The sequence below is a fragment of the Patagioenas fasciata genome, chromosome 8 (assembly GCF_037038585.1).
Source record: "Patagioenas fasciata isolate bPatFas1 chromosome 8, bPatFas1.hap1, whole genome shotgun sequence".
NCBI classification, from domain to species: domain Eukaryota; kingdom Metazoa; phylum Chordata; class Aves; order Columbiformes; family Columbidae; genus Patagioenas; species Patagioenas fasciata.
This window is the reverse complement of record NC_092527.1, coordinates 22,179,237-22,323,415: the sequence shown is the minus strand read 5'-3', so window position 1 is coordinate 22,323,415 and position 144,179 is coordinate 22,179,237. Positions and strand designations below refer to the sequence as shown.

The window sequence follows — 144,179 nt, the reverse complement described above, 5'->3', positions numbered from 1 at the left end:
TGCTGGACTGCTGCTATTTCTTGTATAGCCAGTATGTGGAAATGAGGTGCTGTTGTTTATGACAGACCACTCTGCAGGAGGGAGGGGGGCGCGAAATCTCCTGGTCTTAAATGTGACCTTTCCATCAGAGGTCACCAAAAAGTCATCAGTGATTTCATCAGATATCAACCAACTCAATTGCCCTTACGTGCACACATAGCAGTAACAACGTACAGGTCACATTCATTTCCTTGTGTGAGTCAGTCGCTCTGAGCCCAAGGCCACCAGTTAGAAGAAAGAAAGATCATCTGAGATCCGGAATTAGATTTCTGCTCTTGGCTCAGATCTCATTCTCAGAAATATGCCTACCGAGTGATTACAGGAATTATACACCCAGTTTAGCATTGCAGGGGGGTGTCGTAGGGACAAGGGGGCTGCAATGCAACAGCATAAATAAGTATGGCTCTACCAACACCCCTGCACTTCCACTCAGATTGTGGATCTGCTCCAGCACATTTACCCCATGGATTTGTTTGGCTGCTGTCCGATGTTAGCATAGGAGAGACAATAAAGAGATGAAAGAATAATACAGACATTAGGGTGACTATTTTTTGAAGAGGAAACACTTGCTCTAGCTGTCAATTATTTACAGGGTCATGTTGTTCATTGTTGACATATTTTATTGTCATTATTTATCACATTCACTGCTGGAGCCCTAAGGAGCCCTGCACAGGAACTTGGCCCATGCAGTGCAAGGTGCTGTACAACTACAGAAAGCTGTCAGGGAGGTAAAGGCACCGGAGTCCTGCCAGCTGCTGCCACTGCAGAAGATACTGCAGATTCACAGCAGGACATAAAAGAGGCAGTAGGGGGAAGATGGCAGGTGTCCAGAGAGCCAGAATATTTCTCAGCTCAGCACAGAACAAAAAGATTCTCTTCACTCCATCAAGTTTATAGAGTTAAGTTCACAAATGCTAAATGCTTGCATCATTTTTAACGCTTTCTTACCGGCCACAAGGCTGTCAAAATGCAGACGAACTGCCTGCACAGCCAGAATCCTGAACAGGAGATTACCCAATAATAATTATTATTATTGGTATTGTTACTACAGATTTATACAGACTGCCTCTATCAAGAGAGACATTGTATTCCCCTTGCAAAATAACATTTGCTTTGCTCCTCACAGAAGAATTAGAGGCTTTACAGGCAAAAATATACTGACAAGCTACTCCAAAAGCACTCTGAGGGGAAGCAGAGGTCTACACCAAACATGTACATTTGCACCTGCTTAGTCTATGACCACTTTTGCGGTGGTGTAAATCAGGAGCAGTGTTCCTAGAGTCAATGCACCAGACACTCCACTAATACAAATCAGTGCAGTTCACTGACTTTGTATAAAAACCCACAGACATGACACAGGCAAGAAAGCACAATCAGGCCCTGTCCGAGATCACCCTGTGTCCATATGCTGTTATTCATTATAAAGTATGATCTCAGTGCCTAGGGGCTCCTAGGAAGGCCAAAGTCTCTACTCCACTACATTCTGCACTGATCAGTAGTGACATACAGCACCTGCTTCAACAATTTGCAATGAAAGGAGACTGAAACCAGGTACATTCTAGATACACTCTCAGATCACGAAAACACTGCCAAGCTTCTTGGTTATATGGTGAGCCCACAAAAGCCCATATTTTTTTTCAAGCCTCAGCTCCCGGTCTAGCAAGTTAAAGATGTTTCTTTTCACAGAATGATTTGGATTGGAAAGGATCTCTGGAGATCATCTAGTCCAACTCACCTGCTAAAGCAGGTTCACCTAGAGTAGATTGCACAGGAATGTGTCCAGGTGGGTCTTGAATGTCTCCAGAGAAGAAGACTCCACAACCTCTCTGGGCAGCCTGTGCCAGTGCTCTGGCACCCTCAGAGTAAAGAAGTTTTTCCTCATGTTTAGATGGAACCTCCTGTGCTTCCGTCTGTGCCTATTGCCCCTCATCCTATTGCTGGGCACCACTGAAAGGAGTCTAGTCCCATCCCCTTAACATCTACCCCTGAGATATTTATAAACATTGATGAAATCTTGCAGAGAAAGGCTTCTCTTTTACCTAAAGAAGCCTCACAACTCAGACCTCCAGGCTGGCCTTTCTGCCTATTTCTGGTTCCCAACTGCATCTTCAGTGCATGGCACATTAGCCACTGGCTGGCTTGGCTCTCAATCCTATTTGTGCTAAATCAGTCTGGAAGGAACTAGAAGCCTGAAGAACAAAACAGCAGGAAGCAAAGACTAGGTAACAAAATACCACTACAACCCTTTTGAGTCAAAATTGACACAAACTTCCCAGACTGAGTTTTCAATGTGCCTGAACTTGAGTCAGAATTACCAACTCGACGTGCACATTTATTTTACTTACTTATTATTCAAATCTAAAGAAATCATTTATCTCTGTCAGGAAAAAAGTGAAATACCAACACACAGTGTGAAAGAAAATAAACACACCACTGCTCCCAACCAGTGGTGTGGGAGGGATGCAGAGCTGGCAGCCCCAACCCTGGTGAGAAACAGTGTGGCTCCTCCCTGCTCTGGTGTGTTCTTGGCTGTTGTTTAACAGTGCTGTGTTAGTTAAAGAGAGTAACCCGAGACTCCCCAAGAGCAGCTGCTGCTATGACCCATACATACAGTTACTAACCACAAAAGAAACACAGTGTAAGAGGCTGTGCTGGCTCTCCAGACAGCACAGCGCCTGCAGCCCAGGTGGGAGGAGAGCCATGACTGTACTCCCTGAAGCACAGCATCCTTCCTGGGCCATGCTACAGATCCTACAAATGTCTGTAACTCTTCAGCACAGTGCTGCCAAGCTTCTCACATCAAAGACTTCCAGGAGATCATTGGGAGACAGTTCCAGGGCCATGCATCACCGTGTCTGTGTCAGAAGGACCATCCAGGATTTCTTTACACCTCTGTAAGTCTCTTACCCCATTAAAGGAAGGAAAAAAATAATAAAAATCACAGAATGGATGAGGTGGGAAGAGACCTCTGGAGATTGTCTAGTCCAGCCTCCCTGTTCAAACCACAGTCAATAAGAGGAGGTTGCTCAGGGCAGCGTCACCCATGTTCTGAGTATCTCCAAGCATAAAGACTACATAACCTCTTTGGGAAATCTGTTCCAGTGTTTGACCACCCCATAAAAATAATTGGTACATGGCTCACATGTGGAGACACTCAGCCCTCGCCTAACTGGATTTGTCAGATCTGTGTCAGAAATGAAATGGAATAACTCCACTGTCCCTGGTTAGGATGCTACCACAGTATTGTAACAAACCTACTAAAATATTATTTGGAGCCCAGCTGGAGCTCAGAGGCCCATATGCTACATCTGTCACACCATGAACAGACAAGATGGAGAAAAAGTGGGGAAACAGGATGCAGAGAGGTGCCGTGGTTCAGTTTAGCTCACACAACAGGCAGGACTAAGACCAGGGTCTCCAAAGCCTCTGTTCACAGCATCCGGAGAACCATGCCAAAACACCCACAACAAAGCAGCTTTCTGTGCTCTTCTTTGGCACCAGTGTTGGTAACATTAATAATAGTGAGCACAAGCTGTTACCACGCAGCCTTTGCCTTTACCTGTTCACAGATCTGAAAAAGGACTTTCTACAAGACAGTCACTTGTTTGAATATTCCTTGCACAAGGAACATGCTCAGGTTTCTGTTGCATTGATTCACCCTCAGAACTTTGATTCCTATGCAAGAAATTCAAGGTCAGTGAAGTTATCTGCTCCTACTACTGCAACAGGGAGTAACCATGGAAATGGCAAATAGCCACAAACCAGGAATTTTCAGATGAATGAAGAGCCTCATGTGCCTACAGTACTCTTAGAGGGCCACAGGTCTCCTTCTCATTAAAACTGCCAGGTGCAAACACAGAACCCTGTGCTATGCTCTGTGGTCTCATTCACACGGCTGTGCAACTCCTCCATCCAACCCCTTTCCCCATTTGTTACCTTCTGCCAGCACTTCTCAGGTTAAAGGAAAAGCAGAAAGAACGTTAAAGAGCAGCAACAGCTGCTCCGGTGTCTTCCCCAGATGTTCAGCTATGTTCAGCCCGTTAACGGTTTGAGAAATCATTCGTCAGCAAAGGTTTTGCTGCCTTGCAGGCTTATCTCTGAAACAACATTGTACTTAAAGAAGAACTTGCTCTCACCCTGCCACACTTAGCACCTACAAACCCCTTGTCATTTCTTAACTCACCACACTATATTCTCTCCTTGGGTTGCAGAAGTTATTCAGTGGCATGACAGAGATGCAAAGAGGCACCCACCTGGTCAAGACTGCCTGCACACACTCACAAAAGTCAATCTGAATGTTTCATAAACAAAAAAAGTCAACCCAGCCTTTCTGGGTCTCATGCACCAGCATATCTCCCTGATAGAGTTCTCTCTTCTGCCGATTATCATTCAATTACTGTTATGACTCTCTGTTACATGGATTTATTGCAGAGGTCAGTAAAAGGGAGAATTATGACAATTATTGACGTTGAGATCATGGTATGGTTGAGATCAGGGTGGAGCAGAGTGTCTCATGTCCAAAGTTATAGCAGGTCAAATGACAAACAGCAAAGGGCAGTTTAGGCAAGCCAACATTCAGACCTCTTAACACCGGGTATTCAGAACTTGGAACTGAACCACAGCGACAAGGGCTAATTGCCAGAGGGATACAGTCAGGACCAATTACAAGTGTTAAATGCCAATTAAAATGACAGGGCAAATATCAGGGCCACTAAAAAGATCAATTATGGGATTACAGCAAAGGCCCACAAGTAGATAAGAACAAAGCCCACCTGCAGCCACACAGAGAAATTGAGATGAGAAGCTTCCAAAAGCAGGAGAAGAATTTTTTCCCTTGAGGCAGCTGGAAGACAGAGGCTCAGTCTCCCACAGCTGACACAACTGAGGTTCCGTAAAGTCCAGAAAACAAGGCTGCTTTACTCCAGCTGGGGTTTCAGCCTAGAGGTCTTCAATGTTGGTAGGACTGGGTAAGATTTGTCATCTTCATGGTGTTAACAGTCCCATGGTTGCAAAGAACTATCAAGAGGACCAAGAGACAGCTGCATTTACAAAGGGCTTGCTGAAAAGGACCAGAGAGCACAGCTCTATCAGCCTGAGGAACCAGGCTGGTGTGAAATCCAGACCTCCTGTACTGCTTGACAGTGTTAACACCAGTGAAACCAGGATCAGAGGTTTTAAGCTCAGCCTTGCTCTCTCCATGCTTAATTACCTGCCCATCCATAAGGACATTATGCAGCATGAGAAATGGCTTCTCAGACCTCTGGTAAGCACTCCAGCTGTTTCAGAGCAACAGACAGGCAGACCCTTATGAAAAAACATAGAGGTTTTCCCCTCTGTCTGCAGAGCTCACATTGCTCTTAGGACCTGACCTACCTTTTCAGGTCACACAGACCTTCTCATCCTCTTTGAAGACATCTAGCCACAGCTATAGCACAATTGGGACAGTGGTACAAAAATACCACCTCTCCTTTGCTCTCCAAAGCCATCTAGGTGAGAAGTGAGAGCAAAAGGCAAGCAGGTAGAGAAGCCATGCTGGGCTGGAAGAACACACATGTAGATTTTCTTGCAGCCTGAACTTCAGTTCATTCAAAGGAAGATACCTGGGATCAGGCTTATTTCCTCCAGGTGCAAAACTCTCTTCCAGGTTTGCCCTCCCCAGCACTAACTCATGAATGCCTAAATGACCCCAGCTTGGAACAAAACTGCTAAATGCCCATAGAGACTGACCACATTTACCTTTGGGGCAGGACACATGCCACTCCAGAATCTTTCACACGTGGAGGAGACAGTGATCCTCTGCATGCCAACCCTAGAAAGCTCATATTCCACAGTCCTGAATACCGCAGAGGCTGCTCAGATTTCTTTGGAGCTGCAGGATCCACAACAACGAAATTAGCTGCAACCTCACAGCACACTTGCCCGTGAAGCCTAACAAAGACAACACCAAAACTCCATTCCAAACCTGGCCTTCTTACCCAGGCACTCGGCCTTACACTGCCCAGCTCCCAAGCTATACTGGAGCACCCTCTGCCCAGCCTGGCAAACAATGTTCCTTTTACCAGCTGCACAAGATCCCCTGAATCCTGTGCTGTGCAGAGGCAGCCAGTCAGGACTGCGCTACCTTCCCAGCTCACCTCCGAGATGCTGCTGTAAATCCACAGAGACATTATCTTACCTGCCACAGTGTTACCTCCCTGACTACCAGCAACAGCAAAGGGACTGGTGAAAAATGCTGTAAATTAATTAACATCAGACCTCTTGTAGCTGTTTGTTACTGTAAACAAACATTTTAATATGCAGTAATTAATTAAATCTGCCATGCTGTCCCACTCCTCCCATTGATCTTTCTTCAGCTTTTCTTCTGCTTTGCCTCATCTTTTTCGCTTGGTGAAACAGATCACTTGCAAACAGAGACACCACTTTCCCAGTGGTCCAACAGCAGCGACCCAATTCAAAGAGATCACTTTCCTCTTCTTAATCAAATGCTTGTTCTTTTTTGCCCACACATACTCTTTTTGTTTTCTCCTCCTGTGTACATCATTTTCTCCCTCTGACACCTTTCTTCCCATTTATTAAATGTAAATATGAAATTAATTTTTTTTAAGATTTAAACAACACCCCAACATTTACCAGCTGTTGTGCAGACAAAAAAAAAAAAAACACCAAACTATCAGATGGCGTCTAGCGGCGCTATCCACTTCTCTTCAGCTGAATCTTTCCAGCACTATGCTACCACAGCTTGGTTTTTTTATTTTCTCCACTCTAAGCTGAGGCCTACGTTTTCTCTTTAGCTGAGGACAAGCTCTACCAGACACTGCTCAGACAAAAAACATCTCTCAGCTAAGTTTTCCTGGTAGCTCCAGCTTCTACTTGATACCCAGTTAACAGTTCCACAGCAAAACTGCCCTATGCTTTACCCTTCTCCCATCCCTAAACACTAACAGAATCCAACTGTAACTGTAAGGTTCCTGTAAAGCTGTAGACAGAGCCCCACAGCCACTGCCCAGTCAGACCTGGCCACTTTAAACCTGAAAGATTAGGGTTGGGGTTTGGGTTCAGACTAAGGGTAAGAGACGGAGAAAGCACAGGATGGCAGCTGTAGCAAGGCTGAAAACACAGAGCCAAAGGAAAGTGGGTACTGTCAGGAGACCTGGGATAGGATAAATGTTCCTACTGACCAGGACTAGGGGGATATCTTCTTTGATCAACCAAGAAGATGACAGTTTAAATAAAATAACCATCGTAACAACTGGTAGAAAGAGCAAGCCCAGCACTCCGGTCAGTGTAGGTTGAAATGCATCAAGGAGCAGGAAGACCAGGGCTGCTCCATGATAAAGCATAAGCCAAGAACCAAAGGCAACCAGAGTAGAGGCAACACTCACCAGCCAGAGTGCAGTTTCACAGTACCTAAGCAGGACCTCCAGAACAGGGTCCATCAGCATTGCTGGATGAAACAAGATGTTGAAATAGGCTCAGGGTCTTTCCAGAGAACCCAGTCAGGAACAGCATAAGATGCTGTTATCAATAAGACTGAAGACAAAAGTAGATCTTGGTCTGAAATCTTTCCACAAGACAGAGCTGAAAACAGGTGTGACTAAAGCACAAGTTAAACAAGGAGTGAAAGGCCAGGCCTCAGATGAAATAAAAACTTCCAGACCAATGGGCAGAGACTGTGTGGGTGTGGGTCCCAGGTGAGGCTTGTCAGGCTAGTTAAGTGCATGAGTAGTCCTCAGGGCCCTGCCTGCAGCTTTCACCCCCCATCATGGTGCATCTTCACACCTTACAAAGATGTGGATACTGATAGCAAAACAATCTGGTTCCTGTAGAGCTACTTCAGGGGGTACATGGACCCAAGGCAGCAACATGGCATGGGGGACTTGGAGCTAGGTCACAGCTGGAACAGGGGTGTGACATGGGGAACCTCAAGGACATGTTCCATTTCCCAGTTTCAGAGAAAATATCTACGTGAACTGGGCCCAGCCCAGTCTAGGTTTGTTGGATGAGGACTGAGATTTTGAGGTGTCTCTCTATGTGCATAAAGATGGAGGTGGACATATGAGAATGAATTTACGTACAGGTATGTTTGTATAATAAATGCTACAGCAATGTACCCAGCTTGTAAAATGATTGCTCTTATTGATAGGTTGTACCATCTTCATCTTTGTGCAACATCTCCAAAGACACCCAACAAAATTTTACTCCCACTCTTTGTGTGGGTGAAGCTAAACCAGCACTGTGTGAAGCAGGAGGCACCTGGAGCAGAAATGAGATTCAGTTTCTCCCTCGTAGTGGTTTATGCTGCAGCAAGGAGAAGTTGCCTTTCCTGGCAAACAAAACTATTCAAAGAACTGTGCCAGGAGCAGGGCCCAGGAGCTGTGAGCCCCTTTCTGCTATCCTGATCACTTGATGTACTCCTTATTCCTTCCAGAAAACAGAATTTCTGCAGATCAGGCAGGTCTGCCAGTAGCACTTCACAGGCAGGGGACCACCAGGTTGTTCCATGGCAAGGAGAGCTCCCTGACCTCCACAAGGCTGCCGGGCTGTGCAGGTCCTAAGGTTGCCTTGCACCTTTCCAATTGTGGGCTTCACCATGAAAGCTGACTCCAGCGAAGCCAAATAGAGTCATGAATACCCAGCATCTCAGGAGCAGGCCTTGCATTTGCAGTTTTATTATCCATTTTTCTTTTAATGTCCTGCACACTTGAGAAACCCTGTGTGAGAGTCAGAATGAGACAGGGAGAAAGAGAGAGAGAGAGGGAGAGAGAGAGCTCATCATGCCCATAAAAGGGACAGATTCTGATTAGCTGAAGTTATAAAAATGATTTATACTTGCAAACATTATTTCTACTTGTATTGTTTGCCTGCAAGCGTTAACATCACGTCATGGACACTGTAGCCAGACTCAGTCATCCCTTGAGACAGGACAGATGGCTAACGTCCCCTTCCCATCAAAGAAACCCCCCAATGCAGAATTGGGGTGACCAGAAGAAAGACTTTGCTCTGGCTCTTGGCACTTCCCACCCTCACGGGAACATTCATCCTTGTGCAGCCAAAAGAGAGTCCCAGGCAGTGAGAAGAGCGATCCTGATGTCAGCTTCTTCCCCTCCCTGCTCAGCATTTCCTGAGCAGGAGAAGCACGCTGAGTCCTGCCTATATTGTGCGCTTTCCCCGCCTCCTGCCAGCCCAGATCTGGGTTTATTTCCTCATCCGTGATTATTGTAAAGAGGAGCAGAATGAAATGCAGATGCAAAACATGCTCGTAAGAATTTCCTCTCTCTCTCCCCCATCTGCCAGAGAAGAGATTTTAATCTTTAATCCATGAGCAATCAGCGAACACTAGCGAATTGCAAATTACAGATGTTTTACTGTCTTTGGCATTTTTAGCTTCCTCGCTTCCCCACTGCCACTCAGTGTCTTTCTCACATCCTCCCCTCTTCTGCATTCATCGAATGCCACGCGCCATCACCAAAACCATATGACACTGTCATCATTTGGTAATTAAACCTTTACTCACTTTAAATACGCAAAGCTGGCTGGGGTAAGCAGCACTTAACCCTTTCCTGACAGGCTCTGTGCATATCTGGAATGAAGGGAAGTGGGGACAGTAGACAGAACAGTAGGTGAGGAGAAGCCCAAAGTTTGAAACCATGTCCAAGTGCTGATGACTTTCCTTGAAAAGCATCCCTGTTCTCATAGAGATCAAAGGCAATGGCAAAGGTCTTCGCTTGTTTCCATTTACCTTGTTGTCTGGGCTGTGTGGTATCACTGACACAGAAGAGCATAGGCGCCTCTGTTAAACAAACCCCAGGGGCTGCTGGAAGATAGCAGGCCTCTGACAAAGATAATTTCCAGGAAAACTCACTGCAACTTTAATTCTGGACCACACTTTTGTACTAATCAGTTACAGACTCAGCCCTGGACTAGCCCTGGCTGCTTCAGGTTGTTTATTAGCACAAGCTCCCCCAGTCTGAGGTCCTTGGTTTGACTCTTCACTGCCCCAGGTGAGACCTCCAGAGAAAATCAAGTGCAAGGCAACATACATGAGATGTAGGAGCATGGGCAACACCTCAAGAAAGTAGGAAAGTAGGTTCCCTTATCCTTAACCCCCCAGTGAGGTCAGTACAGCTGAACCCCGATGCGTATGGCATCTAACTTAGCTGCTAGGAGTATATTTCAGCTGCAAAGGATGGGGGAAAATGTTTACAGTGTCTCGATTGCAAGCTTATAGAGAAAAGACAAAGCATTGCACAAAATGCCTTCAGCAAGAACTGCTGCAGTGGCATAGGACTCTTTTCTGAGGGTGGCTTTCAGCAGGGTCACAGCAGAGTCCAAAACAGAAGAGAGCGCTGATCCCTACCACTCTGTGAGTGATTCAAATTGCCAGTGGAGGTTACCTGGCAATTCTTTGTCAAAGAAATCCAAGGTAAATTGAAGATGGAGAGAGTGAGCCATGGCCAGAAAGGGAGAGGAAGAGAAGGAAGGAGAGAGGGAGAGAGGGAAGGAGGAAGGGAGGGGAAAAGGTGGTTGCAATTATTTTGCCATAGATTGGCAGGGCCTGCTTTCCCTGTAAGAAGACTGCAACATTTGGGCAAACATAAATAACAGTTGACAAGAGACGGCACCGCAGAGACAGGCAGTAATTGTTTCCCCTCCCTCTGTGCCCTGTCCACTGTAGGCTCCCAAGGAACCACCTTTGTATCTTAGCTCGAGGCAGCAGCTCAGGGCCCCTCTGGACCAGGAACAGCAAGAACCTTAATCATTTTCTACAAGTTTGTCAATTTAACAAGTGTTTGCCCAAGGGGCACCTGTCTTCCTGTCTTCCTTTATTCCTCTCTCTGCTTGCTTGTTTGTGAGCTGGTGCATTCTGGCTGCCATCACCAGCTTCACACAAGCCTGGCGCTAAGCAGGATGCGGCCATCACTGGAAGCAATGCGGTTAACCCCAGTTTCAGAGGTTACTAACTGGTATCCTCTCTACTTTCTGCCTCTGTCTCTTTTTTTCCTCCATCTCTCCTTCAGGTATGTGCAGGCTGCTGCAGTCACAGAGAGAAACAGTGATCCTTCCCTGGCTGTTCCCCTGCACCACAGACTGAGCTCCCCCCACGGTAGCTGGAGCTAAATTCATCAAAAGACTGAGCACTGGCTGTCCTTGAAAACGCTGCCTTTCCGCTGAGTCCCCACAGGACCTGGGGCAGCATTGGAGAGCTCTGGTTGATCAAGGCATTTTGGAGCGGTATCCCGCTGCTGGGTGTCTCAGCTGAAAGCACATGTGTGCCGGTCAAGGAGGAGGAGGAGGAAGGCAGGAGTGAAGCTCGACTGCTGATGGGAAAGAGTCATGCTCCTCTCCCTCTGTCAGTGCCCTGGCCCCTCTCAGAGTGTGACACATTGAAACACAGAACTTGGGAATTTCTACAGTACTTCAAGACCACCAAAAAAAGGTCCTGAATCTGCTTTTCTTTCTCTTTTTCCTTTGGTTGCAGTGATAATAAAAGGTTTTCATAAGAAAGGATTAAAGAGCCTGATTTGAAATGTATTCTTTTATCTCAGATTTCTCAGGACAGGGTTACTTTCACAGATGCTGTTGTGATTAGCCCTAACCCCCAATATCATTGTAACATGGCATTAGAACACCTCAGCATTATCTCAAGAAAACAATTTACTCCCTCTCATCTTACTCTGAGTTTCTGTTCTTAGAAAGCATTGGACTTTAGTGCATGTGATTCCCAAGCCTTGGCCTTGACCCTAGCCCAAACCCCAGACTTGAGAGCCAAGTCATGTATCTCTACATTGAAGTAGAATGTAGGACACAGAAGTCCAGAGACACCAGATCTCTTCCTTACTGTGAAGATCCAGCAGATTCTGGTAAAAAACAGGACTGTTCAATCTGTATATTCTGACCCAAAGCCACAGGATAGCCAGAACTGTCATCCCCATAGCAAGAGAGAACAGCCTTGGTGAGAACCAGGCATTTCTCTGAGGATCATGACCCCACAGAACACATGGATTTTGGCTTCTTCAACCTAAAACTTCATTTGAATTACAAAGGACAGTCCATCCTTACAGTAAAGAGAAATTTAAGACTTGGCAGCTGTGAGATCCCTTTAGTGTCCAGCTAAACTTGGTTCTAGTCGATTGGCTTGAGATGGTTTAGGGCTGCTATAAGACTTTCATTCTAGTTTTGTTGTGGTACTACAAATATTGAAGCTTCTAGTTCAATTCCCCATAGTCCTGACCCCTCTCTCTTCAGGAGAGGTATGGGTTTGATTGGCAGCATTACCATAATTTTTCCTGAGTTAGTTTTATAGATTTCATTGTTCTGGTATTTCAGCACCAAGAACTTTTTGAAGGTCCCTTCACAAGATCTTCAGGTCAGTTATTGCTGTCTTAAAGACAGGGTACTAACACAGAGGAAATTCAGCTGATATTTCCTACAACACTGAGCTGAGCCACAAATGGGATCCAAACCTCCTGAATGTTCCTATCCTAGATCTGGTTTAGGCCTAAATATTAAATATGTGACCAAACAACTAAAGTGTTTGAAGAAGTCATTAAAGATGGGAGCGAGAGGACAGTGTTGGCATTTGCTCCACTGTAAGATGGGGCAGGGAAGAAAGGATTGACTGTAAAACACACTTGTGTTTCAGCCATGGCTTTTATTATGGAGCTGGGTGGAAAGAGCTCAGGCAACAGGACATTACTGCAGGCAGGCAGTAGCAACAACCCCAAGACACTTCTTTGCCACTGTCAGTGATTTTTCACAGTGAGGATGGCCTTGAGTCTGTACTTATATCAAACTCTCACTGATGACAAAGGAAGACTTGCCTGGACCATGATCCATTTAAGAAAGGCAAGGAAAAGAACATCCACTTAGGCACTTGGATTCACAGCAGGCAGGTTACATCTCACAGAAAACATATGAGAGGCAAAAAGATGGAAAATTTTCCAGTGTGCTCACTTTTCTTGATATTTGAGACACTAAAGAAATGTTTTGCAAGTGCTAGAAGTACCACAGTAGCTACTGTTGGGATTGTCACCTCTGAGGATGTATTGGTGTGAATAACAATGATGCATAGATAGATACCAGTGTTTCACTCCAGCTGCAGGAAACCTACAGCTGACAGCAGAATTTGTCTCTGTACACTACCCTGTGCTCTCTCCATGCTTGGAACAGCATCACAGCCTCTCTGAGACTTGCTGCCCTCTGGCACTTCACATGCCAGCAGTGGTTTATAATCTCAGTCTCCTCACCACTGGCTGACAAGTCTTCAGTAAAAATAGGTGGAAAACCCAGGGAATGTATGTCTTTTAAAATCACTCTTAGGGCTGACAGGGGGGAAGTGAGTTCTGGACCACATGTGGATGCAGCAAGGAGGTAGAGAGAACTGGAAAGACCACTTCTCAGACAGTAAACAAGGCCCCAGAGCAGAGCCCAGAGTGACGCAGGTGCAATCAGAGAAGCTGGAGTGTGTTTACATGTTCCCTTCAATCTGACACAAAGATGGACAGAACAAAACCAGACATACCAGGGCATTCTCCACCTGCCATTCTGCTAAAGAAAAATCTCTTCTGCCTTCCCCACCCACTTCTGGATGAAGAACATCTTCCTGGGTTGTTTATAATCAAGGTGATGAGTTTAAGAGATGAGCAAACCACAATACATGAAGCATTTGTCAGGCCTTGGTAAGAAGATAGAGAAGCAGAAATGCAGCTCCCCTTCACGTCAATCTCAACTCCTGCTCCAGCAGCTACAGCCACAATCTGCTGGGTGCCAGTCAGAGCAATGATCTCTGCAGCACTCCTCTCTGCACATCACTGCTTGTTGGAGACCCCAGGCAGGGCAGAACAGGGATGGGATATGCCCTTGCTCAGCACTGACCATAAAACATTCACCAATGTGGAACTAACAGGGAGATCAGTGAGGAGGTTTTAGGAAGCAGATCTGATTACCCCTGCTCAGTCCTTCTCATCTCCTTTCTATAGCTTTGCTGTACATTTTGCGGGGGTGGGGGCAAGAGTTGAGGTTGGGCAGGCAGAACAAAAGGAATGGGAGTGAGTGCTGCAGCACAAAAAGGTGCTATACTTAGGGAGATAGACAATGATGCACGAGGCGAATTGAAGGCAAAATAATAACAACAAGCTTTAGAAAGCCAGTATTTGACACCAGACACAATGCTGAGGTTTCATCGCTGGTTTTCCTCAAGCTTAACCAGAAAGCACATGGCATGTCCCATTTGAACCTGGGAGGTAACTGGAGTATTTCAGTGCAGGCCACTGTGTACCTACACCTTCTTCTCTGTCACACTAAAATAGAACGTAGACTAATGCAGGCACCACAGAGTTGTCTGCACTGTGAACTGCAAGGGAAGATGGAGACATTACAATATACGGATATGCAGCCCAGATGACTGCCATGGAAACAACTTGGCTGGCCTGGCTCTGTCAGGGAGGAATACCTGCCCCAGGCCAGCGACCCAGCAGGGAGACCATGCTGTTGGCGAGAATAGCAGCCCATTTCCAGATCGCTCTTTCCATTCCTCCTGCCAGCTTCAGCTGTTTCCCTGTTGTCAGGCTTGGGCAGGTTCTTCCCATCAAAAGGATTCTTAGGATCTTCTTCCCATTTTTCCCAAGCCAAAACAGCTGAGGTCACATGGAAAGATGCCAGAGTGAGCAATATATTGGTTAAGAGCTTCAAGTAGCAATGGAGTCTTTGCTCCTGGAGCTCTTGGTTGAGAAAAGCAAGGTAGGAAGTATTTAACCTGGCCTTCTAGCAAATACAGATGAGAAACTTTTAATCAGAGTGTGCCAGGGGAAGCAATACAAACCACTTCTCAGTGCCTTTTGCACTCCTCTCAACATTTCCCTTCCACCCACCTCACACCCCCAAACCCCCACCCCAATGTCTTTAGGCTGTGTGTGTTCTATGTTTGTACAGCACTTTGCACACAGCTATGTTGGTCTCTGCTGGGATACCCAGGCTCACAGCAGTAACAATGATAAACTCCATTGGTAGAAAGTCCACTGGGGGAATTGGGAAAGGTCTGGAACACAAATGAACTTGTATCCATAGGGGAGGGAGTAGTGGAAAGTCCAGTAGTACTGTAGTAACCTTAAGAAAAGGGCCTGGCAAAACCCTAGCAGGAAAGCAACACCAGATGCGCTTGCACAGAGCACAATCACATGTACTGAAACCTGGCTGGTGGCCCATAAAACAAAGGTAAGGTAACACAATAATGATCAGCACAGGGGACCGAATAGCCGAATCTGGTGTCAGGCCAATTCACAGGTTTATTAATGATATAGAGCAAAGCATACCAAACACTACAGTGGATTATACAAAATTATCTCATTTGTCAGCTCAGCAACTAAGTCAGGGACAAGTGAAGACTCTCCACTCCTTTTATGCCTCTGGCCTAACACATGTAAGGTCTCCTGCCACAGCTATGGCCAAGGCACCCATGATTTGTTGATCACTTCCCTTTCAAGAATAAAATAAAACTCAGCCTTCTCGACATCCAAAAGGATAAGAGATCAATCTGCCCAGCAAAGCTGAAGGCAAGCTCACATGCTGGGAGTTACACGAGTGTTTGATGGTTGAATCACATTGTACTTAATCACGATAAAATCCCAATATGAAAGCAGACAGAGCACGAACACCATCTATACCATAACAACTGCCCATGGGTGCTTTCTAATATCTAGGAAATTCATGGTAGCTTAGCCATAAACTTTTTTTGGGGGGAGGGAGGAGGGAAAGGGAAAGGGAGGGGTAGTGGAAGGCATGGAGTAATGGGAGGTGTTTGCCCTTGGTATGGAGTTCTGGAGGACAAAGGCATGCACAGAAGCTGCCTGAAACAACCAACATTCAAGGTATACCCAAGCTCCTTTCACCTCATGGTAACGTGTTTGGTTGAACCGCAAGTAGTCACAGATGAGAATTTGCTGTTCCCTGTTACTCTCTGTGGACATTTATACAATAGGACACCATGCCAGTTGCTCCCAGAAAGTGGCTATTGGGCTGGCTGCCAGAATCTGTGCAATCAGCACTTTAATTAGTTTGGCTGTAGGTCTGTGATAAACACATGCCAGTCACAGAGCAAGCAGGTGCCCTCCCACACTGCTCTGGTGACATCAGAGAAACCAGACCGAAGAAAAAAAAGGAAGAAGGCAGCTTTTCGGCAAGCAGATGGGAAAGTTGGGTTAGAAAAGACAGTGAGCTGGCTCTCAGCTGCAATACACAAGTCCCATGAGCAAAGTGGTGTTTAGTTCATGAAGGAGGGAAGGAAGAAGCAGTATCTCTACAGAACACCAGAGGCAAAGGAAGGTATCACTAGATGTGATAGGAGTGAAGCAAGCAAGAGTCAACTTGCAGGTCATGTGCAAGTGCCCAGAAAGAGAGATTAGAAGCCTTGGAATTATTTAAGTGACTTGAAATTTGCATGGATAAGTCACTCGATCGGACACAGTGAAGAATGAGCCTCTGCTGACCACCTGGGAAGGGATACCCAAAGGACCAACCCATATTCCCTGTGCAGGAGTGGTTCCTACCAGGATACAGCTGATGAAGCACTCAGCTCTCCCAGAGCATTGCTCAGTGAGTAGCAATGCAGCCAAAGGCAGGCAGAGCAATACTGAGGGCTCCTTGCAGGCTCCCAAATCAGTATTGGGAAGTCTGGCTCATCATCAGCCCCTGATGTGAGTGAGTTCCTTTGCCCAAGCAGACTGCTGATTAACTAGGAATTAAGCTGGCATGAGACAAGAGCTTGTTGATGTCTCTATAATGCTTCAGCTGGTAGACAAAAATAACTTTCATGTTGTCTATTCTGCTTCATCTTCTGCAAATATGCCTGGTACTGCCAGGCTGTCAAACAAGGTCCATCTCACACTGCAGCTTTGTGCTTGTACTCAGCAGGAGGAGATGTCCAGGTCACTCACACTCCCTTACCCACACAGACATGTTCAACATGTGCAGGCTCATGCACTCACATGTGCCCCCACACATTCACGCTCATGACTGAGACACTCACACATGTGTTCACGGACAAGAGTCCCCAGGCTGCCTGCATGTGAGCATCCACCAAATGCTCAGGGATACACGGGTGTGCCTATATTGTCATCTACAGAAACTCACTTTCTCGACTCCCTCTCAGGCACAATCACGTCAATATAAAGGTGCGTGCATGTTTGAAGATGCCTTCACTTAAAGAGATATATTCCTTGTCCTACAGATGACAATTCTGTAAGGGGAAGAGTTGGTCTTCACTAAAGACTGAATTATCTGTCTCTTCACAGTTCATTATTGTGGCAGAAACATGGAGCAGTTTTAAACTGCAGATATTTGTTACCATAATTAAAGATTCCTCACAAATCATTTTAAGAGAACAAAAAAAAATCTGCTCCCTGTGCCCAGCATACAGCCAGTTCCAACTCCACCAACTGCTACTTGTACAGCAGCAGCACCAGGTCCCAGGCGAGAGATGAGGAGCCCACAGTGCTAGGAGCTGTACAGAGTGATCCTGACTTCAAAGTGTTTATAGCCAACATCCGAATTTCTCCATGCCCCATGCAGCACGATAGCAAATTACAGCGGTAGGGCCTGTGTTGCCTGGATGAGCAGCACTTGCTTGCACTCCCCTTTCACATCCCACACTCGCTTTCCCAGCCACACACCTCTGTGCCACCGGTTTCTGGGTGAACGCACTGCCTTTCCTCTCTGCACTCACCAGTGGGCACCCAGTTCTCACCAGCGGGCACAGAGAGCAATGGTGTGGTCAGACAAACCTGTGCAAGCACCGAAACCAGCAGCAGCACAGCCGTGGCAGTGTGAAGTGCAGTGTGAAATGCAGTGTGAAGCTCAGCATGAGCTGTGAAACCCTCCCAAGAAGTGCAGCAGGTATTAAGCACAGAATCTAGCTTGAACTAATTACAGACTATGAACAATACCCAAATTAGCAAGTTTAAAGCCAGACCAGACATGTCCACGTGACATAATGGTCTCTGACACACTGTTACATCACCAACACAATCACTGATGTGAATTTGAATTTTCACCTGCTCAGAAGTATATTTTCTCTCTCCAAAGCTGCTAGTTCATCAGTTCTGGTCCTTCCAATGAGAATTTTTCATACCTTTTTGAAAATAATTTTCTTCAGAAATCAGTGATCTAGTAGCGGAAAAAAAAAATGGGTGTATGAACATATTTGTTTCAGAATTATATCTTTTCTTCTCCTCTTCCTAACTCTATCCCTGAGAAGTGTGGGACACCAAGTCCAAAACTGCTGGCACTTGTATAGAACACACTTTAGCAGACCTGCCCCAAAATCTCCTCAAACTGAGTGTGAATGTTTTGATAACATAAGCAGTGCGTTTCGGAAAAAAGAAAGTAATTAAGTAGGAAAGCTCCCCACTGTAGCTCAGTTGTTAAAATAAAGGAATTCAAGTTAACTTTGCATTGCACATCAATAGCACATTAATGGGGGCTGCTGTCCCAGGCTAAGAGAACACTAAAGTTAAAGACAAGGCACACAAATTTTCATAGGGGTTTGCGGGCATAAGGGCTTATAAGAGAGCATGTGTGGTTGTGCAAGAGGAGCATCTAGAAATGGATCATCAGAGTATTTTCTCAGGCCGCAGCAATAAACAGGGACTGCAAAGGTTTTGACTTTAAAAGAAAGGCATACTAGCTGAAGAGGGAAGGAGCAGGTGAAAGGAAATGTTCTTCATGTCTCTATCAGGTTTTGTCTGACCTAGAAGCTTCCACTGACCCTACAAAATGTGTTTGAAATATTGATTTCACAGACAGCAGACGTTAAGTGGGACAAATGCCCCCACCCACCAGCTCACAAAACATTAAACTCTTACCTTGCAAGCATTTATTGAGCTCTGATAGTGAACAAACACTGGGCAGCATGGGATTTTGGCTAATCCTTTTACTTCTTGACTGCAGCCAAGTCATAAATAAACAGCAGCAGGAACCCCAAGTAATACCTCGATAGCACCTTCAGACCTTTGTTTGCATCATCATTTCTCAAGAGCTCATCATCAGGCAGAGCCCAGAGGCCGCATCAGGCTCCATCGACAGACCCAGGGTACACCCCGGAGCAAAAGGAGACAAGGCCAGACAGAACTGAAGAAAACACAATAATATGGGTCCAGAGACCATGCAACAGTCAGACTAAAAAATGTGGCTGGAGACAAACCACAACATATGAACAAAGAGGGCATCCAGGAAATAAGCTGCCTACAATGCAAGCCCAAAGCCTGTCCAGTGGGAAAGGTGCACCTACAGCATAGCCAAAGCAAGGCCCAGCTCTCAGCTTAAATGGAGCTCCTGAGCCCCAGCCCATGGGCTAGAGGGTGTGGGGCATGTGGATGCTCCACGTGAGGCTGGTTGAGGCCATTAAGGCCTATGGGGGCATTTGGGGCCCTTTCCTCAGGAGAAGGTAGACTTGTCCAAAAAGGATGTGACTGGCCCTGCTCAGAACACAGTGCTGCATAGCCTGCGCCACTCCAGAGACATCCCAAGAAAAAAGCACTCAGAGATCACTGAGTGCTTCTGCAAAGAGGGGCTGAAGAGTTTGGGCAGGATTCAGGAAATCTGGTGCAACCCACTGGTCTCTGGACAAGAAGATCAAACATGCTCTTGACTTTGCCCAGGCCTGAGGAGACAGCTTAGACATTTTGTTTAACAGTCCTTTGCTAAATTAGCAATGGCCTGGTTCCCAGCTCTGCTGCTGTTTTCCTTTGTGTCTTTCATCTACTTTTGCCTTTGCTCCTCACCAGTAACATTGAAATACTATTACTCATTTTTCCTACTTATCTGCTCTGTACTTACTCTGAAAAGCTTCCCATGAGGTTCTCAGATAGGTACTTTGAAGAATAATAATTCTTTCCTAAATCAAGATTTTACAGCACAGACTAGTTTGTATTACATCTTTGCCTTACAAGGTGACACCAGGGTATTAACTAGTAAAATAATAACTTTTCTGTTAAAATAATCTAATCCCATCACCCTGTTTCACTTTTTTTTTTTTTAGAGAAACTTGCACCTATTGGACCTGTTCACCTTAAAAAAAATCATTAAAAAGCAATACCAATGAAGTCATACTGCTTGTTTAAATAGTATAACTGAAAAATTAAAGAAAAAAAAAGTAGTTGCTTTGTAGATGTGTGTTCTGGTTTCAGGTTATTCCTCAACCTTGGACCATATGAATTAATGTGATTGTCCAGTTGTAGACTTCTAAGAGAAGAAAATTATCTTTATACTCTGAAATTACCAGAAAGCTTGTTGTGTCTGTTTAAAGAAGGAAGCTGTTTTGATTCATAAAATATGCAAGAGTTCCATTGTCATCCCCAAACATTATATCAATCCTGAATCAGTTACACCTCGAGATATGAGCAAATTAACAATAAACTTTACATCCTTCTCATTTGATGGATGAGGTTTGAGCCAAGCTTTTCCTTACAACTATATTAGACTAAAAAGAGACTTTTCTAAATACATTAAAACTGTGAGTTGCACATAATCACTTGACTCCAGGATCTGGGGCTGAGAGAAATTGTTGTTAGGATAATCTCAGGAACAATACCCCAAAAGCTGTCTGAGCAGCTTCTGAGAGGTAGCTAGTAGATGGGGTTGAGAGGCAGCCCCCACCCATGCCATGCAATGAATACGCAAACCCCTCCAATATTTCATTCATGCAAGACTCAGGCTGAGCCTGAGAACAAAGTTCTTAAATGCTAACAACGACCAAGGGAAATAACAACATCCAATCCGTGTTCAAAATACACTCCCTGGGCTAAAGGGCACTCAGTTCATTACTGCTGTATGATTCCTTTTGCTGCTGGGTGTTGATCATTTGTGCTTGCAAGTCGAATTCATTTGTAAGGGCATCTAGAGGTTGGGGAGTCAGAGGGGGAGGTGACTTCCAGCCTCATTTACACCAACAGGGATATATTTTATTAAAAGTTCATCTGAGTACATCTCTTGCATATGTACCTCTTTGAGATCCATTTCAGACCACCTAGCAAAACAAACAGCTAGGACTCGGGCACCTCCAGCCCAGCCAAAGTCAACAGAAACCAGAGGGCGAGCCCAGCTCAGCTGAATGATGTTGGCAGGACTTGCTCTAAGGATGCTGCTCTGTAGAGCATCTCAATCCATCCACAGACAGAATAACTGAAGAGGAAGGAAAATAAGTGCCTAACTTTCCCTTCTGGTGGGCAGCTCTGAGAAGCGTGCCAGCTCACACCTGCAGCACAGCCAGTGTCCAGGCTGCCAGCAGAAAGCAGCAGCAAAAGCTGGGGGGCAGAGGGATCAGGGCTGTGCAAGCCATGCCCCTCATCCCCAGTGAGGTGACCCGGGCTGGGCAAGCACCATCCCTGGCCCACGTCCGGCTCTTCCAGAGGCACAGCATGGGGCGAGGGGCTGCAGACTCCTGAGGCATCACGCCCGCCCCGAAAAGGGAAGCTGAAATAAAAGGCAGAGGGAGCCTTGTGTGTGTTTTTATTATTATTATTTCTGATTAAAGAGGAATTCATTTCATCTTTGCCTCCTGCCAGGGGCTGAGGTGCCGCCATTGAGGTTAACGGTGCGGAAGAATACAAAAAAATTTCATTGAGGAGGATTATAAAAGTTACTAGCTGGAACATTAACAGAAGAGTAACTTGTAAAAAATGCAATATTACAATATTCACAAGGACGGTAGAGCGTGGTAAAGCTATAAAATTCAACATTAAAATCTTCTACAGCCTAGATAACCTAGTTAACAAACATTGTATTGGAACTACTTTTTTTTTCCGCGGTGCTGGGGTGCGCGGGGCCGGGGCGGCGGGGGGGGGGCAGGGCCCCCTGCGGCTGGTGCTGCCTCCCCGGAAGAACCGCGGTCTCCAAAGGGGATAAATAAAGGCGTGGAGCCGGCGCGGCTCCAGCCCCTGATTCAGCGCTGATGAACTTTTTGTCATTAGCAAAGCGTGGGAAGCGATTTGTCTCATCCAAACCCGCAAACAGGAAGCACCGATTCGTGTCATTTGTCACCAGCACCAAGTGCCCGTATAAATAACAGCCAATATATTTCGCTGCGCCGGTTGAATTCTGCAAGGCACAACACCGGCCGCGTTTTTTGTTGGTTTTTTGGTTTTTGTTTTTTTGGGTTTTTTAAAGGACGGGAGCAGATATTACCATTATTATTATTACGGTTATCGCTGCTCCTAATAATGATGTTCTCATACAAAGACATCAACCTTAAAGATAAACGGATGCCATCCTTCCAAAATGGGCACGGAGAGCCGGTTGGCTTTAAAGTCTCGCTACTACCCGGCGAAACTTATTTCCCTTGCAAGAGGTGGGGACGGCCTTTCTCCTTCTTGCGCGTTATTTTAACGTTGTTTGTCACCGCATCTTTCCCCCCTTCCCTTTGCGCCTTCGCTCCCTCTGTTCTGGGGGCTGCGGAGCCGCGGGAAGCAGAGAGTGTGAAAGGGCCGGGAGAGAGGGAGAGGGAGCGAGAATCGCTCTGAGCGACTGCGGAGTGGAATTCAGTTCCCTGGGGAGTTAGCAGACAGTTTGTGGAGATGTTACTCCAGAGTTTCAGACTATGATAAATATGATAATTTGTATAAAATTTGAATGGGTTCTTGTTTTCAGGGAGAATGCCTCCGATGATGAATGTTCATGATTTTCAGATAGATGGCTGATAAAAAGTGTATTGAATTGTTGAAAGCGATTTTAATTTTAATTCTCTACCTGCAGATGTCTGATAATAATAATGTCTCCTAATAAAATAGGAAGGTGTCAGTTTAAGCACCAGTATTTCGCTTCACTTCATCCTTCCCATCCCCAGACTGTGGCAACATTAACCTCTTCTTATAAAAAGGCACATAAAATTATTATAATTACAGAGTTATTAATTTTAAAAAGAGGGTTAGCAGGATTTTTTATTATTATTAATAGAGCTCGCACAGTACCCCTGCAAGTAAATCCCCGTGTGAAATGATGGATCCGATTGCTAATTCTATTATTAGATATTGCCTAGGAATTGCCTTTCGGGTTTTTAATTAGAGTAATTGAAACTAGAAGAGGCGGGGCTAATTATTTTTTATTTTCCCCCTTTGTTATTATTTAAAAGTCGTTGATAATGCTTCCTGCATTCAGATCTCGGCTTCAGAAGGAGATTTACAACAAAGCAACAAAGGGAAAACAGACAGATCCCCCGGTCCAGAGGTTGAAACTCCCCAGCCAGTAGTGTGCGTGTATTAGGTTAATTAGGGTTTGTGGGTCTGGGAGATCTCATAGGACACCATCCTCAGCCCAGCTTCTACTGCCTCTGATCTGGAATGATATTTCATGAAAAACAAAACAAAACACACACCAACAACTCTGGTAACATGAAATCAATGACCTGGCAGTTACACTCTAATTAGCGCCTCCTGCGAAGCAGCCCAAAGCCAGCCCAGGGAAATCCCACGCAGGCACACGCACACGCGGGGGAGCGGGGGCAGGCGCACCTCGGTCGGGGGCAGCACGTTCCCCCAGCCGGGGGCAGCCGCTCCAGCCGGAGCCTGCCCCCCCGCCTCTCCCACCCGCGGCCGCGCCCACATCTCACCCACTCGCGGCAGGGAGAGGCGTGGGGGGCGGCTCGGCCGCTGCCTCCGCGGCCGGCGAGTGGGGGACCGACCCCGCGCCGCTCCCTGCGGGGCAGCCGCCGAGCAGCCGCCGGCTTCGGTCTCGTTTGCCCGAGCTATTTTTCTCTCGCCCTGAAAAGAGCAGACAATATTGTCCATTCATCAGAAAGGCAGGAATTTGGTGCTTCTGGTTGACTCCGAGCTGGGTAATTCAGGGAGAAAAGAAAGCTGGATAAATGACTCGATAGTGTAAATGAGTGTGGAGGGTGCAAACCGCCTCGCAGAGAAGTGTGATTTTATAAACAACAGCATCATCTGGCAAAAGGGTAAAGAACTGTGCAGAGCTCACAGCTTTTCTAAAGCACCGCGCTGATATTTTAGACATGCACAAGAAGGGAGAGAGGGAGCTACAAATGATATATGTGCATAAACACAAGCTGTGCAAGCACACAGGAGCATTCCCTTTCAAATCTCTGCACAGGTGCATCTTTCCACATACTAAATGTTCCCTAGCTGTCTGCAAAAGAAATGGTTATATGCAATAAAATATATATAAATTAACGTCTCTTCATTTTGATATAGAGATTCGGTTTTATATTATACATTTCGTATATATTGCCACGTATTCCTCTCCACAGACGAATGTATTTCGGGTATATGCGCTTAGTCGTGAATATGACATACATACTTATAGTTACGCAGGGAATCTGAGAATTGGCAATACGTCTTAGCAATAAGAGAACTCATTAGATATATAGTTGCATAAAGGATCGTGTACAGTTACATTAAGTCCATTAAGAGACTGAATGTCGGTCTGCGCCGTTTCGCACACGAAATTACAATTATAAGTACCTGGCTACAGAGCAGGAGGAAATTGCCAGAAGCGGGGGTGGTCCGGTACCCCGCCTGGTGCCTGAGACCTCCGGGTGCTGAGGGATTTAGGGAGCCAGAGATGGGGAAAACGCATTTATTCAGGGCAATTAGAAAGCAGGTACCGCTTCAAAAAATGGATTTATTAAGGGGGAAAGGAGTCGGAATTATTGTTTAAAAAATTGCGCATAAACGAGTCTAACAAAGTAGGGAAGCAGAAGCAGCTTGGCGTGTAAGGTATCACACTGGAACTGCTTCTACTTCAGACCTCGGGATTAATCAAAGAAATCGGTGCAGCTGATGAGGAGTTATTCAGCAGCTGAGCTCTGGAAAACTGCATCCCTGCTTTCTTTATACATTTTATTATTTTCAATTGGGTTGAAAAATTAGGAGTGTTTAGAGAAAAGAAATACACATTTCTTCTTCCAGCGGGCTGGAAAGCCTCGATTTTATCTCCCCTCTCTCTTCTTATCTTTCCTTCCCTTTCTATTTTTCCTTACTCCGAAGTTTGCGGTGGGGGGCACAGGGAAGGATGCGTTTCAGAAAGTCAGAAATTGATGTGTTTTTTGGGGGGAGACAGCTCTGAGCTTTCATGGCTCCTGTTTCCACAGACGATCCCAGCTCCGGAAGCCAGCAGCCCTGATGTTTTGCATCCTCTAACGCCTGGCAGGGAAAAGGGACAGACCTGGACTCTTCCTAACAGTTTTCCTCCACTGTGCCTGTATACCTCTCCCTGGCAGAGCTCGCAAATGTTCCTTTGTCCGCTTACGAGTGGCCGTGGCAGGGGGCGGCGGGTGCCCCCCTTTATATGGACATTCCTCGATGATAAAACTTTCTTAGAAAACTTGCGGGAAAACTCAACTGCTGCCATTCAGGGGAAGGGTGGCAACTGCCAGACATGTCCGTTGCCACCAGCCCTCTTCGACTTTATCCCTTTCCAAAATAAAGTTGGATATACCTGTTTCCAGGCTGGCCATCTCCTCCCACAATTATTTCAAGCGCAGATCTTTAATGCTGCTGAACCAAAATCTCCATCCCTCGATCGGCTCGGAGGCGAAGTTGACAACCTAAGGGGATGGTGGGGAGGGAAAGTTACTGACCCGAGTGGGACAAGGCAGGAGTGGCCACAGACCCCGCACCCACTCGCTGGATTTTCACGGCCGGCCACATCCACACACACAAGGATCGCACGTGAAATAATCCCCCGAGAGCGTTTCCTGTTGACCGCCGGGAGACAAACAGCGGATTGCACCTCTCTCCTGACGGCCGGCAGTGTGCGATGGTGGAGGGGACAGAGAGAGGGGAAAGAGCTCTTGGGCCACCTTATCAGTTATTAAAGGACCCTTCCTGGACCTACAGAGCTCAGGGGACTTTCTCATCTCAAGTCCAAATAGAAAAAAAAAAAATGTAGTCACTTATCTTTAATCATTGACTCGAGGGCACATTTCACATCATCTCTCAAATCTGCATTTTTTATGAAGTGGCCAAAACGTGTGCTGTGTGCCTAATTTTCTCTCCCTTATAGGCGTTAAGAAGAGTAATGAGAAATCGGCTGGAAATTAACTTGCTTCTGCCCCTGCAGCCTTCTCCCCTCATGAGAGACTGGAACTTCTATCCCCTTCGCACACACTTTTATGTCAAGTGGTTCAGAGCCCGGGGGCTGCCGGGGGTGGCGGAGCAGGTTGGGGGGAGGCGGGGAGGGTGCTGGTCGCAGCGGAGTTAGGGGACAGAGCTGCAAGTGTCCCTTTTCTCTGCAGCTCCCAGACCATAACAGAGATCCTTGTCACAAGGACAATGGTTGTGTTCTCGGGATAAGGTGAAAGGCACACGAGTTACATCTCCCCCGGCTTTTACTCTTCCCGTCGATATTCTTTTCCCAAACCTACCCCAACCCCCGGAACACTGAAAACAGCGCATCCCAGAGATCCGGGAACGGTGGAGGCAGCGGGTGTGGGAGGACACTTATTTCCTAGGTTTTAATATACGGAAACGCATTATCATTGTTGTCAGTATTGTTCCTCTTATCATTACTAATGCCTGGGATATTGGAGTTTTCCACCGAGGTTCGGAGTTTTCCGCCAACGTGGAGGCGGTGTGTAAGGACAGGCTGCTTGGGAAGGGAGAGACACTTCGTTTCCTCACTTCTCCACACCTTAAGGTCTCTCTTTTGTTGTTCCCGCAGCCCTTCCCCAACGCTCGATCACTGCTCAGAGCTGCGGAGCTAGGGAGCCTGCACGCGCTGCGGCGCCGGTTTTCCCCCTCCCCTCCCCAGGGAAAGCCGTGCCTGGGGGGAGAGCAGGTCCTTCCCCTCCCTTGACGTGGCGGGGAACTGTTGCTTCTGCTCGCCGCCCCACACCGGCACGTTCCGCTGCTGCCCCGCGGGACCCCTGGATGCTGAGGGGCGTCGGGGCGGGAGGGCCGGGAGCTCCGTGTTCCCCCGGGCACGGAGGGGTGAGCGCCCATTGCACACCGGCCCGGCGAGAGGCACTTGCTCTCGGGGCGGCGTGCGGAGCGCCACGGTGCGCCTGCTGCCCCCCTCCGAAGAACTCGCGATGGAAACTGGGAATGAACCTAAAAAGAAAAGTGCAGGGGAAAACAATTCTTACAGTTCAAAACAGCGTTAAGTTGAGATTTAGGAGCTCCATAAAATGCCAATGGGGAAATCGCTTCGGCGCGGGCTGCCATAAATGTTTTTACTTTTCTGTTCTAATTCTGATGTCCACCAACTGTTTGACGGCTCTTAAAATAATCTTTCCTTTCCTTTCCTTTCCTTTCCTTTCCTTTCCTTTCCTTTCCTTTCCTTTCCTTTCCTTTCCTTTCCTTTCCTTTCCTTTTCTCTTTTCTCTTTTCTCTTTTCTTCTCTTTTCTTTTCTTCCCTTTTCTCTTTTCTTTTCTTTTCTTTTCTTTTCTTTTCTTTTCTTTTCTTTTCTTTTCTTTTCTTTTCTTTTCTTTCCTTTTCTTTTCTTTTCTTTTCTTTTCTTTTCTTTTCTTTTTCTCTTTTCTCTTTTCTTTCTCTTATTTTCTCTTCTTTTCTCTTCTCTTCCTTTCCTTCCCATTTCTCTCTTATCCTTTCTCTTCCTCTGCCCCCTCACTCCCTTCTTTCTGTCTACAAGCGCTGTTGTGGACATGTGAAATGCTTCCCCATTTTCTGTTTCCCTCTTCTCATACTTTCTATTTCTGCATTAAAATTTTATATCTATTATGTCTATTTATCAATCTATCCTCCTTTCATCTTCAAATTAAATGTCCCCTTCTTTATTCAGCCAGTTTTTTTCTCTAATATTAGTGAAAATCAATGTCTACCTCTCCGTCTATCCATCTATCCTGATTTCTATTTTCTCAGTTCCATTCTTCTTTTATTTCCCCTTCTTTTACACATTAATACAGGGCGCGCTCTGTCTCCAGCCTCTAGCGTTTTTTAAGTGATCTTCCTGTTTTCCCTTTCTTTTCTTCAGCTCTGGTAACGAAGACCGGGTGTCTGCCGCCTGCGTGTCACTCTCCCTCATTCCTCCCCTAATCCACGAAGGGACTCCCCACACTCCGCAGCCCTGTAAGCAGCCCCTGCTAGGCCAGGCTGGCCCTAAGCACAGGGCACCCGCAGGCCACCCGGCTGCCGAGAACCTCTCCGCGGGCTAGAAACTTGTGTTGAACTATATGGGGAAGGAAGAAACAATCGCACCGAGGTCTCCCAAAACCCCAGGAGAGCGCTCCCATCTGCCCGCATCCGGCCCCGAGCCAGACTCGGGAGATTTTGCCCGGTTTTGCCCGCCGCCGCCTCTGGTCGGGAGGAGGGGACGGGCGCGTGGAAACGCTTAGGGAAGCACTCTGGAATCTCAGTCTGGGGTTAGAGCTCCCCGTCCCCCGCTGGGGAAGGGACGGAAGCCCCCTTCCCTGCCTGGGCCGAGGTCGGAGCCCGTGCCCGCGGGGACCGGAGCGGGGCCGGTACCGCCGACCGGCACTGCCTCCTCTGGCAGGACGCGCGGCCCGGCCGCCCCTCCGGAGAACGGGGCCGGGGCCGCCCCGCTGCGGGAATGCCGGGAGTCCCGGGCCAGTGTGGATGTGGACCCAACGGCTCCTTCCGGGATAGTGCCGGAGCTCCCGGCCTGGACCGGCTTCTCACAGACGACTGGGCTTGGTGCCCCGGGGCGGCAACGGGACGCCCGTCCGCCCCACCCGCTTCTCCCCGTGCCACGTCCCGGCCGGCAACTGCACGCCAAGGCTGCGGCACCAGTGCCGCCTGTCGCAACTCCACCGGTTCCCACCCGTCCATGTCCCCAGTCAGCACACCGATACCCTGTCGACGACACCCGAAGGCAACGGGAGCCTCTGCGGGTGTGTCTCGCGGACAGCCGGGCAGGTCACGTCCCAGGGCAGCCCTAACTCACCGCCTCCCCCGGCACTGACCCCTACCCCGCACCTCTAGCAAATCCCTTCTCACTCCATCCCTCTGCCACCAGTCCAGCCCCCAGAGGGGCAGCCTCTCCCCGTGCCTGCAGCATCTCTCCAACTTTGGTAGATCAAAGCGTTCCCGCTCATCCTACAGCCTTCACAGACAGCCCTGAAACGGAGCGGAGGCCCACGCCCTCCTCTGCTTCTCTCCCCTTTCCCTGTGTCCTTCCCAACTCCACCGTCACTGACAAAAGGCACCAGGTAGCCAGCCCAGCACTAAGACGACCGGGCGGGGGCACAGCGGGGCAGACATCCGTGCACCTCTGAAGTCACCTCGAAAGTTCTGCCCCGGACTCAGCTGTCGGCTGGATGACCCCAGGGAGCGGCCTCCGAGCGCCGCAAGCCCCCGGCCGGGGTCGAGCCTCTGCCCCTGCATCTGCCTAGTAGGTTTTCAGCAGGTCTCCTCCTCAACATCCTCTCTACCCTTCAGAGGACACCCTGCCTCAGATAAAGGGAGAGGAGACACCGAACAAAGGGAACGGCACCCATTTTCTTACGATGCTTGCCAAACGGGCAAGCAGTGAGCATTTTCCCTCGCTACTGAAAAGCCCCCCCGCCGCTCCCCCTGTCGCTGGTGTCTGCCCTATTACCTGTTGCAGCTACTTTCTGTCTCGGTCTACGGGGAAAGAGCCTGCCTCCCTCCTGCATCCTACACCCCCATCAGGAGTTTATTCCTCGAACCACTCAGTCCCGATTTCTTTCCTAAAACGTGCAGGCAGCCGGAGCGCATAAACCCGGATATTTTCCCGGGGGGGTTACGACCAGCCGCGCTCCCGCGGCCAGAGGGGAGAGGGGACCGGTGCTCGCTGGGCGCCGGGAGAGCCGCGCTCTCTCTGCCTCCGCATTCCCTGGGAACTTTCTATTCCGAAGTTAACTATTAACTCCAGGAAAGCAGGCAATTTTCTTCGGAATGTGAACTATTTCCTTTATGCAGCAGATAGATTGGGTGATTGATTAATATGGAAATTGATATTAAAATACTGGTCGTAGGCAGGCACGCTTTCCCTGTAGTCACAGCCACACAGCGGAAGAGGCGTCCAGGGCAAGCAATGCACCGAATTATTGCCGAAGGTTTTCCTGGTTCGCCAAGAAATGCCTTAATTGTGAAATACACGCGGATATAATTAGAATAGCTCACATTAATGCATATTGTACGGCCATGAGTGAAAGGACATACGGAGGGGGCAGAGGAGTGCTCACACGGGGCGGGGGAGAAGCGCCGGGGGTCCCGCCACAGAAAAAGAAGGTGTTGAGATAATGTTCGGTGGTCATCTCGGGAGAAAAGGCAGGAGCGGGGGTCTCACATGCTGGCAGGCTAGGTGGATAAAGAGCAGATATTCACATATATAAAGAGGTACTCGTCGTGTAGCCTAACAGGTACCCTATATCCATTTGTAGAGCGCCAGTTTGCTGTACAGGGATAAGCGAGAGATTACAGATGCGAAGTCTGTAATTCTAGGCTCAAATTAGGTGATACCTCAGCACGGCCTTAAAGCAGGAAGAGACGTGTCCGTAAATGCACCCACCACTCTTTCGCCCTTAACAGTTCGCTCCTTTTATTCGCAGCAACACTTGTGCTCTTTGGTTAAGGGTCGCAGTCTGACACCAAGGGGAACTGTTACACCCTGGAAAGCCGGGAGAAGCCCAGTCTCCGTCCAGCGCGGCCCCATCGTGTGTTGCTGTTCTCCCTCGGCCAGCCCCGTTCTAAATAACCGGGGTTCGCTGGGAGGTGGCCCCAGCTCTGTCCGGCGGCTCTGCCCCCGCCGCTTCCTGGCCGGGCGGGGACGTGGGAGGCCCCAGGCAGTCCCTGTTGCCCAGCCCTCCCCGCGTCCCCCGGCCGCCCGCCTGGCCGCTCCCCCGCCCCGCAGGGGTGCCTGGCACGGGCACCTTCTCCTCCCGGCCCGCTCGGCTCAGCCTCCTGGCCATATTTTTCATGCTCCTTTCCCCTCTCTCACTCTCCCTACCGAGTCACATTCTTTTTTTAAATTTCCCCTCTCCTTCCCCTCTCTTTATCCCGGGGAGGGAGGAATTTTCCAGCCTCCTTCACTGCTTTTCCCTCTTTCCCGGGTTTGCCACTCTCCCCCTCGCCCCCTTCCCCTCCGTTTCCCTGCCCTCACGTCCGTTCGTGGTCCCCCCCCCGCGCCGTTTGTTTGTCCCGGTGCCCGGACGATCATCGCGGTGTATGAAGTTCTAACTGGTTTGTGTCAGGCAGCTCTCTCTAAGCAGCCTGGCGTGACGGATTAAACATCAACTAGTTAAATAAAAATTAATATCAACTGCCTCCTAACTTCTAATGTCATGTTGTTTATAACTAATGAACTGATTAGGGGATAAACACATCAGGAAGACATTTCTGCTTCCCTGCTCTTTCGAGAGAGATTTGCAGAATTCAAAGTAAATCTCCCAGAGCCCCTCCTGTTTTTTTCCCACACCAGTTTGGTGAGGGAGGAGGGGGATTCCGTGGAGTTTGTTTGGGCTGGGTCGGAGGAATCTGGTGCGTGTGTGAGAGTTAGCTGGACTTATTTAAACATCTCCCGTGGAAGCACGTTTCAGAGCTGCAGGACCGTGCGGCTGCGAGCAGGGCTCAAACTGCAGGGAGGTGAGGAACCGCTCCAGACAGATCTGGCGGCTGCTGCAGACCGAGCTGGAGACAACGACTTAGAAAAATACTCATTGCTGCCATTATTGACTGTTGGCGTCCCATTTTAATATTTAAAATGAAACTTTTATTTTTTTTCCCTCGCTTGAAGCGACAATCGATGAATTTTAAGTGTTATGGAGAAAAGCGCTCCCTTCACCTTCTTTACTTTTACAATGACTCACTTGTTTGGGGCATGCCTTTCGCCAGTCCGCGTTGTTAACATTTTCCTAAACACTTAAAAAAAATAAACACATGCACACACCAAACCCCCAACTGCCTCATCTTGGAGAGGTCCCAAGCTTTTAAACACTGTTTGCCCAGCACCGCCGGCTCTGACAAGACAATAATAACAGGGGAAGCTTTTTAAAACCAATTTAGCAAATGCAGAAATGTAATTTTAATGAAGAATCGATAGCAGAATGGTTCATTTTTCCTGGGACTCCTTGTTGGAGCTGAGAGAGACTTTCAATCAATGGGGAGATGGAAGAGGGTGGGGTAGAAAGAGAGAAAGAAAAATATCCGCTCAGTGATGTCTTTAGCACTGGGAATTTTTCTTCTTTTCTTTGAAGCTTTCTTTTATTTATTATTTCTTTTCAGTCACGAAGTCTTTACTAAAACGCGGCGGTAGCAGCAAGGAAAAGACGAGTGGACAGATAAATTAATGGACGGATGGATGGGCAGATAGATAATCTCGCAGAAGCACAAAGCCAGGCGCTCAGAGGGCCAGACTTCACAGGACTGCCTTCCGCCCCTCCCAAGCAAACGGGAGAATCTCTGTCCCCGCCACCCCACCTGGGAGCTGCCCGGGCCCCTGAACTGAGCGCTGCCAGCTCTCGGGTGGGCTGCGCCACCACACGGGTTCCCCCGCCGGCCCGGCGTGCTCCCCCCGCAGCCAGAGCCCACCGCCTCCCTTTTCAACTTGGAGGAAGTTCCTCCTCTGTCCCGGGTCCCCCACTCCCTGCCAGCCCCTCTCCGAGCACATTTTTATGGTAATAAGACAACAAATTAATCTGCTGTTGCAACAAGACTTCCCTACAGGTAGCCGCTTTACGGGAGGGGGGCAAGTGGAAGCAGATTCAAAGTACAGGCGCTGCCCGCAACCCCCCCCCCCCGCAAGACTCCCCCAGGCCCCTTCCTCCCCGGCTGCACAGCCCTGCTACACTGGAGCAGGTGAGTCCCTATCCACTTTTATAAGCAGCGCTGCATTTGCTTTGATTGTTATTTATTTTCCCCTGCTTTTAGCTTGTCCCGGCTCAATAGAGCGGCGTTTCTTTCTCTGGCTTTTTTTTTTTTTTTTTGGTGGTGGTGGTGCTCTGGTGTGTGTGTGTTGTTATCTAAACCGTTTAGTTTTGGGTGGTTGCGCCTAGATCTCGAAAGTCAGCGGGGGAAAGCAAGACACCCAAGCGGGGAGGAGAGAAGCGAAGAAAAGGCCGCGGCGGATCTACTGGTTTGCAGCCGTCCCGGGGAGACGGGCCATTAGGCAGAGGAGCCATGGCTCAGAGCTCAGGAAGAGCAGGTAAGGGCGGGGGGGGGCGCTGAATATTCAGCAGGGAGGGATGAGACCGTCACCCCCAACTCCCTCCTTTGCCAGGAGGCAGCCTGCCTCTGCTGTCCTCCGCACACACCCTCCTTGCATCGCCAGATTCTCGTCTAACACTTACCATCTCACCTGCTAAATGCCCCCCTTTCCTACTGGGTGCCCCTTTCAGCCCCTCTCGAAGGGCTGGACTCCCACCGTGTTTACCGTGAGAGCTTCGCAGGGACCCGCAGCAGAACCGCCAGACGCGAGCGAGAGCTGGATAGAGCCCCGTCTCCGCCCGGCCCGGCCGCCAGCGGCCTCGGTTGCTCTGCCTCGCCGACCCCCGGCGCTCGGGCCTGCCGTGCAAGCCCCCGCCACCTGCTCTCAGTCCTCGGTCTATTTTACACGTCGATTTGGGCTACTTGTCCCAGTCCCGGAGTTCTCTCCTGTCCGTAGAAAGTTCAGGGCACAGCATAAACTCTTATCTCACCGCCTCCCCACGCCGTGAAACTTTGCTCGCTGTGGCGACTCTTTTGCTTCTGGACAAGTGCTGACCGCCCCTGGGGGCTCCCTAGGAGTCCCGCGCTTCGTCGCTCTCTGTAGGACCGGGGTGCGGAGCAGCTGCGCCCCGGGAGCGGGGCTAAGGCGGGTGGGGGCCGGGACTGGGGCAGCATCGCCCCCGCGCGGGGCTGTGGCGGGGTCGCCACTCTGGCTCTGCGCCCCCCGAAACCTGCCCCGCCGACAGACGGATCTCCAAATCGCGCCCCCCGCCCCCCCCATTTCCCCGTCGTCAATTTTATGATTTGCAAACAAAGCTTCAAACAAACCCCGCCGGAGAGGAGAGGTTTTCCTCGGCGCTGACGCTCGCGATAAAAGCACAATTACGCTGTTTGGTTCCCTCAAATTACATATATAAACGGAGCTTTTAACTTAGGGATTTTAGGAAAAAAAAAAAAAAAAAAGACAGAAACCTGAATGGAGGTTTGAAATAAAAACGTCGCAGCCTGTCAGCACAAAGCCACGCTGCTGCCCCGGCTGCCAGCCGATTGCTGAAGGGGAGAAAAGCTCCGGCGGGCGCTGGGAACCGGGGCTTGCAGCTCCGGCTTTCTTTTGTCGTCTCTGATGAAGTCGCAATGTGAAATATCTCCTGTTTAGAGAGTGATTCAGGTGCACAAACAGGGAGACATGTACGGGAGGCAAATAAAAACACCCGCCCTTCGAAAAACCACATTTCTTTTCTGTCCATAGATTCCTCAAATATAAATGTGCACCACCTCAGTAAATCTTAATATTAAATACGTTGTATGCGTGTATATATGTGTATATACATATATACGTATGCGAACTTATATTTTCATAATCGAACCAATTAAATCTATTATATATGTTGTATATTATATATAAAACCGACAAATAGTCACCAAAACGTAAAGGAAAAATTTAAAGGCTACGAAAAGGCCTCCTAAAAGAAAAAGGCCACAGCGGCGTTTTTTCGCTGTTCTGCACCGAAAATCCTCTAAGTCGAAACCGAAAAAAAAACCTTCAGAAAGTTTGCAACCCCCTCTGTTCCTTTTCCCTTCTGTGTTTTTAAAGGATCTGCCGAAGTCCCTTTGCATCTGAGGTTTAAATAGGGAGATCAATAGAAAACAGTTGTAATGATCTAATTAATTATGGCAAAATTAAAAGCGAGTAGAAAATCAATCTCTGATGGTGTTGAAGATGGAATTAAATTGATAGTCCATCTGTTCACCTCCTAGACCGTATAAATATGCAACCCAAGGACGGAGCTAATGGGATCAAGCTGCCTGGGAGACTCTCAATCTCTCTCTTCTTTTTACTTCTTTCTCTCCCGAAGTTCAGCCGTGCAAACTCAGACTACCCGTGCTCCCACTCGCAGCCCTGTCTTTACCCAGCGTTACTCCGCTCGCTGGAGACACGCAAAAGGCGCTTGTGTCGAGCAATTCAAACCGACAACCGCAGCCCGCAAATCTGAGGGTAAAAAGCCGTATGGTTGGGGGTGTAAAAAAAGGGAAGCTGGGGAGACAGCGTTCAGTGACAGCGTGTTCCCTATCGTGCTGTTTGTATATCAAACGGGTGGGTTTGATGATGATGATGATGGTGGTGGCTACAGAGTAGTCTGAGGATGGTCTCCCTCCCTTAAGTGTCTCTTTTCCACCGGTCGGAGTTTCAGAAAACTCATGTGTTTCTTTAGCTGGATTTCTACAAAATATCGTGTGTGCGCTGGCACGGAAAGGCGACACATTGAATTAGTTTTGTTTGTCGGGTTTTTCTAACCCTGCGAAGCTCTAAGGGCAGAGACACAACGGGAGGACCTCGGTGCCGCCCCGTCCCGACGCCTGCCCCTCCACAGACCTGCCCGTCCCTGCCGGGCTGGCCTTCCCCGGGCGGCACCGGGTCTCCGCGTCGGGCGTCCCGCGAGCTGCCCAAAGCCACGCGCGTACCCACCGCCGTGGGGCTCTTCTGAACCACCAGCGCCGCTTAAAAGGAAAAAGGAAATGGTATCATTGCTAAATTAGAGAGAGACCACGGAATTCCTATATTTGCCCGTTAGAAAAAAAATATAGTAATAAAGAAATACCCTTTTCCCCACATTTCCCCGCTGATTTGTTGGTGCAGAGCGCACGTTAACGGCATAGAGAGCTCGGGCGAGCTGTCGGGTTGGAGGAGTTCCCCACTACTCGGGCCCCCTTTTAATTGTGAAAAATGAAAGCTGGGTGTTGCTGTTCAGTTGGAAAACAACCGTACAAAACGATGATGTTTATTGCCCGGGTTAGAGCTGCGTGGGGTGGGACGGAGTGCGGCGAGGGGGGTGTCGTCTAAAGAACTGAAGCCTAAATATAAATCAGCTCAGACGGCGGGTCCCAGGCCCGGCTCTAACCGCGTGTGCACACCCCCACCGCCGCGCCGTGTCTCTGGCGAGCGTGTGCGGGCGAAAAAAACGATCGTGCCTCACCAGCTTGTGCTTATGTAGCTCTGCCAGAACCCGAGAGCCGATGGGGAGAGTCCCGCCGGCTTCGCCCGCCTTCCTCAGGGCCCCGTCGGGCCGGAGCCGGGCTGAAGCCGACCCCGCAGCCCAGCGCAGGGCCGGAGCGGGGGGTGGGCGGGGGACCGGGCCGGACACTGCCTGCGAGGACTTCCCTGCCAAAGTTTGCCTTCTCCTCACACTTCCCCAGCCGGCCAGAAAGAGTGCCCGGGGGGAGCAGCCCGCAGCACCAATCGGATTTATTAATTGATGTATTGAAAAGAAGGATTGATTGACATCTCCTAATGGAAATTACAGCCCCGCTTTCCTGCTGAACGCTGCCCTCTCGGCTATCCCTTCATAAAGAAACCCTTGAGGCGAAAGGTAGATTTTCATTTAAAGTGCCCCGTCCTCAATTTCACAGATTAGATACATTTTAAACACAGACACACATATTGCAAATTAGAAGCTAATTTAATTATAAATCAAAACTGGGCATAAATCTGCACTCACCACAAAGGATCCATTTAGCAGAATGCAACCACCTCCCCTAACCCTGGAAAACTGCCTTGCAGAAATAACGCTGTATATACATTGCCAAAGTTATGGATTGTGCACAGTTCAAAGAGATCCACGGGAGACATTTTTTTCCCACTCTGGGGGAGGGCTAAAGCCCCGTGTGTCAGAAATTAGCCGATCACATGGTGACAATTTCTCTTTCTCCTAGAGAAAGGAATTCTCCGATAAATAAAAGTTTGCATAGATGTAGAAGGTTGTAATTCTGAACTTACAGGCTGAGAGGGAGTCGGAAGCGGCAGATTTTTGAAGTCCAGCAGGTCAGGATCAACAAACGCGCTCACACACGCACACGCACAGACACGCACACACGCACTCACAGAGCCAGGGTTCGTATTGATTAGTGACGCTGGGTTTGCAAACCTCAGAGAGGAGAGGAAGGAGGGAAGGGATCGGGGTGCAAGAGAGGAGAAGGCAAGACAGGCAGCTAGCAAAAGCGCTCCGCGGTTCGGAAGAGCTCCATCCCTCCATCCCGGATCCGTTCGTCCTCTCTCCTGGGCTGCGTGCCGCTCTCCCTCGCCCGCACAGTTGCTCCCTGACTGTCCCTCTCCCCAGTCTGCCCAGCTGAGGCAGCCAGGGGAGCTGGAGGGGAGATTTGGTGTCTGCTCCCAGTTCAGTCCTTCCCCGCCCCCTTCTAGCTCCTCTTTTTAAGTTGAAATTCTCCGTTTCTCTCTTCCTTTTATTCTCTCCTCCTCTTCCTCCACCACGCTTAGAGACTCCCCTTCTTTCAGCCCCTCCGTTTCCCCGCATACTCCATTCTCCTGCCTCTCGTTCTCTGCCTTCTTCCTCCAATGCACTAAACTCCGAGGCCATTAACAGCTGATGTTAAAGAGAAATGACTCTTCCTGCCAGTCTTTTTAATTAGGCGCCGAACTTGGGCTTTCGTGGCTCCCAGTCAGGGGAAGGGAAGGAGCGAGCCCCTCTGTGCGAAGGGGACAGGCAGAGACAGAACTGAAATCGTCCGGCTTTCCCAGAAACAGGGAAGGGGGGGAGAAAGTTTCCCCACCAACTTACGACCAGGTTCTCCTGAAGCCCTGAAAGCTCCCGCCTTCCCCCTCGCCAATTCAAGCACTGCTTGGCAAGCAGTCCACCCGCACCCGGCCGGGCAAGCCCCAGCCCTCACCTGCGGCTCTCGCACTGGGCAGAGGGCCGAGCCAGGTCCTTTGTGCGTTTCCAGCCTTTGTTTAGCCGTGGAAATGAGCCTGCCTTCCTCAACCCAGCTCCCGGCGCATCCCCTCAGAGCACAGAGCCCTCCGTGGCGGAGGGGCTTGGGAACTGCTGCCAGAAACGCGACCGGGACAACTTTCTCTGGGGAGGTGGATTCGTGTGTGTATAGAAGTTGTTCGGGCTCAGCTTGGCTGGGAAGGAAAGGCAAACGGGAAGGGGAGAGGAAGGGAAAGAAAAGGAAGAAAAGAGAGGAAAGAAAGGAAAGAAGGAAAGAGAGAGAGAGAAAGAGAGAGAGAGAAAGAGAGAGAGAGAAAGAGAGAGAAAGAGAGAGAAAGAGAGAGAGAGAGAGAAAGAGAGAGAGAAAGAGAGAGAAAGAGAGAGAGAAAGAGAAGGAAGGAAGGAAGGAAGGAAGGAAGGAAGGAAGGAAGGAAGGAAGGAAGGAAGGAAGGAAGGAAGGAAGGAAGGAAGGAAGGAAAAGAAAGAGAAAAGTCTCGAGGGATATCTGTCACTTTCTAACGAATGTGCGAGAAGTCTGCTCCAAACTTCCCCCGCCGGCCCTGCGGAGGGAGCGGAGGGGATCGCAGTGGCCATCCCTCTGCCCCATCAGGTGTCTTTGTGAGATCATTTTTGGAGCTGTGAATCCCAGGCAGTCATTACCACACTTTGGCCCCTCTGATTGCTGGAATTACCCTTTCCAGGGACTTTAATGGGCAAGCCATAGGGTTTTTCGCTGATCAACAGCAGTTTTCGCTCCCTCCCCGTTTTTATGGGTGTATTATAGTTAGGGGTTATATAAATGTTTTTGCGTGTGATAACTGTAAATCCTAACATTTGCAAATGGCCCGGAGGCAAACTAACCTTGGACGGGCAGAGAGAGGGAGGGAGGGAGGGTCTCCCATTACTGCTGATTAAAAGGAGACTTTAATAAGCGTCTAATTCACTCATCGGGAGTTTTATGGAGAAATTAGAGCAGGACAAAAAAAAGACATCTCCAGCGCGGGGGGAGGAGGCAGCAGAGGGGGCTCCCACGCCTCTACCCCAGTAGCAGCCCAGGGCAAAGGGAAGAGGCAGCTGGGCTTCGCCAGTACCACGGCCTCCCGTCATGAGAGGGACAGGAGGGTCTGGGCCAGCTCCTTTGGGTCAGAGGAGCAGCACGGCCCCGCTGCCCACACACCCCACCCCCGCTCCGCCGCTCGGGGGCAAAGAACTGAACAGGCGAGGCCGAGAGGTTCGCGTACCGGGGAACAGACAAAAGGGGAGAAGCGTGGCAAGGGTTTTGGGAAAAGGGGACTATGCCGGCCGGCGGAGAACGCCTCGCTGAGAGTCAGGTCCAGGGACACCGCTTTCCGCGAGGGCTCCCCCAGCTCCTGGACCGCGTACGAGGCGAGGGCAGGGGACAGAGGCTCAAGCCCGGCGCCGGGAGCCGTGTGCCCACTCCCTGCCTACCTGCCTGGGGAGGGAGGGGGCAGGCTCGGGCGATCTGCGCCGAGGCTGTCCCCGTCCCCATATGTCTGTGGCCCGGGAGGCTTGGAGACTCGCCCCAGCTTAGGCCAGCCCGGTGCGCTAAGAGGCGGCTTTGTTGCAGAAGTGTCTCTTCACATTGTTGGCTTTTTTCCTCCCTCGTTCTTTCTTTCATTTTTTTTTCCCCCTCAATGAGGCTGTAAAAGGTCTCCGGCTTGTCTCGTTTTTGTGGCAAACGCTCTCTTGTAAAGAGGAGAGGTTAAAGTGTCGGTGGCTGAATAAAGAGCAGCACACGTGGGCTATTACCATTCAGGGCAAACAAATGCAGAGAAGGGAAAAGCCAGCAGCAGGCAGGGCGAGGGGGGAGCGCGGCCCCCCCGGCGCACACACGCACCCGCCCCGCTGGCAGGGCCCGTCCGCCGGCCTCCCCGCGGCCCCGGCCTCCCCCAGACATGCAACCCACACATGGCTCACAAAAGAGCGAGAGAAAGAAAGAGGGGGAGACATGAGGGGGTCTTAGACGGGGAAAAAAAAGAAAGTAGCTTTAGGGGGAATGTGCTGTGGAGTGTGAAATTGCAGCCCGTGGTGCTCCATATTGTACCAGAAGCTCTCCAAAAACTCATCCTCCAACGTGACCAGAGGTGCTTAGAGGGAAAGAGAGGGAGAGGGGCAGAGGGGCTCGGAGACACAGGGGGAGGGGAAGGATGGAGGTCTGTTATTATTTTCGCGCTCTATTTCTATTAATTGTTCGTTTAAAACCTAACTTTCTGTTTATTTGTTAAACTGGGCCACCAAGAGCAATCTCGGGTCTCCTGAGCAGAGAGGCTAGAGGGGCGGCAGGGCCCTGTCTGCCTCCCTTTGCACTGCCCAGCACTGCCCGGCCCGGGAAAAACCTCCCAGGCAGCTTTGATCCACATCTCCACACTGCTGCCAGGCACTCCGGCCCTGCTCCATCGCCCTCTCCCCGACGGAGAAGATAACATCCCAGCACCCCTACAGCGAAGGAGTGATCCCTAGTCTGGACACCCCTTTCTTCTGGATGATGGCTGGGCAGAAGCCGTGGGATGTCTACTAAGGCCAGAAATCACTCTGTCCTCAGACAAAGCACCCCAAAATTCGCCCAGGAAGGTTTTATGAAAGCGCCCCCTTCCTTGAAGATCATTCGCACACTCACACCGCACGCCGACATCTTTCCTTAAATGCTTTGGGCTTTTTTTTTTTCTTTATCATTTCACAGCCTGGGATTTGGCCCTCAACATTCCCACTCGGAAATTAGTTGTCGCAGGTCACAAAAATACATATAGATGGTCGGCGCAGATTTGTCCTGTAATTCCTTAATACGGCGCTGGGAACTGTTAAGGGCAGAGCTAAACCGCCTCAAAACTATCAACATATAGGCTGAAAGCGCTCGTACGCTCAGCAAGGGGAAGACAGGCGGTGTGTTAAGCCGAGGAGTCAGCAGCATCTCAAGATGGTATAAATACAAAACTTCTGCCACCGCAGCTCACCGTCCCGCTAGCCACAGGTCGCGTTTAACTGGTTTCCAGTGTAATCAGCGACAGACAACCCATAGAAAACTGGGAGCCAACGTGGGCGCAAGTCGTAGCTCTGAAGGCAGCGGTGATTGCAGACACAACAATTTTGCTTCAGGCCTGACTTCTCCAAGGGGCTTCCCTCGCCGCCGACCCCTTTTGTTCCCGGGCAGAGCTCCCGTCCCCGCGGGCCGCGAAGGAGAGGAGGCCATGGCCGAGAGGAACGTTTGTTTAACCCGATCCCAGGGACCAGGGGAGCTCGGCAAATCGTCGGCGAAGCCAAAGCAGCACGGGAGACTAGCAAGACTTCGGAGGGGAGCTGACAGGGCCCTCGCGGTTACGTGTATTGGGGCCAGGGGTGGGAAATTAGATAAATGGCGAAGATTTCGGCTTGATCAGCTGGAGAAAGCCGGATAATGAAGCACATCGAAAGACAGCTATCGCCGCAACTCCCCCCAAAAGTTTATTTTTCTTGAAATTTCCGCAGAGAGGCGGTCGCCTCTTTTGAAGTGTAAATGTTTCTAGCTTGCTGGTGGGGGGGGGTTGGGCTAGCGAAGAAAGGGGAGATCCTCAGATCCTCTTTGAGAAAGAGTAAAAGAAATAAAAGAAGGGGGGAAGAAAGAAAAGGGGAAAATAGAGGCGGAAAGGTTCATTTCAAGTAGCACGGGATAAAAAGTACCAAGGGCTGGTGAAGTGGGAATGGGTTGGGGAGATGCGTGTGGAGCCGTGGGAGCGGGAAGAGGCCCGTGGTCTCGGTCTCACCTGGTCCCACAGGGCACACGGGGCCGCGGGACAGGCCGGTATTTTTAATCTGGGTAGACATAAATTGTTCGGTGTGTTTAAATGTTTACAAAGCAATTCTTTCAGGAAGTATCGTGTGGGAAGGGGCATCAGGTGATACTGTGGTATGTGTGGTGGGGGGAAGGGGACAGTGAGCAGTGTTCTCTTTCTTTTCCCCTTTCCTTTCCTTTCCTTTCCTTTCCTTTCCTTTCCTTTCCTTTCCTTTCCTTTCCTTTCCTTTCCTTTCCTTTCCTTTCCTTTCCTTTCCTTTCCTTTCCTTTCCTTTCCTTTCCTTTCCTTTCCTTTCCTTTCGCGGTCTTGTTTTACCAGGTTCGGGGCTCTCCCTATTACATGGGCTATCTCCGTGCCGTGGGACGCAAGCTTCGTTTCGCAGAGCGCTCACGTTGTGTATTTGTCGAGTCTTTTATTTCTGCCTTTCTCTTCAGTGAGATGGGGTAACATCAACAGGGAGTGAGGAAACTACGGCAAAATACATTATTGGGAGGAACAAAATACATTATCCAAAAGGATCTGCCGGCTACCCCCGCCACAGCCCACCACCAAGCTGTTATCTCCTCATGGTACAATCAACAGTTAGAAAGGCACAGAGCATCTCTGAGAAAGACAAATCTTGAACTCCGCAAGTGCTGATGACTGCACAGTGAGGGAGGCAATGAGGAAGTTCCCTGAAAGCAGAGGCCCTGGGGATGGGGTGAGGCAGATACAACGCCAGAGGACGAACCCTTCCCCATCACCTCCCAGCCTCCGTTTCTATGCCTGAGCCCTGCCCGAGGGACGCGGGGCGATCGGGGCTGCTTGGAGTGGAAGGGATGAGGGAGGGAGACAAGAAGGCAGGAGGAGAGCTGTAAAGGGCCGTTTCCAGCCAAAGGCAGCGCGGGAGGCAGCTGGCTAAACGGCAACGGCGATCAGCGCGCTGCCAGCCCCGCCGCGAACCGGACTTGCTGTTGTTCGAGGGACCCAACGACCACCGGGCCCGCACTGCCCTGCCGTCCCGGCGGGCGCAGGTGCGTGCGCGGGGCCGGGGCTGGCGGCCGCCCCGCCACCGGCCGCGCCCGCTGCCGCTGCCTGCGCCGCCAAGCGACCGGAGGGCGCCATCTAGGGGCTGCGGTGTGGAGCGCCACCACCGCCCCGCACCTGCGCCCGCCGGCCGCCCCCTCCGCCCCTGCGCGGGGGGCGGCCCCGCCGCGGCCCCGGCTGCCAGGGCAGAGCGGCTGATAAAGGGAGCCGGCGTGTGGGCTGGGGGCGCCGCGGGTCGGGTGAGTTTTGGCCGCCGGTGCAGGGCCGCGGCCGAGAGGAGAGGACGTCCGGTCTGAAGACGAGGCTGCCCGCGTAGCGCAGCGGCCGCTCGCAAACTTCGAGTTCGCGGAGAGGCGCCTCCGCCGCCCGGGCGGCAGCGAGCGCCGCTCCTGACACGGCGGTGGAGACCCCCACTCCTGTGGCAAATGCCCCTTGCGCGGGGGGCTGTCGGGGGTTGACACCGGCGTCTCAGCCGTGCCCACCGTGCCTGTCCGCAGCGCAAACCCGAGCGCTGAGCGTTGTCTTACGCTACATGTAACCGTCGGTGGTATCAATTTTTTTTTTCTTTTCAAATCATCCTTTTTTGCACACAAGGGAAAGAGAAAGGGCTGTGGGGGGAGAGAAAGATAAAACATCAGCTGAAGTGCCAAAATGATTTATGAGACAGTGGAAAGTATTTCATAGAGATCTCTCAGAGATTCTTTACTTAAAACACTTAGAAAACAAAGGGGCTCTTCCGTGACAGACAAGCAAAGGGATAGTAGAAGGTGAAGGAGGAAAAGAGCAGCAGAAGAAAGTACATTCATTTCAGGCGATCATAAACTCACAGTCTGAAAATCAAAATTGAGCTCACAGTAATTTCTATTTTGCCTTTTTACCCCTGATTATTAATCTAAGAAGGCGTTTCTCCCTTGCTCTCTGTTACTGTGCTAGGTGAAAGCCACGTCTATTTTAGTCGTAGACTTACTTGTCAAATGACTTTTAACTCCCACTCTAGCATCTAAAACAAACAAACAAACAAACCCCAACCAACCAAACAAAAAAAGGTCAGCAGAGATGTGGAAATTGAGAGGTTCGATTTGCTGCTAATTCACCAAAAGCGCGCGAAGGGAAACTTTGCCATGACTGACATGGGCCCAACCTATTGGTTCAAAGAGGTGCAAGAAGCTCTTTCTGTCTTTCTTGGCTGTCTCTCCAGCTTCTATTTATTTTTCTTTCTTTTTCTTCTTCATGTCTTTTCTCTCTTGATCTCTCTCCTCCCTCTCTCTCTCTCCTTTTCCACTCCTTTTCTCACCTCTTGTCTCCGTTTCCCTCCCTGTCCGTCTCCCACTCCACCAGATGTGTATCGAATCCATCCCTCCCGTTTCACTCCGAGTGAAGTCTCCGGTAAAAAAAGAGCGGGGCGTGAGAAGGGACACGATACTACCAAGCCGTGCGTGCGTGTGTTAAATACGGGAGTTAAATTTCTAGAGCCGCAAGTGACAACAAAGCGGGCCCTCGTCCCTTCCCACGGGCCGGGCAGGGGCGCCGCTGCCCCGCACACGCGTGGCCCGGGGCGCTCCGGAGCGCGCGGCCGGGGCTCCCCCGCCGCCGGGTCCCGAAGGCGGCGCCCCCCCCCGCGCCGAGCGCCGCCGGCCCGGCCCTCCTCTCTCCTCTCCCCTCTCCTCTCCTCTCCTGGCCGCGCTCGGCTCGGCGCGCTGGCGAATCAGAGAGTGTCGGAATCTATTGCCTTTGTCTGACAAGTCATCCATCTCCGGGGAGGCGGGCGGGGGGCTGAGGGCGCTGCGGCTTTTAGAGAGACACACACCGGGAGCGGAGGCTCCAGTCTCCGGCCCCGGCTCCTCGCAAGCACTTCCCACTTCGGGCGAAAGTCCGCCGGGCGCCGGATGCTCCACTCGGCCGAGAGGAGGGGGCGCGCCCGTCCGCCGCTCGCAGCTTTCCCGGGGATTGCTACTCCGCTTTGAACTTAAATGAACTAGCCCCGGACCGCGGGAGGAGGAGGGAAAGCCGCGTCCTCCTGCGCCTTCTGCCGCCTGGCCGCCGGCCGCACCTTGCTCGGGCACCCCCTCCCCGATGCTGGGGATGCTCTGAGCCCTCCCAGCCATGACACCCACCTGCCCCCCGGCGCCGCCAGCCCCTCGCTCCCACGGACTCTGTTGACTTCGCCGGCCTCGCCGCCCCGGCCCCCAGAGCCGGCTCAGCTCTCCCGCCCCCCGGAAAGTACTTCGTTCCCCGCTCCGCCGGGCAGGGGGCCCAGCGCACCCTGCCGCTCCCTTCCTCTCTTCTCCTTGTGTTTTTGTTTTGGTTTGTTTTTTGTTTTCTTTTTTTTTTTTCTCCCCTAAGTCTTGAAGTTGAGTTTTAGAGGCGACACGGCGGCTTCAGCCGATTTCTTCCCCTTCCTTTGCCTCCCCATGGATATGCACTGCAAGGCAGACCCCTTCTCAGCAATGCACCGTGAGTACTGGAGCCCGGCTCCTTCTGCTGCTCTCCCTCTTTCTCTTCGCTCCATTCCTCCTTTCCCAACCATTCTTCCTCACCTGATCCTCCTCCAGGTTCTTCCTTTCAGTGCCAGCTTCTCCTCCCCTGGCCGAAACCTCTCTAAAGGTGTTCAGCAGGCAGGACGGGCACCGCCGGTCTCGGACAGCCCCGGACCTGGGGGGAGCAGAGCTCCGCGCCGGTGGTGCGGCGGGGGCCAGGACTCCCAGCCCGGGGGGCAGGGGGCTGTGTGCGGCTGTGCCTGTGCTGCCTGCCGTGTGAGTGCCAAAGAAAACACCCTCCCGAAACAGATCTCTCCTCCGCAAAGGCACTTTCCCCATCGCCCCTCAGACAACACGAGTTTATTGCCACTCGCGTCAGCACCGGGATGGACCCTGTCGCTGCCCCGCCGGGCCAGAGTTTCCCGCAACACTGCGTGGCTCTGAACCCACGGTTTCCCCCGCGATCTGATGCTATTTGTTTTGATTTCGGATTTCAGTGGCAGAGAGAGGAGAGGATAATTTAAAATTAATGGCGGGTTGATCGGTGGCTGTTCCGTGCTTCGGTTTGGTTTGGTGAAAGGTTGGACTGCAGGAAAAATAGGGCAATTGTATGGCTGAAAGATCTGTCAGCTTCGGAGGCTCCCGAGAAGTCGCGATCCCTCCTGGTTTATTTACCAGATCCCCGATGTGCATTTTAAATGTATTCCTGGCACAGAGGAGAGTGCGTTCGTGATATATTTTCATTTTAAAGGACCCTTCTATTAGAGGGGGATGAAAGAAAAGACCCCATTTACGACGGATTGTAATCAGGAATTTGATGGATTTTAATTTCATCGCACGGAGGGAAAATAATTCTGAGATTTAAATTAAAGAAAAAAAATACAAATAGAAAGCCGAGATTGAGAGCATCTCGAGTCAGGAAATGAATAATTAAGAGCAATTTGTAACTTTTGACACCGAAACTTTTGAGGACACGCCCTGCCTGCTGCATAAAAACAAACCGAAAAGATAAAAAAACTGAAATGCTTGAAGATTAAAAAATCGCGATTTTGCCCTGAGAAGGCACAGAAACACAAACCCACATCCCCAAATATGGGTGTGGGTAACTGTTCTTCTGTTTCCAAATTATTTCCCGGATGCATTGCTTAAAACGTAGGGTTTAATTTTCGAAAACCTTTAACAGAAAATAGTCCGTGCACTGGACATCATTTTTAGTTTTCAGCGCTGCGATCTGCTTTCAGACGCGGTTGCAGTAATTCTGCCTCCGGTACGATCCGGAATATGTAGGCAGCCGAACGAGGCGCTTCGCTGTCTGATTTTTAAAAAACTCTAGTGAATTTCGTCAATAATTTTGCCTTCCGATTAAAAAAAATAAAAATCAACATCTGATTTGATCCTTAAAATGTATTTATAGAGCTACAGACCGGGGTATTAGTTAGCAATTAAAATACATACGGGCACGGGCTCCTGACACACAGACACGAACCGTACAAAAGCGATATGACTGGCTGGGTATATATATATATATAAAGACGTCGGCACTTACACGCAGATAAATACACATAAATATCTTACTGCTCTGACAGAAACAACCTTAGAAAAACACGGAGCAGAGCAAAGCAAACTCGTGTGAAAAATATCCGGGCTGCAATAATTTGAATTATTAATTTTTAATCTTTTTTGCATCTGTTGCATTCTAATACTTTGTAATGCGAGTTATAAAAGGTGTTTTGAATTATTTATCATGGAGTTGCCGAAGAAATTGCTGTCTTGTAACTTTAGAGGCAACATGTGCAGAAGGGTTTCTGAACAAATGAAGGAAACACACAGCAACATATACCTTCGGGTTTTAGTGGAGGAAGATAAATACCCGCCCGCCCCCCGCCCCCATCCTAAATATATTTTCAGAAAGACTAACAAAAGAATGCAACAAATAACCCGGGTTCATCGGGGAAGGGACAGGGAAGCCAGCCGGCGCCCTGGCCGAGGCGGCTGGGAGGGGATATGTGGAGGTGTTACTGGAGGGGTGGGAGCGATGGAAAAATCTCTATTTGTGCGAAAGGACTTGGATCGATCGCAGGGCAATGAGAGTTTCCACTAAGTTCAGAGCCAATAAGTCAGTGTCAGAAGCAGGGGAGAGGGGAAAAAAAAAAAAAAAAAAAAAAACCAAACCCTAAGCGAAAATACAAACAGATCATTTTTCAGCAAACTGCAAAACGAACTAAGATCTCTTGGCGAGGAAGATACAGAAGGTTAGGGTTGTGTGAAAGGAAAGCTTTAATACAGTGTGCACTCCACAGCTATATCAGCTGGATATTCCAGAGACAGAGACAACCAGGTAGCAGCGCCAGCGCCTGCGAGTCCGCATCTCCCCACACGCTCGGGCAAGGGCGAACTGCTCCTGGCTTTAACGCGGACCTCCTCAGGTGTAAGCGGTTCACAACCGCCTGTGTTGCTGAGTCCCAAAAGAAGATGTTTCCATTTATTTCCGTCACCCTGTTCCTCCTGCCCATGCTTAGCAGGTGCATACTTATTTTTTTTCCCCAAGTTATTTCTCGAAATAGTGAAAATTCGAGGGGGGTGGGGGGAGCGTTTCTAGCAGTCCTGCCTGAGAAAGAGCATGTTTTTGCCTGGAGAGAGAGTAACAGAGGAAAAGGGAGCATTTTAAATTCTCCCTGGATTAGATTTGTGTGGGGAGAAAAAAAAAAAAAAGATGGAACCGTGAGAGGCTCTCAGATTTTTTTTTTTTTTTTTTTTTGGTTGTTGTTGTTGTTGTTTTAACTGGAGGATTTTTCATTTAAAGATCGGAAGCTGAGGAAAGAGAGGGTCTGTCTGTAAACGAACACCGACTGCGGGACACAAAGTATTTTCTTTCTCTTTCCCTACATTTCTTTCCCTTTCTCCTTTTCTTTCCGAATCCCTTCGACTCGCCTCCGAAAATAACGGTAGATAACGCGTTGCATGGGGGACATGCCGCGGGGTAAGGGAGGGCGGGGTCCGCCAGTAACTGTAATTGACAATGTGATAGAAAATCGTGGTAAAAAAATGAAAGGAGAGAGGAAAAACCCAAGAGCAGAGAGAAGGGGGACTGCGGCAGGGTCCGCCTGGAGCCGCTAAACAGCTGAGCTCCGGAGTTTGGGAGCGCATCTCTCCCCAACTCTTGTGAGGGGAGTCGGAGTGGACACTGTCTGCATTCTCGCCCCACCGCGATGGCCGTGAGGAGTCGCCGCTCCGGCGTCCCGGGCGGGGACGGCGGGAGGGAGAGATGTTCTCCGGTCCAGGGAGGGGAAACGGCATACGGGAGGAACAGTCCCCGGCTCGGGAAAATTCACCCTGCCTTCTCTTTCCTTCCTATCTTTCCTCCTCTCTCTTTCTTTATTCCTTTATCTTTTATTTGTTTCTCTTTCTTTCGCGCGCTCTTTATCCTCTGTCTTCCTTTTTTTTCTTTTATTTCTCTTTTTATCTTTCATTTTCTGTCTTTCATTCTTTCTTTCTCTCGTTATCTTTCTCTCATTCTCTTCCCAGTATTTTCCTCTTTCTCACTTTTTCCCTTCTTCTCCCCCCCTGCCCCGTGTTGTTCCCCCCTCTCGACCCCCGCCATAATCACCTCCATCCATCTGTAGTGACTGGAGATTTTGCAGTACGAGTGGTGAAGAATCCACAACTAATGGCTTGTTTCTGGTGTGCATGGGTTGTTGTTTTTTTTTTTTTTTTTTTATTTCTCTTTCCCCAGCAGGGCACGGGGGTGTCAACCAGCTTGGGGGGGTGTTTGTGAACGGCAGGCCCCTACCTGACGTGGTGAGACAAAGGATAGTGGAGCTGGCTCACCAGGGGGTGCGACCCTGTGACATTTCCAGGCAGCTGCGGGTCAGCCACGGTTGTGTCAGCAAGATCCTGGGCAGGTAAGGAGAGAGGCAGCTCCTTCTCCTCCCCTAGGACGGCACCGGTGCATCCCTTCCCCGCTCCGTTGTGACCTCTGGCCCTTCCCGCGGCGCCGGGCTCTCCCCGCCACCTCCCCGAGCGGCCCCGGCACCTCCGCTCAGTGGGAGCCCGCAGCTGAGCAGGGCCCCCTCCTCCAGCCGGGAAGGACGTGCTTCTCCCGTCCCTCACGGCAGTATTTGGAAACTCCTGGGAAGACAAACAATTTGCGATGGGTGGGCGGGAGGGTGGGAAAAAGAATGGACGAGGGGGAAAGAGGAAAAAAAAAAAAAAAGAACGACAAAAAACGCCTACAACAACAACAAAATCCGCCAACTCACAACAATCTGTGAGCGGCCTTAGAAAATACACGGGTAAACAAACAAACAACGGGGTAGATAAATAAATAAACACCCGCGGCAACTGATCGCTGCCAAATGCGGTGTGAAATACCGCCAGAGGCAAGTGCCCGGCCGCTCGAACGCTGAGCGGTGTCCGCAGGCAGCAAAGCCCCAGCCGCCTGTGGTGTGTGTGCTCTGCCGTGCCCTCTGCAAAGGACGCGAGTAGAGCTAGTGGCCAGCTGGGAGACGGGCTGGAGCTGCCCCATACGAGGGACCGGGAGGGGAAAGAACCGCGCTTTCGCACTCACAGCCCGGCCACCCCCCCGAGCACGGCGAGTGAGCCCGGCACGGCCCGCGACCCCTCCGCGGCCGCCTGGTCCGACCCCGCAGTCGCCGGGCTTCGCTTCCGGCCGGCCGTATCAGAGAGAGGGTTTCTGTTTTGTTTCTCCATCCCCGGGCCTGAAACGAGTGTGTTCGTATAAGGCGGGGGAAGGGGGAGGCAGTGAACGGCCCAGCGCCCCTCGCTTCTGACATACACACACACCAAAAAAAAAAAAAAAAAAAAAAGGGAGGGGATGAAGGAGAGTGAAAATAACAGAGAGCGGGAGCGAGCCCTGGAGAGGAGAAAGGACTCCGCCATCCCCATCCCCAGGCGGCCCGGTGCCCCGCAGAGCCGCGCCATGCGGCATCCGAGCCGCCGCGGCCCGACGCCGCGCACCGGCGGGCCCAAGCTGAGGTGGGGCGAGAGGCCGGGAGCGGGGCCGGGGGCTGCGGGGCACTCCGAGGGGCTGACGGGCGCCGGGTACTTAGGGACGGTGGGACTGTGCCGGGCACGGCAGGTCATTAACCATCCTTTGTGCAGGTATTACGAGACGGGGAGCATCAAGCCTGGCGTGATCGGCGGCTCCAAACCCAAAGTGGCGACCCCCAAAGTAGTGGATAAAATCGCCGAGTACAAGAGACAAAACCCGACAATGTTCGCCTGGGAGATCCGGGACAGGCTACTGGCCGAGGGCATCTGCGACAACGACACGGTCCCCAGCGTCTCCTCCATAAACAGGTAAGGGCGACCCCGCAGCCCTGCTCGGGGCCCAGTCGGCTCTTTACGGCCCCATAAAACTCTTCACAGCGCGGACGGCCCAGTCCTTCCTCGGTCAGGTTAGATCCCGCCTGCTCCAGCCCCCTGCCCGCAGCGGGATCCCTAGGCATGGCCCAGCGGGTGCTCTCCAGCCCCGCTGTGACCACCGAGCCCAGTCCCGAGCAGCGGGGCCGGAGCCGGCTGTCCCCGCCGCAGTCCCGGGCAGCGCGGAAGCGGGGCTGCTCCGGGGCTCGCTGCAGCTTGCGGCTGCCGCCTGCCCGGGGCGGCCCGGGGCAGGCAGCGCTCCTGCGAGAGCAGATGAGCTCCCCGCCGAGTAGCCCGGCGGTGCCGTAAGGTTTGGGAGCTGTTCGTGTTGGAGGGGTGACGGAGCTGTGTTTTTCCCTGATTCTTCAACATCCCTCCCGGGATGTAAATGACCGCCAGCCTTGCCAGGGTATTAGGGCTCTGAGCCGAAAAGCTGCCGTTACCCGCTGCCAAGCCGGGCTCACAGCCCCGAGCCGCGGAGTGCTGGAGGAAAGCTTCTCTCGCACCCACTATTACTATGTTACCTCGCTAATTCGAGGGAACGGCTGAAGCTGCAGGGTGGTCCCCTCCCTCGGCTGAGGAGCGCTGCTGCCCGCGACTCCTGGCTCGGGCCGATCTCTGCCCTGGCAGCACTAGCGAAAATTTCCCCCCTATCTCCTCCCTCAGCTGCTAGGGTGCGACTCTTGGTGGTGGTCAGGTTTGAGGTGACAAAAATAACCATATGACAGACAAAAAAAAATGGATCGATGCAGGAGAAAAAGGCCGGTGATAGTTGTAATCAAGGACTATCACACTGGAAGCACTCAGGCTGTCCAAATGCCTGCAAATTCAAACCTGACATACACCAGATCTTCACACTTTGGCAATACGCAATACTCTTATGCACACACAAAGTAATTATGCTGGTTTAGTGTAATGTATGTACCGATATTTTGACTATACCCACAGAAATACAACCTCTAGAAACAGTGTAACACAGGGATATTTGCAAAGGGTACATACATAGGCTCGAAATACCCCACTGATGCAGTAAGAATACATGAAACTTTGCATGCAACCCCAAATATACAGTGCTTCCCACTCAAATAAATGTATATAGGGTATATGTAAACATATGCACAGGCTTTTGTAGGTCTGCATAGACAAAAACACACAAGTCAGTATATTGGCCCTTTTGATATATAACAAGCTTAGCCTTTTTTTTTTTTTTTTTAACTTGATGTATTTATAGCAAGGGAAGCAAAAATAAACAGCAGGGAAAACACAATGATATTTTTCATCTTGCGCTTTTCATGGCAGATTTATCAAAATATGTCTAATAACTCAGACTGTGTATTTCTAAATCTGGCATCCTATATAAATGAGTTTTAATATTTTGCAAATGATATGGAATTATCCCAAATCATCTTGAAAACAGCAGGTAGAATTAGCTAGTGGAATGTACCTTGGCTAAGAAAGATTCCCTCAGACACACTGTCTCTGTAATATACTGCTAGGCTACCCTAGGAAATTATCCCTGTGTGTGCCATCTGTATTAAAATGGTTATTAAGTTATGAACAGGGTAACATAATACTGATCGGCTAATTATACACCCTCCTAAAAATCCTCCAGGTCTCTGTTACTCTCTCAGTCAGGTATTGAAATAATATCAATTTGACATTCAGGCACCTTACAAAGGCAGCTGCAGAAGGACAGTCAGCTATCCATGGGAGGAATTAAACTGGTGGTACGGGACTCCAGAAGAAGGCCTGTGGGGGTCTTTGGAGAAATAGCATATATGGACCCAACACACATGCATACTTTGGCTAGCTCAAGGCATGTCAGCATCTGTATCTCACTGAAGTGTCACCCCTCTGCCCGCCGGACACAATACCTTGTATCTGGGTTGTGATGTCCCGGGCAGAAGGTTGAGTGCCAGGCTTTGCTACCAGTTTGGAGTATGGCTTTGGGGATTTTGAACCTCAGTTTCCCCACCCTGGAAACAACTGATCGGAACAGATGTCAGTTAGACTGTGCTTATAAAATGCTTTGAGGAGGACAAGTGCTTTGTAGCTGTTCAGTATTATTACATTAAAGAGGCTCAGCTGTGACCCACCATGTTTGATTCGTACTGTGATGGCATTTGCGTGTGTAGTCACAAAGGCATATGAGGATTTTGGCTTCATGTAATTAAGTCTTTCCCCGTTCCTTTTAAAAATTCAGGCTCAACTTCCAACTGTTCACCTTTGCATGAGGCTCCCCAAAACTCATATCTATGAGTAAGTGAGCCCATCATATCACATGGCATAAAATTTGCAAGTCTTTACTAGGCAAGAACAGGACAGTGAGCTGGGAAAAAAATGCAGTGGAATAGGAAATAGCGAGTATGCAAGGGCCCAATCCTGGTGTTGCGAAGTCTAGCATGCACTTCCTCACTCCAGTGACTTCTGTGACTCCAGCTCACAAAACTCACAAAACACCGAGAGAGGACTAAGTTGGCAATTTAAATATACTTTTTTCTCTCTCCCACTGTCAAAATACACCCATAGAACTGGGTCAGTCCTTTGTAACAGCACATCTCTTACCTGTGGTACGATCACAAACTGGAGTTAACCTAACACTCTCTGAGCAGCTTCAGATAGATGACAATTTCTAAAACCAGCCTTCTAGAAATATCTGTCTTTGTATTTTTGCAAAATGTGGAGTCTCTAAAGCATTGGCCCCGTGTTCAGAACTGTTAGAGCTACATTCATGAGCAGTTTAACATCTTGAGACTATAGTGAGGAATTTACAGAAATAGAAGTTACCTATGCCCCCAGATAGCTTGTGAATACCATACTTCAAAATGGAGATCTCCTTCTACATGGAAAAAATTACTTTTGATTATAAGATTTTCCAAAAATCCATTAATTACATTTTCTTTCTTTCTGGGGAACTAACATTAATGAAGGCTTTCAGGTGAGCAACTACAAAACAAGGCAGTTTCAATTCCATGTTCAAAGTCTCTCTAAAAGATTTTAAAATCTATTTTCCACAAATTATTTTTTGTGATCTATGAATTTTGTATGCCTACACTGCACTTATCTGTCAGTATTGCATCAAGAATATCAGGACCCATTTGGGATGAACTGGAATTCACTGTTGAGATTTATCAGAAACTTATTCATACCAAACTTATGCAGATCAAGGCTAGATACAAACTCTGATAAAAAACATGACTTAACCATCCTGTCCAGATTCGTAGAAAAAAAATAGAGTCTTCTGCTATGCGGTAGTTTTCCTTTAACTATGGAAGAAAAGTCTAGAGAGTTTACTAGTTAATAAGCAAAGTGCAACAGAACTGACAGGATCAAGACAGAGTGGTTATCCCTGCAGTGGGAGCTTTCCTGTTCCTGCTTTATATATTAGGTATTATAGAGTACAAACCTATTGCGTGTGGATAGGTACATACACACATATATATATACACACACGTATTATACATGCATATATGTAAACACACACACATACATGCAGTGCACGTAACTGAGCAGGCAAGTGACAGAAGCTTTTAATTCTTTGGTAAGCAATTAATGTTTACTTTAAACCACTTGAGCGCCTTGCTTTTAGAGCATCCTGCCAGCCCGAACATTTCCATCTATCATATGTCTATAAACTAGTTATCTTTGGTCACTTTGGGTTGGCATTTTTCAGGCGGATTTAGGCATTGCTGTAAGCCTTGCGGCAGTCTCCTAAGTATGAACTTAGAGGCAGATGTTAATGAGAATTTTTCCTTTGTTTTGCAGCATGTACAATTAGCCTAAGAACGGGGGTTTCATGAGATAATAATAACTCCAGAAAAATCTTCTGAATTAGACAATGTATTTTAGTAGGAACAGGATGGAGCACATCACGGGCACACATTCATGGTTACGCAGCAAGGGATGCAATAGACGTTGTAGTTTAAGCAGTATTTCCTGTTTCTTTTAATTAATTCCTCATAGGTCCAGAAAGGCAAAGTAAAATAACACATTCCCCCTGCCACCCAGTCTGTCCCTCTATCCCAGCTCTCCTATGGCTGGGTTCAGTACTAGGGACTCCCAGTTAGTCCTCATCCAAGGAATGCTGAAGCCAAAGCATTACAGAGTTCGGTCAGCCTTCTGGATACACTTTGGACCTTGGGTTCCTGAAAGCAGACCTAACTAATACCTCATGGTAGAGAATAGAGTTTAGTGGATATATTATCTCAGTCCACTGGTTAGATATTTTTTCTAGAGTTAAGCGCTTGGTTTGGGGAGATGTTTCCTGTTTCATTAGATAACAATTGGCTAATGATTCCTAGTTAAAGTCTCCAATAATTATGTGCTTTTCAAAAATACATACAGGAAGCCACACACATTGATTCAGGTTATAATGACCAGTGAAATATACTTGTACATTGAAATATTGTTGAGCATGTGGTCAATTTCAGTGGCTGGAGGCAAGACTGTAGTTTAAAGCAAAGAATGGCATATTAGGAGATCAGATTTTTCTTACCAGTTTTGGTGTTAACTTTCTGGTTGATCTTGGGCAGGTCACATGAATTCCTTATGAGGCTGCTTTGCCATCTATAAAATGAAAATAACAGTATTTAGTTACCTTTGTAAAACTCAGTGTGACCTTTCACTAAAAATGCCCATGGAATTCAACACATAATGAGAAGAGGTTCAAAACTGGAGCTAGGTTGTTTTACATCAACTGAGGCTTTAGCCCATGCAAGGGAGATAGAATTGAACAGAATCTCAATTGAAGTAAACATAACATCTCAAGACAAACAACTGAGTCTGGCAAAAGGCAGGCATACTAGGGCAGGGGCTGTGTCATATGAGGAAGAAATCAATGTTATGCAAACAGAGCTTTCTGAGTCACTCTCGTTAGCCGCACTTGAGAATTTCCCCAAAGGACATCCTGGCCAAAGTCACTGGTGAATCTCTCAGTGTCTTTCCCATCAAACAAATCTGGAATTCTTGGAGGACAGGTAATGTGTCTAGGGCAGGGGTGGCAAACTCATTTTCACCGGGGACCACATCAGCCTCGTGGTTGTCTTCAAAGGGCCGAGCGTAATTTTAGGACTGTATAAATGTAACTATTCCTACAGTCCTAACATTACACTCGGCCCTTTGAAGGCAACCGTGAGGCTGATGTGGGCCCCAGTGAAAATGGGATTGACACACCTGTTGGAAGAAGTTGGAAGAGGACCAAGTATCTCTAATGGCAGATTGTTCACAGCGACCAAAAGTAGTGACAACTGCATGCTCCACAGTGAACACAGGGTGAATTGCACAGTTTTAACTGGCAAGTGTGTGTGTCAGAAACCTGTCACCAGCATCAGTATTTAGTAGCCACATGCAAGTTTTCTCAGTAGAGAGGCCAAGGATTAGACTGGTCATGTAGACTGGATTAGCCTCTGAATGACATAGGTTGGTGCAAAGCATGGGTGAAGACAACCCATCTGACAGCACCGGACAGAGTTTACCCGGTCTTGTAATCTAGCACTTTTTAGCTTGTGCAGAAGAAAGCCGGGATCCTAGCAGGGATCCTCTCAGTTAGTTGATGCTGAGTCTAAGGTTCCCATGCAATTTCCTGCATCAGGGGATGCTCTCAAGGTAGAAGACTTCTACTGCCAGTTGCTTTTGGCTGAGCAAAGAATGCCGTCTGGTCACACAGGGCTTCATTACAAGGAATATACTCCTTTAAATTCAGATTCTTTTCCATCAGACACAAACCTGGTATTATCTTCTTTTTATCATTCCAAATAAAGGACAGGCTCATAAAGCAGAGGTTACAGACAATGTTACTGTAGCTGAAAGAGTAAATGAATGCTTACAGCATTTCTCTTTGTCTTATTCCTCATATCTGGCCACTGGAAGGCTGTATGGTAGAAACTACAATGAGCTAGCTGCATTTTTTCTAATTTTCATATTGCAGAGATATTAGCTCAACAAAGACAGTTAGCAAGTAAAATTGGTTGTGCCTGGGACGTTTTGAGCTCCTTGTTCTGTGAACCTCAAAGTTCAGAATAACATTGGTCTCTTTATCACCCCCAAATCCCAGCTCTTTATTTTTATATAGATGTACAGAAAGCTTGATTTTTTTTGGGAGTTAAACATTTTCAAGCTTTTGCATCTAGTGAATGATCGTTGCATTCTGCCATAGAGGTAGCTGCATTTCAGTGCTGGGTGAATGAGTCTTATGGAGCTAAACCTCATTTACCAGAATCACTATTATGTGAAAAACTCATTTGACTTTGGGAGAAAAGAAGAGAAAATATAAGTGGCTTGGCCAAGTGATGATGAAGTGGTGAGAACAATATAGTAATCTGAAGGGCACAGTCCCTCCAACAGGAAAGGAATTATTCATGTTTAAACAAAGCAGCATTGCCAGGAATGAAGGGAAGGAAATAAGAAAGGAAACATTTAAATGGTAGCAGAAGGAATCTCCTGATAGAGAGGTCCATTAAGTTGTGGAATTGCATCCCACAGGAATTCCTGATTTCTTGGAATATGTATAACTAGATGGTATTCATAACAAGCAAACACACAATAAGAAATAATCTTGGCATTGGTTAAAGAGATAGATAATGCTCTGGCAGGCCAGCTGGACCCTTTATGATATGATGACATGATGCATACAAAACAAAGTCATTTTTTCAGCAGTATATAAAATATCCCCAAACCCCCATCTCTGACTCTAAAGTCCATTGAAACAAAAGATTTCCATATTACTTGAATAAAAAGACATGACTTCAAAACAGTTGAACAAGGCTGAGCTTCATTTAGATTAACTTGCCATCATCTTTAATTAAAGTATGTTGAAATTCAAATGGAGTCTAGGCTTGCTACTTACAATCAGCAAAATATTTAGGGATTCCACTTTTGGGGAAGATCTCTATACATGGAAAGGCAGAGGTTTTCAAAATCATTTGTCATTGGCTTGTCATCCATGTGGCTAACTAGGGCTTTAGGAAATCCCATCTGTGGGTAGATGTCTCTGATGATTACTACTCCTGAAGACATCAGAAAGGTTTGAGTTTTTCTACCAAACAATCATTCTTTAAACTGAGAGCTAACAGGAATTAGGATTTTCCCACTGTAATCCTAGTTAGTCTACTGAAGCCCATACACACATGGCCATATTTACCGTTTAAAAATGTCAGGGCAGAGGCTAAATCATGCAATCGGCATAAAAATCATAAGTACTTGTAATACAATGTGGGTTTGTTTTTACTTGTTTTCTCTTTTCTACCTTAAATTTTTAAACGGATTTGGATATCTGACTCCTATTAAATGACTTTTAAAACACCTTAACAATGAAGTCCTTTGAGATTTCAGAGAGTTGACAGGCCCCTTTTCAATCCTCCACAAGCATTGGAAATATACTTTATTAAATGAGGACTGAAATTCTTGTGCTATCACTTGTCTAGAGCATCTGGAAAACCCACAACAAACACTGCTAGGTTTGTGATGAAATACTAAACAGTATGATATTCAGCGCTAGCCGCCAATTTTCTCTAGTGCCAGTGACTGAGAGCTGATTTTGTAGCACTTATATGGCTATCTAGCCAGCTGAAAATCACAAATCTAATCACTTGGTTTCCAAACTCCTCAGAGTGCACTTACAAATATTCATTTCCAATCAATTTGCACCTGCTAATATTTCTCAGCACTCACATGTGATGACAGAGTCAGAAGCAATGTTGGTGCTTACTATTTCTATTGCGATAGCATAAAGAGGCTCTGTGCACAGATCACAGCCCATTGTCCAAGACAGGCACAGCATAAATAGGAATTCCTTTCGAGGGGTTCTGTTAGAAAATCAGCACATACATGCATCTTCCTTTACGCCATCCTCTTAGCTTCTACTAGGTTCATAATTCAATCAGTCCTCAAGGTTTCAGGAATCCTGAAACAAACATCTTTGTTTGTTATAGGAAATGAGATACCTGGCCAGGGCTCACCCACCAAGCCCAAGTCTAGGTGAAACGCACAGAAAAACTGGAGAGCCCCATTCTTCAGGCTCACATCTGACAAGACGGAGGCTGAACACTAGCTAGGCTGAGACAGCCTCCCCCCCATCCCTGATAAGTAGGCATATAAATAAATAAATAAACGGCATCCTAACTGCACTGAGAACTCAATAAAACAATCACATCAAATATGAGGAGGTATAAATCTCATGTCTGCACAGGTAACCCACTCAATTGCTTTTATTATGGCTCAGCCTGACTCCATTTATTACCATCCGTGGCCTGGGTGAAGGATGTTTGCATGGAGGGTGGTCTCCTGGTGAAATCCTATCCCTGAAGCAGTGACAATCAGCCCATACAGAGGTGGATTTTGGAGGGGAGACCAAAGGCAGATCCATCTGTCTGCATGAAAACCAATCAATAACCCTGTAACTAGACCCCTTGTCACTGGGAAATGGACAACACAATAGTTCAATCCTGGAGCCATAGGAGAGGAATAGCTCTGGCTGGGGTGTGAAGAATGACAGGATGTATGTATGAAGTCTTTGAGACATACGGATAGAATATGTCTGTCCATATAGATATTGAGGAATAGTAGTGGGATAGGAGGAGCATAGAACATACATTTATATACATAACAGGCAAATTTGAAAGTTTTGTATGTTCAGAGATGGGTATAGGCAAGGAAAAAGCAGAGTTGTACTGCATTTTTTTATAGGACATTTATATGGGACCGCGAGTGCAATGCAGATAGGTGCCTTTGGACAAGTGCACCTGCAGGTTGGGTACTACATGTGAGCGCATTGGTATATGGCAGGGAACATGCATCTCTGGGCAGGGACATAGACAGTGACACAAAATGCTGGTAGGCTAAAGGAAGCATATGCGGGAGTTCAATGTGGTTGGGGAAGGATATTGCTTTGTCCTCTGTCTGGCTTGGGATTCATGTGTGTACCAGTTTTGACAGCAAGGAGAACAAGTGATGTGCCAAAAGGCTGAGCTAACGGACTGTGAGTTCACAGATACGCCTCCCAGAAAATGTTGTGTCTGAAACCCAAACCTTACTGTTAAATCAGAAAGGGAGATTCTGGTGGCTTGTCTCTCCCTGTATGAAAAATAGAAGTAGTACATTTCTTGTTGCTGTCATCTCCTAGCTCTGCAGTACACGTAGCACTTCTAAAATCTGCACAGCATACTGCTCCCCAGGCTTCCAGCAGCTCCCCCAACCCACACACACATGCATACACACAGCGATATGCTGGAGTTTGCCCCTGTTAATTGTTCTCTCCTGGGGCCCAATTTAATTTTTATTCCTTTGGCTCCATTTTGAACAGTTCCTCTTCCTTCCAGAGTAAGCACCATCCCCTCTTTGCAGGGTCCAAGGCACAGGGTTAAACGTCCATCTCTGGTTGGGAGGCAAATTGCATCAAGAACAATGATCAGCTCTGCTCAAAATGCCAATCACTGTATTTCAGTCGAGAAGGGTGGCATCCATGTTTTGCAAGGCAGATTGATGTCTGTTCATTAATCTGCAAAAGGAAAAGCAGAGACTGTGACCAGGTAACAAAAGAAGGGCCTCACGTATCTGTCAGACCGGTTGCCCTGCACCATCTCTAGTTTTAGGGTAGTTTGGATGGTTCCAGCAGTACCCATTTCTTCAGTCAGGGAGCCCTTTGATTCCCAGAACTAGTCCTCGTTTTCTTCAAACTGGGCTGAAATAAGAGGGCAACATCCTTACCTCACTGCCCATTTTCAAGCTCTCACTTTAAAATTGCGATAGAGTCTTTGGGTACTTCTTAAAGGGACTATTGCCTTTCAACACACTCATGTTTCTCTAAAAATTATGTTAAGAAAAATTTTGGTTATCTTTCTTTAAAAAGAAAGACTGCAGTGCAATGTAGCTATGTAATAGTGCCTGTTGTTAATATTTGCCTAAATTTAGGCCCTTTCTTGGTTGTTTAAATTTAGACTTTCGAGCTTGAAAAACTATACATTTATATATAAATTATACATACACCAAAAATACATATACACTTTTAATATACATTTATAAAATCAATAGAGAATGTAGGGGATGTAGAAAAGGAAAGGAAGGAATAATGTTTCTGAAGAAAAGGAGATCTTGTGAGTGCATGGGGAAGTGAATTCCTGGGACGTGCTATGTACAAATGGGCCAAGGCTGCGCAAGCAGAGGCAGAGTGGAAAATGGATAGTGTCACAAATTCCTTCTCCCCATGGAACAAACAGCAAATTTAGAGTTTTAAAGAGACAATGTTTGTGGTGCTGTCTCTGGCAGACAGCCACAACACAAAGCTTCCAGAGCGGGTGGTGAGCACAGTTGGGTGGGGTTGGAGGGGGAAAGGACAAGAGATAAGGATGGAGTGAAAGGCCAAGGCAGATTTGACTTGGATAGTGTCAAACCCAGACCTGCCGTGGTTTTACAGAAGGCAGTCTTGGCCACTGTGCCAAACGAGATGCAGAGGGTCATCCAGTATTGACATCCGACTCCCTTATGTGGCTCTAACAATTTCAGGCCACTTGTGTGCCTGAGGTGAGGGTCTGCATATGGAGGCAGCAAGGATGGGGACACAGTATCTGGTTGTGTGCGGATTCTTGTGAGGCACACAAGCTGGAGAGCGGGGAGGAACTGCGTGGGTGAGTTTGCGTGCTTGCACATGAGAGAGCACGTGTAAATTTGTAAAAAGGTAACTGCCATGATTTTAACTCCCTTTTGCAGATTACATTAATTTTTTGTGACCTGCAAATATGAGTGACATCCCCCACAGGTCTTGGTGCCCAAGTGAGTAAAACTGGCAGAGCTGGTGGCCCAGGGAGACATGAAATGGAAGTGAGCGTTGCCCGTTTCAGGCAGACATGTAGACAAGGAAATGCCCCTGATACAGCGAAAGGCAGGGGATAAAGTGATCCTGGGGAACAGTCTTTAGAAGAGTGCAAGAGTAGCGTGCCAGCCCTGTAAACGAAGCCTTTGTACTGCTTAGAGCACCAGCTTTCCCAAATGAAAGCACCTTCTGCACCATTTGAATGTGGTCCTGCATCATTCTGTGCACAGTGAAGTAATTTGAGCATGGAAACCTGGGTGCATTTGTGTCGATAGACTGTTGAGTCTTTACTGTACAATCTTCTCTGTAATGGATATTTGGGCAAGACATATCCTATACCCCATGACATGTGTACAAGGCAGAGTGTGGACATGTTAATATCACTATGGCAATATGTCCAGCTGGGAGTATAGACTTACAGCAAGTAGGTATTACTGGTCTGTGTAAGAACTGAGAATAGTCTTATCTATGGAAACAACGTCGGAGCTCTGCAGTTACATGCAGGGAGTTATAGGGGTGATCAAAGGCACAGCAACATGCATCTTGGGAAGCCTGTCTAGTTTTGTGGGGCTCTGCAGAGGATTCTGCTTCCCCATGGCAAGGCAGCCATGTAAATGCACTCAGGAACTCTGTCTGTGAACAGATGCATGGTGGGGGTCCTAGAAGTGTTCATATCTTTGTCAGCAGTTCTTTCCAGTAGACCTGGCGATAAGGTACTACAGCAGCCATACCACAAATGTGCCGAGGAGCATGAGGTTGGTGAGATGGGCAGTGACAGTACCACAAATGTGTGCAAGTGTGTGTATGACAGAGCGGCACATACTGAGATATGTGAACACAGAAGGCGTACAGCAGGTTAGGCACACGTATACATGGAGATGCCACATACCAATGTGGGGACATGTGCTTGTTGGGGACGCCTAGTGCATCTGAGGGAAGGAAGGGTGTATAAGGCATGATATATTTGTCAGGGAGTGAATGTGTGCTCGTTAATCTGATACATGATGCAAGAAGGGGATACCTGGGAGCAGCAGGGGCAGAGTGGGGTATGCTAAAGGAGATATTTCTAGTGATAGCTATAGTTTAACGCACTGGACTTTGCTCTCCTCTCCTCTCTCCCGCCTCCCCTCACACTCTTGTCCTCATTACCCGGGTTATCTTGTTTGGGTTAAGAGGCCAATTTCAACAGACTATAATTGAAGAGTGAAGAGAATCTGATAAGATAAGGAAGGGACATCATTCCTCAAGGGATCAATAGAGGTTTCATGTTCCTCCTTCCCCTGCTGTGTCCCTAACACGCTAACACTCCATGTCCATGAGCCTGGTTTATTTGCTTTGCTTGTCTGCAAGCCTGGAAAGGAAGCGTGGGATCGGGAGGCCTGTAGTCCCTGTCTGTCACACAGACAGAGCAGGGGAAGGGGCATAAGGAAGGGACAACGGGGACGCCAGAGGCAATACGGTCCCCACTGAGAGCCAAGAGGAGGCAGGGAGGTGACAAGCCTGATGCCCTCCTAGTTCTGGCAGGGGCACGGGCTCACAGGGGAGGTGTTCACCTTTGGCCTTTTATCTCGTGCTCTGCAAGGGAAGGATATTGATACTTCGTCTAGATTTACACTTGTTTTTCCTAGGGTTCCCATGCAGACAAACTCAAAGCTTTTTACAAGTATTCAAGGGGCAACCTCTCAGGGCTCCTCAGGGTGAGGGAGTTATAATTACCCCTACCACAAAGAGAGCTAGTAGCTGCTCCTTACTAGGTTTATGTTCAGATCTGAGGTTCAGGCTTGACGGCCCCTGTATCTAACAAGCCCGTCTTAGTGGTTTTTTTGGATCAAACCAGCACTAGAGGATCCTCTTAAGAAGCACGGAGTGCCTCAGCAGTGAATACAGGTCCCTTCGCAGCAGGGCTGCCAAGGCTCCCACACTGCATGGGCAGCATTTGTTCCCCTCCTGCCTCATGCCCCTTGGCAGAAGGATGCACATCTCACACAAGCAATGTGAGATCCATACAAACCCATGTGGCAGGGATCATCGCTGCCTGGTGTGCACAGAGAGGTGGGATACTGCAAAGAAGTCCCTGTGCAAGGCCCAGCCTCTGGCATCAGGTAAGTGCTGCAGGTGCTCTCCTGTCCCCGCAGCCAGTGTAGGGATGCTCAGGCACAGGGAGATGAGCTGAGCAGTCAGCATGGTGTAGGATCCAATCCAGATCCCATACAACAGGGTTGGGAAAGTTTCTGGAGAGCTTGAGACACAGAGGGGTCTAGGGCTGAGATATCTTCTTCCAGCTGATTTCTCTTTTATTTTTAACACCCAGAGAAACAGACGCTGAGAGCAAGTCAGTCATGCAGTGAGCATGTGGCAGAGTTGGGAATACAACCCAGATCCCCTGACTCTCAACCTCAGGCTTTAACCACTAGACCATGCTTCCCTCTAAGCCACCTTGAACTTTCCTCAGTGAGGATGGGGGCTACTAAGCCTCTGTGGGCTGCAGTTTACCAAGCTGTCAGGAGTGTGCTCACTGGACCGCCTCACCAGAGACAGCCTTCCTCACGCACGCTAAAAAAGTTGAAAAGAAATTCATTTCATGGCCAGTGGTTGCTTAAAAAAGGCGATTCCAGCATATGTATGTGATAAATGTTAACTGTGCATTAATCGCATTAAAGAGGACCCTATAAACTTTTCATTTCTAATTAAATTCTGGCCGGTGATTCTGGCGAAGCCAGCACACTCCAGGCCTTTGTTTATGTGGAAAATTAAAATGCAAATACAATGGAATTTATTTCCATTACTAGAGTGATATGCTGGGCTCCTCTGTTTAACAGCCTCCAATTACTTTCAAACAGGTTTCTTTCTCTCTCCCTCTCCCCTCCTCACTCCCTCATTTTTTCCCTCCCCCTGTTACCCTGATGCTGCTGTCCCAGTGTGAGGGGTGGGAGCTGGTAAAGCAGTGGGTGGGCTAAGGACGGTGTCATCTGTTCAAGGTCAAATGCAGGCAGGAATACAGAGGAGGAATGGAGAAAAAGAGTGGGAGAGCACAAACAAGGATGCATGGGAAGTAACAAGGCTTGAGATAATACAAGGAGGAGTAAGGAGTTACCTGTTAACAACCTCGCTGGAAAATATAAGCCAAACTCATTGGCTTGCTAAATCCCAGCCATACAGATGAGCCGAATGAGAGAGGTCACAGGTCTTTATCTGATGGGGTGTTTTGGTGAGAGGGTACACCTGAGAGCTTTCTCGGGAAGTTTTCTGGATCTTTCATGGCCTTTTCCATAGACTTTGTCTGGCTGTGGCTGCTGCTGGGCCAAATCCTGATGGCTGAGGAAGCGCAGACAGGACCAACGCCAGACACATTGCCTGCGCAGAGCAAATAAATCCACGAGGCAATGACACATAATCATAAGCTGAAAAATAACTGAACTCTCTTGTTCATTTCCAAGGGACCAAATGTGGCTACATTGTCTTAGGGCATTAGCGCACAATATCCACACAAGTCAGAAGCCATTGCACAAACCCAGAGATTCATGGTACATTTAAAATTTCTTAGCACATATATTTACTGCTAAATGCTGCTGACATAGAATCCCATTCTTTCTTACATATATAAGAGACCCAGGTCAGTTCAGACATGGGGACATCATCAGGCAGTCACACACAGATCAAAGGCATCTGCTAACTGACACAGATGCCCTTCTATGTGTTAATATAGACTGTCACACAAGAAGACCCTTGCAAAGGCAGGTGTGCCCTTCACTGTAGACAGATGTAGCAATTTCTAGATCCCTTCACAGACTCAGTCAAATCTATTCAAAACTGCACAGTATAGTCCTGCAGATATTTGTGGAGAAACCCAGGATATAGAGACTTAGCCAAAACCATGACTGAAAAGTCTTAGCAAAACCAGAAGGTGCACCCACATGTAAACACACCTACATAGCCTAGAAATACACCGACACACACAAGTGCGTGGCCACAGACCTCGAAGCATGTGGCTGAGAAACAGCCAGACGTGCCACCCCATGTGTCACGCACACACAGGCGAGCGCTGAACCCTTGGCACATCGTGCTGGCAGGGAGAGCTCAGGAGCCAAAGGGATATTCTGTTAGTGCATGTGAGCATCTTAAGGAATCACCTAGTGTAAATGATCCTGCCCCAGCCGAGACAGGGAAACAGGAGAAGGACACATTCACTTACAGCACTGAAAAGAGGCCATTACCCAGTCAAACAACCCAATCCCTGACATCATTATTCAATACACAGGAGCCCTGAAATGCACACTAACTCAATCACAGAGACACACGATTACAAAATAATACTGATGGAATCAATGAGATGGACATGCGGTCATACAAAGCACACCCACCCCGGTGTTAATACACAATAACAGCCGCCCAACAAGCGAATACAAAACAGCCATTCACGACCACAATGGCAAAACACAGGGCTGCATTCTCAAAGGAGACTTGAAAACTCTGGCAGCAAAACCCACCCTGGCCAAAGGCGCTTGGAGCAAAACTTAGGATGTGAGCAAAATCTGGCTGTTGTCAGCCTAGTGAGAAACAAATAGTAAAAGCCTCAGCAAGGTGTGTGCCAAGTACCTGCCTGTCCTCATGGGGTTGGTAGAACCCCCAGGGAACTCAGGACCATGTAGGATTGTACCCACAGCCATCAAAGTAGGCTGATCCAGTGAAGTGACACCTTTGCTCAATGACCAAAAGCAGTCACTCTTAACACAAACAGGGATGGAGGACATTCAAGACTCACCATAATACAAGCTAACATAAGAAAGCAAAACCTACTGAATACCAGAAATGCAACATATCAATGCTATGAACAGGTGCAAATGCTGTTCAGCACCCAAAGCAACAGAACCATTTCACAAATGCACCTCTGCAAAACAGCCCAATCCTCTTCCCAAACCATGGCAGCACACACAAATCTATTACAGCACTAGCGTCTTTTCCCTTCAGAGTGGAAAAAAACAAAGTGCCCACATAAAACCTGCTCATAATGCCACAAATAATTGACCTTCCTGGCACCTTGTAGACTGTTCCAGAGCATGCTAACCCCAGTGCTTAACATAAGGCCCAAAGAACCCACTTTTGCAGATCCTGCATGATCTTCTCGGGAAGGAGACAGGGGAACTGGACTCTAAGTCCTGTCCCTGCCACAGCAGGCATCAGCTCGTACCAGCTTGCATGTGTGACAATATGCTGTTACTGAAAATGCCAGCAAGGCTGTGGGAAGGCTGCTCCTGCTTGTGTGTGCCTGCGTGCCCGGTGTGTACAGGAATTCCCCTTCCTCTACCAAGTGCCGCTGCTTGTAGCCATTAAAAAGCCCAGGTCCTCATGCTGGGTGTTCAGTGAGTATTGATTCAGTCTGCAAGCAATTTTAATATTTCTTCAGGGACTTTCCAGCAACAGCACAAGTCATTAATTCACCCTCCCAAATTGCTTATTCAATAGCAGGAACATGGCTCCTGAATAAAGTCCCAGAATTTATGTGACTCACATGAGTCAGGAGGTCAAACAACTGTTATGGAGCGAAGTTAAAAATCCAAATAAAATATTGACACTTTTTTGGGGAGTGGGAGGAGGGGGGAGGGGGAAAGGGAAATAAAAGGTATTTAAAATAGGGTTTTGTTGCAATGCCCCCAGGATAAAGAATGGAAAGAGATTTAAGACAAGTTGGGAGTTTGTAAAATCAATGGGATTTATTGCATATCCGCTTGGCATTTAATAACTCCTTCCTTTCCACCTCCCCCTGCTGTGTATGTGCATGAGGGAGATAAACTCTTCAAAAACTACAAATAGGCAGCCACGAAGTACAGATGGACACCCAAACACCAGCACATGAAAGCAGGCATGTGCAGTGATGAATATTACTTTAAGCACTGGCATAGAAAGATTCTCTCAGGACTCAGGGTTTTGACTGAGCTAGACAGATCCCATCACATATGGCATTATGCATTTCCATGTGGTAGAAGACAGTGTATGTCCACAGTCTTCGTAAAAAAAAAACAAAAAAAGATGGGAGGGAAAACTGAGGCACAGAGTGAATTACAAGATGGGCTCAGTCGCAGAGCCTATCAACAGGATGGCTGGATCAGGATCCAGGTCTCCTGATGCCCAGTTAGTGTTTTTGCTGCAGAAGGATGCTGCCTTTTATAGGGACGAAATCACACAGAGTGACCAAGATCATCCCTCTTGCAGATGGGACACACGAACCCTCTCACCAGAGGGACATGCAAAGCACACAAGGAGAAATGCATCTGTAGACACCATGCAAGCCCACCCATATGCAGATAGATGCATGCACAGATATAAATACGTACATGCTTTTCCTGAGCTCATTGCTATTCAGAAAGCACCACAGCCAGATTACACACACAAATAGAAACATACCTGCAGACAGACAGACATGCAAATGAATGTGTGTGCAAATGCACAAGCAAACACACATACACACACACACACAGAGGTACATCAGCAAAGCCTCAGGTACCTATATCTTCACACTGAAAAAGCCATGCAAACTGATGTATTGCTACAAACCTAGATTTTACTTACAGTGGTATCTTTTTAGCTAGCTGCACATAAATGGATGCCCATACATACTCAAATGCATTCTGCACAAGCATATTAATATATAGGACTGTCTCCTTACTATATTACCCTGGTAACTGTTCGAGTGAAACTATGCTAATTTTCTACCAGACAAAGATGTGAGATTGTAGTAGCCATCAAACAACATTTATTCATTAGCACTAACTCCATAAAAAACAAGCACATTAAAATATAGCCTAACCATCTAATCAAATAGTAGTTGATGGCTTGGGATATTTAAGTGGGCTTTCTTTGCTTTGTTTGATTTTCTGTTTGTCTGGTCGACTTTTTAGCAAAGATTTAGGGCAGGTGCTTTTCTGAGTTGAGGTTTTCCAAAAGGAAATTTTTAAAGGGCTTGTTTGCGTTGTGATAAAAATAATGTTTGACAACATTTTCCTCTTAAGACGTCTTTTGACCAAATATACAGTGTGGTTTTAAAACTAAGCAAGGTAATGAAAAGTTTGAAATTTCCACAGTGATGCTTAAATAAGATGAATATTTTTGCATTAAAATAGGCTTTGGTGTTATTTCTAAGAGTGTTTTGTTCACAATTGATTTTACAACTGCCCTTTAAAAACTGCAACAGAGAATCTTCGGGCCATCTTATGCTACCTCCTGTCTTCTTAGACAATAATATACTCAACAAAAAATGTAAAGTTAGTATATGTTTTTCAAATACCATCACCTATATTCCTCTTTACTCTTCTGCCATTGAATCCTGGTTGCATCTAATCTTGTCTAATCTAAGTTAGATCCAAAAATGAAATACATGCTCATTTACAGATGGAGGTATTCCGATTCATTAGGTGAACAAGTACTTAATTAAGATTAAGGGGATCAGGTTTTGTAATAATGGAACTGGATAAAGTCACTAAAATTCTCAAGAATATAACAATTTTCAGAAAGAATATCTTGTAATTTGCAATACAGTATTCTACTGCAAAAGCCTAAACTGTAAAGTGTTAACAATTAAATCTTTATAAATCAGGTCTTCAGATAGTGTTAAACAATTGCTGCATCTCTTCTATGTTTACCTGTCTGGCTCTGCCTGGCTCAGTGTGTCAGCCACTAAAGCTCACAGGGAGAAAAGCTGCCTGCATGGGATGCAGGGATGAAGATCACTTGGGCATGTGGGAGGATCATTTAAACTGCTGCTCTTGGAAGGCTGTTTGTCACCTTGCAGTTGTCCAAGGAATCTCAGCTGAGGTGGTTTCATTGACAAGGAACAGGCAACAGGCTTGTTTACACAAGGGCAAACAAGAAAATTAATCTGAATTAATTTTGCAAGTGCATTGGTTAAATGTATTAAAACACTGTTCAGATGCTTGTTCAAAATTTGAGTGTTCTAAATTGAATTTAGTTTACTTCATTTCCAAAGTGAATTAAGCTAAACCAAATTAAAGCTGCTTTAATTCTAAACAAGGGAGTCAGAGATGTAATGTATTTTAACCAGACCATTTTAATTCCAAACATTCAGTTAATTCAAATTAGTTATTTTGCACAGCTGTACGTAGGTAAACTCTTAGACTGCTAACTCCTGTGGACAGAGAATGTATTTAGACAGGGGTCAAGAAGAGGGCACCCAAAAGTCCAGTGTTCTCTATCAGCCATCGCGACGGTAACAGAAAAGGATAGAAATAAGAGGTTGCTGAAGGGCCACAGAATCCCAGAGCTCTGCAGTTAGTCAGATGGATGCTGGATACACAATTTAGAAATAGAGCAGATCTGCAGCCACAAACTTGCACAACTACGCAATTGTACACACAGGTATGAGCCTTACAATACAGCAAGGTTCCACATTAATTATGTATCAGTATTCAGATATGTTAGATATTACATAATGGATATTATAGCCTTGTTACGGATGAGTTCTAGGTGGTTATGACTTCTTAGCTGTAATAACTTCCATATAGCTAGCTGGTGGTGGTTACAAGCCACAGATCTGAACAGCCTATGTGCCCATTAAACTCTTTTGAAAACTGTAATGGTTGAATAAATATTTATTAAATTCTTCATGGGGTCTGAATATGTAATATGTGACCCAAATGTCTAACTCCATATAGGCATAGTTATAAATGCAGACCTACAGGCAAAGATTAGCAAGTATGCACGTTGTGTGGTCAATTAAAACATACTAAGAGACAAATGCTAGTGCATTTGCAAACACAATAAAGGTACATAAATAAATATATAGCTACAGAGATGGGCATCAATTTTATGCTGGGAGCCTGTGTAGCACCCACACCCTGAAGTGCTCATCTGTGCCTGACTGCTTTGGGTGGCATGGTAGAGCAAGGAAAAAATAATACCTGGAGCAGTGAGGGTTAGAACAGAAAGGGAAAGATTCAGGTTTCCTGTGGAAATTTTCAACTTTTCAATGTGGTTTTGAACCATGACTTCAATAAAATTATACAGCTATTTTTCATTGTAGTTGGAACTTGCTGTTTCAATAAAATCTGAATACATGATTTCATATATATATACATATATATATATATATGTTTATAACAGTTTCTCATTCACCCTAAAAAGGTCATTTTCAAGGGAAAAAAAAAAGTTCATTCTGATAAGGCTTAATTTTTTCTCACAATTTTGTTCATTCCATTAAAACTCAAGGTAAAAATAACATTAGATCTAAACTGACACATCCCCAGCACTGTTTTTGTTTCAATTTTGGGGGAACATCTTTTACTGGCAAGGAGTCTACTATGAAATTTTCACCAGTTCTGATTAATGCAAGCGAGGCACACACAATGACAGCCCTGTACAGGGAATCATTTACTTACCCCCGCCCCGCCTCCACCTCAAGCTCATACTGCAATGGAGCATTCTACGGGATACAGAGATAATATGCTGCTAATACACAATGCTGCCAAGCCCAAAAGTTAAAAACTCTTGAGTCAATACCCTCCAAAACAAAGAGACTGGCATAAAATTCACAAGGCTGTAAATAAGAATGTATTTGGGTTTTTTTCCTTTGCCTCCTGTCCTGGCCCCTTGGGAGGCAGCCAGGTCCCACTTCCACCTGGTCTTTGCAGCCATGAAAGCCTGAAATACTGTGGTATTAAAAGAAAGCTGAAATAATTGCTCATCTTCAAGATCTGACATTTTACACAAAATACCAGGTATGGCATAACTTGCAAGAGAGTTGAGTACGTTATCTACATTTATCTGATTCCTCCCAGTTCAAGACTCCTTCCCTAGTACACACATGTCTTCTGTTAATCAAAATGAATGTCCACAAGGAATTCAGCACAGACTCCTGAATTTTAATAACTGGAAATGGGCTCAAAGCAAAGCTTTCAATTAAAAGTTCCCATGCTCCAGATTAAGATATTTAACCTTGGCAAGCCCGTGTGTTTCTGTAGGTTTCCTTAACTCCCCTGCTGGCACAGCCGCTGCTCCGGCAGCCCTGGCCCGTGCTGTGTGGCACTTGCCGGTGTGCCGGCTGCGCCCAGTGCCGGCCCCGTGCTGCTGGCCCCACGCCAGACACTCCACAGGTGACAGAAGATGTCGCTTTGAACGACAATCATCACAGTGTAGGTGTACTCTTAGAAAATTAGGAATTCCCGAGAGCTCAAAAATATCTGGGCATTTTCCTGACAGAAATCTCTTGCTAGTGAAGGGGACCTAGCCACCAGCAACGCTTCTCTCCTGTTTTTTTCCTGTGGCTTGGAAGCTTTTGGTCTTTTGTTGCAGAGATGATGAGTCTGTTGAGGGGGAATGGTGGGTCTGTAGCTGCAGGGATGGGTACTTTCATGGATGCTGTGAGTTGAATGTCTGGTCTGTGGTTGCCTACAATATCAAAATTTGGACTTCATGACCTAAGTGGCCTGTGTTTCTATGTCCAAGACCAGCAGAACTCTTTTTGTCCTTTAAGGTTTCCTTAATTCACCCTAACCCAGTATGTTAAATATCTACAACGAGGATCAAGTTTGCTTCCAATATTTTGTAAACTGTAGTACATCTTCTAGATGTTCAGATTTTAATGAATTTCTGGCTTTCCTGGCTGCAAAGAAAGACTTCCAAACGTGAACTGAGTGCAATAAAAGTAGAAGCATCTGCCTGAGGACATTTCTATGCTGCAGTCACTGCTTGACTGCAGCTTATATAGATATACAGTAGCTAGCTTTAAACCAGCCAGCCCAAGTCCTGATGGTTCTATAGCCGCAGCTTTACACTACACAGTAACTATTCAAGTGCACATCTCCTTCCCAGGTGGGTTTTGCACCCTAACACAAATCCACCTGGATGAATGGGAAAACGTTGCTGAATGCCTAACGCAGCAATTTATTCTGGGAGGTCAGGCTAGACAACCTGTACACACAGGGCTGACCACTGCCAACCCCATCGGTACCAGTGGTGTGAAGTCGTGTGTTACTGCTCAGCAGAATGAGTTGGCAGGCCAGCCCACTGCCTGGCAGTCCTCCCCGCTCCCAGAAGGCAGGCATCCTCACCTCTCTTCCCTGCCACCCCTTTTCCTTACGTCTGGACTTGTACCGTGTAGCGCAGCAGAACTGGAATGGGCAGAGATCTGCTAGAAGCTGAACGTTAATGCTCTGCTCAAATTAAATGAAATAAAACCATATGGTGTCATCATGGGTCACTGATTTAGAACAACAAAAAAACCCTAGCTCCTCTCCAAGCTCTTCACATAGTAAAACTGCTGCTGTGAATTCTGCCTCTCCTCAGAGCACAGCCAAGAAATGCAGTGAGAGAAAAAGGCAGGATCAGGCTTTCTCTTGTGTTTCGAGTGAGCAGGCAAACCGGGAACAAAGTGGCACTTTTTTCACTGTGTCTTCAGGCATAATGTCAGTGTAGTTCCTGTGAAGTTGCTGGACCTACACAGACTAACAGCAGATAAGGACTCAAATCTTCTCAGGAAGTGCTGGGATTGTGTTTTGAGATATGTAAGGCATCTCTATTTCGACATCTCATATATATGGAAGTTCCAGAAAAATAGATAATTCCTCTTCAGGCACCTTTTAGGGCTATTTGTCTATCTATCTAAACAATCTAATTAATCTGTCATACTTGGGTTTATATACTAATGTCATACACGATCACCCTTCTCTCTCCCTTTCCAAAAGGTAAGGAGAAGGAAATACGATCTTCATGAAAGGAGAGAGCCTGAATGTGTGAATATTGCTCATGGCCCCCAAATATGGCAGAGTTTGTAGGCATTCTGCTGTCTTGGCAGGGAGTACCAGAGCCTCAGGCCAGCTAGCAAGGAAGCTGAGTCTGCTGCTCCTGCCAATGTCAGCTGTTGTTCTGAGGGCTGCAAGTGTTGCAGTAGATTTTGAGAGCAGTAGGAGAAGTTACTACCCCCCATGCATCCTAATGGAAATTATGCTGTGGCTTTTGGGAGGCAACTGCAGCTCTGATCTTCCCAACTACATCTGCTGCTGCAAAGCCAAACGCAACCATCAAAGCTCGTGCAGCTGAAGTACAGCTCCTGTTGCCTTTGCCCACCTCTCTTTCTGTCACATATAGCCACTGTCAGCAGGGTACATGGCACTCCTGCTTCAAGCAGGGGAACGAAGCCAATACTGTGCTACAGCTCGCTGAAGCACTTACTTGGCCTCTGTTATTAGGGAGTCTGAGCCCTTCGCTCCTCCTTCCAGCTGTCCTCACGGTGCCCCAGGTGGCATGGCAATGCTCCTATCTTCACACTTCAGGCAGGAAACAGAGCACAGAGAGAAATGCCATTTGTCCAAAGTCCTGATGAGAGGTCCATGACAGAGCAAGGAACTGAAGCCCTTTCCTTAAGTCGGATTAGGCTCTGACTATCAGACTTTCTATTTCCCTTCCTTCACCCCCAAATCCCTTGGTTGTTTTTCCTCACCACGCTATGAAGCTTGCTTTCCATTTTGAACTTCGTGCAAACAAGACATTTTTCCCCACTTTTCTTTTGCTCAGCTGTGAATTCAGCTGTGTCTCGACCCATGCATAGAAACATAAGACTCTGTCCTATTTGAACCAAAGCCATTTTTGCGCTCTTTATGCCTGCACAGCACCAGTCTGCAGGTGGGACACTGTTGACTCCATGTGGGCTGTCACCAAGGAGCCCAAAGCCACCACTTCCCACCACATGCTCTCCCTTTTTTCCTCAGGCATGCTTTGATGCCAGCATCACTGGGATGGTCAGGAGCCCTTTTGTGGGAAGCGATCTGATGCAGGCAAGGCTTCACTGTCTCACTTAGCCCCGCACCAGGTCCCCAGCAGGCTGCTGTCCCCTGCTATCCCCATCGCCAGCACAGCCCGTGGCTCAGCCGTGCGGCCCGGCGCTAATTAAGCGGTGCAGCACAGCAGGGTGTGTGTTCCTTGGCCATCGCAGCCTCCCTTGGACACGCTGCAGAGAAAAGGCTGAAGCTTTGCAATGTTAGCCTTCCAAGAACTGCTTTAATTGCCCAGTAATGCACACCCTGGGGTCTTGTAATGTGCTTCTAATATGGAGCATTTAAAATATGAATACTCCAAAACAATTAGAAGGAGTTTGGTGCTCTGCTGAGTGTATCCTTCCACTCTGAAAAATAATGCATGACAAAGTGATGTGATCAAAGTAAGGATACCAGTACTTTCCAAAATCTGTTAGGGTCAACTTGGGGCAGCAGGACACACCACTCTTTCCCTTACCGCAACTTCACTCTGTTCTTCCTGGATTAAAAGAATTGCTAGATTGGGACTCCAAGTTATTCAGACCTACCTCATCTCCCTCTCATCAGCCCTAGTACGTTTTTTCATTTCAGATACTGTCTAAAGGCTCTGCCAGCAAATGTAAGAGAGGAGAAACCACAGAGTATGTCAGGCTATAAGAGACTTCGGATAGAAATGTCAGAGAAGGAAGGGACATTTTCTGTGATCTGTCATTCTTTTAGCAAATAATTTCTGGACAGGTTTAGAAGTGATTTTTTGCTTGCTTATTTACAAGGAGTGAAAGAAAGTTCTGCTTCTCAGAAAGGACTATGGCTCTGCTAATTTTAACTTCTGGTATTTTCTTCTATATTCTTGACCAAATTTGATCAGAGCTCATTACAATTGTCATACTAGGAGAGAGGATTTTCTGTCTGCCCATCTCTATTCAGAATCAGCAAAAGGAATTGTGTTAAAACTGCTGAAAATAATGAAATAGAAATCAAACCTTGGAAATTCATGTTCTAATGCTGAACATTTAAGAAAGTCAAAGGCATTTGTAAACAGACAGTTGGTTTCAGCTGGAGCTGTATGCAGTATTAACTCTAGAATGAGTTACTACAGACCAACTATGGCAACTCATGAATTCCAGGAATGTATGTACAATTCACAGTGTGATACTATATACTGTAATGATATTATATGCCATTACTTCAGATAATATCGGATATTAAATTCAGATTGTGGAATGAAGTTCAGTTGCTTTACTGCAATCAAAGATCTATAAACGTCCTGTTGCTGAAACTTCAAAAGGTTATGTATTATATCTGTGTATATTCTCTGAAACGAAAAGTAGACAACTTGGGCAAAAACCTCCTATTGGAAAATGAAAAAAAATGGGAATTTACAGTAAGTACCAGTTTATGTCCCTAATTAAACACAAATGCTGTTATTGGAGTCACTGACTATGATGGAATTAGAGCAGGGATAAATTTAGTCCAAAACGACAATTTCTTTTGGAGAAAAGACATTTGAAAATATTGGCATTTCCTTCAAGAAATCAGCACTACTGACTGGTGTGCCAGGATTTCTTCCCTTCTGCTTCTGGGAAGGGCTGAGGAACGGTTCTGCAAAAAGATCTGTCTTTCTCCAGTGTCTAGAGGCAAAAACAAGCCATCAAAGGCGGCAAGAGGTGATCAAGGTTTTGCTCCCTCTTATGCAGCAGTAATCCCAAAATCCTAGGTTTGAGGCAGCAGACCTGGCTTAGTGTGTATTTTAGTCTCTGGTAAGGGTGAGAAGCTTTGGGCAATCCCCAAGTTTAATGACAGCATTATTATGCTGCATCTGTTGCTACAGGCCCAGGTCAGCTCTGTTCATCTTTCATCAGCTGTTTCATTAGGTGGTCTCATGTAGGACAGGCTCACTGGAAGCCTGTTAAAGCAGTGGCAGTGATGCTTGGCTATCCTGCTGTTCATCACTGTCCCTAAATGAATCGACCCTGGGGGATGCACTGCTGTATTCTGTACTGAGCATTAGGATGCTGAGATTTCTCCTCTTTCTTTACAACACTACAGTTTGTACATGACTGTAGGGCAAAGGAACACTTCTGGGGAGAGCCACTCCATGACCGGCCTCTTCTTTTAGCCATAGAAAATACCTTCTACCTGACACCTCATTAGATTTGCTGTGCATTTGATGCCAAGAATTATTTGACCCAAGCCACTGGGGTTTGCACAACCAGAACTGCTCCCCCTTGCTCACTGTTTCCAGACACTTTCTCTTGACATAAAACCAGTTTCATTCTTAGGAGGGGAACATTTTTGAACAGAGCCTTTCACCTCTGGGTCACTAGCTGAAATCTGGCCCTGGTTGGTAGTGACCGAAAATCATTATGAGCTGACAGCTACTTGGTGAAATGAGCTGGCGAGTCTCATTGCAGTTCCTAATGGACACATCTCAGAAAACACAGTCACAACTGGCACTAACTGGCATTCTCAGATGAGAGGCCACAAACTAAATGGGGAAGGAAACTGAACCTTCCTCTTCATGTCCTGTCTGGGTTTTTGAAGCATTATGAACAGGCATTTTATACCACCATCATTTCATAGTCTGGTTTTACTCCAAATGGCTCTTCGAAACTTTGCTGTTTTCACACAGCATGATTCAGCACAGCCTGATCAGCCATCTCAGTATAATTAGGCTCATCTTGTGGTTCCCCTTAGCAGAAGCTGCGCGGTCTGCTGCCACCTCCCTGTACGAATAGCGAATCTGATGTCATATCTCAGTATGAATGGAACTGTCTGATGTCACCTCAGTGCTAACAGGACTTCTTCTAATATGTCACAAGGCTGCAGGGGAAATCTTCTGATCCATTCACTATGCTACACTACAATAGAACATAACACAGTATAATGTGTAGGTTAACTTAGAAACCCTCAGGCAGATTTTGGATAGATGGATGGATGGATGGATGCATAGATACATTTATACAAAGTATACATACATTATATCACTCTATTGATTTTTAAAAAGTTCCAGGTCTGCCTGGCTATAATGAGATTTTTGAACTTTGTGTTGCGATCAATGAGGGGAATATTATTGGCCTGGAGAATTGATATACCCGCTCTCTGTGGCTTGTTCTGCTCCTGGCCTGCCCCTGCCCCCAAGGTGTACGATTCCATCAGACACTTAACCTCTTTTACAGTGTCATCAGGCTAAAAGGAATCTAATAGTGACACGGGACTTGTGCTCAGCACTCTGGCACTATTGCTTTCCTGTCACAAATAATTTATAGCTTTCTATTTCCATCCCTTTGCCTGCACCCCATCCCCTCTTTCTGTTTCTCTGGGCTGGGGGAAATCAATAAACTCACACAACCAGAGTGGCACTTCAGGGCGTTTTAGGGGGAATGTGAGAGAAGAGAAACGAAAAGAAAAAAAACAGAAAAGAAAAAAGTTGTATTATTTGCCCTAGCACAGACTTCTCAGATCAGCTCCTTAGCTAGTGTAAATCAGCAAGACCTCAGAATCTGGCCCTGAGGCCCTCGGACACCTTCTGCATAGTCCTCAGTAGCTATAGAGTCCTCAGCAGCTCCTGGTACTACTGACCTATATGGGGTGAGGATGTGGATCTCCATCCCCAGCTAAAACCTTGACATTCCCTGTCTCCAGCTGTATCCCAAGCAGCTTCTCTATCACTCCAGCTACTGCCCAGGTGTCATCATGTGTGTATCCGAATTTCCTAAAAAGCTGAGGTGATACGGTCTGAAATACCTTTCTTTTCCTAAGAAGGTTTCACTCTCAGGAGCTGTGCAAAAATGCCCTCTCAATGTGACTGCCTATCTCTACCCATGCCATAATACCTGCTAGCCACACATTCACTCTTTGAAGTTTTGCCAACATATTATTTAGCACAGATCTTTAAGGGAAGCTCTTGGTTGGGCAGGGAGAACATGTTACTTGCTTTCACCTTCTGGAGAGATTTCCGAGGAGAAGTTAAAGCTAATATCATGCAGGGCTGAGAGTTCCAGAAACTTAGATTGAAGAGCATCTACAGCCTTCAGTCTAACTGGAGAGGCTCATTTTAATCTCAGAAAATAATTTGGTCTCCATGGCCTCCACAGATCATGGCTTATTTGCCAAGTTCCTTGGCGAGACAGTCGTTCCTGAGTCACAGATACCCAGCATCTGCCAGTGGGCAGGAACCTGCCAGTCAAGTACTAGGCGCTAGTGGTTTTCTTTCACCACTGACCTCAGCTGATTTAAATCAGTGACCCAGAGGTGAAAGATTTCATGTAACAAGAAATGGAGCACTGACAATTACAGTTCAGTTTATTTTCATTCTGGGCTGCATTATGAGCTTTGTGGCATTCACTGAGACACCTTTTTGAGCTCCCATGCTGCATTCATTCGCCACCTGATAAACACCAATTTTTGCCCTCTTTGCTGGGCCTTCTTTTTCCTGATGATCTATTATCCATCACCACTTCATACAGATGCCTTCTGCTCCCACCTTCTCATTTATGAAGGGCAAGGGCTTTGGGCAAGCTTCCATCAGTTCAAAGCACTCAGTTCTATGTCAGAAAGGTACTTTTTAGGTACATGACAAAATTAAATCTACACCATTTGTAAATTCAGCAGTGGCTTTATTAGCTGCAAAGACTGCCTTGCAATCATATTGGTAATTCAGATCATAAGTGATAACGCAGTTGCTGACACACAGGAGATCTGAGTTTGTTCACTGAGCACCATAGTTATGCATTGAATATCCAGGTTTGGGGTAAAGATAACAGAGCAGAGCGAGGACAATTCTCTGGGAACTGGACCATTAAATCCGTAGAGTCAGGACCACAAGAAGGCAAGAAGTCACTCTGCTGTACCCAGTGCTCAGATCAGACCTTCAGGTTCTGATAGTTGTGACTGTGGGAATGTGAAGGCACAGAGAAGTTGCAGCTGAGTTCTGAACATGTTTTGCTCTTTTCCAGGATCATCAGAACCAAAGTTCAGCAACCTTTTCACCCAACACCAGACGGGAGCGGGACAGGTGTGACTGCACCAGGACATACTATCGGTAAGAAGACTGGCATGAGGGGTGGTGACAGGACAAGTGGAAATGAGGACAAAGCTTAGTTGAAGGAACAAAGTGTGACAAGCAGATGCTAACCAGAGCAAGAGGGAGGAGGGGGTGGGGGGAAAGAAACCTCAGTGGAAATCAGAGGTTTCTGTTCTTCGTTTCCCTCATTGCATTGCAGAAAAGGGAACCATGGCAGAGAAACCAGCCCAAGGCAGAGGTCTGCCCATAGTGATTCTGTCTTAACATCCATTTCACGTTCATGTTCTCTCCTTCACCTCCCTAGGGAGAAGTATTTACTGCTATCCTGTCTAAGCACCTGTCTTCACCTTTTGTCTCCTTACTCTGACTCTCTTTTCCCCTCTCTCTCCTGATTCCTCTTCTCTCCCTTTGCTGGAACTGGTCCATTTTTTAGAGCTAGCAATACACAGACATAGGTAAGATATTCCTGATGCCTTACAACTGAGTTCTTCATTGTTCTAGCTCCGCAGACAGGTATCCCATGGGTGTATTTCATTGAGAAAATGCATTTTCTGCTGGGGGTGATGGGTTTATTGAGGTGAGCAGAAGATGGAGACTGTAATAAAATGACCAAATGTCTTCTAGTCTGTTGTGTTTAAAAATACTGCGCGAGATGTGTGAGGAGGTACTTCTCACTCCATGGGCTGTATGGTGCATATGTCTGCTGTTGCTAGCATAGCTTTATTCAGTAATGATTCAGAGCAGTGTTCTGGGATACTGAGAAATGCAGTGGCTTATTTGTGGCCTAAGACACTGTCTTAGATACTGTTGGTTACTGAGAATCAGCTGTTATACAAGGATTTACTGGAAAGTGCTGGTCTACATGGGACAGAGCTGGCAGATACAGTCCCGTACACAAATTGTGTTCAGGAGTACAATGGAATTAATGGGCCAGTGTGGAAGAGCATTTCTGGGTGCCCTTTTAATCTGGACTTTCTCACTGGACTGGGAATCACTGACCACAACAGACAGAGTTAGCAGATATTATTCCTTCTTGGAAAAGTAGTGCAGTGTCTAGGGAATGTGTTGGTTGAGTTGGGACAGTGATCATGAGCCTTGCTACTGGAGTCCCTCATTGCCCTGGGATATACTGGGAAGTGTGAGTCTACATCAGACGGTGCTGATAGGTTCTGCTCCATCCTGGAAGGCTTGGATTGGTGGTATTGATTGCTTCAGGTCAGCACTTTATGAGCTGAATGATGGGTAGTGGCCTATAAGAAAATTGGGATATTCTCTCCATCACTGGGACATGCTGGTACATAATGGGCATGCCTACTGGATGCATAGCTCTACTTGTTCTATACTCTAAAGGCCTGATTATCATTAAGTGATAATTTATAATCTGGATGGCTTGTCATTTCTGATATATTGGAAAATCATGAGCAATCTTGGACAGTTCTGAGGGGCAGGAGGAGTCTGCGGGTTGACATTGGTCAGTACAAAAGGAAAACATTATATTTTTGTTAATCTGTGTTGGAGTATGTATCACCAACTCACCATTTGTTCTAGCAGGGAACTGAAGTACTTCTAACCTGTGCTAAGAAGATAATTTTTCAATAAGTCTTTTGGGTGGACATGTAGGAAGCTGGTCTGGCTAAGACAGAACACTGCACTCCTGGTTGCTGAGAGGAAACGATCTGGCAAAATGCAGATGGACTAGGAAGTCACTAGAGACTGTGGCCTGTGCAGCATTGCACTCAGTTACCACAGCATGCCCTGGGAAGTCTGCTCTGAACCGGGATAGAGCAACAAGGTTTAGCTTCTTGATGGAATACACTGGCTTGTTATTAATGCCCCTGTACTGGAAGGCTGTGGAGCTACAGTATAGGAATGGACTGGCAAAGCTGGGATGCAGCAACACTAGCAGTTGAGCAAGTATGAGTCCTTCAGTTTGAGGGACTGGGAGCCTACTTAGTGCCCAGGGTTTCCTATGAGACTGGTGACATGGGTAGCTTTCAGCTGGGGGATCCCTGAGTGCTGTGCTGCTCTCCTCATGGCCCTTTTTCCCTTTTCCTTTTGTCCAGTGCCCAGCACAGCATCCCCTCCCGTCTCCAGTGCCTCCAATGATCCAGTGGGCTCTTACTCCATTAACGGGATCCTGGGGATTCCTCGGTCGAATGGCGAGAAGAGGAAACGTGATGAAGGTAGGGGGAGGGGAGAAGCTCATCCTCCCTTTTATATTCTTTGTCCCCACTTACAGGCTCCAATTTCAGACCAAGGTTTGCAGCTGCTCCAGGGGCTAGATCAGTTTTAGCAACAGAGACCAGTTCCCCGCCACTGCCCTGCTGGCTTGGAATGCTCTTCTTCCGAGGCCTTTTCATGACAGGCTGCGTCTCCAGACATCTGCTCGGCAGGCAGAGAGCCGTCTCCATTGCTGGAGCTGATCCCAAGTTCATTCACTGCTGGAAACGGCTGGAACTGAACTCCCCAGGTGCCAGCAGGTGCCTGGACTTTGAACTGTGGGTAAACATGGTTTCCCCAAGTCACTCGTTTTCAAACAAAACGCCATCTTGGAGAAGCACCAGCAATGTAGGAGTTGCCTTTCATTCCCCTTGCAAACAAGTTCCTGCCCTGTGACATGTCATGAGCTGGTGATTGTAAGGGCCCAGCTTTCAATGGGTAGCACCTACCACAGCAGAACTGCCATGCTTGCAAGAGTCTGAAAGCAGAACAGGAGGTCTTCTGAGTCTTGTGGCCCTAAGGTTGTTATCTAAGCCTTTTGCTAGAGCTCTAAGGAATTAGGATTAAGCTATCTCCTTTTCCTCCCTACCTGCCGGGAAGGATTCAGGGCAAAGCGAATCCTTAAATGAGCCAAAAGCTGGAGCCTCAGGTCTAGATAGACGGAGTCAGGAGGGGTGGGTAAGGTCTTGGTGCTCTTACAGTGGTTTTGTAAACTTTTTCTCTTAACTCTTGCTTTTTAATTTGATGCATTCAAAAATTGTGGGCCAGGAAGTGAACTTTTCTGAGAGTAGTGCCTGACCAGTTTGTTTGGTTCAGTCTTGCCTTCAGTACGTTGTTTTCCACTGCTGCCTGTCGCGTGGGGGACCCCTGAGAAGCACAGGTGTCTCAGTGTGCTGCATGTACTGCAACCTCAAGGCTGCGCGGTGTAAGAGAACACTAGGGTTCTCTGTGATACAAGGTGAGAAAAGAAAGCTCTCCTGAGAGAGATGCTGCATTTTGGAGTTCTGTTAGTAATTTTCTCAGCATTGTTCCTGGTGAGGTTCACATCTGTAAGCTTTTGATCCAAATAAACAATAATCCCAAGAGAAAAAGGCAATCATTGTGACCTCTCTTCCTCTAATATGAAGTAAAATTAGAGGCAAGGACCCAGTCCAGCTCCCGTTAAAGCAAATGGGAAGAGTTTTGCTGATGTCATTGGAAATTGGATCAGGCCCCAGAGGAAGATCCATTTCCCAGCTAGATGGCAGTAGGGCCTAGCTAAGAGAAAAGTGTAGCAATGGAAGGGCTGAGTCAATGCCTCAAAGTCAAAAAATGTCAGGTATAAGACACTGCAAACATTGCAAACCCCTCCAGCATTTCCCATCATTACATATACAGGAAACAGTGACATATCAAACTGAGTGACAACGTTCTGTAACGGTTGTGCAAATCTCTTCGAAGTTATTTGGGTTTTTTGTCAACCCTGTTCTCATACAGTCCACTGTGGTAATCACCAGCTCTCAACATGGTGCCTCCATATCTCGTTTTGAAATGAAGCGGTTCAATCTGGCTTTAGTGGTTATTCTTTCCAAATACCTGGAAAGATCATCCCACTTTAGATGCAGCCACACAGTCACTTCTAGCCTCAGAACCTGAGCTTTCTTGGAGCAGTTCAAGTACAACCAAGCAACCATCTAAGACTGTGACACTTCACAATGATATACTGACAGTAAGAACAACTCTTTTTGTTTGTCCTTAATTCAGCCCAGGTTTGATTTTTGAAGGGCAAGTGACACTGCTGTTGGCCAAGAGCCCACATGTGACACTAGGAATCAAAAAGGTACCAGACAATCCTGGAGACATCGCTTGTCTTTAGCTCTCAGAGTTTTAGGTGGCAATTACATGACACAGATGCAACTGCTTTAGAGAATAGCCTTCACCCTGCTGTCCCAGATACCTGCTGCAGGGAGATGTCGTACTCCTGTCCCATATAAACCTCACATGGGACCCCCTGTCAGCTGTTGAACACCCCTAGCCAAGGCTCACAGGGTCCTTAAAAAATGCTGAAAGACATCATCCCTTTGCAAGGTTGGGTCCAAGGGGAGGTTTTGCACAGCCAGTGACCTGCACTCACTCCTGGCCAATCTCCCCTGGGGCTCTGACTGCTCCTATCTGAGACGGGGATTAGAAAAGCCTGGTAAGAAATCCAGTGCAAATATTTCTTTCATGCTCATGCTGGATGCATACATGTTCTCAGTATTCTCCAGAGCTTCTGAGCACTGTTTTGTTGCAGTTTCTTAACTGCAGGGTTTATTCTCACATTGAAAAGCCCTTATGAGCTCCCATTGCACATCTACTTTCCCAGCATTTTGGGGGTGGCTCTTCCCTAGAGGAGACAGAAGAAGCAGCACTGCTCTCGCTTTCTTTACACTCTGTTGGACCAGCTGTGCTGCAAGGATTCCTCTGTGAGGAATGCAGTTTGGCAGAAAGGGGGAAGTACCAAGCTGCTCTTGAATCCCTGGTTCTGAAAACCTTGTTAGCAACCTCTGTGCTGTCTGGGGGAATAGGGTGGGAGAGATACAGAGGACCCTCTCTCTGAGCACACCCCCTCCCCCAGGTCCTCCTTGCTGCAGCTGGTGCCTGCATTAGACAGTAGCACAGATGATTAAGAAGAGGAGAGATAATTATGTGTCAAGATGATGTAGCAGAATTCCTGAGTTGGACAGAAAAAGTCAGACAGATGCATGAGGTGGGCTCAGCGACGGACGCTGACAGCCAGGAGTGTCACTCACCGAGAGCTGGAGGGAAGCGGGGAAATCTCAACCTAGCAAATATGTTGGTTGCAACTGCAAGGGTGGCCTGGGAAGACTATAACATTGAGAGAGAGCTAGCAGGGTCATAGCTCTGAGTGTTCACTAGTCACAACAAGGAACTGTCAGATCACAAGTCTTTCCCCAAAACTCACTGTGTCTTCCTCAGGTGAGTGCCTAGGCAGGATGGTCAGGGATTTGCCCTGTTAAGTCCATGTATTCCTTTTGTTTCAGCTTTTGACCAGTGATTGTAAACCCTCTGACTTTCCTGACAGATTAGACCAAGCAGAGAGCTGGTCTCCTACGATTTTTTAAATAATTTGGCTAAAAAAGTTCACCACCACTTGTCTAGCACAGTGTGTGCCATTTCTCACAGTCTATGGGCACTCCCAGTGTTGCTGTAATTTCCCTCTGACCTTCCTCACCACTTACACTCATAATCTTCCATAGGCAGAAGTGGCCCTGCAGCATGTGACGACTCACTCAAGACCACTGAGGGCCTTGCAGTAATTTCTGGCTCTTCATGGTCCTAATGTTGTATTATGCTGTGATGGCAGGCCAAGCTCAGCAAGGTCATTGTCAGACTAAGGAACAACAATGAGAACTCCAGAACAATAAAGGGGAAAAATAATATGCAAATATTTCTGGTTTTCCATAACCTCCCGACTGATAGCTAAAAGGATGAGAATTGGTAGGACCCTCTGGTCACTTCGCAATGACAAAAAATTAGTATCACTCATACTGTATCTTGAGCACTGTATAAGGAAAGAAAGGGAGAGATGGGGAGAAAGGGAAGGATGGATAGATAGATAGATAGATAGATAGATAGATAGATAGACAGACATCTTGCATACCACAGCATCTCCAGCCAGGTGAAACTTTTGGGGTCTTTAAAAAAACCCACTCTTATTAGAGACAGCTCTTTCTCTTCATAGGAGGCCACAAACAGACTTCCTCTGTAGACCCAAATTCTCATTTAGGATTTGTTTTCCAGTAAGGCTGGTGCTGTAACACTCAGCATTATTAATCTTGGTCCCTGACGATATCTGTAGTATTTGACAGCATTACTGGCAATAATATCTGCAGTGCCGACAATGGCAGAGATAATATCCCCCAGTATTATTGGCATTAGCAGGGATCATATCGGCAGCCTGTTATTGGCAGAACCAAACGTAATGTGTCCAGTATTATTAGTATCAGTAGTAATAAAACCCACAGGCTTGTTAGTGTGATCAGTGCTAATATCAGCAGTAGGTTTGTGGGAGAGGAGGGGACAGAACGAATTCTACTGTAAACGGCAATAATACTCGGGCTGTTTGCAGTAAAGGAATCCTCAGAAGAGATGGAGGAGCAAACCTGAGGAGACAGAAGTTCCTCCTTTCCCCACTTCACCTGTAATTTTGATGATTAGAGTGATTTACATTGAAGTAAGTAATGCAGGGCTGTGTCAGTGCAGGGAGACAGTAAAAAGGGTCACCAATATTTTGGCAAGTCTGGTGGTGTTTTCCAAAGAGTGTTAGCTGTATCAGCGCAGGCAGTTCACCGACTTCACAAGGAGGTTGAGCTATGCAGAACAGGGTGCTGCCTATCAGAAGCAGAGCATTTGTACTGTGGTCCTATGGCTGCAGGATGGGCAGCGTCACTGTCTCTTTGGTGCTGCACGCATAATGACTTTACCATGACACACTCTACTGAGAAGCACTGCTTCTGTTACAGGTGGTTTTCACTTCCTTTACTCCAAATGGGAGGACTCTGCAGGGCAGGGTTTTGACTGTGTTCAGCTTAGGGATTTTTCTGTCTGGCCATTATTTCATCTTCCTACTGGGAAAGTAGAAATGCCTTCTTCAGGTGAGGCAGGGACATCTGCAAGAGTTCCAGTCCTGAAAGCTGTTTTTTTTAGATAGTGCCCCAGGACATAGACTCTCTTGAAGAAAATTTGGAAATTAATTGTTTAAGTGGAAAGTAGCACAGAGAAGAGAGATATGTAATGTGTATAAGAAGGTCTGAGCTTTTGAGCAGATATACAGCAGCTGAGTGTGCCACTGCAAATACGATCCCATTTGTGTTGTTCAGCGTGGCAAGGATGATATAATTTAGGAGACGTAGCTGTGACATTTCAGGTGACTTTGTGTCATTGTCAGTGGTATCAATATGTGTTTGTAGGCAGTGTGGCTGTGGTTATCATGTTGTAACTGTGACACTGTAGGTTGGGGGCTTGTGACACTACTGATAAGATGAACTGTTTCACTGCTTGCTGTGCTGCCCCATCCCACTCAAGGCCATTACACTCTTCGCAGAGGTGGCTGTGATTTGTTTCTGGTGGTTTGTCTGCATCATCACATGCTGTAAGGTTGTTTCAATGCAGTAACTGTTGGCACATCGGTGCAGGCTGTACTGTGCTGTCATTTCAACTCATATAGTTGTTACTGCAGCTGATGTAATATGTTGACTGACAGCAGACTGTCACCTGGCCATGAAAGTGAAGTCAATATGGCTATGTCACTGCAGCACTGTGTTGAGAATTGTGTGTTTTCACAAGATATGACCATGTTGTTTCACAGCATACTGGGGTGGTTTCAGGACATGCAGCATGCTTATGCTGTCCTCTGCAGTATGATGATGCTTTCTCAATGCTGTACTAGTGCAGAGAGGTCTAGCCCTTAACTGTTCTGTAGGGAAATACATTTGTTTTCCTATGCTGCCTGCATACATTTGCAAAGAGCATGAATGAATCATTTCACTAGACTGTATCACGGCACCTGAAGTATGTTCATCTCTGGGAATATGAGGTGTATTTCTGTTCTCCAAAAATTGTTGTGTTGATGAAGACAACAGAGTGTGTTTGGATCCCCCCAGGTGACACAACAAGCACTTCTATCTGTGGTGTGGCTGCTTTGTTTCCTGCTGTGATTTCTTGTCACCACAGCTGATGTGTTTGCATTATTCTATGCAATTGCTTTATTCCAGGTCGGCAATAGTCTTAACACTGGAGGCACTGACACTGGAGGCACATGCAGTTACATGGCCTCAGGTGCTAACCCTATGTTCCAACCATCACACACAGCTGTGGGGTGTGCACCCAGCAGTTTATGGCTCTGCACATGGAATGAGCACTTTCTGGAGTGCTTCATGCTCTCACAGTGTCTTCTACTTTCCCTGGGACTATGTTGTTTCATGCAGTGTGGCTGTCAGCTTGCAGTGATGCTGTATCACCGCAAACAGCAATGGCTATGGGGGACCTCCAGGCTCATTGTGTCTATATGCATAAGTGTAGGCAACACCCCCATTCTAGATGAAAATGTAAATTGAAGAGGGAGTTTATTCTCAGCAGCCACCCGCATCTCCCTCCTGAGGGTCTTTGGCTGGTGAGACTCCTAGAAGGACATAAGAAAGGCACCTGCTACTCATCCTGCACCTCTCTAAATTAACTGCAGGAGGATGGTCAGAAAAGAGAGAGTATGTGTGGAAAAGGAGAGGAGGGGAAAACTGGATAAAGTAGAGGACAATGCATAAGCAGCACAGCACTGTTAGAAATGTGGGCTGTTGCACCACAAATCTGGAGGTCAGTCTGTAAGCAAGACGAACTCTGTGTGTGTGTGTGTGTGTGTGTGTGTGTGTGTGTGTGTGTGTGTGTGTGTGTGTGTGTGTCTGCACACACCCTGGGAGTTTGGGGGTACGTCTTGCTCAAGAGGACTTCAGGTAAGGGAGGGTTAACAGCTTACATCACAGAGAGCAGTTTGGACAGAATGCTCTGCTTCTAAACCTTATAGTGCTGCTGAGTTTGGCAGGGTTTGGTACTATCTGAAGACAAGCTGGTCTGGCTTCAGCTGTATTTGTGTGCATCTCTGCTTGTGTATTTGTGTCTCTAGGAATGCTCGCCTGTTTGGTTTTTTGTATTTCTGTGTTAGGATCACTGGTTTCTACTTATCTGTGCTTATGTACTGGGGTGAGTGGCAGGTTGGACCCGTATTTTTGTGCATGCCTATGGACACCTGGAAAATGTGTATGTTAAGCCATGTATAATGTTGCCTAATAGGAGAATGCATACTGTGGATCATACCGATATCTGGGCACATACAGCTCAGTATTAGTGCTATGTACTTCTGTGAATGACAGGTATTTGTACTCACATTTTGAGCATATATGTGAATGTTGTATATTTGTATGTATATTCTGTGTGTATGCGTTGTTACATACTTGGAGTTTCACTGTATCTTTGTGGTTGCTGGATATGAATATGTAGCCTGTTGGTGCTGTGCACTTCTGTATATAGTTTGTACAGATGTGTATTTGCATTGGGGTTATATATTTGTGTGTATGCTGTACATATATATTGGTTGTTCTTGCCTGTGTGAATGCTGTTTATTTATGTAAATAGTTTGTATTTGTTTACATAATTTAATTTTGTACATGTGAACTTAAGGAAATTGCGTTGAGTTCCAGGTTTTCATTTAGCTAGTGTATGTAAATTTTTGTAAGTTGTTTATTCAGAAATTACATCTGATTGACATGCACCTGCATTAGTACCTTCTTGTGTCCCAGTTTGCGTTCTTGTGTCTTTAAATGTTATTGGCTGTTTTGTGAGTCTTATGCATAGAGCTTTTCTTGAAGTTTGTGTGAGTGCCGTGAATGTGTGCTAGTCTGACTGTTTACTTATGGGTACTTAGTCTGTGGTTAGATCTTCTCCTTCCACTTTTTGATTCATTCCTGGGAGGGGCTGTTGCAGGTAATGTGTCAGCAGCTACAAGTCCTCCCAGTGTCTCTGCCTGCTCGCGTCCACCACTGCAGAGGCTGCTCCCTCAGTCTGCTGGTGCCTGTCTCTCCCTGGAGATTCTTGCCCACCCCAGATGAGTTGTACACTGGGTCTGTCCACATTCAGGGGGGTGACTTACATTGTTCGTGGACGTAAAGTTTATGGGAACCAGAGGGAGCATGGAGCATAGACCCATGAGAATCCCAAGTTAATGCACAGTGGATGACAGAATAAACTCCAAGAGATATCAGGAAGAACTGGCAATGTGCAATCAAATGGTATTTTAGAGGGTTGTTGGCAACTGGTGTAACAGTGGATGGGGGTGCCATAACAGGGGGAGACAGGGACGGCACTGTTTGGGGTCACGTGACACAGCAATGAGACATAATGGCAATACTGCTATGGACTGAAGGTGACATGTCACTGAGGCACAACAAAGTGACATGCTGATGACCCAGGCTGATCTATCAGAACAGGGAGGGCTGGTAAACCTCCATCAAGAATCAGCTGAATAAGGCAAAGGAGAATGGGAGGAGCAGGGTGAAGAAGATCAGGCAAATCAAGGGACCTGTACTGTGGCTGTAGGAGCCAGGTCACTGTCGGTGTGGGACAAGCAGTGTCTCCACGAGGAGATCACTTGCATCGTGGTGTGAAGGGCAGGGGCAGTCTGTTAGCAGTGCCTGTTTGCATCACAGTGATGGAGAGCAGGGATAATACAGTGATGACATCAGGTGATGGACATATCCTGTGATGGTAGCCATGGACCATAGGGACTTCGTGGGCAGGGGCACAATTCCCAGTTGCTGGAAAAACAAAGAACCTAACGGGCAGTAAAACAAAAACAAAGGAGACTTGGAAGCACCTGACAGCCCTAATTCATCACAGCCCAAGATTTTTTTTCCCCCCTCATGTTCCCATTATATTTGTTTGTAAAAGTGGAAATCAATTTTGAAGGTAATTTTCTGGAAAGAATGGAAGGGAGGTGGGAGGGCCGGATAAGGCAGAGATGGCAAGAGAAAAAAAAAATTTAGGCCAGGCACAGCCCAGGGGCAGCTCTTGGCAAGGTGAAAGAAAATTGCATATTCAATCTCCATCCATGAATCTCCCTTGCTGCTGCCCGCCTCCTGCTCGAAAACAATGAAGGCTTTCTCCCCTACACTGCACAACGCCTGAGTATCAGCGCTCACTTTAACTTCAGGGTCATTAATTCACCTGATTATTGCAGGAGAGGAGAGGGTTGCAGAGGCATCCATTCTAAAGAGCCCTCCCTTAGCTCATCCTTTTATTAGTTTGGGTTGCGGGGAGTTGAGATAATGTGTTGTCTCGGACTCAGTTTAAAATGGGAGGGGTTGAAGAGGGGGTGGAAAGAGGTAGAGGTGGAATGGGAAAGATGTGGCCCAGCTTGTTGTGGAAGGGAGGGTCAGAAAGCAGTCATTCTTGCATCCCTCTGCTGTGGTGTTATTGCAAATTAAAAGTAGCATGTTCCACTCCATAGCTATCTTTCAGGGAGGGGAGGGGCATGGGTATATGTCAGCATGGGGATGGGGGGGATCTTATCATTCCTTCTTCAGCAGCGTAGTGTCACCCTGTGAGGTGACATTTGAATTTACAATTCCGCTGAGAAAAGCCATTAATTCACAAATTAACATTTCTCCCTCTCTCTCTCTAGCTCTCTCTCTCTTCCCCTCTCTCTCTCTCTATCTCACATGGATGTGCAAGCAATTGAAAAGACAAAGGAAATAGCCTTAAGGAAGAGACTTTACTGCTACTCTGTCTGTGCAGAGATTGCTACTACTGCTTCTAGATAGATAAACCAATTACCTGAGCTGCTCTGTTCATGGCAGCCTGCTATTACCTCCTTTTGTAGAGCTGACTCCATTGCTGGATTACACTATGTGTATCTCATTAATGTAAACCAGCACGATACTGGGCACTGTCCCTGACCCTTCTTGCCACAGCCCATTGCTCTGCAGTGGAAGAGGGAACTGGGAGAGGAGCCAAGAGCAGAGGTGATGGTAGGCACAACATACTTCCTAATGCATAGGGACCAGGACACACAGAGAACCTGCTTAGAATATCTGTGCCGAGCTTAGAGGAGATGAGGGCTTTCCTTTTACAGAAGAGACTGCATGACATTAACCTTGATCTCTTTCATGTCTTGGTGAGCACTGAAAGTGCTGTGCAAGAGGCCTCAGGTATGGCACCAGGTCTGGGCAGCCCCTTGCAGCTCAATTCTCAGCATTATCCTAAGTTTCCTCCAGGTGTAGAAATGCATGCGGCAGGCAGATGCAGAGGTATGAGTACGAAAGCTGCATATACATTGCTAGAGGCAGACGTAGCTGACTGCTAACTGACTCACAGAGGTACAAGACAAACCTCAGGATAAGAAGCAAAAATAAGCACTCTAGCTTATGAACTGAGAGGACCAGATTCCTCTGTAGTGCAGCTCCACTGAAAGCCAGTCAGTGATGCCTGTGGAGACGTTCTTGCCAAAGACAAACACTGGACACTACTCCCACACAGCCCCCAGTCCTCTTCTGATTCCCTTTATTGCTCTCTCCTGACATGCTCTTTCTCACATGCTTATTTCAGCTACCACTGCTGTTATGGATGCTTGGACAGCACGTGTGTACAGTATACACACACACACGTAGGGACTCAGCCGCTCACTGCTGTCACCCCAGGCACACGTCTGTGACATCAGCAGCCTGCCTGTGCACACTCACAGCCCTGCAGACACGGCTGCTCCCCACCTGTCCTGCTGAGGTCCCCTTCAGTGGCTCCAAGCCTGGCTGCTGGGGTGCACACTGGCAGGCAGCTTTCTGAGCACCTTCTGGTGCTCTCTGCAGACAGCCTTGCAGGAACACACCTGGCTACCCTGCTCTCTAACCTGATCACACACCTACAGGTGTTTGGGGAGAAAATGACCTAGTGGTGTGCTTTACATAAAGACTTACATGTTAGTCTTTTCTCACTAAGAGTTCTACCTACATAAAATTAGACAGAAATCTTCACCAAGAAGTTTTTCACCCCATAAGGGTTTGATGGGCCCTGTTCAAGCCATTCTCCCAACTTTCATGAAAGGCAGAAGCTTGCAGGGAGCAGTTCTCCAGGTAAAACAGAGCAGAACTGCTGTTTTTGGAAGCCTGGTCTCCATGTGCTTAGCGTGTGGAGTGTGTGCCCTCCTTTGGCATTGCCTTGGCTCCTTAAATCTTCCTAAAAACCTGTCCTCTAAACAAGAGCATCTGCCTCTCTGACATTCCCAGTGCCCCACACCATGCACAGCACATGGCCGGGGAGCAGCATCCCGCAGCAGGCGCTGGAAGACAGATCACGATCAGCAGAGGCATCGGCAGGCAGTGCCAGTAATTCAAACCATCCTGACCGTTCAGTGAACCTGAACCTGCTGACCTTGACAGCACCAGACAGCAGCGGCCTCAGGAATCCCAACCTTTGCAGAGTCGTCAGCAGAGGACGGCTCCCGCTCTCTCCCTTTCTTTCTCTCCCTCTCCCTTTCTGATCACATCCCAGCAGCCAGGGGGGCCCGACAGTCAATCCCCAGTGCACCAATTAGCTCGTAATTTGGCTACCTCTGCACTCCCTAGTCTACATCAATGTAATGTTAAGCATCGCTTGCTGTTCGTAGATGTAAATCATTCCTATAGAGGAGTGTCTTCTTGCGCTAAAGGAAAACACTAAGCACCTTGTACTCAGTTAGGGCCAGATAGAAGCCCCTCCTCCTCCTAAAATGGGGGCTGCTATTGTTTGGAAGGAAAGCAGGAGCTCTTTGCTTCCCCAGGTGATAGCATCAGATCCTCCAGACTTGTTTCACTGGATCCCAGAGGGAAGCAACAAGATCTCACCAGGTGACTAGCCCATGACAATCATGGCTGGATAGATGAGGGGCAGGGAGGTGACGAGAGACAGAGAGAGAGAGAAATAAAACAGTGCTTAATTTTGCCACAAGAAATTGAACTAAAGAAAAATGAAGTTTGTGAACATTTTAAAACTTTTTCAGGGAGTACTGGTTTTCCTTCAGCTACCTCTATGGCTGCCAAGCAAGCCTTGAAACAAACAGCATTTTGTGTGGGCCTGCAGAGGCTAGGCGAAACTCTAAGACCATGCCTATGGAAGGCAACTTTGTTAATAGCAGATGACCTCAGAGAAGTAGTTACAGATACGTATCTATCGAGACAAGAGCAGACATCTGTAACTCTTTGAAGGTGATTTTTTCATGCATCATTCAGATAAAATAAAGGACACTTTGAATAGGTGTCAGATACAACTCATGTCCATTTTAGGGCCCTTTAAAATGTCAGAGTTTTGTCAAGAGGTCTAAAAATAATGCCTAGGTCTACATTTCTCCTTTGGTTTTTCCTTCAACCAGCCAAGCATCCTGCTGCTGTTTACATCCCGTCAGGTTCAAAGAACAAGTCCTCCTCCCACACCAGTCAACAGCTCCAGGAAAACACATAGGAGCACAGTGCTGGAACAGGAGCTAGGTCATGGGTATTGCTGTTTCTATTTGGATGTGGAGTAGGTCAGGATTTCTTTCTCTCACTGGCTCTGCCTTTTATGAGGGCTCAGAGGTGTTATTCTGCTTTTAAGCTAGGGGATATGCATCATAACAGGTTTGTAGGCATCTGATTAAACCTTAATGAGGTGGTTATTGTGTATGAAATGTCCATCAAATCTTGACTGCCTTCTAGTCCTCTCTTAGATGCTTTAGAAAAGGCTGTTATGAAGGTCAGGTACGCTTCCACGCTTGGTTTCCCAAAGGAGTTGTTGGGGTTTTTTTGCTTTGGCTTTTGGTAGCTAGTGTGGGAAGAGAGAGGCCTCAAACAGAAGAGTTGACCTTGCAAGCAGATCAAAACTATCCTAGAGCTTGGAACAACTTTACTAAATCCCAGCAAATAAAAAAAAAATAACCTCACTAGCTGATTCTCAAAGATACTTACAGCTCTTCTCTGCACAGCCCTCTCTTGTTTGTCAAACTGATTGCTACCCATGACTGGGCCCCTTCTTGTTTGGGGACTACCTCTTACAATTTGAAACATTACAGTCATGTATGTCATATCACTATAGATTCCTTCATATACCAATAAAGGCCTTTACATCAGCTCATGCAGAGAGATTCCAAATTACTTTAGTAATGATTTATAGTTATTATAGGAATCAGCATTTAAAAAAAAAAAAGAGTTTGCATGGTGACAGACCACACAGATTGCTGCATATTGCAAGCCTGTAGCTCTTTCATTGCATGGCATTTTGCAGTTACCCATCCTGTATTATACATTGTTTATTAACCTTCCCATTCTTAAGATCTCATTTACTACTGAAATGTAGCTGACTCTTGGGTGGATCATGGCAGATGTTGAACAATACAACAACAGTGAAATTTTGCTGTGCCATATCCAAATGAAACCACAGGAGAATTAAGATATGCTGTGGGTACTCACTCAGGCTGGATTTTGTTCAGGACAGCCAGGTTAATGTCTGCACTCTTGCAAAAAATGCCATGGGAATTTTAATGACTCTGAGTGATTGGAGCCTTTGTTTTATGGCACATCAAAAATGGCAGCTCTGAAAACACTCTGCTTGAGCACTGGTTTAGTGCTGACTCAGAAGAGCTTCCAATAACATGATTCACTAGCATCTGCCTCAGGGGCAGGCACAGCCTTCTTTGACTTGCTAGGTTAAGGTAGAGTGTGCATGAGGGGGAAATACGGTGGAATGAAAGGAAGGGAGAGTCTAGAGCAAGGGAAATGGAAGGAAAGGAGGTATTAATTGGCATGTTAGTGGGGGACCAAGCCAATGGAACCCAGCAGGCTAAAGAGGAATTCAGATTTTCTAGACTGTGCATTAGAGGTGTCCATGGCCTGATGAAGATCTGCCGAGTCCTAGTGCCAGTGGCCTCTCGGGTGCCAGTGTGCTCCACTGGAACCTCGGGGATCTCCCAGAAACTGGGAGATGGGGCTGGATGGGGACAGCGCAGCTGTGTGCTCCCTCATCTCTAGTGGTCCTGATAGCAGCGTTGATTTGCATGTCAGGCAAAGCACTGCTTGAGAAAAAAAAACCCTCTGAGTGTGGCAGTGTCAGCGCTCGCTGTTGTTCGACAGTGTAAAATTAAATTAATAAAGCCCCCAACACAGGAAAACATAACAGGAAATTAATGGCCTTTACTGTCGCTCTGATGCAGTCATTTGCAACCCTGCTTTCCGCACCAAAGACTTCATAAATGCAAGCAGTTTCTCTAAACAAGCATAGTTAGGGCTGCATGCGATGTAATTTTTTGCATTGCTGCTGTCCTTTGGAGCTAACAAAAGCCGCCCTTTTTATGTGCTCACCAAAGGGATCCTGCCAAGAAGTAGCTCCCCAACAAATGCGCGTACGAAGATGAGGGGAGGGAGCTAAGTCATGCCAATGACGCTGAGAACATCTTCTGCCCTGGCAGAGGGAACAGCATAGTGGCAGTAGCTCTCCCAGAGGGTTCTGCACTGAAGTCAATGTTGTGGACACCACAAGAGCATAAATCAGGATAACCCTTCCAGTAAATTTCAGGATGTGTAAATCAGTATAACCACTGAATGCAAGAGACTTGCAGATTTACACTGATTAGGGCAGGGGTGTCAAACTCATTTTCACGGGGGGCCACATCAGCCTTGCAGTTGCCTTCAAAGGGTCGAATGTAAGACAGTCCTAAAATTACATTTGGCCCTTTGAAGGCAACCGCAAGGCTGATATGGCCCCCCGTGAAAATGAGTTTGACACCCCTGCCCTAGAGAATCTGCCCTGCTGTGTGGCAGTTCTACTTGCTACTCCGCGAATATAAACAAAGGGAGTGTGCTGGGTCCTGGGGACAGCTGCTAACATGCCTCATCTCCACACCTGCACAAGCTGTAGTGCATGTTGGACACACATGTGAGGCAGCCGTTTCCGGCTTAACACCTAGAAAGGCCTTTACTGGTGTATTCAGTATGGCCGGATGTGCTGATTATTACTACCTAATGCACAAACCTAAGTCTGTACAGACTTAGTTTCCCAGATGCTCTGGGCTGAATTTGCAATCATAAACTTAGATGCTGTAGTAAATACATATGATTTTCGTACGCATACACACACTTGCTTCTTTAAATGCACATTTGCATGCTCCCATGATAATCCAAGACAGATCTGAGTACACACTTCATTACACATTTGCACACACAATTCATTTCATTTACATTCTCATTGAGCATTGCCATTTTGCTCATGTAAGCCCTGCATTTAAGCTGCACTGCCCAGCCCTGCTCCATCTGAGGTGCTCTGTCATTCATAACCCCTGTGTGGAAGGCTCTGCAGCCCCCCAGCTGCCAGGCACCAGCTCACATCTCGCTCATCCTCGGTCAGGCACACTCGCTTCCCTGCATGAGCAGCCTTCCTTGCTCAACAATTCCTCATCTGAGCTATATCCACATCTCAAAACATAAAATCCCTTTGTTTCTGAGCCTTTCTGCTCTGCGCCTGGGCATGTAAGTAACAAATACACACAATTTATGTGCCATTGACACACTTCAATTACAGAGACACATGGACAAGCACAGTACCATCAATTTGCATACTCAGATTCAGGCTTGTGGATCCCCTTGAGGCAAATGGACACAGGAATCTGAAGAACTGCAGAGTTCACAAAGGCTGATACACTTCTGTGAGGTGATATTCCTCCAGCACTCATCTCCCAATATCCCTTTTTCTGCAGCATACTGTACATAACCCGAACTTGCACCATATCTTCTTTCACTATCACAGTGTAGATCCCTGGTAACATTTCTTCTCTATGCACTGTTGAATATTTCTGGCCCCTTCCTTGCTCTGTCATCTCTATCCTGCACTCACCTGGGATCCTTTCCACTGAATCTGAGGTTCACCTTTCCTCCCACCAGTTCAGTTATCGCAATCAAAGCTCTGACAATTCATGCAGCACTTCTACATGCTGCCATACAGAACTGACCCATCTAGAGATGACTCCTCTCACACTGCTCAAAAGGCTGCAAAAATTCTTCTGGAAGGAGATGTAAACTCCTGTAAATTTTACAGCCTTCCTTTTCCAAACCCTACTGAATAGGGCAAGAAAGTTTCACAGGGAAAATGATCCCCAGATTAGGGCTGCCAGTCCTTGCCCTCGTCCCTGCTGTGGGGAGCACAGCATCAGTTTAGTAATCATTGAGGATGCAAACAGAGTCTCTAGAAACATCATGATATCCAGAATGGGTCAGCTTGTGCAGACCAGGACACCAATACCAGACACTTCTGACCCTGTGAAAACGTGTGATCTGCTCTCTCAGCTGAAGTCTTTGTCCTTGATCTCTCCCTTGGCTGGGGATAGGCTCAGGCGCAGATGCAGGAGGTCCGCTCTTCGCAGCAGGAGCTCCATGCCAGGGTCTGAAGCCCAGGTCTGGCAGTGGTGGGCTCCATCCTGGACCTACGCCAAACGCAGTGTCAGGGTCTGTGCAGCGCTGGCTGCCATGAATGACAAGCACCGGCTATTGATCGTGTTCTGAACTCGGCCCAGCCGATAGAAGGTAATTAATGACTCCATTTGCCTCAGTACCGAGGAGAACAATTGAGTTTGAAACTGCAACAACTGGCAGTGCGGGGAGAGGCCCCCCGGGACCTCCGGGAGAGCTGCCTGACAGCCCAGGCTGCACGGGGACACCGGAACACATCAGAGGGGGAAAAAAGAGAAGGGAAATCGGATAAAGGGAAAGAGCAGTCTTAACACAAGGGCTGACTTGGGCAAGGGCAGCACACGGAGTCGTGAGTGCCCAGAGGGTGGGACAGGGCTGCTCTGAGTGAAGCACCCCAGCAGGGACGGTGACAAAGCAGGCTGCAGGAGAGGACAAGGTGGCCTTGGTGGTGCATTTCAGCAGCTGGCTCAGCACCACTGCGTTAGACAGATGCATTTCCCTTGGAGGCTTTGACAATTAGATGGGTTCTGCTGTGTCACCTGGCTGGCAGTTCTCATGCCAGTCACATTCACTTTTATGATGACTGCGATTTTTATTGGTAATGCTTCGAGGCTCCAGCTGAGATTGGGGGGGCCCTCAGGCAGACTTGTCATGGGGTAATAGCCCCTGCCCCAAAAGGAAACAGTATCTTCATGTTTGTGTGCCAGCTGCACAGCTCCTCATGACCTTCCTACGTGTTTCTGTGCATAAAGGTGTTCCTATGTCAGCAATACTTCTGAATTATTTGTTGAGATGGCCCCTTCCCGCCCTGCCCAAGGGTGCTCTGTGTCACCAGTAGCCAGCTAAGTAACTGCATTACTCTGCTTTATGCTGCTTGTACGTGATGGTGTCTTTGTGACTTCCAGACCTGGGAATGTCTCTTTGTTTTGGAGCTATTTAATGGGCATATTCCCTGTGTCAGATGTAGTTAAGGTTGTTCCTGTGTCCTTTGCACAGCATTTCCTTGTTATCTGTCAGGATGCTTCTGTGACACTCATGGAGCATTTCTGTGTCTCGTGTCGAAGGTTTATGCTGAACAGTGGCTGTGTGCACTGCCTCGGCAGCCCCTCGAGAGGAGAGATGTTTCCTGTCACATGTGCAAGGCCAGTCCTGATCAGGCTGACAGCAACTTGTGAGGGACACAGTGACCAAGGCCATGGTTCACCTCTCAAGCTGTTTGTTAAGATCCTTCTTGTTTAAGAGAGAGGTGTCCCTGTGTCACAGTACCACAGAGTTTCTCCCGCCAGCAAAAAGGGAATTGGGAAAGGCGATGATGCTTCCTACAGGCACAGCTGGTGCAGTTACCGAGGTGGCATCCCCAGACTCACCCTGCAGCTGAAGCCTTGCTTCACCACAGTGCCCCTTCCAAGAGTTGCTTTCTTGGCAAACCCCCATCCCTTTTACTCCTAGAACTGTTCTCCATCTGTTGAAGTGACTGTTGCCCACCACATTGCCATTCTTCATGAGATCTGCTTGTCTTTCCCAACCCAAATTTTCCCAATGAGCCCTCCCTTCACTTTCACCCACAGCCTTCTGATGGTTCCCATCTCTTCCCCAAAGTCCTCTCTGTTCCTTACTGCCACCTTTGCTCATATCCATGCAGTTTTCAGCTCCCATACTTCGTGTATTACAATATTTGAGGCTTAGTTGAGCTCACAGAGTCATACACTTAGATGAGAATTGCAACTTTGATCTAAGACCAGATATAAGTGTCTGTCCCTCGCAGTTTCAGAGAAAAAATGAAAACCCATCCTCTATGGGTTCTGACATCAGAAAACAAACACAGGGGATTTACAGTCTTTTGGTTTTGAAGAAAATATAATGATCCATGACGGTGAATGTCTCAGCATTATCAACACAAAACATATAAATCTGTCTTTCAGGATCATCTCTGTGAAACTTTCTCTGCTTCAAAAGTAAAATCCATATGCACAGCTCATATTATTGCTCTGTGACGTTTGGGATTTGGGTGCCTTACCATTATTAAGTCCAATCGTCTACACAAAGTCCACCTGCAGGTAGCCTACAGGCGTCTGTCTAAAGTTTGTTTTCTTTTGTAGATTTAAAGCCTAGGCCATGGCAGAGTGCCTCTCTGTGCCCCATGTCCACAACTCCCACCTCAGCTAAAGCATTGCCTTTCTCCTTACAACTTTTCCGCCTCTCCCTATCTATTTGCTTGCTTTGATCATTCTGATTTCTTATCTAACCCTTCCCTTTTTCCTCCCATCATCCTTTTCTTTCATTTTCCACTGGTCATACAGGTCCTTTCTTTACAGCTGGTCCTGAGTTTCCTAAATGCATATACGCAGTTACGTGAGCACGCACACACACACATGCTGACACAAATAAATAAATAAATAAATAAAAAGGTCAGTGAGCAGAGCAGCAATAACCCCTAAAACAGTACTATCAGAGGGACATGATTGATCAATTGAATTCCATAGCGGCTGAAAAATGTGGGATTAAGTAGTGTATTATACGCACAATGAGTTGAGGCATGATGTTCATTTCAAGTTCATTTCGCCAGCCCTCTGCCACCAGATCAGGCAATCAATAGGGGCAGCAGATATCATATATCACCTCTCTCCATGCTAGGGAGAGAGCACCATAATCTCTCGCAAATTTAGAGTGACAGATTTGTCAAGATCTGAAGGGCCTCTGAATAAATGAAGGAAAAGAGACTCCTACAGCGACTTGGGAAAGCTGTGGTTTCAGCCGCTTCACACAAAGGCATGGCCTGTGCACACACGGGAGACATGCGTGTCTGCAGGCAGCCAGGAATTGCAAATACATGTGCATGTGTGCACTAATCTGTGCAACCATGCAGGGCAACTCACTAAGGGTAAAATCCAGTTTAATGACAATCAATGGAAGTTTTACCATATACGTGAACACCTGTCCACTCACACCAAACACCACACATAGTGTAGGGCTGCCATCCTTGAAAATCAAATATAGCCTAAACCAGCCGCCACAGACAAATGGCTGCTCAGACATGTACAGTGATGCAGAATCTAAAGAATACCAGAACAATGATCTCCAGCAAAAGCACTCATGTGTATTAGCATCACGGTGTGCACAGTCACACACACTGACTGACACATGTGGAAAAATCCTGAAAGGCAAACAGATTCACAGGCTGCAGACAGGTTGAGACAAATGCTGATACAGGAACACACGTTGTTCTTTCTTTCCCCAAGCTTGGACCCAGGAGTTCTGTGCCAGTTTTCTACAGGGAGGACCAGACAGAAGTACCTACTGGAATTGGAAGCATGAGCCTTGAGCTACCCTAGTCCTCCTGAAAGCCACCCCCTGCCGTAACAGCCTAATCCATCTAGAACACAAAAACTGCAGTGACACTCACAGTGTGCAGTCCACCAAGCCTGATCTTTGCTTTGTTTTCTCGTAGTCAAATGTGTCATGAACTCCAGCTTTCAGGAACTTGAGAATTTTCCCTTGTGCAAATAAGCCTGAGGAGAGGAGAAAATGCCAGGGATCAGTGCCAGTAAACAGCCTTGCTCTGGCTAGGAGTGGAAAAAAAAAGAGAGAAGAGGCTACTCAAGGGAAGGCTGCTGGCTGGGACAAATCAATATGTAATACTTTCTATGGTCTTGCAAGTGGTACTGTACTACGTTACTGTATATAATGTACTATTGATTATATCATATCGTATAATCACCTATAAACGGATATATCTCATAGCCAGAAGGCAGCAGGCTCAGTTATAACTCTAGGCCACCAGTTGGGCATTAACTGTGCCAGGAAAATACTCATCTTGGCACTATTCATGAACTAAAAGATGAAGCTGCGGATTGTCATGGTTGTGGCTGTTTCACAGTGAATGCCACTCCAGGCTCCCGGGAGCATCGGCTGCCCACAAGCACCTCGCAATCGCACGGGGGAGAGAAAAGGTCTATACAGACCACTCAACCACTTTCTTGACAGGCAGTAAGTTTCTGAGTTTCACAGATTGGAAGCCACCAAGAAAGGCTGGAGTACGAGGAACAGAAGTGAATAAGCAGGGAGGTAATTGCAGCACAAGAGAGAGAACCTGATCTTAGATTAGACGGGGTGATAATCACACCATCAAATTTGTGCCTGCTGAAGCACAGTAGGTAGAGATTCAGGTATGGAGGTATATGAGCATGGATGAGACAGGATTATAGCCAGTCTCACCAAAGTTAGGCTAAAAGGTGACAGCAGAAAGATACTCAGCACAGTTGGAGAAGATTATAATGAGCAGACTTGCCTGAGATGAGATGAGATGAGAGATTATGACAAAGGAAGATTCACTTCAGCTGGGACAGGAGGTTATAGCAGACAGACTCACCTTGGATGTGACAGATGCTAATAGCAGGAAACTCACTTCAGATAAAAAGGGGTTATAACCGAGATAAATGCACCTCATTTGACTTGGGGGATAACAGGGAAAAAAACCAAAAAACCAAAAACAAAAAACAAACCACCACACCCAACAAAAAACCAAAACAGGTGGGTGATAAGATGGTTTTTCACAGACAAAGATTCAGTTTGGGTGAGGCAGGGCATTTATAATGGACTCATCTCTAAGGGAATGAGTGGGCTGTAAGAAATGTGGGAAAGCACAACAGAAAAAGACACACATGGAACACGGCAGGAGGCAGTGCAGTGAGACCGGATTGTCAGAGGTATATTACAGGGACAGCAATGCACTTCTGGGGATGCTTCTACCAGAAAAAAAAAAAACGCTTTTTTTCCTAGTAAGAACAAAGGAATACCAGGAAGGTCGATTCCCACTGAGTAGGACTAGGTTTTGTAATACAATAATTCATTTTGGATAGGAAGGGGCACTGACAAAGATTCTTCTCATTTTGGAGGGAGTTTTATAACAGAGTTATGGGTTGTGATAAATCACGAGTTACATGTAGGAGAATGGGACAGAGCTCTTAACAGAAACCAACGTATTTAGGATGGAACAGATGCTCCACAGGGAGAGACTTGTCCCTGGTGAAACATGGAATAAGAAACAGGATCATTCCTGTTATCTGAGGGGAATGAAAGACACATCTGGGGTATAACAGGACAAGATCAGATGAGAAGGAAATTACAAGAAAGCTATAACTACTATTGTGACTGGGGAGCTCCAAGAGAGGCTGACTCCCTTTCAAGCTGTAAGAGAGCCCTTTCTCCATTCCAGGCTTCCTCAGCCCTCTCCAGTACAGGTCCATCCTCAACACTCTGGTTTCTCTGTGAGCTACCTCTCCAGTAGCCTCCTAGCGATGCTAATTGCTGTGTTTTGCTCCCATTTTATGCTCAGCAATGGATATTTGGCAATTTTTAACACTGAAAATCAGCGGAACTGAAACTCATCTCCGAGCCGAGCACCATTCTTCACAGCCTCACTCATCCCGGGCAGGAGAGTCCCACCGAGGCCGTGGGAGCAGCCCGGCTGCCCCAGCAGACAGGAGGGGGCTCCCCTCAGGTCCCCGCAGCCTCTCTGTCCTGCAGGAGGGACACAGCTCCCTGGGTGGAGGCAGAGGGCCCCACTCTTTCCCACTCCATCCTTGTCCCACATCCCTTGCTGATCCGAGCCAGGGTGATGCTAACTCCCTGTTTTCTCTGTCTGTGCCCTGCAGATGTTTCCGAGGGCTCAGTTCCCAATGGAGATTCCCAGAGCAGCGTGGACACTTTGCGGAAGCACCTTCGTGGCGACACTTTCACCCAGCAGCAGCTGGAAGCTTTAGATCGAGTTTTTGAGCGTCCTTCTTACCCTGACGTCTTTCAAACATCAGAGCACATCAAATCTGAGCAGGTGAGGGTCTGGCCTGGTAATGGGGACCCACAGAATGATGGCAGGGAGATTCCCTCACCAAAATCCCTCTCTCCCTCTTCACTCAATATTCTCCCACTGACTTGTTACTGCACATGCATCACATTTACCTGTCACAACATTTTCTAGTTGTAAATACATCACCACACTGATGCACGCATATACACAAGCTCTACCTCCTCTCATGAACATGCACACGATGTTCTCCCTAAATCCCCATGTCTGCCTCTCCCTCTGCACACAAACCTGCAGGTATGCGGCATGTTTTTGCCATGCACACACAAACAACTGCCATACATGTTCACTGGCACAGAGCATTGCACGGAAACTCCTGCGCCCTCAGATCACGCCGGTGACCAGCGAGCCACAGGGTTAGGCTTTAACGGAGCATTTTCCATCGTGGTCCAAAGCCGAAGACTTGACTCCCATCTCCAACCTAGTTTTCCGCACTTATGTAGCTCTGCCCTCCTTTCCCTTACCCCCCTGCTCCCCCGGCCTTTTATCCCAAAAGCTGTTTGTCTTAATAAAATGAAAATCAAAAGACTTTTTAAACCGCCCCAAGCCATAAACCAACAAAGGAAGAGAAGGAGAGGCTGGCTGTGGACTCCCTTCATCCCAGAGTCCCTGGGTTTATTACAATGAATAACCTTTATTTACTTTCATTAGACTATTAAGCACCAGCACAGTCATTTTTCCCCCTGAAACTCTGAGCAGGGCCCATAAAGCAAATCCGAAGCCTAATTGAGTTCATTTTAATTTCTCTCCGATCACAGCGAATTACTCTGGTGATAAATCAGGGGGCAGGCTCACCCCCAGTAGAAGGCCTAATTTGCAGCTAATTACAAAACTGATTTCTACAGGAAGATCAATACGAGAAGGAATTGGAAATGACTAGGCAGTCCTAGCCAAGCAGGGACAGGGGCGGGGAGGGGGCAGCGTGTGGGGAGCCCGCTGGAGTGGGGGAGATGTGGGGAGGGGGTTGGGGAAGCGCATGGAAAAAAAAAAAACAGAGCAGAAAGAGCAGAAAATCAGTTTTAATTTAACGTAATATTAATCAGAGCAACTTTTCCTGCTGTTTTGTAGCCTTCTTGGTTTCTCCAGCTCCCGCATCTGGTCCGGAGGCTGCCACAATAAAAAGGCAATTACCAGAGCCTTTCGGACAGGACACCCTTTCAGATTCAATGGCTCTCCCCCTCCCACCCTTCTGTTAGCCATGTGCCTCCCCCCTCCCCAATTTCATACCCCAGTGCACAGAGTGACAGAGGCAGGGGATGAAGCTTCTTTGTTTGTTTTTAAAGAGCGAGGACAGAGGTAGCAGCAGAGGGGAGGCAGAGGACCCAGCAGAGAGCCTGGCTACACTGGGCCAGCACTGTCTGCTTCCTGCAGCCCACCTGTCCCAGTCACGTCATTGCAGTCCTCTGCCCAGCTGTCCTTGTCACCAGGGCAAACATCTCAGCCAAGAGGAGGGGAGGTGGATTTCCCATGTCTTCTCCCCTGGGGTGGCATAGGCAGCCATCCCCATCCCTATCACACTGAACGAAGGGTCAGTCACACCACAGATAATGGGCTAGATCCCTCATCCCGCTTCCCCTTCCCAGTGGCACAGAGGCGGGTGGGATAGCTCATCCTAGGAACCACCCCCCCCCCACAACCTTCGTGTCACTTCATCTTCTCCGTATCCTCCTCCTCCTCTTCCTCCATCTGTGCAGGGGTTTGCATCTCTCCTCTTCCTCCCCCTCATCTGTACACCCTTCCCTTTCTCCTGGCGCATCAATAGCGAGCTGTCTTTCTCCTCTCTTCCCCAGGGTAATGAGTACTCCCTCCCAGCTCTGACCCCTGGTCTCGATGAAGTCAAATCAAGTCTATCCACTTCTGCTAACCCAGACCTGGGGACAAATGTGTCAGGACCCCAGACGTACCCTGTGGTGACCGGTAAGCTGCTTGACCAAACAGCAGAACCAAGCTTTTTATTTATTTCCCTCATCACCATTAGCTTCTGCTTTTTCTGCTAATGCAAGAGATCCTTCTGTGGCAAACATGGAAAGAGACAGAAAGAATGTGGAGGGTGTAAGGGCTCAAGAGAAGCTTGAAATCCAGAGTACTGGCAGTTTTGGGTACACCTAGAGGTGCCCAGGTGTGAATCAGACAGGTAAACCCAGGTGTGGATCAGGAACTTGTGTGCCCAGATGGGGCTCAGGGATGGATGTTGGTGGAGGACAAATATGTCCAAATACACACTGTGATTTTTTTCTTTGTGTCTGAGAACAGGAAGGTCGTGGCTGACCCATGATCTGCACTTGGTTTTCTTGGAGAGAAATAATAATTTAAGCTTTATTCAGCTCTGGCATTTGGAAGGGGCATTTGCAATCTAAATACTGAGCTCTGCTGAACTGTGACAGCTAAACTCCCTCTTCCTTAAGCCCATGAGTCTCTAACAGCAGCTGGCAAAATAAATTTGTTCACAGCTTTCTCCCTTCCCTCACGTGCGGGCACATTAACCTCAGGAGTGTCAGGGAGAGTAGGAAATGAGAGCAAATGCAAGACAGTAAAGGAATCGAGATTCACAGAAATAGGAGTCAATTTCTGCAGCAGCTGCACTGGAGGTTGTATCTCCATGTTCTCCCGCAGAAGCCCCTGCAAACAGTCTCAGAGGTCAAAGCAGCTTGTGGCTGAGGCAGACAGTCATTGCTTGTTCAGTAAACACTGAGCAAAGGCATATTGTTGTATGCAACTTTGGGCTACCAGGAACTTTGGGACTGGGGCAGGATTAGTAACAGTTACCTCAAATACAGAGGATATCCAAGGTGAGGTCTGCAAAATGTTGTGGAGAACCATGGGCAGGTGAACTGCATGTTTAGAGTGTGTCTAGAAAGCATGACATCCTCAGATTTTTTTCATGGCTTTTACTGCTATCAGGCTTGATCCAGGATCTTTGTAGCCATGCAGTTTCTTAGCCAGCCAGAAAAAAAATGGCCCAGCTGTGGCAAAATTGTTCCATCTTTCATTGTATTTGCATATGGAAAAGAAAACTCAGCCGGTGTCCATCTACCATTTAGCAGATCTGCATTTCTTACAGGAAACACTTTCCTGTCTTTGGAGGGCAAAGCCAGTAGGAGAGCAGTACTGTCCCTCCTTCATGGGAGGCAGATCCCCATAGCTGGATGTAAAGGTGAGGTGCCTAAAATCAGAGTTTAAGGTTCAAATGGGCCGTAAAAATAATTATTTTTAGTCCTTCTGCCTAAGTGAAGAGGATGCATTCCAGCCTGTTAATATGAAAGCAGAATTCCCAAAGGCTGGGGACGCTGCACAAGCTTTGGACATGACTCTCACAAGGGGATGGCAGGAGACAGATTTGGCCTCACAGAAGTGGCTGTGGGTTGAGGCAGAAAATCATCTTCATGTCTCCCCCACCCTGTGCCATCCTCACTCTATTCCCTGCAACACTCCCATCTCAGCTCGAGAACATCCCCATCTGATCCATCTGGATCCAAGAGTGAGAAAAGTTCATTTCAGACCCAGCTTGACATTCCCAGGTGGCAACTTAGCACTAACATCTCAATCTGTATGCGACATTTCAATCAGCACAGAGTAACAAAAGCAGAACTATTAGTGTTGGGAGCTGTTCACTGGTGATAATGATGGGGAAACTCAGAAACTGGAAATGAAAACGGAAAAAAAACCCTCAACACCCTGAAAGGCAACAGGGAAAGAGGGGCAGAGAATTTTTCCTCTACACTTAGGCCAGGATCCAATGTTTGGATTAATGGTGCCATTACCCAAGAAAGGACTTCAGATAATGCTCATTCGTAAAATGTTTTTGCTGGCAATTAAATGGTTGCAGTTATTGATCTTCATTGATCTGATGTCCTCAATTTGCATAATCTATTAAAGATGAATGATTCATTATATATTTGCTGTGGGGCTGGGCAATGCTCTCAGGAAGGACCAGAGAGGTGAGGAACTCAGTGCTGCCTCTCATCTGCCCTGGCCAGGAGATTAAGGAGGAGGCTGGGAGCATGCCGATGTCTTTGATGTCACCCAGATCCCTCTCCCAGGAAGGGATATTGGAGTAATAGCAAGTATTGAATTGCTGGCTGCCTGTTCTGTGGCAACACTGTCATCTTTGAAATGCCTCTTTGCTCTTGTTCAGGGCAGTCTGTGAACCCAGGCGATATCTGGAACTAACGTGAAATAAAACCATCCAAGCAGGGTACCAACTCTGTGTGCAGTCACTTCAGGATACAAGATTTAGCTTCATTTGACAGGAAAGTCTCCCGAGCTCAGTCTTCCCCAACAAAAGACATTATCACTAGATCTTTCCAGACCAAAGCTGTCCGGCATTGGATTCATGCCCTTCTGAAGACTTCCCAGAAAGTCCTGCTCTCCATGGGTCACAACTAGCTTGCCTTAGCAAGCTCTTTCAGCTCACACCATCCTGAGAATATACACCTCCAAAAGCCATCAAAACCTCAGCAATATGTAGCTACCTAAAATCTTGGAATGTAGTGAGATTGTCAAGTACAGATGTTGCTGTCCCTCTGTCCATCTGTAAGCTTCTTGGAATTGAAGAGCTAGAAATGCTGCAAAACAAGCAGCCACCTTCCCAACGTGAGGAAGCCCTTTCCCAAAGTTCTGGGCATCTATCCAATGGCACCACTTAGCACCACAGTCACATACAGCACAGCCTTGCCCAGTACTGCCAATATCAAACACCACCTTTCAGACAATTATTCTATCTAATGCATCTTAGATGGTCCATTTATTATTCACATCTCCTAAATGAAGTAAACAAACACATTTGCTTACTATGGAGCAGACAGGTCACCCTTATTTCCTCCCATTAAGTACCTGCAAGGAATTTCCATGAATGAGCTGACGCTTCAGGGTGAGCTGAGCTCTGGGCTAGGAAACATGGTCCCACTGTCATTCATATAGAACAGACAATGTAGAAATTTGCCACTTCCTTATGAAGTATCAGAGAGAGAAAGCTCTTAAAAGCTGTCTGAGAACACCACCTCAGCCTCTCCTTCACACACAGGCCAGTGGGCCAGCTGCATCTTGCCTCGATGCCACATGGCCATCAGAGCTAGATTGGCATAGGTCCCTGACAGTTTCTTGGACAATATCTTTGGGCACACATCAGATTTCCTAGAAGCAAAGATCCAAGCTTGAACATACCAAGATAAGGCATGTATATGCAGTTGAACACCAGGACAAGAATTCTGTTGTTCAGAGATGTTCTACTTCAGTTATTTTTATTGAAGGCAAACAGCTCAGGCAGATGAGTACAAAACTGCACAGGGCTAAGGAAACACAGAGAACCTCGATAGCTTTCTTTTATTCAGTAGCTTCCACAGGTCTGATTTTGGAAGGTACTCAGTAGCTAACACCCAAAAGGTGAGCAGAGGAGAACCTCAAGATTTTGGCACTAGCAACAGGAGTATTTTAAAAGCACAAGGTTGTTCACAGAAGCTTTGAATCCTTTGAGAGCAACGGTTAAGATCCTTCTTTAAGCGCCATCAGAAGTCACATCTTTGGGAATAAGAATGCATGAAAGAAGTGGTGTGTCTTCAAACTATGTTCTGAGTTCCAGGGACTTAGATTCATAGTTTGGGAGCAGAGCCCTTTCCAACTCAATTGTCTAGCCCAGAAGTTACCCGAAAGAGAGGCAGCACTATGCAAAATAAAACACAATGGGCTTTTCATGTATGGCTTGAAACTTGCTTATTAACAGACTGCTAAAGAGGAGGATTTACCTACTAGAGGGATTGTAAAATTACAGCAAAGGTAAAGAAAAACTTTCCTTAATTCAATCCCAGTAGTTTTAACTAAATAGACTTGTTTGCCAGCCCACTACAATCAGTGCAAAGAAAAGACAAGCCCAAGAAAAACAAGGTAAAAAAAAAATCACTTCAGCAACTTCTGCTGTTGACTGAAATGGGAGGATGTGTCCCCTTCTCTTTCTGTGAGGAGGTTTCTGTTCTGAGCACTTCTGTGCTATGCTTGGCACCTCTCAACAGGAGCAAATAACTTTTAAAACTGTCATCACCCACCAAAACAGCTACCAGGCCCTGTATAGAAAATGTTTTCTCTTCTCTGGGAAATAAATTTTTCCCTAAAGCAACAAGGTGTCATCCACGGTGAGAAAACCTGATGACAACTCAAGATGTGTCAAAGGCATCAAAAAAGCACAAACCCCATCAATCTCACTTTGCACCAGACCTCCACTCCCTGGTATGGGGTTAGATTTCTTTTCAGTTTAAGTTAATTTTTCAAATTCACGCATGAATGTGTTTAAAAAAAAAATAATAATAATTACTTACATTATGTCTATTTACTATGTCTGAAAGACATACAAAAATAGTACTTAAACAGCATCTGATTTCTGTGAAAGTTTTCAAGACATTTGTGATGCTAAGCACAGAGAAATCATTGGCTGGACACCAGGATCTGAAGTTCTTCTGAAACAATAAACGATCTTTTGAGAACTTCAGCCTCCTGCCAGATGAAGAGATATTATTTCCTTTGTTTCAGCGTAGTGAAGGAACCGAAGAGAATTTTGTTCAGTTCAATAACCAGGTAATTCAAAACTAAGAAACAAACTAGGATTTGAAAAAGTTTGTTTTCCTCTATTGGTGAGTGAATTAAGCTTGGGGTGAAAGGATCAGATCTATTGGTTCTAAAATCAGCTCCATTTCCTCCTTATATATATATATCTTTTCCTTCATTTAATAAGTCATTTTTAATGCAAAACCTGCTTAGCTTGTTTTTGCTGTTCTAGTATATTTAGGAAGTCAAGGAACCTGAGGTCATTTTATTTAATTAGCATGAATAATTACAAATAGTGGTTTTAATTTAACTCTAATTTCCATCCAAATATAACTTGACACAGATCACAAGTAAAAAGTTAATAATCTAATAAAATAATAATATGGACTCATCGTTCACTATTTTCTCATATAATAATATGTAAAGACAAATTATATTAAACAACATAATAGCTTGAATAAATGTGCACAGATGCAGTTCACCTACTTCGCAAAAATTGAAATAACCACATTTAGCGTAAATTTTGTATTTGACAAAATATTTGTTACCAGCCATAAAATTCAACCTTTCAGAAATGTAAAACAAGTTGATACAGCTTGTTGTTTTAAATCATGATTAAATATGACCATTATAAGTTGTACTTATATCATTACTCTGAGGGGAGGAGCACTTCCTTCCCCTTTTCCTTGTTCGTACTGGTGAAAATTTCCTGCCTTGCTCCAATTTACTTCAGTCTCTGACACCAGGGAGCAATAGCTCTGGTCAGGGCTTGAGCTGACTTAAGAAAAGCTCTTCAACAAACTGCTAGGGGCCCCAGATTGTCTTTGATGACAGCAGATCCCACATACACAGACCCATGCCCTGCGGCACAGCACCCTGGCCGCTGCCACCAGCAGTCAGGCTGTTGGGAACATCCCTGGATGCCCCAATGCCCTGAAAAGGGAATGTGACAACCATTCATGTGGCTGCTGCAAGATTGTTACTATCCTGCCTCATGAAAATGAAGGAGATGTTTTCTGTGAGCAAGCCTCTCCTCTATTTAAGATGAGCAACTTGGCAAAAATAGAAGTCCACAGGACCTCCAAATTTCATCAACTGTTTCCCATCCCTAAGAAGAGATAGTATCTTCTTATCTGCTCAGGGAATTTGGAAAGGCAAAAGGTGTTACTAGTCTTCTGCAGGACCAAATGGCTGAGGGTGATGGATGGTCAGATGAATGATCCCTGGCACAGATAGGAGCAGCGGGAAGGAGAGGAATCACATAACAATTTCCACACACACAATGTAAGTTCCACTGAAAATAACTTTATGATGCTGAAGAAGGTGGCTCATGGGCTTGAAAACCATGTTCAAGTGAGGAACCCAGAAATTGATGAGCCCAAAAGAAATAATGTCTCACGTTCCTTAAATTAGCTTTTAAGTGAACAATGGCAGTGAATGACAATAAAGTCATGTAATTACAATAGCAGTGAGTTGGCATTCCCAGTCCGATTTCCCTCAGCAAGAGGACAGTATGTCAGGCTACCACACTCTACGCTGCTGGACAAAAAGGGACTTTTTAAGATAAAATAGTTATATTGTCTTTGCAACAATTCAGTTTTTGCCTTTCCTTTTGAAGCTAAATGAAGATTGCAACAAGTATGTCTGTGATTAAATTTTTGTGATGTAGATATTTTCCCACTGACAGCAAAGACTATGCTTTATATCTGAGTTAAGCAACACCTGTCAGCAGGTGTTAATAACTTTTTATGTCCATCAGCTGTACTGGATTTAATCAGGCCAGCTGCTTGTACAGTTGAAATTGCCCACTGCAGCCTTTCAGAGAACTGGAGAGCTTACAGCAATCTTTGGCCCTTCTTTGCAGGTTTAGTATTACTATGGGCTACCCAGGAAGATCTACCCTATCTTACAATCAGCAGAATATAACTGTGATGAAATCTTGAAGATACCTATAATGGGAACTGTGTGAAAAACTAACATGTTCTAGTTACATTTCCAAGTATATATTTCAAAAGCATCTTGTTTAAGGGGCAATATTCAAATCTCAGCCCACGAAGGAATACTTTAATACACTTTAAGGCAGAAGTAATTGCCCAACCTGATGGGCTGGGACTCAAGAAAGGGGACAAAGATATGAACTCTACTGAGATAACATTCAGCTTTGGCACAGGGTTCCTACACAAACTTGAGTACATCTTCTCTGGCAGCAGTTCCTCACAGACAAAACAGCGATCCCTAAGGGATGCTGTAAGGGTATCTGTTCTAAAGAGTGCAGTGCTCGGGTCATATAAATATTTGATAGAGACCCCAGGAAATGATGAAGAACACTAAACATTGTCAAGAGGGTGAGCAGTGTTGTTAATTGGCTGTGTACAAACCATCCTTTATGCAGGGATGTGCCATCTTGATATTCTTTGTTTACTGAAAAGAAAAGGAGCACTGGATGCAGGTAGCTTATCCTCCAGGAAGCCAGCAATGAAAAACAAGCAGTTTATCTAGTCCTGCAAACACCCCTACTTCCCTTCAGCAGCAGAGAGCACGATAAAAGCTGAGATGAGTCTCTGTAGGAACCCAAAGCTGTGAATCTTCCTCTCACCCTGTCTGGCTAAAATCCCTTAATTCGCAGGGGGAATTTAGGCCAGAGATCACCAGTTCTAGCTCTCCACAGGATAACAGAGGAGAGGGTTAGAAAGGAAGAAAAACAGCCATAACTCAACAAGTACAGTTGAAAAGAGAGGAGCAGGAGATGCAGAAAATATGTAGTCCTCTGCTATCTTTCCAGCTCTAATCCCACCCTGCTGACCCTTTCAAATTTTCCCCCACCATGACATTGTTACTTATAAACAAGGATATCATTTGGCATTTAGAAGATGAAAGGAGCCTGGGACAGGAATAGATTTCTGCTGCTTTGGGGTGGTTTCAAGCTCATTCCACCCCCCATTTCACTACAGGTCGGTATTCCAGCCTCAAGACATTCACTGACAGATACCTTGGGGTTGCCTGATTCAGCCTTTCTGAGGGACACCCCCCAAGACACAGATGAGCCAGTATGGCACTGCTCCACAGCTCCCTAGCATTAGCAGGACTTGGGATAGGAAAAGGCAAGTTCTCCATCACAAATACAAAAGAATTAGAGAATGGAGAAAATTAGATGTGAAAATAAAAAAGGTGCAGCTGAAGTTTGAGGTGGTTAAAATGAAAAATGGGACTGTGCCATTCACAGGTGGATAGATTAGATAGATAGATAGATAGATAGATAGATAGATAGATAGATAGATAGATAGATCGATCAATTGATCTCATCTACACTGACAGACTTTGGAGCTATAATTCATTGCTGGGGCAATTATTCCAGCATAGCAGTGGCAGGAGTTATATCAGAGACAGAATTCAGGTGCTTTTAGTCAGGGAAGTGTTGGACAACAAGGGAGTAAAAATTGGTGAATGCCAGCCACCAGTAAAGATACGTGGAATATAAGTTATATCTGTGCAGTTGCAGAGCGTAGAGGGATAGACAGATAGACACATAAAAAGTCTGAGTTTCAGTTGTGCAATCATTCACTGTCTGACCTTATCCTCGCCTCCTCTCCACTACTCTTAGAAAGAAGAGTGTTTAGTGTTATTGTGTCCTAGCCTCTTTGCCATGTTGCTGTTGACTTCTTTATTCCCCTGCACTAAGTAAGTGGTGCTGCCTCTGGAAGGTGCGAGGAATTTTTCTTCATAAGCCTTGATGTGTTCAAGAAAGGGCTGGGCTCATCTCCACGGTGAGTCTGACAGCGGCTTTAACAGCCTCAAAGCACCGGGACAAATAGCTCCTGGTCCCTTAACCCTTCTCAGCTTTGCAAGGCAAGGCCTAGCACTATTGTTGCCATTGCAAGGGCTTTAGACAGTCTTTCAGGCTGAAATCCTCTCGGTGGTGGCTGGGCAGAGTGGAAATCCAGGGGCTGGATCAGATTGGCCTAATGCTACAGCAGCTTAAGCGGTCTGTTTTACCAGAGATTATGGTTTCACTTACACAGAGCACCTGAAAAATGCTGTGGTTTAGGAAGGATTATAGCTGAAAATTCCATGCTTTAAAAGAGAAATAAAGCAGAGGAGGGACTAGGAAACCCACCATGCCTGGGGGCTCTGCAAACAGGATTAACCTCTGCCCATAGCACCTCTTGCTTCTGCCCACCCATGCTTCCCATGTCCATCTACTTCTCTGCCCCTTCCTCCCCAGTAGCTCCCCACACCTGCTCTCTCTTGCACATCATGGAGAGCTGAAAAAGTAGCCTAGAAAATGCCCAGGACCAAAGCATCCTTAGCTTATTTAGGTATGACTGTCAAATGGTTTCCTTGAAAAATATCACTTCATTTGCAGCCCCTGAGAGCCAGGGGAACTTTTAGCCTTCTGTGTGCAGATAGATCTATTCATCCAAATTATCTAGTATCAACATTATTTGGATAAAGGCTTCAGCACTCCCAGACTGCTGGTGGTGAATCTGCCTGTCTGCCCTGAAGGTAAATCTGTGCACTTCTTGCCACCTGATGACAAAGAAAGCAGGAACAAAATAGCTTTGGGGGTTGTCCATCTACAGAGACCAGCACTGGCACATGAAGGCTCACTGGTAGGATTTTAGGATACTAAATAGTTGTAAAAAGCAGAAAGTAGTTTCTAATGTGCTGCCTGCTCTGCTGACTTTAATTAACTGTGCAACAAGAACCAGATAGTCCAGCTTCTATTTCCCATATCCTCACCAAACAGACCTTCCTATAGCAAAAAGGGAGAAGAAATTACAATCCTCTCTCAGCATACTGGAGACCTCACATAAGTAAACTAAATAAAGAGGAACTGTGCACCTTTTGGCTGGGACTGATCCTTCCCAGTCAACTGAACCATGAACATATGTCTTTGCCACAAAGGAGTCCCAGTGATCAGAGACGTTTACTGACCATCCAGCTTAGAGGTACTTGGAGGAGAACACAGATGGCAAACTATCATTTCTGCCAGGTAGCAAACCTTTAGGAAACAAATGCCTCAGGATAAACACCATTCACAAATAGAAACTGCCCAGCCCTTTATTGTCTAGGTGAGCATTGCAGCCTCACAATAAGGTGCCTAGAGTTAATTAAGCCAGTTCTACATTAATGAAGTCAGATTTATGACCTCATTATATGTCACATTTATATTTCTCTGTATAAATCAAAAGCATCAGAACTAACTTATTTCATAGGCTATTGGCAACACTTGCCATCACAGCAGAGAGATGGCTTTCATTTATTGGCTTTAATTTGTTTACCCGAGGGTGGATGGTTTGCTATATGATTTGGATTGGATCTGATCACATCATCCATACTTCTCTTTCAGATGTTCAAATATAGGACTCTGTTACTGCTGACCCAACAACAGTGGGTGTTCTGGAGTATCGGTGCTTTAGGTTACAGAGTCCTCCAGTTCCCAAACCTCTTACCTGGCAGCCAAGTTAGGAGCAGTTGCAAAGCTGTATCTATTGTGCCTATGCAAATCTGCACATCAGAAATGGAGGCCCAATGCAAACAACGATCAAAATAAGACCTTTTATAAGTCTCCCACATTTCCTTTCCTCCATTATATCTCTCTGTCAAGGCATCTGTCTGGCAACACTATACTCTTAGAACAACAGTCAGTACTGACTGCTTTTATGGTTAAAACTCCAAAGTGTGCCACTGTGAACAAGATCAATTGATTGGTCTATCTGTCTGTCCACCTATTAATTGCAAAGTCCCATTTTTATTTTAACAACTTCAAACTTCAGCTGTGCCTTTTTTGTCATGCTTATAACCACACTGCTCTCCTGGGGAAGGTTACCTTGGGTTCGGAGAGACAGAGTGGTATAATTCCCTGGGCCAAACTGTGTAAGTGTAGCATCTTCATGCACCCTCGGCCAGCGAGAGAAAGCAGCAGGAAAGGGAGTACAGAAGCTTCAGAGCATTCTTCTCCTTCCCAACCCTACGCTTCTTCCTGTCCTCCCTCTCCTGCATGTCCCCTCCCTCACCTCTCCTTGTCCTGCATCCCATTCCTCCCACCTGCCACCGCACTCCACTCCCCCCATCTCCCGCTGCCCCTGCAGTCAGAGCCCAGCCCTCGGGTGCAGTTACTGCTGTTGTTTCAGCACTGGCTCCTCTGATCTACTTCTAACCTTTTTATTTTTATTTTTGTTTTAAAATTAATTTCCCTGTAGATTTTAACCACTCCATTTTCATTTACCCATTTTGTTCTTCCTCTCCTCCCTTCCCCACCCTCCTCTTCCTTCCCCTGTTCCCCGTGTCTGTCTGTGTCCATCCCTTACCCTACCACAGAAAACCTCTCCTCTCCCCTCAGTATAAAGCAAGAGCCTCATGGAGCCTCTCTCACCCCTTTCACTCCCACCACGCCGGTCGGCTCTGGGCAGGCTGATCTTCAGCCCTTCCACATGGCCCTTTCAGACGATGTGTCCACGCCTTGCTACAGTGCCTTCCTTCATCATGGTGCCCACTTTGGGCAGTCCAGCAGCCAGCCTCTGATAGCAGGTAACTGGCCTTGGCCACAAACTCAGCGGGAATGCTGCAGGCAAGGGGTTCAGTTTCACCTCACGGGGAGACCAGTAAATGCTGCAAGCTCTTTGAGTGCAAGTGGGAACCAGAGCAACCATGTTCCAGTTCTGTGTATGCAGCATGTGTTCTCAGCTCCGTGGAGAGTCACAAAAAGATTTCATGCCTGTCTTTCATCTTTTAGAATAAAATGGGAAAAGAAGCTGTAACTACCTAGAAATGACAGGGTGTCCCAGTTGGATGGGTCTGGGACTTAGTATAGAAACACTCGTACAGCAAAATCCTGTGTTGCCTCAACATCCATAATTCCCCTGAGTACTGTAAGACCCAGCAAGGGTCCTGTGTGCTGGCCTAAGGTGGGTGATAGCAGTTTGAATAACTGGGCCAGCTCTAGGACTGACAGGGTCATTTAGCATGGGTTGTACAAACTACTGAGTTGGATAAATATGTAGGCAGTCAGTGCCTACATAGCTATGTTGTGAGCAATATTTGAGTCGCCTGGTTTGGCAGTGTCAACGTGAGCTGGTGCCTTCACACAGCAGACCAAGTAGTTAAGAAACAGGGCATCACGTCTGAATGTCAAGACCAGGAAAGGTGGGTGAGACACTATGTCTTACAGCCAAAGGAATACAGACCTGAGGTAGGTGGCCTTTAAGGGAAGGATAGAAGTGGGAAAATAGGTTGCAGAAGATGGCAGCACTTAGGAGCAGCAGGCTGAAGGGGAGGAAGGAGAGGTTCCAGGTAGGTACTAGGGGAAACTCCTGTGCAAGGTGACTGAAGCAACATTGCTGCAGAAGCTCAGGCGTGGCTCAGATGAAACAACAGGTATCAATTTAGGTGACTACTGAGGCTGCTGTCACTCCGCTGTCAAATAACGTAATTTGAGCTTTTCCAGAACAAAGTCTTAGTGCAGATCACAGTTCCAAATGTGCAAGAAACACATCTTACCTCTGCCTCCTTCGTGTTTCTATAGTATTTTTCTCTTTTGACCTAACATCCTCCCTTTGTCTCGTCAGGAAACCTTGTCTAAATCTCCCTGTAGGAAAGCGGCAAGTAACAGTAGAGAAGACTTTTGTGTTCACAACACTGTCTTGCTCCAATCTTACTGCGTCCAGCAAGAGCCTCTGAGCTTTGGACACTTCCTAAGACAAGTAGTCTCCTGACAGACTCTCTCCAACAATGTATCTCTCTGGGGATGGTGACCACACTGTAGCCTAGAAGGCACTGTGTTTCAGGAGAGGCACTTGCCTTAAGACCCTTATGGAGAATTAAAAATGGGACAAAGAGTCCAAAAGCTTAGTATCAAGTGATGAAGGTGCTTTTCATCACTTAGAAGGCTCTTCAAGAAGGGAGAATAACTGTAGTTGGAAGCATGTTATGAGCAGGACAGGTGCTAGCTTTGCCATAGTCCTGGAATTCAGTAATTTAATAATGCTGTCTACCTGTTGGTAATGAGAGGAGGTAATGGAAGGGGCCTGCTTTACATAAGAGCATTTTAAGAGTCCCTCTGTGGGACTTGTATTCATGTTGCTGATACTGTACTTGTTTGTTATCTTCTTTTTCAAGACTGGGATTTTGACAGATGATCACTTCCCAATGAATTTTCCACACTGAGTTTTGAACATCAGCCTCTGAATGCTCATGTCTGAATAAAAACAAAGGGGCATATGTGCATAGATCGGATAGCAGAGTGAGTGTGTATGTGTTCCCACCTGAATGGAAGTGTCAAAATGAATTAATTTTGCCTGCTGCTACATAATGTTCGCTCTAACTTTTCAGTGACACTGTTTTCTCACTCATCTTCTGTTGTTATTTCTCAGGCTAATCAATAAATGAAACCAAAAGAACATTAATTTTAAGAATAAAACTTTCTTGCCTTAAAAGAACGTGAGGAAAAAAAGAACTACATCTAGTAGGTGTTAATCTTACAGCTTAACACACAGCTACAAATCACTAAAGGAATGATGGTGATAAAAAGTAGAAGACCATAGAATATAAATCCCTGAGGCATTACATATTTATCTTTATCAATATTGGGGAGTGGCTGGAAAATGGCTCAGCCATTGTCTGGTAGTTCTGTGCCACTACCTAAGACAAGGTAAGCTAGGAACATCAGGCACTGATCACGAACCTCTTCAAGGAGAAAGAATGAACTTGCATTTCTTTTTTCTTGAGCAAATCACCTCAGTAATTTTTAGTCAAGACCTATGAAAGCAATGACACCAGCCTAGCCTACCTCATCCCAGATAAACTTCCTCCTTTCAGGTTAATGCTCCATGTTGATTACTTTTTGCTTTGCTGTGTAACTATAATTTATTCCTAATTTCCCAGGAAAGGTTCATGCTTGTTCCAGGACCTGCTTTATCAGTTATTGTTCTGCCACTAGTAGACCTAAACCAACTCTTATTCTTCTTTCACTGGCATATCCCAGCATAGTTACAGTGACTCCAGTGGTGTTCATGGGCCACACTTAACCTGTCACTTCTAAAGGTGAATCAGACTCCAGCCCGCCAGTTACAACAGACAGGAGAGATAAAATTTAACAAAGGAACAACAAATGGCACAAAATTCTTGGTGAACCACAGTTCACCTAGGGAATGTGAAAGACTTAGATGCTTGGAACAGGCTGAGATCTCAGTAGGCAGCATTGGAGGCTGAGCTGTAAACTCCCAGCAGCTGTGGGGGAAAGATTATCTTAATTTATTTAGCCTTTTTTTGTGTTTTTGTTTTGTTTTGTTTTGTTTTTTGTTTTGTTTTGGGTTTTTTTTTTGTTTTGGCTTGAAATTCCCAGCAGCTTCTGAGATGATTTTAGTTCATTTAAATGCAATAAGCACTAACAGCAAATGCCCTTCTGGCTGGCCCATTTTCAGGCTAACCAGTCCAAATGAGGAAATGCCTCTGGCATCAGCCAAGAAGCCTCCAGCTGCACTTCCTAAGAGATGAAAAATAAACTGCAATCATCCACCCAGTCCACACCCCTCTCTACTTCTTTGCTGGAGAAAAGATATCACAACTTTAAGTGTTACTAACAAAAACTTGCACCTGTAATAGAAATGAAGTGGAACTCAAACTAATTCGCATGATCCTATGATTATATATATTAATTACACTAGCACCTGGAAGGAGTCCAACAAGTATTGATCTCAGGCTAACCACTGTGCAAATGTACTTAGAATGTGCCCTTGCACCAAAGAGTTTGCAGCATAAAAATAGGCACAGAGAGGTGAAGTGACTTGCCTAAAATCATCAGCAGGTAAAAAGCAGAGGTGGGAAGAGAGACAGGCACAGAAACCCCTGAGATCACTCTCCAATGCCCTGCACATTGATCATACCCTAAAGCAACATCACCACAGTTTTGGATCTGCATCTACTGCATGTAGACAGGAGCTCAGCTACTCTGGCAGTGAATATGCTTCCATTCTCCCTGCAGCTCAAGGCCATCTTGATTTAGCTAAAATAGATTCAAAATCTACAGTGAAACAAACCAAATTATTTCCAGCCTCACAAAGCTAAGTTTTAACATCCATCCATACGGTGTGAGATCAAAAGTGCCACAGCCTTCCCCCAAAATTTTCAGTGAATGGACAGCACTTATGTAAGAGAAGGCTGCACAGCACTTGCCTATCGAGCTGCTAGTCATGTGACAGTGGGACAAAAGGTGATATCAAATCAATATTGAAAGATCTTGTCCCTGTTGATCACCTGTCCTGATTCCTTCCCTTTCCAGGTCGTGATATGGCAAGCACCACCTTGCCTGGCTACCCACCCCATGTTCCCCCAACTGGACAAGGCAGCTACCCAACCTCAACTCTTGCAGGAATGGTTCCTGGTAAGTCGGCCTCCAGACTCAGTAATGGTGCACACACGTTTGAATGGTATACCAGCATTGTATGAGCTTTCACAGTTGATTTTACTATTGCTTCGCTGATAGTAAGGCCTATTCTTTTAATAAAGAAATCATCACGTGCCTATAACTAATGTAGCTAACAACACTTTCTGTAACATATCTCTCTCTAGTAACTGATTCAATGCTGCTGTGGGCAACTAGCTATGTATAACCTGTTGCAATTAATTAGTAATTAATTAAACTTAGTGTTCATTAACTAATGTAATTATTTTCCAATGACCCATACAGATTATTATGTACTGCTCATGGCTCAGGATATTCAGCTACCCGCTAACTTTGGGTAACAACTTCTGTCTAAAGCCAGGGCATCAAACTGAAAATCATCAATGATAATTTAATACCTGCAGTTTTCAGAGACCTACGGCCTAAACTAGCTAAGAGTTCAGCAATGATTAACAGCATTTCAGGAGAAACTAAATATTCACTTTTAACAGCCAAATACTTACCCATTCCCTGTTTGTAAGACAGTGCCTCCAAGCCAAGAAACTATCTGCCTAATCTTACGTCCAAAGGCAAACTGTTTCTTTGCTACCCAATGCCTAAGGCACAACAAAATCTCAGGCTATGTTGTGAAGATGATGTGATTGACCTCCACATCAGGAAAAGACAGTGGATTGGTCCCCCATCTCCCCAGTTTAGTCCCTTGACATGGTTGATCAGTTGGCTGAAATTTTAGAGTGATGTGGAGTTGGCAAATTTTAAGGCATTTCCTTCTACACTAAGTATTTCAGGGGGGTGGTTTGGCTCCAGAATCAGAGAAGCACTAAGGCAATATAAATCAATTAAAAGCCCCCCCACAGTAACAGTAGGTAGACTCAGTTGTCAACACTTAAGTTAGTTATAGGTCAAAACTTATAGAAGGTCATGGCATATAGAAATGGTTAAGAACACAAAAATAGCTGGCTCTTTGAATACGTACTTCTATAAAGCAGGCTCTTCTCAACTTCTGACTGTTCTCAGCTTCTCCACAGTTCAGTGACTGCTATGTAAGTTTAGCATCCTCATCACAATGATGACACCAGCATCTAAACTGGGACAAGAATTTTAAGACCCCTAATCACAGGAGTCACTTATACAATAACAGGGTATTTCAGCTCCTTGATGTGGAGGCTATTTATCCACAAGACAGCAGTGCCCTCAACAACACACAAAAACCCTCAAAAATAAAAGGACCAGGATGATAAATTTAAAAAGTTGAGTTATGCTTCAAAGAAAAAAAAATATTATTAAAGTCAAATGGATATCTTCACATTAAATCTGATGTCAACATTCAATTAAAGGAAGTTTTTTCTGGTGGCCTACTTGAGTATCCTGAAGTAGGTACTGCATCTTTCCACAGAGCATCAAGTTCCGACTGTTTCAGTCATACCTCACTGCTCAGGCCCAGCCTGGCAGCCCTTCTATTCCTGTTTTCTAATGTGACTCAAGCCAACAAGATGGAGATAAAGAGGCTTCCTGGGAAGGAACATGAGACTTGGCTTTGGCCTTCATCACACTGCAGATCTCTGCAGCCACTACTCTCTGCCAGGGGCCAAAAGTGAATGCCGGGCAAGGGGTATAAAAACAGAGCAAGCACATATCAGTAATTTCTCAAAAAGATCTCCCAGCCTCCAACAAGTTGCAGGTCAGAGACTTCCTAAGCCAGACTTAGTATCTTTCTTTTTAATATTAAACACCCTTGATAGGCTTCTTCTCTACAAACTTAAAGAGCATCTCTTGAACCCCTATAAGTCTTTAACATCTGTAGCAACCTATGGCAAGAAGTTCTGTAGCTTAACTACATATTCAGTGAAAACTACCTCCCTTATTTGTTCTGAACCTGCCACCTGCTAGGCTAACTTCATGCCTCATGGTTTCTGTATTAGAAGACTAAATATGCCAAGATTTAAATACAGATACCAAGAAATACTGTTAGTAAAGGTTCCCAGAGCACAGATTGCACAGAATATAGGTCTCCTGAGATCTATCCTCTGTGCTTGCTTGCAACCTCTGTTAAGAGTCCAGGTTGAACAGAGAAAACAAATATTACGTCTCCAATGGTTTGTTACATGCTCCTGGGCCAAGAAAGATGAAGAACCAGTGCTGTTACTACATTGGAAACAAGAAGCCAGCAAGATGACCACTCAGAGAGTATCTTTGAGAAACATACTGACATGCAAACAAACTTTGTTGTCTAGATGTGAGTGAATACGAAAAAGAGGCTCTGTCTTCTCTAAATAAAGGTCCGGAGCTAAAATTAGAACTGGTCAGAAAGCAGAATTTCAAGCCCATGAAAAACTCTGGTTTTTGACATTCGTTTTCATCTTGCATTGGAATGAGGAGTCAGAATCTTGAAATTGTTCAATTTGCAAACATCAGGATGAAACATTTCAATAATGTCAACATGTTCTAGATGTCAAGATGTACTAAAATAATGAAAGAGTTGAAAGGAAATTAAATGAGATGAGAAAGGCAAAATGAAACAAAACAAGAAAGTTGAAACATAATACTTTGTTTCAATTTGCAGTCATTTCAGAACTTTTCCTTCCGAAACACCATTGAAACTGACAAGCTCATGCAAACATTTTCATTTTGATGAGACAGCATTTTCCAATGGAAAACTGTTTCTGAGAAGATCATTTGACCAGTGCTAACCAAAGCTGATCTGTTCTATCCATGACAACCTCTCACTAGACTTCTACTTGTATAGCCTAGAGAAGAGTTGTCTCCAGTAGCAGGACATCCATGCAACATGATCAGTCATGCATGCAGATATCTTTGAGATGTCTGCAGATGATGTGGTAAGAAACATATCCTGCATTCGCCCTTGCCTGTAACTTCAGGTCCCAGGCTGTAGACATTGATGAAAGCCAGTAGTCCCTGCACACACATCTGAAAAAGCAGGGGTTAGTCACTCAAAGAAGCACGAATCAGGTATCGTGCTATACTTAACCTATATGTCTGAGAGGTGTTTCCTACACAGGTAACAGAGCATCTTTGATCCCTGCCTCAATTCTTCCTCTTTCCCTCTTCCCCAGAAATGCCATCAAGTTTCTGCACTCTTTTGGTGAAGTGAGCACCCACTGAAGGGAACTGCGGTTTATGCACAGGAGGGCTGGTGATGGCAACGGCAGGGAGTCGTTAAACAGAATCCAATGTTGATGAGGAAATTACACTTGTTTCATTAGTGATCGGGGAAGGCGATAGCTCAGTTCCTCTTGGTCACAGTTGAGCTCAAAAGCTCATTATCCTGCTGCATGCATGCTTTCACTCCTCGTCAATAAACACTGTTTCCAGTGGCTGCCCTCCCTCCTCCCCAGTGCTCTGGAGCTGGGGCTCTTTCTCCCTACTCTCTACTTAACTCGTGCTTTAGGAATGCTGTAAACAGTTTAGGGTGGCAACTCAGAAGAGGCTGAGAGAGAAGCCTTGAGATATCAGAACTTCTCTCCATGCAGAGATATGATGTTTATATGAGGCATTTCAAAACAGAAATTCTCATCTAGATAGTTTTTTCCTTCTTTGGCAAACTCACTCCAGTATATCCCACAGACAGGTCACTTCAGTAGAGACTGATCTGGACTATGCATTGCTTTTTGCCTTTGTGCCCTACCCCACAGCACCTTGGTCACCTTAGCAGGTTTTACCTATTCCTTCCCAGCTAGCTGTCAGGATTTTCAGTGCAGAATGTTTCTAGATATGGAAACGTGCCAAGTTATCATTAAAACAGTATTTAATGAGGTCTGTCACACAAAATGAGGCTTTATGCTAAAACTAAAAACTACTGTGACTTAAATACCTTTGGACGGTGATTGTTTTTGATACATATACATTTTTGTACTGACTACTTTGGTTATTACCCTGAGTGTCTTTAAAACAAAACTGTCTGGACAAATTCTCCTCAAGTTTAAACCAGTGCAAAGCCCCTGACTTCAACAGTCTTCATTTCCGCCATCTAGAGACGCTGTGGCTTTAAGTCTCCAGTGAGGGGAGATTTTCAGAGATTACAGTATAATTAATTGACATTTCTTTGGTAATTGTATCACAGGCATCCAGCGTGTCTTGTGTTGCCTTATTTCCATATTCCATGGTATCTAGCAGGAAGCCCAGGTGCTCTCCCAACACTTTTGCTGTAACAAATCCAGCCACACCTCAGGGCTGAGCAGAAGTTAATGATCACACTTCTTTCACTGTCTTTTAAGCAAATGATATCTTTCAGATGGTACTAATTGTCCCCAGCCTGTTGATATTGCATTAAATTGAGGTTATGATCAGATAACAGCATGTTTTTACTTAACAGAATTACATACCTTTAAGTTTGGGGAGATTTATTTATTTTGAATGCAGCACCATACCTCCTCAATAACCAAATATAATTACCCTAGCCTTGCACAGCCTTCTATAAAACAAGGAGACTCAGCTCCTTATGCACAATAAAACTGAAAACTTAAGAAGACTCTACAACTTTCAAATCTTGGAGTCTTATTAGATCACAAAGCTCACAAGTGTTTTCGGTTGGGCTCATTTTACTGAATGTGATAAAGGTAGCTGAAGCCCAGCTTGTCTTTCAGATTCAGAATAGCACCTAAAGCACTAATCAGAAAATTATTTTCTGGAACTAGAATACAGCAAGTTTTTTCTGTAACTCACTAACTAAGCATAAAGGTGGGGTTCATCATATATGAATCACCTTTCTGACTAACAACATCATATAGAGAAAGTGATTAATATGTTTTCCATTTTGTTTTATATTTAAGTCCACCTTACACTCAGAACATATCCAATAACAAACGATACTCTTCTCCACAAATACATCATCACTCTCAGTACCCTACAAACAAAAGTTAGCAATACATATCGCCACCAGCACCACTGCTGTTTCCAAAGAGTTTACTGTGAGTTTGTCCCATGAAGTTCCCATGCCTGCTGTCTTGACACAACTGGAGAACCTTAGATTTTTATTTAAAAGAAAGCTAATAGTTAATTGCAGAAAAAGCTCGCATATGCAATCCTGCTGCAACCTGAGAATCAGAAGTCAGAAGGCAACAAAGAACAAACCAGTTAAATTATGTATTTGTATTACGGAATTTCATTATGTTAAACTAATTTCTTGATTCTGAAGAGGTCAATCTTACCATTTTTAATTGTATGGGTAAGCAACACTGCACTGAGCAAACACTACAGTGTCCCAGCTGGGCAAGGAAGCTAGATACGCTAGTTTTCCTGCTGCATACAGATTTGACATGAACACTAGCTTGATGGAATAATAAAAGTAATTCTTCATTCCTAACTGCATTTCACACCTCCCTTGCTTTCTTCCAGGGAGCGAGTTCTCAGGGAATCCCTACAGCCACCCTCAGTACACAACCTACAACGAGGCCTGGCGGTTCAGCAACCCTGCGTTACTAAGTGAGTACCTCTTTCCCACAGCACACCCCCAGCCTCGCGCTCCTTCTGTTTGTCACTCTTTTTTTATTTATGTATTTATTTAGTTTTGTTTGTTTCTGAAGAGGGCTTTCAAGTATTTGGCCAGGTGAGAGGCCTTTTTCCTGACCCTTCAGTCCAGTATCTAGATGGATATATACTTCACGTCTGTTTTACATCTGTTCTGAAGCTGACTTCTCTTCCATGAGATGGTTCAGAATTTCAGTTCAACTCTGCCTTCTCCACGTCCTGCATCCACAGTTTATTCCAGACGAGATCAAAAGTAAAATTCAGGTTCTGGTACTCTCTCAGGCTGCAATCATCATCCATTCAAGGTCTTTTAAAAATCCAGATGAGGTTTCACTCCTTTCCCAAGTTAAACCCACAGTCAGTTTCTGAGGATCTGGAAATCTCACAGTCGTTCTTCCTATCAGACCAGTCAGAACAGTGTTCAGAGTGGGAGACAGGCTGCATCACTAGGTTTATAATAGCCAGCAGAGTTTTCTTGCAGGGATATATCCATCACCAGTGACTCTAATATGCCCAGAAAGTCAAGTTTTTTTCAAAGGAGAATAAACCTCCCATAAGACCATATCTTCTAACACAATATTTCTTTGCAAGGTAATAGGAAGAGATTATATGTAAAATAAATCAGCTGTGATTATTACCAATGTATTTACTGAGGTTTAACAGCTTAGGTAATAGAGGCACATTTTATTCCAGTGTTGTTAAACCTCAGTAAATGTGATCTTAATAATCAATCACTATTTAACACACGTTCAATAACCACCTAGAGAGCTTTCATGCCAAATGTGACCAAAATCTCAAATAATAAAATATCATAATTTCGTTTCATTTCTCCCCTCCTGGATTTAAAAGTGGGCCACTATACCTTGTCAGATATGCTCAGAACATCTGACTCTGACACTTTCTTGGTGGCCGTGGATCAGGTGTGGCATATTTCTGCTGGAATACTCACAGGTTTCCCTCTCAGCAACTTTCTGATGGTCACAAGGAGCAAAACGATCACCATCCCACAGAAGGGGCTTAAGAGCTAGAGGCCACGTTCGTATCTTTCCACTGACACACAGCCCTTGGTTGGCTTCCACTGACTGCTGTTCCCTAATCCCATTAAGAGCTGATTCCCCAAGTTTGTTCTTTTGGTTCCTTTCCTTTTCTTTCTTCCTTTCCTTTTCAGTTCTCCTTTGTTTCCTTTCTTCGCTTGATTTTTTTTTTTTTTTTTTTTTTTTTTTTTTTTTTTTACTGTTTGTCCTTTCAACCAGTCCATTCTTCTCCTGTGTTAACTTTCAGGTTCCCCTTATTATTATAGTGCCACATCCCGGGGCTCCGCACCTCCCACTGCTGCCGCTGCCTATGACCGCCACTAGTTACCATGGAAACCACATGAAACTGCAGGGTGACAGCTTAGGCCTCCACATTGTACCTGTCTGATCACCTCCCTCCGTCCCTGGGAAGGGTGAAGAGACCTTCTCCGTTTCTCCCAACAGTCCAGTTCCTTTCTCTTCATCACGAAGGCACCGGACCAAGCGCTCACCGCACCAGACTGAGACCCCCCCGTCCTCGCCCTCCCCCTGCCCCGACCGCTCCCTCCACGCCGGGAAGAACCCGCGGCCAAGCGGCTTCTCTTGCAGGAGCCCTCTACTGCGCCACACAAAGTCCCCTTGGCTTCCAGGACTTGAGGGTGACTGGGAAGCAATGCAGCTGGCAACCATTGCCTTACAGGACCCCTTCTTCTGGGAGCGGTAAGGGCCGGGGGAAGCGGGGGAGAATGCCGCTCATGAAACACTGTTCCCCAAAGATACGCTCTTCTGTGGTGGACTCCTCAACATGCATAACCTGTGATGCTCACCCTGTTTCCCAGTACAGAGGGAACAGTCTGACTAGAGCAGAGATGGCAGTACAAAGACCTGGCCCATCTGGCAATGAAGACAAGGACCGAGTAACTATCTGCACCCCACGAGGGGTTCTCTGTGCACCTCATCCCCACCCTCCAGCATGGCTTCCCCCACAGTTGGCTGCACATCACGCATGGTGACTTTGCAAGCCAGAGTCGGGAGGAACCTCACACATACACCCACAAATTCTGTGACACACAATCAGCTCAGACAGGAGGATGGAGCAACATTTACAAACCAACCGACGAAATGAAGAAATATATAAATAGATATATAAATATAACTGTGTTTTTATGCTTTGTCATGAAGGTCTGTAAAAAGAAAAAGAAAAAAAAAAAGAACAAATCCCCAATTTTCTAAAAAACCCAAGCAAACAAAAGCAACAAAAAAACCAAAATAATAATTAAAAAACCCTACAAAAATAAAACTCCAAGTCCCATCCCTCCCCGCCACCTGAATGGCAGACGAGTTCCTCTGACGTTTGATGCTCCTCTTTCACTCCAGGGTTTTGTTTCGTTTCTGTTTTGCACTACAATGGGATGGTGGTATTGGAGAGGATTGGATGCCAGCTCCACCCCTGTCGCCTCCTCCTCCTCCCCCTTTCCCAAATCCTGTCTCTGGGGAGCAGTGTGGACAAGTCACATCTGACAAAGTTACCAAACACATCAGTCGACAAAAAAGCACTCTGAGTCAACAAACGTTTTTCCATGTCACTGGTTGGCAAACAAAGAAAACAAGCCCAGCTGCGCTCTAACTGCGCTGTGTGGTGGAAAGTGTGGGGCTTCATGTGGGCCCATCTGATTGGCCCCTGGACAGCTGAGACTGAGATGGACAAATTCAGGATTGGCTGGGATTATTGCTTGGTTCCCTAGTCCTTAGCCTCTGCTCCTTTTACCTTAATCCCTGTACCTGTGATGACTTCAGTTCACCCACACCCCAACTTTTGCAATTTTAGATGTGCCCAACACCCATTCTCCAGGTCCCCATTGCCAGTGACAACAACCTCATCATCTGTGCCTGACACCTAATTTCCTAACCACTATAGCCTTGCTATATGGGCCCCCGTCAATTCCCAGTCCATCTGTTCATATACTTACTAATCTATAGGCCTCCATTCAAATCCATATGCCTGCATCCTACTAGCCAGTCCCAACATACAGCCCATCTTTTCATCTTCAGTCCTATATTGTGCACCCTAATATTTACCCCTTATCCCAAATGCTCACTTGATGATTCTCTAGGGATTCTCTGCTCTTTTTTGTTCCCAAGTGACTGGCAAACACTGTTCTGCAAAAGACTAACTGTCAATAGAAATGCTTATTACTCCTGTATCGTCAGCAAACTCATAAACTGTACCTTGCACTGACACTTCCTAAAAAATACTCAAAGAAAACATGAAGGCAGCTATAGCCTGTCCCTAGGGCATCAAGTCTGCCAAAGTAGATCCTTGTTGTTTTAGAGAGGTTTCAGATAAAACTCGTGGGCTACTGTCCATGGACAAAACCACGATTGAAAATCAAACCCCTAAAGGGCGTAAAAGTGAACAGCGGAACAATCTGTATAGCCAACATTATGTATAAAATCCAAAGTTCCAAGCCTCAGAGGAGATGTGGTTGTGGACTCGTTATTCTGTCTCCAAGTTTAACTTGTATGTATGAAATCCATCATCAGTAAACAGCTGTGTTGATCCCAAAGGCCCCTTTCACCTGACACTTTTAGCCCTTGCATGGCTCTAGCTGATTACAGGTCTGTGTCTTCTTTAATGGGGTGCCCAAATGGTAACGGTATTTGGAGGGATGTTTACATAGAAGATGTAGAGGTAAAATCTGTTCCTGTACAGAATAAAGTCAAAGGTTACTCCTGATCCATTAAAAGTGTCATTCTGCACGTCTCACCTCTGAGTAACCTGCTGCAAATAGCAGAGTTGTTACACTGTCAACAGGACTAGAATTTGGCCCATTATCTTGTCTCATTCTATATGAGAAGAAAATTCTCAGTAATTTCCAAAAATTTACTTTGACGACTCCTTCTGTTTTCCTCGACAGATACCAGATAGATGTTAGACCCTGTTAGCAAGGTCTCCCTTTCAGTCTCCCAGTACAGCATTTGCTCTGCTTGTGCACCACCCAGTTTCACTCAGCAGGTGGTCAGGGCACACGTAGAGAATCACAGGAGCAGCAAGGAGAACTTCCTGAGGAGGCGAGAGAAAAGGAGACTGTCACGCCTCATACTTGGCAACCTGCGGCCCAGGGGCCACCTCAAGAGAAGCTAGCAGCTCAGAAATGCTTATTTCTATAATGGTATTTCACTAAACTTGAGACACGAGCTAGGGTATGAAAGCGGGATTTAGTTGGCTTACTCATGGCTGGCTTGATTTGACCCTCAGAGGGCCAAATCCATTGTCGGTGTAACTCCACTGATAAAAGAGGATTTCCACCAGGCATTGGACTGGTCTGGAAAGTTCATAAGTATGGCATGCAGTTTGACCAGGAAAATTAAAAGGAAAGCAGAATTATGCAAAAGACTGGGCAGTCTAATCCTCTTCCACCACCATCTGTAGACCCCCATGCGAATGTACTGAATTACATTTGCCAAAGAGTTTATTGTGTTGGTTGTTTTGATTTACAGTTGGTGGATGCATTGTAAAGGAGTATTATAGCTAAAGTCTAGTAGCTGACACGGGGAATTATGTGGTGATATTATGCAGAAGAAAACCATCAATATTCATATAGATTCCATTAGACTGGACTATGCAGGAAACGCAAAAATTCTACCAATTATTTAATATTATGTGATTTGCAAAAACAATTGCTGCTTTGTAGGAAGATAATGTGTGTAATGTGAAGGCAACTCCTCTTGTATATAAGTTCATCTCCATCTTCATCATGGTAGTTATTAAAACAGCCTCGTTTCATCCTGTAGATAAGGACACGCTGTCTGTACTGTGCAAGTCTCGTTGTGCTCACTGAAAACAAAACGATGTGTTCAATAAAGCACAGCACAAACCCAGAACCTGAGGGAACAGCCAGACCTTGGAAGGACCCCTTTCCCAACAGGTCAACAGTTGCTTTGTTATAGGTGGGTGGTTTTGTTTTTTTTTCATGATTCTTTAAAAAGTTTTACAGGAAAAAGTGAAAAAGGATTGGAGAAGAAATCACTATGCAAAATCCAGTTAAGTCTCTGATTCACATCTCTCTCTTACATTCTCTTGTCTCTTCCATTTCTCTCATTTCTTTCTCACACTCTCTTTCCATTCCATTTCTAACCTTCTCTTCTATTATTCTTCATTCCCAATGCACTTTCTATACAGAGAGGGAACAGCATTATTGATATAAGAGCAGGTATCTGGGACCCCAAACTCCTCAGTTCTTCTCATGGCTCTAGAGAACCTTTGTCGAGTCCAATTTCCCCCCTATGCCTCAATTCCAATCTTCTGTAAGATGGGGATAACAATAGTTCCCCGTTCTCAGGGGGGTTGCACAGCTGAATTAATTAGCACCGGCTCAGTGCTTTGAGATCGTGGAAAGAAAATTCTATCAAAGTCTTAAGTATTATTCTGAATAATAATTAAAGTTTCCATTACATTTCTCTCTTCTCCTTTTTCTCACAAATCATTCTTTGTTTCTTTATTCTTCTTCCTTAGCTTTTCCTTCACTTCCTTCTTCTCCTATCATTCATAGCTCTGCTGCTACATTTGTTTTATCTAACAGACCAAGCAGAAATGTTGTGTGACTGAATCTCCTTTTGTCACCATTTTTTCACGAGGGAAGAATCCCATGAGTTCTCAAATGCCATGCTTCACTGGAAGCAACAGGGACCATGGCATTTAAAACTGAGTCCTGTTCTCTGCAACTCCCATGTCCTTTTGGCCCAACTGGATACTGGGCAAGATGGGGGGAGTGTTGCATGGGTCAGGTGCATTACAGCTGACACCCTTGCAACTTGTAAATCTGTTGGGGAGGGCTGGTGGCAACATGCCCTGCTGTGGAAACAGGGAGAAGCCTCCATGCTTTCTGACCCATTGGTAGCAATGATTGAAATTCAGAGTAAGACTTCAGAATTAATCACAACATAAATGTGAGGATGTTAAAAAACAAAACGAAAACAAAAACCCCTGCACTCCTTTCTCCTCTTGAGTGTGTAATTATATATGCACATAAACATTTTCCTAAAGGAATTTCTGGTCTGCTGAACTGCTGGAAAAAACCCACCCTTTTGTCCCTAAGAAAAAGGGAAAAGAAATAAGAATCATAGCTGCCCTTTTTGGCACTGACAGAATGAGGGCTTCTGAGGGACTCAACAAACACGACAGTGTGCTACTTGGCTGGGCCCAGGATGGTGGCAAACTTGCAAAGCAGGAAGGAGGGATCAAACAATGACAATTACAGAACTGACGACAAATCCAGCTGTAAGCAGCCCTGCTGATGCTCTCCAGGCTAAGCCGGACATGGGACTGTGGAGGGGAAGGGGCCAGTGCCAGGTGCAGGGTCACGTCCATTCTAGGCTGCTGCAGCCACTCTTGGCTTTTCCTCATCGCTTCAGTTCTGTTTGGCTCTTTTATTTTATCTTTTTGTGCACATGAGAAATAAAACAATTTTTTTTTTTGTATGTCATTTTTGTGGCTTCTGGCTTGTTTCTCTTCCCTCTCCTTCTCTCTTTCTGCCCCTCCGTGCTTCTCTCTCCAGTGGATTCCCCTTGAGGTCTCTGGGGTGTTATATTTCGTGCACCTAGCACCCTTCTGGCACCATATAAACAACACCATGATTGCTAACAACCACCACACCACATGGTGGAAGGCACTGCATATGCTTGCAAACACCCTTCACTGCAATCCAGCCACCACCCCACTCCTATTCACTGCCAGCAGGAATCCTTCTTTTATCGATCTCACTCAATTGATTCCCAATGATCCATAACGCATCAGGTGTGCCTCGGCAGTTGAGAAAATCAAAATGCTCTTAGGTAGCCGCAACATCAGAAAGATGTGTGGTAACCCACAGTCCCTTTCCCCTCGATGCCTGTTTCCTCACAGCCCCAAGCAGGGATGAGCAACACCCGCTCAGCGGGCCTCCAGGAGGATTTTAATCCTTCCACTACCAGCCCTGATGCTCTATCAGAGCCCTATGGGGGCTGTGTGCGAGGTCTGAGTAAAAGGCGGGTGGCTGACAGCTCTCAGGTCTTACCCCCACTACCAACAGAGGAATTCTGTTAGCCGGATGTTTTATCATAGCTTGCTGTCTCTTAATCTCTATCTGTCTTGGTCAACCAGGGGGTAAAACCAAATGCAAAGTCATTAATAAACCATTCTGCAAGCTATTCATCCTCTGGCTAACACAGAGCTAGGCATTATATCCAGGTATGCTATAAACATACCAAATACTGAAGTATTCACTCAAGCTTTCTTCAGTCAAGGATTAATTCTCCAGGAAGTCAGATGCAGTTTAAGGTCATAGAGGTGGAATAAAAATGTAGCAAGGAGTCAGGCTGGCCTAAATTAATTTTGCTTCGACAACTTTTAGTCATTTTCACAACAGCTCATGAAACCCAGTGGGCCACATTTTCTGCTGGTGTGTATCTTCAGGAAAGCCTCTGCAGAAATGCTGCTAGGAAATCAAATGCTTTCATGAAGCTTTTGCTCATCAGAGAGTTAAAACATTTCCTTTTGTTTCAGTTAATATTTTTCCCTTGCACTATTAATAGAATAGGCTGAAAATCCTCCAACGGGGCATTTTCCATGAGTGAAAGTCAATTTGTTGAAATCCAAACAGTCTGTAAAAGCAATTCAGTTTTCACAACACTGCAGCAAAACTGCCTTGCAACTATCTTGAAGTCAGAGACCCCAGGTTTCCAGGGTCCACTGCCTGTAAGACAGACAGACCTGGGATGTGATGCAGGGATGGGTTTGTACCCGAAATTGGAACAAAACTGGATTCCAAAATTCTGAAATATTTATGCATCAGAATTATCTTTGACTACCAAAGTTTAGGTGATAAGAGTCAAATATTGGATTAACAAATGAGATCCTGGATGATAAACTGACCAAAACAAAAGGAAATTACTAATGTGCATTTGCTGTCAGAAGTGAAAGGCTATGAATCCACAGACAGATGTGCCAGAAGAAAGAAAATTTTTTTTGTCAAAATTCATCCTAATAAAATAATCTTGGAAGGAAGATGCAGAAGCCAGCATGATAATCTCATTTGTATTGCACTTAATTCAGAGAACTGCACTCTGACATTCCTGCTAAGTCTCATAACTGAGAGTAGAACTATAGCAAAGCTCTTGCAACTTCCAAGAACTTACGTGTCTTGCAAAAAGAAATACCTGCATGAAAGAACTATTTCTACCATTCCAATTTGTGTTATGTTCCTTTAATAATCCTGCATAACCAATGGCAATTCTCAGTGTGAAAATGTTGTGTGATAAAACTAAAAATGGCACCACAATCTGTCTCCTAATGACGAAAATGATATTGTAAGAGATTATGCAACACTAAGTAAAGAAATTCTCTTTACAGTTACTTTGACAAGAAAAAAATAAAGAAAAGCTTAAACATTCTGAGATTATGACAACCTTCTTTAAACATAAATATGTTCTTTAATGTAGTCTAGGCAAGTAAAGATAATATTAATACACATCTGAAGGTACTAATTGAGGTAGCAGATTAATTCACTGGATGCATAATCAGTACTGAAAAACTGGAAGGACCTCAGGAATGGCAAAAATGGAAGAACAGCAAACATGGCACCACAAGTCTTTAAAGGAAAAAATAGATCCTGAAAACTACCGTAAACCTAAACAATGATGCTTGTATCCAAAGGAAAATACTTTAAGATATTAAGGGAAGGATCAGCTCACTAAACAAGCAGTGGTTAATGAAGATATGCACAATAAACACTCTTGTCTGCTGCAGAAAAAAAGCTGGGAATAACCTCAGGACAGTGAGTGATTCAGGGGCTGTCTGCAGTCCAGCAAATGAAATTTGTTAGCGCCTGTATTGCCAGCCCCTCATACTTTGAAATCAAGAACTAAGTACACAAAACAATCACAAGATTGACTACAAATAATGTAATATGTATATCACACCAGATACCATTTTGGATATATGTATATTTATATACATGTATATAAAGTAAAAACAAAGTAACTTTTGACTTCTAATTTAAGTGTTCTCAAGACATGTATAGCTACATTATTAGTTATGCCTCTTTCACTGCCAGAGTCGAAAATTCACTTCTTTTAGTGGAAGGTGAGCACCCTGCCACATTGCAGGGACACCGCGGTCTAGTGCTTTCAGACGCAGCTCAAACGTCACAAGATCTGGAAATGGCCCTGTAACTCCTGGCAAGGCTGACAGAGTTGGCGTGATACCAAAGCTTGTAAAAAACTTGGGTTTTTTCCTGCCTCTTGCTGCATGACATTTTGGTGGAAGCTGCCCATCCAAAGTATGTTTAATCATTTCAGGCTCAAAACTCTATCTGCAATTTCATTCGATAGCAGCTGCTTAGAGAGGACATTTGTCTACTGTTCCTCACCTCCATAGCAGGAGAATCCCCCCTGGTCAGCCCTGGCCACTTCTCGCAAACCCTGCCTCCGGCCTCTTCACCTCTTCAGCCCTTCCCTTCAAGATCCCTCTCAATGTCTTGCCAGTTTTCCTGCCGCAGGCATGTTGTCCCTTGGCATCACCCCTCACATGGAAAACACTGATTCTCTGTAATCCCTTTTCCTGCTTCTCTGCCCTCTACCCTCTTAGGTTTGAACCCTCCCATGTTCCTTGTCATACACAATGGGGAGACCACCCTGCACCCCACATTCCTTGCTCAGGCACTGTTGGTTTCTCTGCACACCCCTTTTCCCCACACATCCAGAGGACCTTCTTTGCCCTTATTGTTTCCCACTGCTCTCCACAGTCCCCTTTACTACTCTGACAGGAACACCAGGTTGCAGGACAGAGGTAACATCCATCTTTACTACAGGCAGTCTAACTTTCTGCCTCCGGAGTTTGAAACTAAATGCTGACCAGCTGAAACTGCCTGTGGTTTCTGTCCCTGGGGGAAAAAACATGAGGGACCATCTTGATGCAACACAATGCACGGCCACGGTTTCACCAAAGACTGTGCACTAGTCTTTGCTGAAGGATAAGCTTTCTGTTGTGAAATATAATAAAAATGGCTTCACTTCTAAATTATCTCCTTTCAAAACATACTATTTTCATCAGAATTAGGCTGGCTTTGCCCCTGTGCCTGTTCAAAAGGAGATGTTTTAAAGAGGCACACCAACAATGAAATATTACAAACATAATGACTTTCAGGCTGAGAACAATTTCAAACACATCCTGTTGAACACTTATGAAAGGAAGACAAACAAAACCCATACAAAAAACCAAAGGGTATAAGACTGAACACTGCGAAATTTCACACAGAGATAGTACCTCTGTGTACATAAGAAGGAAGTATTTTTTCTTCATCTCAGCCTCCATCAGAATGCAGTTTTAACTACAAACTTGCATTTGGCACCTCCTTAATACACGAGTAATGGTTAGTTATAGCGCCTAGCTAATAAGGCAGCTTCCACATATGCACTTGTCAGACTCATATATGAAAGTCAAATCATCATTAACAAGAAAAGCAATCCAAAGCCCCTTATTTTCACGCCCCTTTCTCTAACATTAAGACCAGTAGTTTTTAACCTATGTTTTCAAAATCTCTAGTCTGTTTTTAAGGAAAATGCTTTTAAAGTAACTGCAAAAAGTGAGCTTATGGACCTAGATGCACTATACTGGCAGCTATTCTTCTGCTGATTGTTTTTTGTTCTTATCATTTGCTAATTGAAAAAGATTGAAAATCACTTTCTCTAGATATGCTTCAGATCTCAAAGCATGACATAAAATCCAGGAATCCAAATCTCTACCAAGCAATGTCTAGCTAACAGTTAGCTGTTTAACCCATTGGGAAAGTTTATATCTCCTATCCCCCCTGTTAAAGCTGAGTAGAAATACAATATTATCTTGCTAATGCTATCAGCTGAGACAACCTTCTATCTCAAGCAGACATGGTCCACACTCAGAAGTCAGAGACAGACTCTGCATAGAATTTTTCTCCTTAAATGTAATGAATTGCCTGTTTTAAACCAAAAAGTCCTAGAGAGTAAAATAGCAGTAAAAGAATTGAGCCAAGGCTGCAACGCTGGGTATCCAGAAGTCAGCAAGCACCCCAATACAGGAAGACTGGGCCAAACCCTGCAGGCAGTGTAACAGAGGGAACAGGAGGGAAATTAAAGGAATTTGTGATACTTCTTGTTCTTTAACTTTGTAGAGTCTATTAGTAACACAGGGTAAGATTATCACAAGAGGTTTGCACCACCACAAACAGAAACCCCTTGTATGCTCCCACTCCCTGTGCATTGATCTCCCCTAGCGCTCACCTCTGTCTAGAGATCTATTTACATCACGCAAGTGTAACACACTAGTAGGTTAAATTTGCTAATAAACCAGGATGTGAGCATGTTGTACCTACTTAGTATTCAGTTTGCTCTTTTATAAATGATTTGGTAGAGAATCAGGCCCTCCTCTCCCTCTCTAGCTGACTCTCATCTGATTCTAATTCAATTTCTCTGCCTATTGTTTATTTCACCGCTCCCCTGTGAAGTGTCAAATGCTGATGTTCCGTCAGCCTAGAACTGTCGTTTATATTTGTCATTCAGTCCTTGTTAAAAAATAAAACAGGACTGCGCCTGCCTTGGCGCGCTCTGCCTGGGAATTCCCTGTGGTAAAATTAGTCCATTTAGATGGAAAGTTTTGTGTCACTCCCCTGTCTAAATTGGCAGATCTGGCTCTTTTGCAAAAACCAATAAACTGTGAACCTTGATGCATCTGTCAATCAAACTCATCTTTCGTGAGCAAAGCCAGATGACAACAAAAGCTGGGTAGGCTCCTCTGATTGGCTCTTCTCATTTAGGCATATCAGGAGGCACCTGTCACTCCTCCGGCTCAGCATCATGCTCAGAGGGACTCCATTCACGGAGAGATGAAGCCTTACTGGGGGCTGGGTTGGGGTTGGGGCTGGGATGGGATGGGAAGCAGGAAGGGGGAGTTTACCCTCCTCACTTCCAACACAATCTGCAGCTTGGCTCTTTCCTCACGGCTCTGGTGAGAGGCAAGGAACTGGCATCACCTTTTGTTCTGGACGTGCTTTTTTCACACCTTAAGTGAAAGCTTTGATTTCTTAAACCACACAGGTTTGCTGGTGGCTGAAAGGACGTAGTAGGAGTGGTAAATGTGACATGTTACATCCCTGGGGCTCTGGGGTCTGAGCCATGATACCACAGAGTAGAGAGACCAAACCCCTTTCCAAATCTCTCTGCCTATCTGGTCACCCACTGAGGAGAAGCAGAGAGGGTATTTCTACCTCTCTCCTAGGAAAGGAGGGGATCACAGACTGATTGAATGAGGCCTTGCATGTCAAGGGAAGTATATTTTATAATGGCATAATAGAGGAAGAAAAATGACAGTAAAAAGCAATAGCTCACACCATGGTGCTTGAGAGGAGCTGGGGCACTTAAGAGCTGGTGATACCTGTGGGAATGATTCCCCAGAGAGATCAGACTTCAGAGGACATCTCAACTTGCCCCATTTTCACTGGAAAATTCTGAACTCTGCTGTCCACCCCAAAGAGGGGTGCCAAATTTTAATTAATTGTTTCTTTTGCATTCAAAAAGACAATTTAACCTATTTTTTCAAAGTGTAGTAATTTGCAAATTTGCATTAGGTTGTCACTGAACCATTGAAGAATCTTGTTCTTCCACAGAACTGCTGCCTGATGATGGATTTATGTTGCCTCTTGAGCATCCCATCACAAAACTCATCTCAGGCATCTGCATTTTCTCTTTCTACTTTATTTTGCTCAGAACTCTGCCATCACATCACTTACATTGTTTGCAGGTATCAATGAAATTGTCTTGGCAGTGCAGTAGCCAGCCAGCTCTCTCAAAACCAGAATATGGTGCATGACTAATTCTCACAGTTACCTCACAAGTCTCATGAAAGTTTTGTGCTTTTGCTCCAGTTATAGAGTACATAAGATGAAAATCTCAGCCTTCCTAAAACACTTGTGAGTTAATTTAGTTCTACCATCCAGTTCCAATTACAGGCCAAAACAAAACAAAACAAACAAAAAAGACAAAGAGCTTAAAAACAAACAGCAAAAACCCCTCTGTATGACATTTAAGCTCATGTCATTATTCTTGCAGGTGGAAGAAAGCAATTCTTGCTTACTGTGTGTTTGAAATTTGCCAAACTGGGCATACAAAGTACCAATTTTCATGTGAGACATGAATCTAGCAAAACATTGACCAGATGATGCTAGTTAGCATTCATATACGCATTTGCTGGGCTACACATATAAGGTCAAAATACAATCTGTACGTCATCGTTTGGGGTCTTGAAAAGACTGCTAAAAGATTGTTTATAGCAGACAGCTTAAGGGATACTGAATAAATACGCAAAGTAGCATAGCCACAGGCTACAGACATGGAAGGAATCCTTATAGTCCCTGTGTATTTTGATTACGAACCATATTACAACATCACCTAGAGGTACCGAGACGATGACTCTGTGCATTCTGTACTATAGAAAGTAAGACATCATTCCTGTCCTGACCAACCTACTTATCATTAGACAGGGGAAGTGAGTCATTCAGTGCTGCTCACCTGATTATTGACAGAAAGGGAGTGACACACAAACCTCACCAGCCATGCCAGCACGCGGGATCCTCCTGCCCTTTATGCAGCTATGAATAAAAGCAAAGGGGGCTGCCACCAATCAGCCCTGGCAGAAGGATGCTGGGAAGCAATCACGTTCTGGGAAAAGACAATAGGTGGCTGCTCAGACCCACCTCACTGACATACCTTGAAAGTTTTGCTGGATTCTTGAGAAAGTAAATGAAAGAAAAGACAATGAATCTTCAACACAGGTTTTTTACCTACTGCATCCTTTTCTGGCAGAGGAATACATACAGAATGTAAAGAATGCCTCAGCAAATGAATTGGCAATACTGTGACAAAACAGAAGAGTAACTTTAGAATATTATTTGGGAGAAAGAAAGTGCTAACAGGTATCTCACAGACGCACACCAACAGCCCAAAGAACAGCCATAAAGCTATTAATACAGGGAGATGCTTGGCCAAGATTCTCAAAAGCAACTCTCAAAAATTTAACCTGCATTCAGGGATCTAATCAAACACCACAACTTTCCCAAATCACTGACGACCCAGCACTTTCCCAGTTCATAAGCTTCTGTGTTTGTCGCAGATGCACTCAGGAATGGGGTGAGATTTCCTTCCATAATTTATTCCCATCCCAGCACTCTACTTTGAAGATTCACTGGCCAGTACCATAAGAAACTGGCCAGTATTCTGAACTGTATAATCTTTTGTTATTCAGCTTCACCTTTGTCAGAATATTCCAAAGGCTCAATTTCTACAGTGGTGACCTGTTCCTTCCTCAAAATGTTCAAGTGTGAACTAGGCATGTAAATATATGCAGCTCAGTATGTGTTTGGGACACTCAGCTGTACATTACACACTGAAATTTTCTCAAAATTTTTGTAACAGTTGCTAAAGATCCCTGAAAATCTATCCATCATTTTTTCAGTGTCTAATCAGACCTGAGCTTTAATTAATTTATTTTTAACTTGCCCTTCTTTGAAAATTCTCTTCTCTAAGTTCATTAAGAAAAATCTTCCCCTGTTCTTCTACCAGCTATGATAGATATTCACCATACGACTTCTAAGTTTTACTATAAAACAGAAGGGACTTAAATTATACCCCCTGCTCCAACTATTTCATTGTGCTCCCCCTTCTGTTTGTATCAGGTGATCACTCCCCCTAGATTAAGGTAATTAGTCTCTGTAGCAGGAATTTTCTTACTGACATGTGTTTGCACAGCAGGTAACATAGTGGGCTCCTGGATTGGACCAGCAGTCTCAGAGCTACCACAAAAATAAACAGCATTTATTTTATTTTTTTTGTAAAGGCCGCAAAGTACTATTCCTGGGAAGCATCCTGGTGATGTCAAACATTTGCTCTCCTCGGAGGCAACTTCTCTGCCATTACTGACTTCCTAGAGAATCCTGTTTCGGGTCAAGGTGTCACAAAAGTTCCCACCAAAAGGAGGGGAGAGAGAGTGAAAACAAAACTAAAGGGAACTCAGAACTGCCTTTGACTCTGGAAACCTGGCACAGTCTTTACTGATATCTCCCGTATCATCCTGTGTATGTTTCTATTTTTATTTTTTAGTATGGATTGCCTATTTTGACCCATTATTGTTTGTTTATTCATATGTTTTACCTCTTCATATGTATTTTGCTTGGCTGATATAGCAAAACCAAAAAATCAATAACATTTTGATTGACTCTGAGACTCGTTTGTCTTCACAAACTGAGACTCAGCACAGATATCACACGTTCTCTCAGAAGAGAGAGAAACGCTGGAACGTTTGGGACAGGTGGTGAAGGATATGGTGGGGGAAGACAGACGCTTATGTGGTTATATCACAGGGCTGGGTTTCGTTATTTTTGTATTCCATTCAAAGGGAGGAAAGGAGGCAAGGCCTTTTGGAGCCCTTCCTTCTGAGTGAGTCATACAACAGCAAAGGTCCTAAATTTGTGTCATCTCTGAGCTACAAGGGCTTTAATACAGGAAAAGCAAAAGCTTTGATGTGTCTCTTCCCTTGCATAGCCACTCAGAACACAGAGAAAGTCAAACCTGGATTCCTTGACTACATACGCACACACCTGTATGTGTGTTTTTTGTGCAATACGTATCTGTGTACTATAACAGTGGGCATCAGAGCATACGTTAAAGGGCCAAGCAAAAGGCTCAAAAGCCAGCTGGAATCTTACTACTGAGTTTGGTTTATGCTCCAGAATAGCAGAAGGGCTCTCATGCACTTAATTTGCCAAAACAGAAACTTCTCAGTTTGAAACTCCCCGTGCTGCTAACAGAAGAGATATATACTGATAAAAACCATACAGCTGCAGACTTCCTTATGCTCCTTCTCCTCAGACATAAGTGTGATTGCAGGTCCTCTAATTTTATTTCATTAACCCAGTTTCAAAGGGACAAAACTGCAGTGAATCTGTAAGTCACTGATCATCTCATTTGCCTAGCACGGATGGGGAAGGTTTTTCCTAATGCTGCTAGCCATTGGTCTGGGCTTGCTCCTAAACTGATCAATCTTGAAAAAAAATAGTAGGATTCTAGTTTCAGTTAGCAGGGCCAAAATAATAACAAATATTGTTTCTGTATCTACCCCCATTGTATGATATTTTTCTCCCAAGTGAGCTTTTCTCAGTCATCTCTTATTCAAATACTTGAACAAGTCACCTAAATACAGCCCAGACTGAAGAGGCCAAAGAGAGAGGAAAACAGTCTTTTGAAGGAGAGATGGAAACAATCTGAAAATAAAAGCACAAGTCATCACCTTTTTGTGAGCATCACCTATACCTCCTCCATGGAGGATTTCATGTCCCTGGAATAAACATGCTGCAAATGAGCTCCTTCATACTACTCTCCAAGCTGCCATAGTACTAGACTACTGCTCACATGATAATAGTTTCTGCTGTGAATTCCAGCATGACTCCAGTGTTTGCAATACGCAATAGGGACAGTAACCAACTTGTTTATGCAATCAGTTATGGTCCTCAACCTAAGCAAGGAGATCTTACCTTTCTGTCCAAGGTCACTACCTTTTCTCAGTCCTACAGCCAGATGGATATTTACCTACATTGAAGTTAAGTCCCTCAAACTCATTGGAGAGTTCCCATCTAGCTCAGTTAATGCTACCATATTGGTACAAGTTATTTGTGTCGTGTTAAAGACAGAGATTGACTCCGCAAATGTCAGTGAAAATCTGTCAGTTTTGCTCATGACTGAGTATTCACTTGACTGGGAGATTCGTCCCCTGAATTTCCTTTTACTAGCCATGTATAGAGTTGGTTAAATACAAATTGCTATACAGATTAGTGCCAGCTCTAGCAACATATCAAGGTCTCCTGCTTCTCTCCCAAGACCAGGCAGTGGTCTTGTGTCTTAGAACACTTCTGTTAGGATCTATAGAAGCAACAGACTTCCGACATCTTCACCTGAAATCACAAGCACACAGTAGGCACAGAGGGATCTCTTATATTCAAGCAACCACAACAATTCTTCCTTACAAATCTCACATGACTAGGAAAAGCTCTTGGTTCTGATCAGACCACTTAAAATTCTCTGTAAACTTCCATACCAGATGACTCACTGGGTACTTTCTCCACCAAGTATACAAGAACCTTTATCGAGTTCTTCCAGGCCTCAGGCAGAAATCTTAGCTGAAGCATTAACTTAAAGATTCTTCCCAATTCAAATCCCTTCCGTGTCCTGAGGAATTTTCTGTTCTGTTTTGCAATTATGCCATTTTCTTACCTTTATCTGTGCTCCATGTGGTATGTTGCTGTGCTGCTCAGGGCACTCTTTGACGTCCCCATCCCCTGGTGTCAGGAAGACTACTAATTGGAATTCATCAAAATGGTTCCTGAACGCTCCCCAGAAGGCAAGACAGAGGCTTTCTTAGCAGAGCCAGACCCTGCAGGTCACAAGCACAGAAGAAAAAGAGAACACTTGATTAGATTACAAAGTAGCAAATTCAAAGCTGATTAAAATTTTTCACCACAGTATTTCGACCAACTGAATTTGTAACCACAGGAAGTTACCAAGATTTCAGAAAAGACTGAACAGTTTTATACATTAAAAAAACCCAGAGTTAAGAGCATTCAACGATCATTCTGGAAAGACATGAATATTTCTGGAATTAAGCCAGTTTACAGATTACTTGAGCTCTCAACAAACTGCAGCTGCTTCCTATGTCTGCTCATTGTATGGTTCTTCTGCCTTCCTCGCAAGAGCCTGTTTAGGCTGCTACTAGGGATGGTAGACCAGACAAAACATGAGCCTGCCCCAGTCTTACAAATCCCATACTCCTAAATCCACAGATTTGCCATTAAAAGTGAGGAAACTCAGTCTGCAACTCTGGCCCACGTTTCTAATCATAGCCACTGCTGCAGCAGATGCACATTGTCGTCTATCTTGCCGTCTTCACTAGCTACCTATTGCATCCTGGTTAGTTCTAAATGCAACCTGCTTGGAGCTGCTTTTGGTCCATTTCGTCTCCAGTATTTTATGCAGACTTCAGTTTTGAATCATTGTCTTTCTAACCACAAGAGATTTTTTCATCTTCATTTCACAATACAGAAGGATTTGTATCGTTTCAGGTTTTACCTTCTCTTCAATTTTTAGGAACATTTTTTATAAAAATGTTCTTCTAAAAATGTTTGTGTTTCTGTCCTAAAGGTTCAGTGACATAAATGAAAATATGCCCATTTACTCCATTAATGTGTCCTACACCATGTTCGCCTGTCTGGCTCAGGACAGCCTGATCATAACCATTTTTCTCAGAAGCTCGATTTGCCTTCTGTATCCACCACTGTCAGTCAGAAGCCTAAAGTCAAAAGAGTTACACTCATGTAAACAGTGTGTAAGTGAAAGTGGAATCAGGCAGTGACTTTTAAGATAGCTGTTCTCAAGTTCATTGCCACAGCTACCCCAGATGAGACTCCTAGTGCACTGTGATCACCTTGTCTGGCCT

At 46.0% G+C, this 144,179-nt stretch overlaps 1 protein-coding gene across 13 annotated transcripts; it reads left to right on the top strand.

Moving 5' to 3' along the window:
* Positions 1–31,353: 31,353 nt before the first annotated feature.
* Positions 31,354–127,784, top strand: PAX2 (paired box 2). 13 transcript variants are annotated; one of them, XM_071811898.1, is made up of 14 exons: positions 31,354–31,572; positions 32,212–32,784; positions 32,982–33,130; positions 48,881–49,049; positions 50,269–50,466; positions 79,053–79,138; positions 81,184–81,303; positions 102,984–103,159; positions 104,983–105,109; positions 106,254–106,346; positions 116,048–116,257; positions 120,006–120,107; positions 125,484–125,570; positions 126,916–127,784. In XM_071811898.1, exons 3-14 carry the CDS (start codon positions 33,106–33,108, stop codon positions 127,035–127,037), a joined length of 1,515 nt encoding a protein of 504 aa, XP_071667999.1. In that variant the 5' UTR covers positions 31,354–31,572; positions 32,212–32,784; positions 32,982–33,105; the 3' UTR covers positions 127,038–127,784. The 13 variants fall into 13 exon arrangements, with proteins under 13 accessions (XP_071667999.1, XP_071667997.1, XP_071668000.1 ...); XM_071811896.1 differs by lacking the exons at positions 31,354–31,572; positions 32,212–32,784; positions 32,982–33,130 and adding an exon at positions 44,414–45,124; XM_071811899.1 differs by lacking the exons at positions 31,354–31,572; positions 32,212–32,784; positions 32,982–33,130 and adding an exon at positions 44,416–45,124 and having other exon boundaries at positions 126,897–127,784.
* The last annotated feature ends 16,395 nt before the right edge of the window (positions 127,785–144,179 follow it).

Bases quoted from the DNA above. Each gene is read 5' to 3' on its own strand.
- PAX2 (XM_071811896.1), top strand. From the start codon at position 45,082: ATGGATATGCACTGCAAGGCAGACCCCTTCTCAGCAATGCACC. The intron at 49,050-50,268 runs GTAAGGAGAGAG...TCCTTTGTGCAG, and splicing joins GTCAGCAAGATCCTGGGCAG to GTATTACGAGACGGGGAGCA. The intron at 79,139-81,183 runs GTAAGAAGACTG...CCTTTTGTCCAG, and splicing joins TGCACCAGGACATACTATCG to TGCCCAGCACAGCATCCCCT.